This window comes from Coptis chinensis, chromosome 4 (genome assembly GCF_015680905.1).
Source record: "Coptis chinensis isolate HL-2020 chromosome 4, ASM1568090v1, whole genome shotgun sequence".
Lineage (NCBI taxonomy): Eukaryota > Viridiplantae > Streptophyta > Magnoliopsida > Ranunculales > Ranunculaceae > Coptis > Coptis chinensis.
Window position 1 is genome coordinate 20,947,787 of NC_141459.1, and position 144,179 is coordinate 21,091,965.

General features: G+C 38.4%; 7 protein-coding genes, 2 long non-coding RNA genes, 1 other non-coding gene and 2 pseudogenes across 17 annotated transcripts; 7 read left to right on the forward strand and 5 right to left on the reverse strand.

Moving 5' to 3' along the window:
* Positions 1 to 28,046: 28,046 nt before the first annotated feature.
* Positions 28,047 to 29,852, reverse strand: LOC147502535 (uncharacterized). Its single transcript, XR_015220015.1, has 4 exons — positions 29,768 to 29,852; positions 29,346 to 29,539; positions 29,098 to 29,198; positions 28,047 to 28,127 (listed from the first exon to the last, which is right to left on the reverse strand). It is a non-coding gene; the product is annotated as an uncharacterized LOC147502535 (long non-coding RNA).
* Positions 29,853 to 32,618: 2,766 nt separating this feature from the next.
* LOC147502536 (S-adenosylmethionine carrier 1, chloroplastic/mitochondrial-like) lies at positions 32,619 to 37,229 on the forward strand. Of its 2 annotated transcripts, none has more exons than XM_086607314.1 (13): positions 32,619 to 32,778; positions 32,908 to 32,986; positions 33,114 to 33,206; positions 33,307 to 33,393; positions 33,966 to 34,038; positions 34,772 to 34,862; positions 35,158 to 35,211; positions 35,294 to 35,389; positions 35,580 to 35,669; positions 35,962 to 36,013; positions 36,248 to 36,309; positions 36,399 to 36,479; positions 36,967 to 37,229. In XM_086607314.1, the coding sequence occupies exons 2-13, from the start codon at positions 32,932 to 32,934 to the stop codon at positions 37,096 to 37,098; spliced, it is 966 nt and encodes a 321-aa protein (XP_086463440.1). In that variant the 5' UTR covers positions 32,619 to 32,778; positions 32,908 to 32,931; the 3' UTR covers positions 37,099 to 37,229. The 2 variants fall into 2 exon arrangements, with proteins under 2 accessions (XP_086463440.1, XP_086463439.1); XM_086607313.1 differs by having other exon boundaries at positions 32,719 to 32,814.
* A 3,197-nt stretch (positions 37,230 to 40,426) lies between these two features.
* On the reverse strand, positions 40,427 to 48,442 carry LOC147502537 (carboxypeptidase SOL1-like). 2 transcript variants are annotated; one of them, XR_015221723.1, is made up of 15 exons: positions 48,214 to 48,442; positions 47,814 to 47,877; positions 47,624 to 47,719; positions 47,496 to 47,526; positions 47,313 to 47,369; positions 47,090 to 47,185; positions 46,477 to 46,599; positions 46,221 to 46,325; positions 45,215 to 45,261; positions 44,361 to 44,486; positions 44,161 to 44,263; positions 43,061 to 43,123; positions 42,816 to 42,895; positions 41,840 to 41,903; positions 40,427 to 40,824 (listed from the first exon to the last, which is right to left on the reverse strand). XR_015221723.1 is itself a non-coding variant. In XM_086607315.1 (15 exons), the coding sequence occupies exons 1-15, from the start codon at positions 48,335 to 48,337 to the stop codon at positions 40,508 to 40,510; spliced, it is 1,500 nt and encodes a 499-aa protein (XP_086463441.1). In that variant the 5' UTR covers positions 48,338 to 48,442; the 3' UTR covers positions 40,427 to 40,507. The 2 variants fall into 2 exon arrangements, 1 of the variants encoding a protein (XP_086463441.1); XM_086607315.1 differs by having other exon boundaries at positions 42,816 to 42,899.
* Positions 48,443 to 49,470: 1,028 nt separating this feature from the next.
* Positions 49,471 to 53,005, forward strand: LOC147502538 (F-box protein CPR1-like). The gene is made up of 3 exons (XM_086607316.1): positions 49,471 to 50,988; positions 52,600 to 52,644; positions 52,750 to 53,005. The coding sequence occupies exons 1-2, from the start codon at positions 49,612 to 49,614 to the stop codon at positions 52,639 to 52,641; spliced, it is 1,419 nt and encodes a 472-aa protein (XP_086463442.1). The 5' UTR covers positions 49,471 to 49,611; the 3' UTR covers positions 52,642 to 52,644; positions 52,750 to 53,005.
* Positions 53,006 to 76,263: 23,258 nt separating this feature from the next.
* Positions 76,264 to 85,991, forward strand: LOC147502539 (type IV inositol polyphosphate 5-phosphatase 3-like). Of its 4 annotated transcripts, XM_086607319.1 has the most exons (12): positions 76,264 to 76,564; positions 76,687 to 76,766; positions 76,850 to 76,961; positions 77,047 to 77,133; positions 81,900 to 81,984; positions 82,139 to 82,243; positions 82,428 to 83,268; positions 83,401 to 83,585; positions 84,280 to 84,388; positions 84,957 to 85,099; positions 85,254 to 85,464; positions 85,714 to 85,991. In XM_086607319.1, exons 2-12 carry the CDS (start codon positions 76,737 to 76,739, stop codon positions 85,735 to 85,737), a joined length of 1,932 nt encoding a protein of 643 aa, XP_086463445.1. In that variant the 5' UTR covers positions 76,264 to 76,564; positions 76,687 to 76,736; the 3' UTR covers positions 85,738 to 85,991. The 4 variants fall into 4 exon arrangements, with proteins under 4 accessions (XP_086463445.1, XP_086463446.1, XP_086463444.1 ...); XM_086607320.1 differs by having other exon boundaries at positions 76,475 to 76,766; positions 85,543 to 85,991; XM_086607318.1 differs by having other exon boundaries at positions 76,475 to 76,766.
* Positions 79,228 to 80,101, forward strand: LOC147502540 (uncharacterized). The gene is made up of 2 exons (XR_015221724.1): positions 79,228 to 79,516; positions 79,822 to 80,101. It is a non-coding gene; the product is annotated as an uncharacterized LOC147502540 (long non-coding RNA).
* A 489-nt stretch (positions 85,992 to 86,480) lies between the features above and the next one.
* Positions 86,481 to 86,551, reverse strand: TRNAG-GCC (transfer RNA glycine (anticodon GCC)). The gene has a single exon. It is a non-coding gene; the product is annotated as a tRNA-Gly (tRNA).
* Positions 86,552 to 86,921: 370 nt separating this feature from the next.
* On the reverse strand, positions 86,922 to 90,422 carry LOC147502542 (putative choline kinase 2; annotated as a pseudogene). The gene is made up of 8 exons (XR_015221725.1): positions 90,305 to 90,422; positions 89,795 to 90,205; positions 89,558 to 89,679; positions 89,279 to 89,474; positions 88,649 to 88,766; positions 88,463 to 88,510; positions 87,455 to 87,555; positions 86,922 to 87,269 (listed from the first exon to the last, which is right to left on the reverse strand). The product of XR_015221725.1 is annotated as a putative choline kinase 2 (transcript).
* Positions 90,423 to 97,597: 7,175 nt separating this feature from the next.
* On the forward strand, positions 97,598 to 102,123 carry LOC147502543 (S-adenosylmethionine carrier 1, chloroplastic/mitochondrial-like). The gene is given in 15 exon segments (XM_086603881.1): positions 97,598 to 97,674; positions 97,768 to 97,846; positions 97,974 to 98,066; positions 98,167 to 98,253; positions 98,827 to 98,899; positions 99,636 to 99,726; positions 100,023 to 100,076; positions 100,159 to 100,254; positions 100,445 to 100,534; positions 100,827 to 100,878; positions 101,114 to 101,175; positions 101,265 to 101,289; positions 101,292 to 101,344; positions 101,837 to 101,877; positions 101,879 to 102,123. Coding segments are annotated over 14 exon segments (960 nt in total). The 5' UTR covers positions 97,598 to 97,674; positions 97,768 to 97,791; the 3' UTR covers positions 101,967 to 102,123.
* Positions 102,124 to 105,308: 3,185 nt separating this feature from the next.
* LOC147502544 (carboxypeptidase SOL1-like) lies at positions 105,309 to 113,539 on the reverse strand (annotated as a pseudogene). Its single transcript, XR_015221726.1, has 15 exons — positions 113,221 to 113,539; positions 112,798 to 112,861; positions 112,608 to 112,703; positions 112,480 to 112,510; positions 112,296 to 112,352; positions 112,073 to 112,168; positions 111,453 to 111,581; positions 111,202 to 111,304; positions 110,196 to 110,242; positions 109,342 to 109,467; positions 109,142 to 109,244; positions 108,039 to 108,101; positions 107,789 to 107,874; positions 106,722 to 106,784; positions 105,309 to 105,706 (listed from the first exon to the last, which is right to left on the reverse strand). The product of XR_015221726.1 is annotated as a carboxypeptidase SOL1-like (transcript).
* Positions 113,540 to 117,500: 3,961 nt separating this feature from the next.
* On the forward strand, positions 117,501 to 118,562 carry LOC147502545 (uncharacterized). Its single transcript, XM_086604555.1, has one exon. The coding sequence runs from the start codon at positions 117,501 to 117,503 to the stop codon at positions 118,560 to 118,562; it is 1,062 nt and encodes a 353-aa protein (XP_086460681.1).
* A 3,450-nt stretch (positions 118,563 to 122,012) lies between these two features.
* On the forward strand, positions 122,013 to 125,910 carry LOC147502546 (F-box protein CPR1-like). Its single transcript, XM_086607322.1, has 3 exons — positions 122,013 to 123,661; positions 125,546 to 125,591; positions 125,697 to 125,910. The coding sequence occupies exons 1-2, from the start codon at positions 122,997 to 122,999 to the stop codon at positions 125,550 to 125,552; spliced, it is 672 nt and encodes a 223-aa protein (XP_086463448.1). The 5' UTR covers positions 122,013 to 122,996; the 3' UTR covers positions 125,553 to 125,591; positions 125,697 to 125,910.
* The last annotated feature ends 18,269 nt before the right edge of the window (positions 125,911 to 144,179 follow it).

Here is a 144,179-nt window from a genome sequence, read left to right on the forward strand (position 1 = left end):
ATGTGAATGAGATTTTTGGTGGGAGGTTAACTGTTCCAGATCTTGTTCATGCTGGGTTGGATTGGAAGCGAAGGTTTCGGGTTATCATGCGTATAATGTTTGCATTTTTAATTCCATTATCTGTAAAACTGTCATACTACCAATACATACATAAAACTGGCAATTATGTATCTATGATTGCAAAGACCGACTTAGGGGGTCATACATATGGGGGTAAGCTAACACGTGAGGAGCAAAAGGTTTTGTTTCAGATGACCTTAGGTGGATTCAAGCCAAAACAGGTTCTTAATGTCATCAAAAGAAAATTCTAAACGACTCTGTATATGTCCTAAAATAAATATTTCATTAAGTTATGACGAACTATAGATAATTCAAATTGAAAAAACAAAAACATAAATTTGATGGATCTAACACTGTGCTAATCTTCATCCAATATAGAATTCAGCTTGAAAAACACTACGTTAATCCTCATCCAAATCTGATGAATTATTTGGGATGCTTAGGTAGTTCATATCCCAATTTGGTCCTCCTATAAGCAATGCTTCATTTATTGACTTCAAATAGGCATTTTCTTTTCTCAAGTTTTCAATATCTTGATGAAGTTGTTTTTCTCTAGTATTTGCTTCATGTAGCTCTTCACGTTTAGTAATGACTTCTTTGTAGCCGACGCCTAAAACCTCAAATTTGTATATCTGGCCAGAAAGCGGATAAGCGTTTCCTCGCAAAATGCATTTTTTCGAGTCCACTTTCTTAGTTTGATACGTCCCCGGAAATGATTGGCTTATAGGATAATTCGGATTTTTGAAGATTTCTCTCATTATCGACAAATCTATTATGACATCTACAGTGTATCGGTTGTTTTCAGTCTTTGATATGTAAAGTGGTTCTCCCTGAATTTTTTCCTTGATTAGAATTTCTCTCAACGCTGTCTTGAGTGAAATTTTTTGTTTGGTTTCATACTCCATGAGCTGCATTTTAAAAATTACATTAGTTTATATTATCCAAAAATATACAGTTTGACCATTGTCAGGGCATATAGTAATTTGGTATTTTTAGAACATGTAAATTTTAGGTTTTGTTTTATTGATGGATCTTTTACTGTTTTGTAGGCTTTGTGGGAGGATACCAAATGTGTGTCAAAGTGGGATATAGTGAATAAGTGCAGGTATATATAAACTACTAAACTTGGTTCCAGCATTATATAATTTTGATATAAAAACATGCATTTTCTTGTACTCTAGTTACATATATATACTATACCGTACCTTATACACACACACCTTTCCCCCTTGAAATAAATTTTAAAGCATATGGATGATTTGAAAGTTGATATGTTCTCCTTTGGTCTTCTCTTATATTTCATATAATTTCATCAATAATTGTCGTGTTGGATTGATTGACTCAATAGCTTCAATTCGAGACTTGTCTCTCCCACAGTCCCACTGATTTCACAATATTGAGAAGAATTATAAAGAGGAGGGGTAAGAGGGGTTCTATGAACAGTTAATAGTGAGTGGTTGTTACACTAATACAGGTCTTAAGTTCAATATAGTTCAATATAATTTTGAATTAAAAGAATCATAACAAACAAACCGTTCAGGCTTACGCTAATATCTCATGTGTTTAAACTTTAATATTATCATCAGTTGAATCATAAAAGAGAAATCAACAAAATTATTAAATAAGATACTGGAAAAGAAATAGTTTACCTTATCTATTTTTGTTAACTCTTTCTGAAGCCTTGATTGAATATCTTCTATTGCATGCAATGAAAAAAAGAAAAACAACTCAGTTATATATGTAAAACTAATGTAAATCAGACTAAAAGAAAAAACTGAAAGTTTACCTTTGTTTTTTGTTTTGTGTTAGGAGGATCGTGGGTTCTTTTTTTATATATATAGGTTTGTTTAGGTTTTATTATGTCATTAGAAGTTTAGTATTAATAGGATTCTTATTAGATATGTTTGTTTAGGAAGTTAAGTATAAATAGGATTCTTTTGGTAGAAGAAGTCGTTATGTAGGCCTGGGAATTAGACCGTATACTTCCTTGCTAGTCCAGGAGATCTTCCTCAGGCAGTGAAGTTCGGGTACAATCATGAATCCAAACTCAAGATGCTTCTTGAAGTAGGATCATCCTATATCAAAAGAAGCACCCTCACACCTTCCTGCGACTTGGACTTGAGAATATCCTCTATAGTGACATCTGATCCGTATAACATCTCGAACTAATCGGACTTTGTGGTACAATCGGTCCAACCCGATAATATAAATCAAAGCCCGGTAGATAAGATGTCATTGCAGTTCCAACCTCAGTAGTTGCTCTACGACATTGCCCTTGATGACCCAACTCAATCTCTACACGCTTTGGTCCCACAATTAAGCGGTCAACAACATCATCTATCTCTCGATCAAGGATAGAAGTTGAACCACGCCCTCTCGAACGCCACCAATGCAGCCTCTTGGAGTAGGCTGCGCCCGGTTTTGCTCTGTCCACCCCGATTAACCAAAATGTTAGTTTATGTTTCAAATAGGCACTTCACCACTGAAATGGATATTATCGATTAATCGTAACCTTCTATGAAGGACAGAGTGCTGAACCAAAGCGTGAGATATATAGCTATCAAACTTAAATTTAACAATGCACCAAATTGAAGGACATAAATACTGTGTGCTAAACTACACTGATCAAAGGAGATGTAAATACAACGTATAAATATAAACCTATGGAGAATCTATTCACCTTCACAGTTGCTTAAGTACATAAATAGGCCGAAGGATGCCTGTTGCTCAATACTTCCATGATAAGTATGATGTCAAGCTGTGGTATGGTCATTGGCCAGCCCTTCAAGAGGGAAGTGATTCAAAGCTAGCATACTTTCCTATGGAGGTTCCTTTTTTTTTTTTTACTCAAGTCCTTTATGTTTGTTTTGCTTGCTCATTTATTAAGGTTCTTGAATTATTTTATTTCAATTCTAGGTTTGCAAGATTGTCGAGGGGCAGAGATATTCTAAAAAGTTGAATGTACATACATATATGATATATGTATATCTGTAGTTTCGTTCTTAACTTCAGATATTTTAAACCTCCTCTTTTATTAGTAATAATTTAAAGTCTCGTTACCCATTCTTAGATTCCACAACGTTTTTTGCCGAAAGAGCTTTATTGGCAATTGCCGAGTTTACTGATGTTTTAATTTAAATTATTAGTAATATTTACTTTGAGCTTAGAACGACACCCACTATATCCTCGTAGGTTACGTTAGGCAGTTCAACAACCGTCTCGCGCAGAGCAGAGGGATTACTGGTTCCAAGGGTAGTTGTAAAGTGCTGATTTGTAACAGCCATATAATTAAGTATCTTGACATCTATAGATTCATCTTCCAAATCAATCAAGTCCATTTTTTCTCTGATGCACTGTAATGCAGCTTCAGTGGACAATGGTGCCAGATCAGCACCAACATATCTATGAGTATCCTTCACAACCCACTCTAAGTTAACATCATCATATCTGAGAGCCTCATGTTCTTTGTTTGGATGTGAAGAACCTTAAGACGTCCAACTTCATCTGGAACTCCAATCTCAATTTCCCTATCAAACCTTCCAAATCTTCTCAAAGCTGCATCAATGTTGTTAGGCCTATTGGTAGCCCCAAGAACGATGACATGAGCGCGAGATTTCATACCATCCATAAGTGTCTGGCTGATCTATGTTCATGTTTCCTAACTGTTTCCAACGCAGGATAGGCTCCTTTTTGAAAACGGATATGCACATTAGTTTTTCTGAAACATGCCTGCCTGGCCCATATGCAACAAAACCCTAGGCTGAGTACAAAAGTTCATTAGTCATTACCTGGGCTGAGGATGAGAATACAGTTAAATTTGAAAGATATCATTTGCATAGGGAGGCCTTGTGGTAGATGAAGGGAATTATAATCGGTAGTAAAAAACTTGAAGTGCAAACTGACTCCTTACAAAAGTCGGATAGAGCGAGAGACAGCGCAGAAGCTTCCATGTGGTCCTTTAGAGAAACTGCCACCCACTACCCAAAGGAGGTGCTGAACTGCAGATACCAGTGTCTGTTCGGATTATTTATTGGGAATGTACTTATACCAGACTTATACCATGCAACTTAATTATGTCCTTGCAAAACATGGTGTGAAGTAATCGTAAGTCGTAACAACAATAACAATAGGTAGCTCTTCTTTTCTATCCTCATTGTTGTGGTTGGCTTCTCCGAGTTCTCATAGTTTACTTTGGATTTCAGAAGAGAAAGAAATCCATTGAAAGAGCGATGGGGATATGAAAGAATGAAACAAAATAAATGATTCTAAAAAGTTGAATGCACATACATATATGATTTATGTATATCTATAGTTTCGTTCTTAACTTCAGATATTTTAAACCTCCTCTTTTATTAGTAATAATTTAAAGTCTCGTTACCCATTCTTAGATGCCACAACGTTTTTTGCCGAAAGAGCTTTATTGGAAATTGTCGAGTTTACTGATGTTTTAATTTAAATTATTAGTAATATGTACTTTGAGCTTAGAACGGCACCAACTATATCCTCGTAGGTTACGTTAGGCAGTTCAACAACCGTCTCGCGCAGAGCAGAGGGATTGCTAGTTCCAAGGGCAGTTGTAAAGTGCTGATTTGTAACAGCCATAGAATTAAGTATCTCGACATCTATAGATTCATCTTCCAAATCAATCAAGTCCATTTTTTCTCTGATGCACTGTAACGCAGCTTCAGTAGACAATGGTGCCAGATCAGCACCAACGTATCTATGAGTATCCTTCACAACCCACTCTAAGTTAACATCACCTGAGAGCCTCATGTTCTTTGTTTGGATGCGAAGAACCTTAAGACGTCTAACTTCATCTGGAACTCCAATCTCAATTTCCCTATGAAACCTTCCAAATCTTCTCAAAGCTGCATCAATGTTGTTAGGCCTATTGGTAGCCCCAAGAACGATGACATGAGCGCGAGATTTCATACCATCTATAATTGTCTGGCTGATCTACGTTCATGTTTCCTAACTGTTTCCAATGCAGGATAGGCTCCTTTTTGAAAATGGATATGCACATTAGTTTTTTTGAAACATGCTTGCCTGGCCCATATCCAACAAAACCCTAGGCTGAGTACAAAAGTTCATCAGTCATTACCTAGGCTGAGGATGAGAATACGGTTAAATTTGAAAGATATCATTTGCATAGGGAGGCCTTGTGGTAGATGAAGGGAATTATAATCGGTAGTAAAAAACTTGAAGTGCAAACTGACTCCTTACAAAAGTCAGATAGAGCGAGAGACAACGCAGAAGCTTCCATGTGATCCTTCAGAGAAACTACCACCCACTGCCCAAAGGAGGTGCTGAACTGCAGATACCAGTTTCTGTTCGGATTATTTATTGGGAATGTACTTATACCAGTACTTATACCATGCAACTTAATTATGTCCTTGCAAAACATGGTGTGAAGTAATCGTAAGTCGTAACAACAATAACAATAGGTAGCTCTTCTTTTCTATCCTCATTGTTGTGGTTGGCTTCTCCGGGTTCTCATAGTTTACTTTGGATTTCAGAAGAGAAAGAAATCCATTGAAAGAGCGACGGGGATATGAAAGAATGAAACAAAATAAATGAGGAACTTAGACTGATTTAATGTCCCTTAGTGACCACGGCTTAATTAAGTATCTATTTTTTCCTCAGCGATGACTTGCTATTTATTAGATTTCTGAATTCAACTATCTGGATGAGTGCAGAAGCGCAAGCTCATGGAACTTGAACTTGAGAAGTTTGAAGAGGAGCTTTTAAAGTATAAAAATAGGCAGAGGCAACCCTTGATGCCAAGGCCAAGGCACTGGATGAGTTAGACAGCATAAATAGAGTCAAAGAAGAGCTGAAGCTGAACCTCGAGAGAGCACAAAGGAAAGAATATCAAGCAAAACAGGACTTAGAACTTGCTAATCTAAGGGTAAAGGAGATGCACCAAGGGATAGGTGATGAAGTAAGTGCTACGACCAATGCACAGTTCGAAGTGGCCCAAGAAAGACATGCTGCTGCAGTGGCAGAACTTAAATCTATGAAAGATGAGTTGGAAAAATTGATGGTCGAGTATTCTTCTTTGGATTTGGAGAAAGAGATGGCTTTGAAGAGAGCAGAGGAAGCTGTTTCCGCATCCATAGAAGTAGAGAAGACAGTCCCTAGCATCAGAAAGGTTAGCTTTGGCAGCAGTCATGACCTTAGAAAAAAGTGAACTGGCTAGAAGTGGTAGTAATGAAAATGCACCCAACGGGGTGACACTCTCTCTAGAGGAGTACTACACACTGAGCAAAAAGGCTCACAACGTTGAGGAGCAAACAAACCTAAAAGTGGCAGCTTCCATCTCTCAGATAGAAGAGGCCAAGGAATCTGAGTTAAGAACTCTACAGAGATTAAAAGAAGTGGAACTGGAGAAGGCTGCAAAGTTGAAAGAGAGGAGAATTGCAATGGAGAAGGATGAGAGGGCCAAGGAAGGCAAGCTAGCAATTGAGCAGGATTTGAGGAAGTGGAGGACTGACAACAAACAACGATGGAGAGCAAGTGATGTTGGTCATGGGGCCAAAGCTTAGCCAAATTCGCATTCTCAGGGAATTGAAAAGTCGGATAGAGCGAGAGACGTAAGTAAGACTATCACCCATCGCTAAAGGAGGCCAATTGCGATACTAGTTTATGTTAGAATTATTTATTGGCAATGTACTTAAGTGTAACATAGCTGTGTAGATTGGACTCGAGAGATACACTGACCTGTGAGTGACTGTCTTGTTCCTTCGCTCAGAACCGATTGACTGATGAGAGACGATAGTTTTTATCATTGTATGCAAACTTTGTATTTTCAAGCTGGAACTGGAATTACGAAGTCATATTTTGAAGCTTCCCTGTGTTTCTCAGTAAACTTTATTGGAACATTTTCGAGAAAATCATGTTAAGAATTTGCCATGAGACAACTTGTGGCATGCAGCAATTGCAAGATGTAGGACTTGCGTACACAAACTTGGACAAATAATTTATCCTAAAGATTTCAATTGAACTCACAAATTTCAGATTGAATTAATGAATTAAAGTAAATTAATCCAATGACACTACTAAATACCTCAAATAGTTTAAAACCTAAACATCATTAATGTATCTCAAAGTACAGATGTTGTTAATGAAATATGAATAAATCCTATTAGAATTCCTAGTAATCTTCCATCCTAAGGCGATATTTTTCATCCTTTGATCTCTTTGTTGTCCTCATTTTCCTCTGTTTATGAATCTTTACGGGGTTTTTTTTATGGACGATTTTCTTCAACAGAGTCTTCATCGCCTTCTAATATATCAGAATATTTGAATGAAGGGAACTTTTCTTTTATACTATACTCATTCAAATTAACTTTGAAAATATACTCCTTCCCCGCATTCTTTTCAAGCTTTTCCTTAATTTCTTCAAGATTTTTTCCCCTTTTGACAAAATAAATGTAGGTACGGTTCAATTACTTAACTTTATATCATTCTATAAAATAATTTTTCATATTAAGTCATGTACTTGCCTCAGAAGTCAGCTCCGTTATTTTTTTGATAGGAAAGTCGACTATTTTCTGTGCCTTTTTACCAAAGACGACAAAAGATGTTTGATCTCCACTCTCATCTTGTACGCATAGTTTAAGTAGGTACATGTTGATGTTTTAAAGTTGGAATTAGTAATGAATTATAAAACCGAAGATGTAGTATTTATTAGTGATTTCTTTACCTGTCTTGTGGAGTCTTGTATGTTGTCATCCTTTGTCAACATGCTTATAAGTGCAATTCTCGCATGATTTGCAGCTCCACTGGTTTCCAAATATCTTCACAAACTTTGCCCTGCAAGTGAATTGCTTTCCCTGCAAAAAATATGTTTATTAATTTAGTTTTTATTAATTTCAGCACAGTATTATTTAGGCATTTACTTGGTATACCTGATTGTGTGTTTCTTTTCCTAGTGAAATTAGCTCCGAAATTGAGACTCTGTCTTGATTCATTAGTTCCTTCATTGAAGTAGGCTCGTCTGTCACTGCTTGTTCAATTTGAACTTTGTATTTCTAATTTGATATCTACTTAAAAACAAATTAGGGATAAGTCATATTTATTAATGCTTTTGTGAGGAATAGTAATGCTTTTGTTAACTTAATATCACCCTGTTTCTCATCCGGTCGACGTGGCCAAAATGTTCCAAATTCAAGTACAACTTTGTCGCAGATGTTAAACAAAGTTTGTATTCCTCTTTAAAATATGAAAATTCAAAACATTAGATTTGTACTTACTTCTATTATATATGTTTAACAGTCTATATAACCCGATGATTAAGAATTGTACTTACTTCCAATCATTTTCGTATAATGATGTGATGATGAGCATCATATCTTCTTTTGATTGTTGATATTTGTCGGGTCTATCGGAGTTGTCACCCCATAAAGTTATAGTAAGCTCACTTCCCGATTACACGATTTACATAGTTAGTCGCGTGTAAGAAATTAAGTTAAAAAATAATTTATATAGATTTTGTTTACCTTCGCTTTGTATTGTGATTTCCCTAAATCCTTGAGGTTTCTTTGGCCCGACTCTGATAAGTTTTCCTATGAAATCTGATTTGTAGACATTGTTAGAAATTAATTATAATAAATAATATGGTATCTATAAAGAACTCATCTTTGGTATGAAAAACTGAGATATCCTATAACACCCCGTGTTTTTATTTGTTTATTTTCCTAATAATAATAATAATAGATAATAGATAAAATAAAATAGGATAAGTGTTAGTGGAAATAGGAGACGTGGGTTTATGGGATAAACCTTCTTCCCTATTTCGAGGGTTTTTGTTTTTAACAGAAAGAAAACAGAATAGGGTTGGTCAAAAATACAGCGAGGGTTTTAGAAAAAAAAATGGAGTTTTACTGAAAGAAGAAAAGGAAGAGTTCTTCTGTTAGCTAGCTAATAATCGGAGAGCGCTACAGAAGAGTAGATATTTCATATTTTTATAAAGTTCTCATTTATTGTAGATTTCAGGAGGCTGAAAAACATATGATTTTTACTGTTCCGTTGTTGTTTTAAGATTTAGTTTTAGACTGTATACTTTTTAGTGTTAACTAATTATACAATTATGAATAAACGTCTGTCTCGGGAAAACTTAAAACAAGTGGTGTTTGAATCGATGATGGCTGCTGTAAAAACAGTGGTCGACTTATTGGCTATGTGCTTTCGCCAAAAGCCAAAAGAAACAACTCGCACTATTTTTGTTTTGTGTGAATGTGATTGTTTATGTTTACTGTAAATGTTATGGTGGAACTAGATAAGTGTCTATGCGTCTAATTGATTGTATTGACGGCGGTTGATGGTTGTTGGTGTCATGAGATGGAGCTTTTGCAGAGCAGTAATGGCGTCCAGAGTTTTGGTGTTGTTTGAATTATTGTTTTGTTTGAATTTGGTTGTGAGATGGTTGTTGGGTTGAGGTGGATTGTTGGTGTTTGTTGGGTTAAAATTGTGTGGAGGTTTGAATGGGTACTGTGGAGGCGTGGAATGGTTATTACTGGAGTCGGATCGGCTTGTATGATATGAGTGGGAAATCTTGTTTTGTTGGTATAGTTGGGTTGGGGTTTTGCTAGGGAGCGAAACCGAACTGTTGGGAGGTGAGTGGTGGTCCGGCGAGCTCTACAGTGGTGGAGGAAGTGTGGAAGAGATGACCTAGCATTTGATGGGAAATCTTGTATTGTTGGTATCATTGGGTAGGGGTTTTTAGTAGGAACCAAACCGCTGGAGTCAAAGTGGCGGATTAGTGGAGGCTGGTGGTCTTTGATTGGTGGTGGAGGCGCTGGATAGTGGGAGAGAAGAAGATGAACAGTGCCGGTTTTTGTTGGGCTTGGGCCGAAAAAAATAAAATGTGGGCTTGGGTGTTTAATTTTTGAAATTTCATTTTTGGGTTTAAGTGTTAGACTATGAGCCTTAGTCATTGGGTTTTTGGAGTTAGATAAGTTTAGACTGTTTGACTGCTGTTGACCCTTGACCGGTTGACTGCTGACCAGTCAAACCTTTGACCAGGGTTGACTTTGACCAGTTGACCCAAAATTTGACTTTTTAACTCGGATTATGATTTGGGTTATTAAGATAGGTCTAGGGCTATTAGCATGCTTGGCTTTAGGCTAAGACCTTTATATATACGCCATGTATGTGATATTAACTACTATGTGATGTTTCAGTTTTATGATATCGCAACGTTATGACACTTAGACATCAATCTAATTAATAACGCCAGAAAACCAAAAATACATTTAAACAAGATACTCCCACGCTCTCAAATAATATATCTGATAAGGTTCAATAATCGTAAACAAAACTTACCGCACCCCTTTAACTCTCCACGCCAAGTTTTGGAATTGAGTTTATACCGATGATGTCATATGTTAGGTGGGCATTTATTGAATGTGCATAAATGGCCCGCTAAGCGTTATATAAAATTATTCATTGAATGTGCCATGAATGAATGACGTATTCATTAAATGTGCCATGAATGAATGACCCGTTGAATTGGATCACCAAAAAGGAACTAAGGTATTAAGCCTTGCGGGTTAGTTGTATTCCCTGAGAGTGTACGGAATGGAATGTAGGGTTGGGTATTCCTCTTGAATGTGGCGGGAATGACCTAAGGTACATATGTACTAAATGGTGAGTGTATAAGAAAAGAAATTGATTAATTGATAAGAGAAATTGATTTGATTATGTGAGTGTTTGGGTTACTTTTGAATACATATATAATATCTACATAAGTTATATAGAAGTTCTAACTTTCTTTTGCAGGAGAGTAGGACTTAATAACATTTTGTGCATGGACGCGGTCCTACCCTTATACAGAAGTGGATATCGGTAAGTTTTAATTCAATGATTTAGATATTATAATGAGTTAATATAATGGAAGTTTTGCTTGGGAAGAAACTATGCCGGTTGAAATGACGGAACTACCTGTCTTCCAAGCTGAGAATAATTAAGTTATGGGAAAATATAATGTGATTGTTTGGATAATTAAAGTATGATAATGTTATATGTGGTTAGTCTACTCATACCAACAAATTCCATTTTGCTGACCCATGTTTGCTTTATTTTTGCAACGTGGGTGTGTTCTTGGGAACATAGGTGGAAGGCAGTGGAACCGCGGCGTTTGATTTGGATTTGACCTGGAGCAGTCCGTTAGCTTTTATTAGGTCTGATCTTTTTTGGAAGTATGTAATAACGTAGTTTCCTATTTCATATGACATGAAATACGATGTTGAAGACCTGTTATTCTTAGAGTGGTTTGATGTTTTATTGGGACGGAAGATAGACTTTTTTATAAAGTAATAAAGAGAATTTTGGAGATTATTTTTGTTGTTAAGATTCTTTATGATGTGGGTTTTAGGTTTTGACATGTGTTGTATCCACCCCGTCATAGCCTAGGTTTTTAGACAATTGAACTAAATGATGTTTGAGATATTTATATTTCAAATATTTATTTTTTTTAATTGTTTAGAAATCCAGGTTGTGACATATCCTTTGTTTTCATAAGATCTTCAAATTCTACGAACGAAAAATTATATCTGTTGAATGTCGTCCCAATTTCTTTTGAAGGAGATACTATAGTATCTTTTGTGAAAGAAATAGTGTACTTAGATCTTACTGGACGATATCTTGCGGTTGTTTCTTTGACTTCAAATTTATCAATTACAAATATGTCTCCTTCTATCAGTTTCTTTTCAAACATGTGTTGGATTCCTGGTGAAATCTTTGCATGAATTTGATTCGACTGCACAATGTAATGTAAGTGGATTAAAATTCAAAAATTCTTTTGATATAAAAGAAGTAATTTTTTGAGTCCGTTCTACCTTTTTAGCCAAGTAGCGATGTGTAGACCATATGATTGTGTCTTGTCCGTAGATTAACAACTTCCCACATTCGCTTTATGTGCTCGAACCTTCCAACTAAGCTGTCCGATTTGTCGTTCACCTCATCGAAAAATTGAATTTTCCAAATCATAATGCTCGCTACAAGATATCCAAATTATTAAATTACAATTGTTATCACAATTATGATGAATATACTACCGTTTTGCTATGTATGCATGGACAGATGTATTATTTATGCTGAGTTCATGGATTAAAATAATAACAGTTTACTAATCCTATTAAAAAATCTAATAAGATTGAAAAAGAAATTATTGTCATGTGTACCTTTTCTCTGTAGTAGCTCTATAGTTTTCTGTAAATTATATTAATCGGTTGTGTTGTATTTATAAGTTCCGAAGGTGTTGTTCTAGTTTTAGAAGTATACCTGCTTTGGACTTGTACCGTATGTATAAGTTTAATTAAGCAATACTTATCTAAATTTGAAACTAAACGTAGGTAGAAGTTGAATTAAGGAATACTTATCTGAATTAGAAATGGATAAGTATATAAAATAGAATTGATTTTAGTATGGTAAAGGGCGGACCAATCCAAGTTTGGCCTTAGTGCAAATCTAACTGAGTTAACAACAATTTAAACTTGTACAGAGATTTGCTAGAACAGCTCAAACTCTAGGTGCTATTCAGTGTTCTTAAACTCAGGACACTTGGCCTCCTCTTGCTGGTAGGCCATTACCATTATGGCTAGATGCATTGTCATCCTGCATTCTCAAGACACCAAAGTATTCTAGATCAAATTAATAACTCATCATTCTAGTGCCCCATTGTAAATCCAACCATAAGGACCCACATTCTGGTAAAGCCACAATAGTTTGCCCCGACGGTTTTTCTCGATGCTAATAAATTATGTTTTTGGTCAAAAAAATAAAAAGAAAGAAAATGAACCTTGTACATCAGAAAAAAAAACTCAGCTAGAGATAGGATCCTATGCCATCGAAACAGTAGCCGTTGGAAGAGAAATATCCTTCTCCACCTCAGGGACTGTTGGTTGGCCGCATTGTCCGGGCTTCTTTGAAGTGTTTCAAAGAACCACTACTTGCCACATCTCCCCTCATTGTGATTTTATTACGTGCTCCATTCGAAGTTGCTTCACTTTCAACCCCACCGGTGCCCTTTTTTCCTTCAGCATCATTGTCACTACCTTTTTCCTCATATTCCAGGTCCACGAAGTCCACCAAGGGGACAAAGTCACCATTTGGCTAAAGCTTGCACCTAGTTTGATACTCCTCAAAAGACAGCTGAGCCAGTTTCTTCTCATACTAAGCGCTTCTCCCGAGCCGGTTTCTTCTCATCTCGCTCCTCGAGGCACGCTTACTCCTTCAAAGATGAGCATCTTCACCCGGTCCTTCTTCTTGCGTAGCAGTTGATGGAACTTGTTACATAGTGCCTTGTTCTTCCCGACATTCCTCATTATATTTCGGTCAATCAATTTAAATTGCTCATTCTTCTCTTCCAAATTCTTTTTTATCCGTCTCTCGACGCCATCGTAGTAAATGCGTTAAAGTCGGTTTGATTAGCAATCTTCTCCGCTTTGTTGTAAGTGCTCATCTTGGTTGCCCTGAGCTCCAAATGAGTCGCGAAGTTAGATCGTTTTCAAGCTTACTCACGGAAGAGTGTAGTTTTTCCATCTCGAGCATGCAGGGACCAGACCTTACAACACAGTTGTTAAGCTCTGCAGTCGCTCCAATAACCTGTGATGAGTCACGAAAAAAAATCAGAAGGACAAAGAAAGATAGAACTAAATACATGCATAACAATAGTAAATAGGAAAACAAAAAGCCTCACCCCTGATAAGCATCTGGCTATGTGGGTGTAAAGCTGTGATGCATCCCTATATTGGGTGAAGTACGCAATGTCAAAGCAACCCATCGTCATCGTCATGTTGCCTCATGCATGTACTGAAGTATGCTATAGTAACACCACCCCATGTGCCCATGAAGCCTCATGTGGTGAAGCCACAATATATGTGCCAAAACATCCTTTAGGATATAAAGAGTTGTACATCAAGTAAGGGTAATCTTATTTTGTTTCAAGTTCAATCGTATGCATTTGAGGTTTCAGAACTTTTAAGCATTTTTTTATTGCTCTAATTAAAAGTTACTGCTGATTTCAGTAGCAGGGACATTGTTTCGTGTCATAGAAAGCACTAAATATGTTAGCAATGTTATAGAAAATCAAGTTTGGAGATTTTATATCAGCTCCCATCTAATCTGATGATATGAGCCTTAAGGAAGTTGGAATATTAGTCTTAGGAACAATATCTTATGCATTTTATTAGTTCAACATTTTGGATCAGTTCTTTGGATTGTTTTCCAAGGAATTTATATCTCACTTGATGTTGGCTTGGTGTGTATCTTAGACACAGGCACAGTCTCGCGCGCACACACACACACACACACTCTGCAGTGCATGTACAAACTCAAAATTGGGAGCATGGTTAACTTTCTCACTGGCGTCATGTTCTAGGCATGTGGCATCATAAGTGTTATTTATATTATTGTTGCATATGTTGTTTTTATATTATATTCTGTGACTGTACTTAAACAGGATAGTAGTTTCAGTCGTATGCATCCAAGTGAACCTGCAGCTTCAGCCATGGGGCATCGCTTTGTTGGGTATATGGATTATCAGGGAATCGGCTTGAGACCTCACTTCCCGGTTGAGCGGAAATGGGCTCTTGGACTTCAGGTTAATTTTTATGTTATATTTTTTATCCTTGCATGAAAAACATATATTGTTTCTTGGATCTGTTTCGTCGATATAACGGAGTAGGTGCGAATTCTGAATTCTTTGCTCGCTGAAATCTACCCACCGCTGTCATTGAAATATTGTAACGCTAATAACACAAAGCACCGGATGATACTTGCGGATGTATTTCACTGGAGAAAATCTGGACTTATTACTGATCCAAGTAATCATGTTGGTCACCTCAATTTATTTGCATGTCACTATATGTCTTATTATACATACTCTAATAAACTTAAGAGCACATACAAAAATCAGGACATAGAAACCAAAAAATTGGGTGTTTGGAAGCATCGAGTGTTTAGAATCATCACCTTCAGTTCCAAAATGGTCTTCTCACTGCATTGTTGAATGAATACACAATCCAAACATTAATGTACTTAATAAAGTTTGCATGTTAAGAAGAATTCCAAACATTAAGAAGAATAATTAAGAATAGATAATATTCCATACAATATGATTTAATAGAACCATGAAGAAGACAGAGTAGAAGGAAACGTTAAGGTAGCTAACATTATCTCCTACTGTCCCTAGTACTACATGGCTTATAAAAAGGGATTAGTAGCAAAGCACTTAGGAGATAATCAATTACACTGAAGTAAGGAGAATTTGATCTCTGTGTTGTTTATGGCCATACTGTCTCTATTTGTTTTCTCTATATTCCGTTGAAAGGAGATTTTCCTATTAAACAATGTAAAAAAAATAAAATCAGTGTCTAAATTATAAAAAATATAATAATCATTTGTTTTAAGAAAATACCTTTGAGTGTAATAATCTTCAGATTGAATTGAAAACTTCTTTATAGACAATGTTACTCGCGTATATGTCCTTCATGCTCGTCCCCATTCCCATTCCTACGATTAAAAACTTGATCCCTCTCGTGAGCTTGTTCTTGAAACTACAACATATAGCTGGCCATGAGTGAAAACTGGCGTTGGCAAATATATTCCAACTTTTTCGAATGTTTGTCCCTGGCTTTTGTTTATGGTCATAGCGAAACAAACTTTAATAGGGAATTGCTTCCTATTGAATTCAAATGGCCATTTCGTATCGCTTGGGGACAAAACTGTTCTTGGAATAAAAACTGGATCTCCTACTCTGTTCCCTGTAATAATATCCGCATATATCACTTTGGAAGCTAATTTTGTGACGATCATCCTAGTCCCATTGTACAGTCCTCGACTCTGATTAATGTTTCTCATTAACATGATCGGAACACCAACTTTTAAATCCAGTTTGTGGTTCGGTATGCCAGAAAATTCTAGAGTGTTTAAGAATTCTGTCGGGTATAAAACATCTTGTTCAAAGACTTTTACCTTGAATTGGACTTAGTGAGTCCGCACTTAAGTATCTCTTTAGTTACGTTGGGAGTTCAAATTATTGTGGAGTTAATTTTATCAACTGTTTAGTTCCTTGGGGCTAGAATGCTTCTTTCTTTAAGATATTGAATATCGTATATTTGTTGACCAAATCCGATATATGCATGACACAATATCTTCTCTTTGGATTATCACTATCCGAATAAGCAGGTCTTCGAATTTTGATCCAAGTTGATTCCACCTCGCCACTCATTCTAGAAGTAGGAAGATTTCCGTCTCCAAGGTCTAAAACCCATTTGCTAAACTCTTCAATAGACTTTGTTGTAGCTGATTCTATATTTCCATTCTTGATGCATGTTCTCGTTAAGTGAAAGACTTTGCAGTTTTTCCATAATTTTGACTTGTTGATAGAAGCATCAACAACATTAGTTCTTGTGCCTCTTGGAATGACCGGTAATATCTGGCTGCAAATCTCCTCCCATTAGGAATGTTTTACCACCAAATTCTTTGCCTTGTGATTTAAAAAAGGTCCTCCGATTAATGCGGTTTATGCCTCAAATCCATGTCGTGAGTCATTGGTGCTTCGTCCCACACTATTAGATCAGCCCGTCTGATAAGGTTGTGTAACAATGTCCCTTGAGAGATGTCACAATTGGTGTTTTTTCATCGGTCGAATAACAATTTTAAACCTAGAGTGAGCAGTCCTTCCACACGGAAGTAGGAGCGCAGACTATCCTGCATTATTAATCGCAAGAACAATCTTTCCTTCGCATCAAGTTTAGATATAATTGTTTTGTAAAGATATGTTTTGCCGTTCCTCCGCGATCCGTACATGAAAAAACACCTCCCGATTGAGATTGAACTCGTATCATTAACGAGTTAAATACCTCACGTTGATTAAGCGTTCATTCCGTTGTTAAGAATCTCATATTCTTTTCCCAACTCATTGCGATCGTAGTCTAATTCTTCAAAGAATCAATCTGTTATCTGTGGAGATCCTTGAAGACATATTAAATTTCAGAAATCGGGAATGTTTGTGAGAGATAATCCTTTTTCAGCCATAATCTGCTTTCAATCTCTCACGAGAGTCTCATTTCTAATCTGTTCTTCAGTGAGTTGGAGATTCTCATTATTGTTCTTCTTTCTATATCAAAACAAAATATCTTCTCCGAGGTGCTTTTGATGTTTCTCCCAAAGTTTTTCAGGATATGTCACCCCACAAAACAAAATCAATGTGACGAACAATTGTCTTAAAGATTTTGGAACTTGCCAATGACTTGCTTCCTCCATAGCGTCATCCCATTCGCTGTCGTCCTCAAGTAATCCATGTGCCTTGATATAAAAATGAAAAATTAGAATAATAATGTAACAATATGAATTGCATTTTAATAGTAAACCATCATAAATGAGCTGAGGTTTTATGATTAATACGTACTATTTTTTTTTTGTTTCAATATCTTTTTCTGATGAAATGTTTTTTACATCTAACTGAATTCTCGATAATGAGGATACATATATATTAGTTCACAACCAACCCTGTACTTTGACTATGCAGGTGTACATTACCAAGTAACGTGTAAACTCTCCCCTTATCTTAATTTCAGTAATACATTCAGCAGAGTCCTTGATTTTCAGCATATATTAGAATGTTAGATTCAGCATATCTTAAGTTGACTGGAGAGGTTTTGGCATGTAAGTCTATAGCTAAGGAGAGATTGGTCACTGCAGAAGATCTTCGTAGTAGCAAGCTTGAGATAGAAATAATGGCAAGGTTGTCTGGTATCCTAATCTATAACTAATTAGCAAAATTTGCGTGAAGAAATATTATTAAAATTCTGCACGTTTTGTTTTTTTGAGTCAGTGGGCACTTTATCTAGTGCCTCATGCGACATGCCCTCATCAATATCTAAGTTCAAAACATCCAGCCCCCCAGGGCTCTCCTTTGGCCAAAAGCAGCTTCTCTTCTCCCCCAAGTTTTTGAATTTGAATTTTGAATCCTTCTCTTTTAATCCTTCTCTCTCTAGTGTGCTAACTTTCTTGGACTCTCACTGATTTTAAGAAATCTTTCTCTCCTCGTAGCTCTTTAAGGTTAGCTTTTAGTTTTCTTTATTACACTGGTTCTCGCCACACGCGCTTTTTTAACTCATCTTGTTTGTCTAGAATAGCGATAGTTTGGTCCGGTCTCTACAAAAAGATAAGATCCTTAACCCCGAAGTCATGCTTCTATTATACAAACACCACTATGGTCCGCGTAAGCAAATGTCTACAATAAACCAATAAACATTAGAGCAAGTGCTTCTTGTAAAGCAATAAAAATACTCATCACCCCGGTTTTCTGTTATGACTTCACTTATATTTGAAATTCCAAAATTGCGCAGCCAAACAGTTCTCTCGAAAAGCCAAGAAACAAAATGTTGTGTGCGAGTTGTGTGCTGGTTTTTAAAACATGAACATAGATTGGAGAGGTTTTGAATCAATACATATGAATCAGTTTGAACTTCTAAAACTATATGCGACATATTTTAGGCAAGAAAACAATATAAAAAAAAAGTTAATATGGAATATGTAATAAAATATACCTGACATGCTGCTCTGAAAGTTGGATAAACTTTTCCATTAACAATTTTAATATCTTCATAAGACAAAGGACCTTTGACGATATTCAGCAACAGCCGCAGATAAAATCTCTCTCCTGAAGTAGGATGTGCGTAGCAGACATGTCCAATTTTCTTCCCATTTTTTCTTGGCTTCCACTTCCTTTCCTTCTTATCCCATACGAATTTAATAGGAAAATCGACATACGTAAGACCCCTAGCTAATTCTGGATACTCAACATTTGTTTTAAACCACTCTGTGAACTTGGTTTTTGATGAAGATTTCCTATTTACTACATCTCTTGCATCATCTCTCTCACTATAATAAACCAAATGCTCACCTTCAAGATGGAATGGTAATCTTTCAACGCCTGGTCTTCTGTACTGAATATCAAATTTCAATAGTCTCCAAACCGCTTCAGAAGCAGATAAGAATCGACAGTCTAAGAAATTTGCAACTTCATCAACGTCCTTTACTATTTGATGAGTACTATCTTTGTCTCAGTAACCATGTTTCCAACAATAATTGCGAGTAGCCCCCCCTTCCCTTGTTAATGTATTTGAAAAGGTATTTGATTGATCTTCCCTTGTTGCAGTGTTCCACATTAATATGAGCTTGGTACTTAACTATCAAATCAACATTGTGTGGAACAACCCATCTCATTATCAATTTCTATATTCTTTTTCATTCCCTTTCGATTGTTATTTAAGCCTCAGAAACTGTGAAGTCATTGTCGCCAATAGTTGTTTCTTCACTAAACGGTCTTGGATAGAACTTAGTACACTTTTTCTCATTCATGCAAGGGGAATCTAAGTTTTATATTCCACATGGCCCATGTATCATGAATTCTAGCAATCAATCATAGGCAATTTTGTCACCAATTGGGTCGTAACTCTCTGGCTGATATGAGCTTGTTGATTAGTGAAGGAGTAGTAGGCTTCAAGCGTTGTCTAGAAAAAGTAAAATGTGAGTGTGGTAAACCTCTCTTTTGGAATTCAATAGTGTATAATGCTGCAAAACATTAACAAAACCCATATTTATTAATATTTTCATAAAATATTATGAATTTTAAATTATTTAAAACAAGATAGTATATAGGTTACCTCGCCCAAGCTTCCCAAACTTCTTGCTTTTTGTAAATCAGTCATCGGTTCGTGCAATTTCATCTTAAAAACTCTTTGCAACAATATCGGGGAAAGTCTTCCTCGGTTTATAACCGGGAGCTATCATGTCAATACATCTCTCGGATTTCGGCCATTTAGGGTTGCATGTAAAAGTAATGAAGAGATCCGGGGAACCCACTGTGCTGCGATATTGCAATGGCATCTTGATAGTTCTCCGTATATATACCGCTGGACCACCGCGGAAAGATGAAGGATGAACTAACCATTTGCCTACAGTACCAGGCCTCGTGTCACCAACAACAACTGCATTTACTAATCCTTGATACAATTCTGCCCAAATCGTTTGTTGATTATTTCGAACCCAATCCATTCTATTTTGTTCAACAGCTGTATAAACATATACACAAAGCTGCTGTCTCAAAATTTTCCCACGAACTATAGTCTGGCCTTCATTGCGTCTGAGTTGTAATCTAAAAGCATAGTATTCTCTCATGCTAATATTTTTTCTTTTTCCAACTACTGCATTGTTTCTATATGGAATGTCAAGTCTATATCCATCTTCAGCATGGGGGAACAAAAGTTGATACTGCATTGCCATGAAACTTGGAAGCAAATCGTTGATTCTCTTCAAGCCAAATCCTTTCTTGTCCACAATAACATCTCTGTGCTCGTTAAATTCATCACCATTGCCAACGATTAGACCAGCTATCTCTTTTGATGATGACAAATTATAAAGTCTTCCATCTTTTTGTCTTCTATTAATCAATTGTATGCTGACGTCGGCCACATGACATTCTTTAAATCTATCCCTTGCCATTCTATATGTCTTGGTGAGTTCGTTGGTAGCATTCAACATATTTATCAATCCTTGAACAATGCTAGAATATAAAGCATATTTTGGATTCCTCTTAACAATTTTTTTTTTTAAGAGAGTTCAACCCGTGGGTGACTTCATTTTCGATTATCATGTATGTACAACCATTTGCAAACCTTGGACGCACTTCACCGGAAGCAATGTTCCAATTTTGTGGTGATTTTGCCCTTTTATTTTATAAACAAAGGGTGCCTTTCCATCATTAATCGAGCTCCGAACTTGTCCACCAAGAGATGTGAATGCTAACATTGAGTTGTAAATGCTGATGTTTTCCATGTAATTTAATGATTTTGACCCTCCATTGCAATCCAAAAGATTCTTCAAAAATTCTAGAGTATCTTTTAGAAAAGGCAATTAAACCTTTCCATTCTGACAACATATGGAGAATTTATGATTAATAGGCTTTTTGCTCCTATCATTCCTTTCTTTCATTGCATAATAGCTCCACAGTGAGAACATATGGATATTGGACATCCAAAATCCAAAGGCTCAAAACAACTTCCTGCAAGGCAAAAAGTTAATAAAAATTAAAGAATTTAATTATAATAAGAATATAAAACATTGCTGTAAGAAAATTACTTTTATGTGAGACATCTATTCCACATGAAATGGAAACTTCAATTTCATTGTCCAATTCAATGTCGGAATCTGATCCACTCATTTGTGATAAGTAATCATCATCACTTTCATCGTCAATGTAATTATCGTTTCCAATGCTCTTCAAATTTAGCATCTCTTTTCGTTTAACTCTATTTATTTTAGCTTCTTCTTCACTTGTTCCGGGCATAATTACTGTTTAAAAAATAATAATATGTCATTTAATAAAGTATTTGATGCTATAAGAACAATAAATTGAATACATAAGAAGAAAATATTTACCAAAACGTTTCATTCTACTGAGACGATTAGATTTATAACTTCTATTCTTGTGTTTTTCCTCCTCCTGTTTTCTTTTTGACCAAGGGTAGACTTTGTAGTTGTTGTTTTTCTAACTAATACTTGATGCTGACCTGCAATTTAAGAGTAATATTAGTATGATGAATATATAAAGTACTTGTCAGAATCGTTGTAAGTTAAGACATACTTTCTTGTGAAGGAACAATGTCACCAGAAGTTTCTTCCATATTATTAGGCTTGGTCTTTTTTTTGGAAATTTGAATCTCTACTTGAATTTCATCCGAATCTTTCTCTGCGTTAATGAGTGTTTTTCTTTTCAACTTAGCACGCATGTTGCGAAACCAAGTAACTATGTTTTTTTCTGAAACATTACCGTGTTGATTTAGTTCAGCTTTCAAATTGTTAATTATCTCTTTATTTGGACTTCCATTGAATTGATCAAATACTTGATGCAGTTTTTCAAGTTGGATTGTTGTTGGTGTCCATCGCTTTCTACTGGATAAATTCTCGTCAACCAAATCATGTAGAAACATAATATCACTGAAGCCCTCAAAAAGAAAAGGAGTCAGTTAAAGTAGAGAATCAAACAAATATGTGAATTTAGTGATATTTCTTGTGCACGTGGTAGTGTTACTTACTAATTTATCTATTATTAGGTGCTGGACTTCTAATCTCTCAAACTCTTCTATATCCAAGACTTGAAAGAATTCTTGGTCCTATCATAGTTTCTCGCATTGCAGTAGTATGTTATCAAGATCTTTTTCTTTCTTGTTTTGGAGTTTGTCTTTATTTTTAACATGGATTACTGATTTTAGTTGCTTGTTTCATGTTCTTATTGCATGAAGGTTTTGACTATACCGGTGCTAGCAAGTTACCCTTTCATAGCTAAGCTTTCTGGGTTCAATCTGGACACTTCAGGTGGATTAGAAATGTTGTAGTTTTACAGCTATAGAGCATCAATAAGGGTTTGATGCATGCTATTCACCAGATGGTTGGAAAAATATGTCAGACTGGATGGCCTCCACAGAGTCGGACCATGTCACTTTTGGATCAATAGGCATCTGAGCTATTGGTTACATAAGTGCATCATCGCATACATTTACTTTTTATCACTAAAGCTAATAACCCCGTTCAATGCTTATACATGGTTCTTGAACCAATTCTTTGTGAAGGTTAAAGCTGAAGATGTAACACCCAAGATTGAAAGCCTTTTGGAGGAGCCGCGGATGGCAAGAAATGAAGTTTCGCTCTTCACGTGCTCAAGTAGTCGTGTAAAGTAATTGATAGTGAAATTATTAATCTTGATCCGAAGAGAAGAATTGGAGTCTAACACCTATTTTCTTCTCGTGAAATTGTCTCAAGTGTTTGTTGAGAGGGAAGTCAAACACGGTTGTATCGCCAAACTCCACCGGAGTATAAAGTTATTGCAGTTGGTGTCTAATTTGTTTAGAAGAAGAGATTTTAGTGTTTCCTCCTTGTATTAGAGTATGAGTGTTTAGAGTGGAGAAATTGTTCTAACAAAAGAGTCGTGTTGTTCTCTTGCCTTTGCAATAGTGACTTGGTTTTGAGTGAGTGAGAAAAAGAGTCGGTCGTCGTCGTCAAAGAGTGAGAGAGTGAGAGGTGAGCTCAAGGCGAAGTCCGGTGAGAGGCGGAGGCGCCCCGCAAGTCGGAAAGGAAGACGGGTGAAAGCTAGGAGAAGAAGGTTTTCAATGTGTCCATTCCGAATACACGACCAAGTAATAAATAGACACGTTTACGAACCCGAGGTATTTGATTGATCCGTGCGCTTAAGCGAAAAGACTTCGAGCAAGAGCATTGGCTGCTATGATTGGAGCTGATATTAGCTATGGCGTTAGGTGAATCAGTCACAATAGAGGGAATTGTGCAAAAATTGATGTTGTTACTTAGGCTACTGCTATTCATAGTTTATTGTCAACTTCTACGAAAGAGGAAAGATAAGGAAGGAGGATTGAACCAAGATGCATCTTTAATAGGATACAGAGACTTTCTCAATATTAAGGTTCTTTTTTACTATAAAAAAGGAAGCAAAGGAACACACCCCACGGGGGTGAATCAAAGCTGTAGGAAGGCAATTAAGAAGAGAAAGTTCTATCGGTGAATGGTCTTGGGGAAGAGGTTAGATCTGCTGTTCAAGTGCGTCTCAGCTAGTACTGTGATGCCCAAAGGTCTCCGATGTCGTCTTGGAATTGAGGCTTCTCAGCCTTTGAATTTTGTAGAGGTTGAAGAGGTTGAAGAAGCCGAAACCCCAGATGCCGAGGGTGTTCTTTCAATTTGAATTGCTACATGAATATTCTACTTTACCCTTGCAAAAGTAACTTTGATTAAGTGTGTTTGTATTTCTTATGTACCAAAAAAATATGTACTAACAAGAAAAAATACTAACCTTCATTGGAAAGAATTTGGAGTCCTTTCAAAGATGGTGTACCGTGGAAAACCTTCACCCAGGGAAAAAAAAACCCCAGTAAAGAGGAAGATGATGGTGTGTGCTTCGTGAATATTGATGTGTTTTCTTAGGATTTCTTTATGTATATTGGCGTATGGTTTCAATAGGTTTTTGTTGAATGCTTCATGAATATTGATGTCTTTATATAGATTTTAATATGACAGCAGTTTTCTAGCATAAGAATTATGTTGTTGATCTATTAACTAATTTGTATCCATATCTATTAACTAATCCATATCCATATCCAATAACTAATACATATATATCAATTAACTAATCCATCCATATCCAATAACTAATACATATCAATTAACTAATCCATTATAGCACGGAATAAGTTGTGCATTTTTATGGATCACAACAAAGCAAAATTATGCATTTTTTATCGGGATACTCTAATGGCAACTATAGACGATTGTATTACACGTATATTTTCTGAATTGTCGCTTGCATTTTCTCGATGTTCCTTCGGTGTTTCATTGTGCTAGGACATTATACATTCGTTGTGTTATTGTTATACTTAACTTTTCACTCATTAAGACACTACATAATAGCGAAAAAGTAGGACATTAATACACTCAAGTTTAAGGCATTTATATACCGAACCGCATCAACCGCTTATTTGGAATAGTTATATTAACAAAAGTTTGTAATATTGTGATCAAGCTCGTTAAGTACTGCGGACATGAAAAAATGACACTTGCCTTCATTTCCATGTGATTATACTCATACAATTCAACCAAAAGATACAATTTCTAGTCGAAAGGGTGAAATCCACCCTTGCACTAAATCCTTCTACAAAAACAATTTGGAGCAATTGTGATAAGTTATTCTGCGAAGGCTTCTTGGAAGCTTCATTTTGTTCGTTTTGATCCCTCGAACTGTCGCAGCTTGTCGCAGATCCATAGCAGACATTTTGTACCCACCTTAATGCTACCAGCAGCTTTCATTGCACCATCCACTTTGGCAAATCTACAGCTAATCCACCGCAAATATAGCCCTTTAGAGCAACTGTTGGTTTTACCTCCATTTTTCTTCTAATACCTGCAACCACAAATCTTCAACAGGGTTAGGATGGCATATGACATGGACCCAGTTCACTGAGAACATAATAGACTTGAAAGCATGAATGTAAATCAATATCAATATCAGTTTAAACTTTTTTACCTATTATTTTATGAAAAAGAAGATCACATGTTCATTATTTTTGAATGCATGACTGCAGCAGTCAATGGATGCATTCATGCCAGAGTTCGCCCAGATCAAGATCAGGGTATGTTGGTGCATCCGATTGCGCAGCAGCTGTTGATAAGCGTGTCCTGCATATGTACTCCAAAATGTACATCAGAAAGTCAAAAAAACAAACTCAACAGTATTTTATAACCATAATTTGACTGGAATCAGACTTCAATCATTGCATTAAAAATGTTAGAAAATTAACAATATTTTCCATTGTCAAAGACAAATGCTTACTTCTTACATCCGGGTCTACCACTTCCACTGCCGTTCCCAGGCTTTGCATTGCCATCAACTCCTACGGCCAATGCACCAATCGGCTCTATCCCAGCATCTGTACCTTCAAGTGTGCCTCCATCCACCTTAGGACCTTTACTAATCTATAACTAATCTATAACATAACAAAATGGACAAAACAATCCTATGTAAAGCAATCACTAAAATAACATATTTACAGAATCATTACTTGCACTAACAAAACCCTATATACGGTTACCTTTCAAGGCATTTTAACAACTATTGAAAGAGAAGACTGGCAGTGCCTACACTGGAAGTTGGTTTTTCAGGATGAGGATGAACTGCTAGTTAAGGTGTCTGGTAGTGCCTACACTAGAAGTGAACTGAAATGTCTTTTCACCGAAACCACAACTACCAATGATCAGAATAATTTTTTTAGCGAAAGCTAAACTATTGAAATTGAACATAATAGTTCCTCCACTGGAACCACATCCACTGAAAGTGAACTTATAAGTTCCTTAAGCTGAAGACCAACTACTAAATGCAACTCTGTGAGCATGAAAGTTCTTCCTGCAAAAGATCGAACTGGTCATTATAGCTAATACTCATGCTCCGAGAAGTTCGAACTGTATTTATTACATAATTTCTTCATGAAAGGCTCAGTTATTGCATTAAGTGCTAGAGGACCTTCCAGTATTCCAGCTTCTACACGAATACGCTTTGTTTGAATTGCATGACCGAGGCATCTTATGTGCAACCATATGTTTTCTGAGAATTACCTTGTTATAAGAAATGGTTGGGAAACTGAAAGCTGATGGTCCATCTTGCTTGGTTGATAGCTCCTCTGGTTAGGATTTGTATTTGTGTATCTCTCTTTATGCATGGAAATTATGAGGTGAAATGAACAGAAGCATTAGATGAGTGTACACATGTATTCTGCACAGAAAGTTATATATACAGGATTTGTTGTATCAAGATTCTTTGAACAAATGGTAATATGCACAAATCCTATTATGCTGCATCAAGACTCAAGAGTTTGTTTGTAGACTCAAGAGTTTGTTTGCAGTTCACCGAAAAAAAAGATAAAAAGAGTTTGTTTGCAGCTTCATTGTTGACTGCGTACACTATCACGACACATGAAAAGGCACTCGTCAATGAACATACAGTTTTGTTTTAATTTTATTGTGCCTTCTCTAGAGTATTAGCCCCGTACAGGAGCTTGTACTTGCATGGTTCATCCTTGTTAGGATTTCAATTTTATTCTTGTAGAGTGAATCACTCCCAAATCATACTGTCATGCGTGGTTGCTTCATCATAAATTTCGTCATTTTCCACTTATGTATATATGCATATGATATATGAATGTCACCACCGTGCACCGGACTACACAATCGATGCAAGATAATGACATGTTTTGAAATATACGTAGCTACCGGACTCATACCAATTACAATGTGTCAAGAGTCGAAGCCTCAACTCATTCTCAAAACATTTTGTTTATATTTTTCCTTAGTAGAGTCTTGGGTAAAAATCGAAATATGTGTAGAAATTAGTACTTGCAACTCAGAATCATCCCAAATAAAAATATTGTATTGAGCATCTTTAGTCACCCACTCAACCAAATACTTGTATGTGAGAGCTTGAGATCAAAGGATGTATCAAACATAATAACATATCTTGGATCCAAGTAATAGTTATTGTCAATGAGATTTCGTAGATTGATAGTTGCAGTACGGCACGCTAGTACCATTCGTAATTCTTTGACGTGTTTCTAAAGTAATATTCAAGCAACCAACATTTAATTTTTGTACGTTCGTATAATCTTTAACCGAATCTAATAAGTGCAAGGTTACAAAGCTTGCACATGTGAATGATGTGTTGATATAAGGTGTGTGTGAACCCTTAGGCCCTAGAACGTTTTAGCCAATTCAACATTCATTAAATACATATTATTTTCATTTATATGAATAGGCATCTGACCAAAAGCAATTTTATTTATTTACTTTCTTCTTAGTTTAATTGCAATTCAAGCAATTTAATTTTCTAAATAGTTTTCTAGGCCAGGTAATGGCAATGATATAGATTTAGTTCCAGAAATTAAGCCCGACTTTCTATAGAACATGAAAGAAACTAAGCTTAAAACCATTGTAAGGGAAAAATCTGTTTTACCATCCAAAAGCACTTATCCAACCACATTAATTGTCTGACCAATTGGAGACGTGATCAAAAATTAAGTTTAAGAGATGTATTTAAAAATTCAATAACGGCATTGCAAGAAATAAGCATGGTAAAGCAATCAAAGGTAACGTGAATAAATTAGAAGAACTTATCGTTATCCATTTGTTCTTCCACTTAAGCAAGCAATCGATCAAACCTCCATCTTGGACATCCGTTGGTTTCATTGGAGAAGAAAGATGAAAACACAGCATCTATTGGGCATAAAAACCAATTCAAATAATTTCATTAAGAAAAACAATTTTAGTAAAGAAAAACAAATAAGAAAATTACCAAATTTCTAATGAATCAAAAAGAAAATGGGACAAAAGTATACCTTGAGGACCGCAAAAATCGCTTTTGAGCCCCATTGATGACATGTTAGTGATTTGAGGTGCCGCTCTTCATCTTTTAGCGTTGTATGATGATGCTTAATCACTTGTCACTAAAATGAATCATAAAGAATTCAATAAGTACAAACCAAGTAGCATATGAGAAGCCAATAATATGAAACATTTATAGTGACTCGTTATCATATAGGTCGCCAAAAATTCAATGGTCGGAAATTCAAGTACTAAACACGATAGAAAAAACTGAACAAAGCCATGTATGAATATTTTCATACTACCAAAGTCAATAACCATACAAAACACGCTAAACAAACTAATTACATGAACTTGAGAACTTAAATAATAAACAACTAACTCCGAGCACAACCACATAAGAAGACAAAACAAACTACACATGCCAGAGGCCCTTTAGCAACTCCAAATAAATAAACCTAACTGGCAATACAATCTAAATTTCCTAGAAACTTTTTTGACTTACATCATATTTCCTTCTTTTGTCGGTGATTTTGTAACATTATCACCATCGTATATGGAACCGTGAAGCTTTGTACATTGTGGAAATTCATGATAGAGTTAAAAGTAACCTATATTACATTAAAAAAATCAAACTACCAAAGATTATTCAAGAACTTTTCAAAACCAATTAATTTCTCAAGTATTGATAAATAAACTACAGTACCAACTACACTATGTTTGATTAGTGAAATTCAGACATTGTGAATGTTTGAAGAATAAACCTTTATGGAGAGCTAGACCCCTTTGGAGCTAAATAGAAGGGAAAGACTCTATGTTACAACTCACAACTATGTGCAAATGAGTATGAACATGCTTAAATAATAAGACCAATTATAGTGGCATCTCCATGCCAAATTACTTGTATCGAAAACAACCCCTAATCTCATTTACCCAGACAAACTGGTATTGAAAGCAACCCCACCAGAGATGTCGTGGCATCCCCAAAACCACCACACTATTAAAACTAATTATTGATAGTTCTACCAATACCAATTCCAATACGAACATCCTCATTATAAAAAAAATTAAAAATCAAAATCAAAATCTCACCAACAGCGAGTCCACTAAGATGCTTATGTCAAAGGGACATATATAGCTCTATCAATAGTACAATGTCCTCTCTTTCGTAGAATTGTGTAAGGTGTTAGTAGCTGACGAAACATGAAAACAATCGAAGATATGTTGAAACACTCTTAGTGGATTAACGATATAAAGACCTATAGGAAACTATAGAAGAAATCAAGAAACCCAAAGGAAAGAACAAAATTAAATAAATATAAATATATAAAAAAGCACACCTTTTAAGTATTTCACCATCAATATCTTAGTTCATTCATGTTGGCAGCATACATAGGAAGGCATATGACCATCAAGCTGCTGGAGTTTATAGGATTAATCGCTCAAATAAAAGCATGTTGCACACCTTCGTCGTTGAAGCTGGAGTTCAGTTTCTCCAGCACCACTGATAAAATCACGACCTCTGCTTCCTCTCCTATAATGATAATCATTTAAATAAGAAATTGTTCAGAGAATCATAACAATATGAAATAAGTTCAGAAAATGCAAAGCGGATTCAGATCAATGAATTGTACAAAAGGGTATTAGCTTGACATGTAAAAGGTATTAAATTATTTCTTTCTATGATCACACTAATGCAATTTATTTTTTCAATAATAAATCACACTAATGCACTCAAACTTTATAATGGTTTTGAACCCACCCTAGGGCACTAACAACTTCAGCTTCTCCAGATAAGTCTACTCAACTTCAGATTCTCCAGATAAGTCTACTCCTCCTGTACATTAAATACCGCTAACTCGACTAAAAAATAGAAAATAAATTATAAGAAACAAAGAACAATAGAGACTAAAATTAAAACTGACATATTTTCCTCAGAAAACTACTAAAATTACTTGTAACTTTGCTTATTTAGTTTGAGCATGAGCATGGAATATCTCAATTATAAGTCCTACCTAGTCTAAAATAGGTTTCTCCCACTCACGCTGCAATTACAATTCTGAAAGTATCAATACCATATATTCTATACATACATAATACCCCATATAATAATATATACATATTAGAAAAGAAGTGTGCATTAAGAGCAACTTGCCTCTAAATTACGTTGTCGAACCCCTGAAAGAATGGTGTTTACAAAGACAACATCAAACTCGTCTTGCTAAAACACAATGGTCCTTGTTAAACTAATTACCCAAGTGCATCGCGAAAAGTCAATACCTATGACTTATGACCTATGCAAGACCAGTGGACTTGGAAACCATGTGTGTGTGTGTGTGTGTGAGAGTGAGAGAGAGAGAGACAGAGAGAGACAGAGACCAATATTACTTATAATCATGAGTAGTAACAGTGACGTAAACTTAGATAATTAATTAATGATTAATTATACAAAATACGTAAAAGCATAGAAAGTGTTCGTCAAAGAAAGATTGGAACTTCAACCCCCAAGTTGGGTTGAGATGCGCGAGCGTGATGTTACACTACTCGCCTCGCACATCCAACCGGTCCAAGTAGGTTGACTCCCCAACTCTTGGTCATCAAAGATTGGAACTTCAACCTCCAAGTTGGGTTGAGATGCGCGAGCGTGATGTTACACTACTCGCCTCGCACATCCAACCGGTCCAAATAGGTTGAATCCCCAACTCTTGGTCGTCAAAGATTGTAACTTCAACCTCCAAGTTGGGTTGAGATCTTGCCGAGCATGATGTTACACTACTACCTCGCACATCCAACCGGGTCCAAGTAGGTTGAATCCCTAACTCTTGTCGTCAAAGATTGGAACTTCAACCTCCAAGTTGGGTTGAGATCTTGAGCGTGATGTTACACTACTCGCCTCGCACATCCAACCGGGTCCAAGTAGGTTGAATCCCCAACTCTTGGTAAGTAAACCAAAAGACTAAACTTCCAAAACTTAAACTTTGTCTGAGCTTTATACATTCTAAGAATCGAACTTCTTATTTAGTTTTCCTCATTCTGAACTTCTACAATTAGATTGGTGTCTTATGTTGTTTATGAGAACAGAGGATATGAGGGGAGGGGTGGGTGAGCTTAAAACTATAAAAACGGTAAACATGAAAATTAACTAAGCTTAGCTAATTAACTAATGATTAATTATACAAAATATGTATAAGCTTGGAAAGTGTTCGTCAAAGAAAGATTGAAACTTCAACCCCCAAGTTGGGTTGAGATGCGCGAGCGTGATGTTATACTACTCGCCTTGCACATCCAACCGGTCCAAGTAGGTTGACTCCATAACTCTTCACTCAGCTAATTAACTAATGATTAATTATACAAAATACGTATAAGCTTGGAAAGTGTTCGTCAAAGAAAGATTGGAACTTCAGCCCCCCAAGTTGGGTTGAGATGCACGAGCATGATGTTACACTACTCACCTCGCACATCCAACCGGTCCAAGTAGGTTGACTCCCTAACTCTTGGTCGTCAAAGATTGGAACTTCAACCCCCAAGTTGGGTTGAGATGCGCGAGCGTGATGTTACACTACTCGCCTCGCACATCCAACCAGTCCAAGTAGGTTGACTCCCCAACTTTTGGTCGTCAAAGATTAGAACTTCAACCTCCAAGTTGGGTTGAGATGTGCAAGCGTGATGTTACACTACTCGCCTCGCACATCCAACCGGTCTAAGTAGGTTGAATCCCCTACTCTTGGTAAGTAAACCAAAAGACTAAACTTCAAACTATCTTAAACTTTGTCTGAGCTTTATACATTCTAAAAATCGAACTTCTTATTTAGTTTTCCTCATTCTGAACTTCTACAATTAAATTGGTGTCCTACGTTGTTTATGAGAACAGAGGATATGAGGGGAGGGGTGGGTGAGCTTAAAACTATAAAAACGGTAAACATGAAAATTAACTAAGCTTAGCTAATTAACTAATGATTAATTATACAAAATACGTATAAGCTTGGAAAGTATTCGTCAAAGAAAGATTGGAACTTCAACCCCCAAGTTGGGTTGAGATGCACGAGCGTGATGTTATATTACTCGCCTTGCACATCCAACCGGTCCAAGTAGGTTGAATCCCCTACTCTTGGTAAGTAAACCAAAAGACTAAACTTCAAACTATGAAAGCAGTAAACATTAAAACACCTGGATACTTAAAATTTCCATACGTGGACGCCCTCAGTCATCTTTCGTTGCACTGCTATTAATTCTAAGTGTTCAGATAAACTCCAGAGCCTTGATTTTAGTCAAGATGCTGGAGAATTGGATAATCAACAAACAACCAAAGTTCAAGGTTATAGAGTTTGGGGTTTTCGGAGTGGATGACATGAAATTGAATCGTGGGTTTTTCCATATATCTATCGCCCAGTTTTTTTAGAGTTTGGGGTTAGATTCGGACACAAAAAAAGTAGATGAATTTTTTTAGCTCTCCCCATTTTATTGTAATTAGTTTTGCCCATGTGGACACTCTCAAAACTCTCCCTCAATTGACGAGGGGAGAGCTATAATATATATATATAGAGACACGTAAAACATAATTGGGTGTTTATTAATATTTTGAATGCCCCTTAAACCTCCCTATCACCCTACGAGTAAAAGTCTAACCGATATCGATATTTACGAAGTCTGAGTTGACCTGAAATATCAGTCTCATATTTTCCGACAATTGGCTCTTTATATCGGAATTTAGAGTTCGATATATCGGCCCGTTTCAGTAATTCTCAGTAGTAGGGTTTAAGACTGGAAAACTAGGTATCCACCCCAGCATCATCAGGCCAATCTCTTCTCGTAATTCTTCCTCTTTTTATAATAACTTATGTATAATAACTTATATATATATATATATTTTTAAGTTGAATTTTGGTGGTTTCTTTTTGCAAGGTACATAAAATTCTTGGGCCTCAAATGGGACCTCCTACATTGGCTATGGATAGCAAAAGACGCCCTGAGGTTTCATCAGGTAACCCGAACTGGATTTGAACAAGTATATATTGAGAAAATGTTAACTCTTTATAGTTGTATGTATGTGGCAATGAATGGAAATGAGATTCTATTACTTGTTTTGAGCAGGTGCTATGATTTTGCAGATGCATTTAAATCTAAAGTGGAGACCAAGCCACATTTTGCATCAGTGAACACCTTGGAACAAAATCCAGTTGACTTTCTTCGTGTTTTATTTGGTACACTCCAAAAACTATCATGATTTTTCTTTACATTAATTGCTTTATTGTTCATTGTGCCGTGGTAAAGTTAAAATGGGATGCTTATTTATTTTTGCAGAGGGATCTATTGCAGGAGGTGCTGCTGGTGTTATTGTTGAAACGGCTTTATACCCAATTGACACGATAAAGACGCGTTTGCAGGCAGGTTAACTTTGCCATGTTGCAATACTATTGACCTTCTTATCGTTAATAACAAAATGCATCTACTGCTCCTTAGATATGGATAGTTTTGAACTTCTTACTTATAGTTAAAGAGGCTTGAAATATGGCATGCACATCTTGCTTAATCTGATTCAGTAATTCCAGATGAAAATGGTCTTATGGTTCTGATTATCCTTTCTATAGGATTTTCTCATTGGTTAGGTCTTTTCTTTATGGTTTCTGTTTCTTGTCTCTTATCAGAATTCTTTGCACATTATGTCTCCTGTGACCTTGATACCCATTTGTTTTACAACACATGAATGCAAGATACATGTCTTGAACTGCAGATCAAACATAAGAAAAAAAGGAAAAGAAAACTGGTGTTTCCTTTGCTATTGCTATCCTTAGTTCTCTAAAATCTGTAGTATATCTATGCGCATGGCACATTCATATAATTAGGCAGACATGAGAAATTCTAAATGTTCATGTCATTCGTAGTTTCATCCACGAACCACTGATAGATCTTTGTTATGAAAGGTGGATAAGTGTTCATTGGTTTTTGTCAATTCCAGGCAGTTCGTGGAGGAGGAAAAATTCTTTTGAAAGGCCTTTATTCGGGACTAGGTGGAAATCTTGCTGGTGTCTTACCGTGAGTAGTTTTTACATTATTAAGTATTTGTTATTAGTTACAACACAAATTTGGTTTCTGGTCTACATTTGTTGTATGTGTTTTCTGCTTGTCAGTCTGTGTCATTTGTGTTTGAGTTGTTTTTCCATGTGTGACATTTCTCATACTTACCTTGTTTTTCAGATTTCAAGGAAAAATAATATCAATTTTCAATTTTCAACTTACATTTGCTTTTACAATCCCATTAGGTCCTCAGCAGATGCAATGGCCCTTTTTTTGTATTAGTTTATAATGGATTCGTGTTGAATAACATTTCTCCTAGTTTTGGTGCAGTTTTGCACTCTTACCCTCTTACATTTAGAATCCGGCATGGTTCACTATCCAATTCGTCGCCATTTTGTCCCCAATTGTGATAAGTCACTGATGATTGAATTCTGTCATCGTATCCGTGCGTTTGTAGTTCTCTTTCCTCTATAAAGTTTTAATTAACTAGACATGTAAAATTCATCTTATTCGTGCATCTGTAGTTCTCTTTCCTCAATGAAGTTCTAATTAAGTGTACAAGTAGGATAAAATGAAAATGTTGATTGACTGTTTGGGGTTTGGTCCATAGTTTTTATTAGTGCTTCAAGTATTTTAAGCAAATCCTCAGCGTCTGATTTCATGCAGCGTGGTTGGTGATTTGGTTCTTTAACATTTTACATGCCCATTCAAGGAATTAAACCTTTTGTTCATGGATATTTTATGTCTATAGGGCTTCCGCAATATTTGTTGGTGTTTATGAACCTGCAAAGCAGAAGTTATTGAAGATTTTCCCAGAAAATCTCAGTGCGTTGGCTCACTTGGTAAGCCTATGATTGATGACCCTTTGGCTTTCTCTTACTTTCTAAAGAAGTTTATCCATTATTTGTGATTATTATTATTTTTTGCTTGGTAAACCAATATTTCATAAAGAGAGGCTGAGAAAGCCTACAGATACAGGAGAACTACAACCAATAGAACCCAAAAGTTACAAACACGCAACGTATTACCCTGTAATTCAAACCATTAGGCGATTCCACCTAGCTAGGTCTAAAAATAGAAGAGTTTAGACCAATGATAAAGAATAGACTTTATAGATAAAATGTTGAGTTTATGCAGACTGCAGGTGCTATTGGAGGGGCTGCTTCTTCTCTTGTTCGTGTCCCAACTGAGGTAGATTGATTAAATACTTTAGTTCTCATATGTAAAACAAGCACTAGCTGAGCTGTGTACTCATCTTGAACTCCTTACTTAGGTTGTCAAGCAACGGATGCAAACTGGGCAATTTGCTTCTGCTTCAAATGCTGTCCGCCTTATTGTTTCTAAAGAGGGTTTCAGAGGGCTATATGCGGTATGAAATGTTCATTTTCATGCCACTTTGAAGAGTTAGAAGCATGTTATCACATTGAGATTTTAATTTTCATTTCTGATATTACTTTTTGTGAACGTATGGGCAGAGTTTGTTGCATGTTTGTTTTTACCAGTGGATGGACCTTGAACAAGTCTTTGCCAATTTGATTTCCTTTTCTTTGGAAATGCAGGGGTATGGGTCATTCTTATTGCGTGATCTGCCTTTTGATGCGATCCAGTTTTGCCTCTATGAGCAGCTGCTAATCGGGTATAAGCTAGCGGTAATATTCTTTTTTGATGTCATGTCATTAGTGGTAGACAAATACAACCACCCTTTCATGGAAACAAAGAGTTGTGTTTCCCGTTCTTCTAGCATTGCTGGTTTCCTTTATATTGCAATATGTTATTATGCTTCTGCACATGACTGCAAACATCTGTATTCCAAACCCAAGTAGATGTTCCTTAGACTTGATCATTGCATAAGTATACTCATGTCCACAAAGGAGTAGGGAAAGCGAACCCGTAATTCTTAAACTTGTGAATAATAATTGGTTTCCCCCCTTTCCTATGCAGGCAAAGAGGGAACTAAATGACCCTGAGAATGCTATTATTGGTGCTTTTGCTGGTAATCCAACACTCCAGGCCGGCAATCTTATTTCTTTTTTGTGCCTAACTAACATGTTTACAACCTCATATACTTCTAGAGTCTTAATTAGAAATGTGTTTTAGCATAGGTTAGTTCGTTTCATAGACGATGTATTTTCCCGCTGCGAAACTGAAAATGGCATCATTACAAATGTAAAATCATTCTGCTAATGGCACTTGATTCATCAGATCACTTGAATATCTTATATTGCAGGTTCATTAACTGGAGCCATAACCACTCCTCTTGATGTGATCAAGACAAGATTAATGGTTCAGGTGGTGCATCCTTTATCATTAAAGACTGATACATTTTTCCATGTGAATGTTAGTATTGACAACATTTTGTTTGAGGACTTTCTATGCAGGGACCAGGAAACCAGTACAAAGGTATTTTTGACTGTGTTCAGACAATTGTTAGAGAAGAAGGGGCTCCTGCTCTCCTAAAGGTATTACTTTAACAAAATACTAAAACTTTCATAATGGATCTGCTCAACATTCTAAAGCGACTTGATATGACAAAGATTGGTTTTGTAAAACATCCGTATTTGGTGATGTTTAGCTGTTAGATGAGGTTTGTCATCTGTTAATTGACCTCCTTTCATCTGTGATATCTACGAAGTACAAACCACTGAACACTAGCAGGTTTTATGCCGCAGTATATGAGTATTACCATTTTTCTTTCTTTATTTTTTTATTTAAATGCAAAACAGAACCACCCCCAACAAGGGTTGGACAAACACATACAAATATCAACCATGGTCGAGCCAAAGTATGATCCAGACCATGCTTTGGGCAGGTGTATTCTGCATCACATCCAACTGTCATGACATTCACCACCTCATAACTGTAAAACCAGTGTGCCTCCTGTAGGATAAAATGCCTCCTGTAGGATGAAAGTTGTATTCTGCATCAATATATTGTTGCATGTTACAGGGCATTGGACCAAGAGTATTGTGGATAGGAATTGGTGGTTCAATTTTTTTTGGTGTTCTAGAAAGAATGAAGCGGTTACTTGCTCAAAGGCGTTCAGATATTCAGAAGTTCGAACCTGTCAAGAAGGATTAATGTAATTCCGTCATCTGCAATTCTTGCATTTATTATGTGTTTGTCTCCCCTGCTACCCAAATTTTTGCATAAAGAGTATTTACAAGCCACAGATTCTTTTTATTGAATGAAAAGTCAATCGTTTCTGGTTAGAACATATTGACCATAACTAATTTTCTAATCTTGAATTGTGTTTGCAAATTTGAGTTATGTGTATATGGATACGGTTGCAAGGGATTGTTGCACTTGGGACCGGTGAACCAAAACTTGCGCTCAATTAGATATAAGATATTGGCCATGAACACGTATAAGACTTGACACACTGGTCCTTCAACAACTATAATGTCTTAGGATCAGCACATTGGTTTCCCTTAGCCATTAACGAACATCTCAGTTGTAGATTAGGTCATGTACTGCATGGATTTAGGCCATATCTGAAGCTCATTTGTTTAGCATCAGGGTTGGGAGAGAGAATCGGGTCAAACTCCTGAAGGAGTTTGGATGCTTATACTCACTTCACGTCTCATTGGTTGGATTGTTTTCAGCAATAAAAGCAGAAACCGTAAAACCTGGAACATACAACCCAACAGATGAGACTGGGATGTGAGCACACCATGCAGGTGTATGAACAGGTTCTCCATTTTAAAGATGGGTGTTGGCTGTGGCAAAACGTTTAACTTCAGCATCATCTTTGGTAGATCTCATCTTCTAATGGGACTGCATCAGTTGGGGGTTACAGAGCTTGGGCCCCATGGATAGTTTGACCCACGTCCTGTAGAGCCAATTAGCTGTCTGCAAGCATAATCTAGTTGAGATCATGGAACGACTGCTTTTGAATACCTAGTCTGTTAGCTTCCCCCCCTAGATGGGAAATTAGTTAACGTGATGTTTTTTTTTGGTGTGTATTTGAGGCACGGGGCGGGGCAAAGAACTCAACGGATCTCGCCCCTCGCTAGTAGGGGGTAATACTAGTTAACCCTGCAGGCTTAATTCTGTTAAAAGGGGTAGAATGGTATGTTTCACATCATGTTAAACTAGTTTCTTTTCCACTAATTTTTGAGAGCTGGGACTACATGATCCGTTCTGTGCATTTTTCCCGCGGGATATGGCCTTGTTATTCTACGCCGTGGAGGGAGAGATGGTTCTGGTCTTATCTTTGTTCCACCTATTTTTTGACAATAATTCCACAGCCACTCGCCCCTTTTAGGAAGTACAGCTGAAAACTTTTTGTACTTCTTAATTCTAGAGAGAGTAAACACAAACCCATCGTGGCATTCTTTACCGATTTCCATAAAATCCTTATGTACCGGGGCCTTTGAGCTGAGTCCTGGTACAACTAATATTGCACCAAAAACTGCAATATAGATCATCATGATTTTGAATCTTGCCATGTTTTGGTGGCTGAACTAGATTTCCTTTGAGGAGGAATGGTTTATTTAGGTTTAGAGAATCCAGGTGTTGCATACTGCCTAATGAAACGGACACATAATGAGCAGTTCTTGTACTTGAGGAAATGAACTGACAGTATGAAATGACCCTTAAATCGCTACTTGTGAAGAGCTAGAATCAGCTGGTCATGATTTTTACTTGTAATCTTTACATAGCGCCAAGCCGCCAAGATTATCAAGGGTGACGTGTTTCGCCGTAAATTAGAATTAGACTACATGTGTAACTGTTCTACACTTAAAACTCCTTTTTCACTAGTTTGAAGGCTATAAGGCATATTCATACTGTTTTTTGTGCTAGAAAGAAAATTTATATCCAATTACATTCAGTACGAACATTGCAACATTGTTAATATAGTCTGTCTTTAAAGCTTGGCTTGTAAAACGTTAGGATGGGTTAAGTAATTGGCTTTTCATTCTCTGAAATCTGGGATTATTAAAGACATTGCTTAACATAGATAGGATTGTTTATGGCTACAGATTGTTTAGTTGCATTCACATTGACGATCCTTTTAATCATTCATCCTCTTGCTCGTTAATGAATTTTCAGTGTGATCCCATAATTTATTCAGTTAAAATTGTTTAATTATGATGTCCTGTTGGTGTTCATTTCAAGCATTATAAATAGGATATATCAGTTCTTGGTGCCAAATAAAAAAGGTACCATATAGCGGCAAACTTTATTTCATTTATTTGATTTTAAACATGTAGATGCATTGTTGTCTGCGACCTCAAAACACCTAGCAAACACAAATTCTACTTGCAATTTTGTTTTACGTTTTCATGGTATAATTACTTTTTATTTCTAGCGTTTCCCCTTCCTGGGCCACGTGGTTTTCCTTTCTAACAATTGAATTAAGTAGTGCATGACCACAGTTTATACCTAATGCTGGTCCACATTTTCTTAACTGCTGATAGAGGCCATTTCTAAAGTCTCGGGGCATCCTAGTTCTAGAATCTTTTTCGTCGTGAATGTCTTCATTTAAATGTCTTCGTTTAGGATTAGATTCTAGTGGGCGTTCGTAGTCAGTCCAATGAGAGATCAGTTTCCAAGGCCAATGACTCGTTGGATGCAGAGGTCAGAATAGCTGACTCTGCCTCGGAGGCCCCAACAAGACGAGATGTTGGCAGGGGGCGGATTCGGGTTTCCGTTGGAAAAAAAAAATACTAGTTAGGATAGTATATAATTCACCCCAAAAAAAATATTTGTAGTGTATGTTAATTGTAACAGTCCCTTTGAGTGGCAATCTTGGATCCGCCCCTGGATGTTGGAACTCAGGGTATAACCAAAATTGTTAGGATACAAAAGAGAACGACATACACCATCATTGTTTTCATACTTACGAAATTGCTGGTTCCTCCAGCCAATCCCTATTCCTGGTCTGACCTACTAGTTTACAAAGCTCTTTAATTATTAGCAACATCATCCCGTTTTTACCAAATGTTTGAACATGGGCAACCAATAAGAGTTGACGCGCAAAAATTGAAAAATGCTGCAACTTGCAGGGTTGCACAATGCGCCCCAGCACTCTGTGATCGACTAATTATCTCAACTTAAAGCTGTAACTTCCAATTGACAGAATCTACCTGATAGAATACATACGCAAGGGAGTTCTGCTAGGCAATCCAAGATTACGTGTCACACCAGCAAAAATGTAACTAACCTTAGTTCACAAATGAAATTGAAAGCTAAACCAAAATCCTCAAGTTGAAGTTCATGTTTACTGATCAGAGTAAAAGAACAAATTGGAAAAGCTGCATATAAAACCGGTCTTGTCAAAACCTTAAAGTGGTAGCAGAACCAGTATACCAAGAGGGAAAAAAAATGTGAGAGATACTGTAATCACCGTACATTGATCAGAATGAAAGAACAATTTGGTAAAGTAGCACATGATCGCAGGTAGTACAACAAAGGGGAAAATTGCCTTTTAACTCAACAACATAATATACATGATCACTTTCCTCATGAAGTAACGTTTACAACATTAGACTACAACAGGCCTTTTTGGCCGCTTTAGGAGCTTGAGTAACATTTTTCTTCTCAACAAAATGCAAAGAGATGCCAATATAACAAGAGCAAGGAAAAGAAGAAGAGAAATTTGTACATTAGCTTGTCCTGCAAATTCTAACAGGTCAAGCTTGCTCATGTTATCACAATCACAGTTACAACCACCTTGGATTAGCTTTTGCTTGTGCTCCTGCTGACCTTCTTTCAAATCCAGGATGAAGTCCACACTCATGGATTCATCTTCCAGCAAGATATGTGTGGCCTTTGACTTGTATCCAGGAAGCATTGCCATAACTACAAGACAGGCGATAAGATCCATATTTTAACAGAGACATATTTTTGGATGGGAAGGAATTTTTTTGTTCTTACATTTACTTATTTTCTTAAAGTGATTTCAGTGAGCATCTTTCGTGTGGTTTGCTAGAATTCAACCCCATATTGTGAATAGTTGATTAATATGTATGGGAAAGTGGCTTGAGTGTTTACACCTTTTGCGTTCAGACAGGAGTCCGTAGTGCAAAATTTACTCGCTCGTAAACTTCACATTTCTGGTAAGTTACATGTTTTGTATTTAGATTTTGGGATTCAAGAACTCCATAAACAGGGGGTTACAGTTTGAATATTGGTGGCTCTGGACTATGTATACCCAAGAACTGCGGAATGTCTCCTAGGAGGGGTTCAGGCATTGGAGAAGGCTCTTGAAGTTGGAATAGCTTCTCCTGGTTCACTGGCTTATCATAGGTACACCTCACTAGATTGTTGTATATGCCTTCTAGAAATCCTCTTTGTTTAAAGAGGTATCTATAGTTGTAGGTCCCTAGTCAAGAGCTTGACTCTTCTGTTGGAATATCTTAGCTTCTCCAGGATCACTGGCTTATCATAGATACACCTAACTACCTAAGATTGTTGTATACGAGGTGTCAAGTAACATGCTGGGTCAAGCCTTGGGAAGTTGGGCCCAAGGTACTGGGTTCAATTCCCACCTCACAGGGAAAAAAGGGGATTTAAGGGGTTATGGGATACAGGTTCTAACTTTTTTATGAAAAAAATGAATAAAAAAAAATCCTCATTTTAAAGAGGTATCTATGTTATAGGTCCCTATGGTCAATCACAAAGATGAGAAGTATACCATCGCCACTAGACTAGGAAAACTAGCAGACTAAATAATCTTGTGCAATATGCGTTGTTTTCTTGTACCATCATCTCACTTAGATTCCAAGCACCTTTGGTGGTCTTTAATACAACAGATTGATACCCAGGCATACAGACCAAATGTAAAAAGTTTAGGAGTAGACATGACACTGTATACCTTCGTAGCTCTCACCAGGGGAAACCATGCGATGGTAATATCCGAAAGCATCACCAGCTTTCACCTGTAAATTCACAAATTTGATTCCAATCAGTATATATGAAATGAATGCAATAATGCCCAGAGGACGATCAGCCATTGTGTTTATCAAGCTATACAACTTCAAAAGAGTTTGTTCATGAATAATTGGACCATATCTTAATGAGTACCTCAGGGTGCTACAATATTATTAATGGATTAGCAGTATACGGCGTAAATACAAAGCAGAGCTTATCGTTTATGGTGCATGCATAGAGCAGATCCCACCAGTGAAGGGTTCCAAATGTGAGATATTCTATACTAAAATAACCATGTAACAATAAGACCCATTTCAGCTAGACAGCCAAATACAAGTTGTGCAGATAACTGTATAGTGGCCCTTATTAAAGTGAACTGTTCAGAAAAGAGCTCTAATAGGCTCAACCCTTACATAGAGATGTTGAAATATTACCATAAAACTGAACTCCCCCAGGATAAAATTAGAGGTTAGATTAATCCACTACTGAATGAGACCCATGCTCACAAGTTCATTATTCTGATAGGAGAGTGACCTTTCATAGTTTCAGCATAAGATGGTTTTGTGATCTGTGCGACATGATTCGGCAGTTTACTAGCAAAAATTCAGTAACAATAAATGGCGGGATCACACAGGCTTCAAGTGTTTACCTAACTTCTGATACAATTTTTCAATTCTCAATATACTATTTGGCTCAAGTTATCCAGCTGAATGGACAAGTACTAATGCCAATGCATGGGCGAATTTTACTAATGCTGGGCATACTCCTTCAGATGTGTGGCAAAAACAATTAATATTGTTCATTTTAATAAAATGAGGTATGTAAAGCACGGGTGGGTGCTAATTTGATAGTACATTTCAGAGGACAAATTAGAGTGAACATTTGTGGAATTGGATTTGAACTGGTTTAAAAAAACATACCGTGTAATTGATTCCCCTGATTTCTATGGAAGCAGGCAAGGGTTGTCCATTCATTGACGATAAAATCCTTCCATGTATTCCTGTCTAAAGAATTTAGTGTTACATAGACGACAATAGAAGGGCCAAAACTAAAAGTAACTGAATAACTGGTATGTATTTTTGAGTGGTTTTATTGTTATTGTTATTAAAAGGAACACAAAACTAAACCATTTTATCGTTCTATGGCATGACGTGGTACATCTTACCTTTACAACGCTTGCAACTAGATTCAACATACTCAATCTGTTGTGCTCCCATAAAGTTGGAAGCTGCACATATTCCAGCAAACAAATAAAGAATGTCATAAATTAATGAAAGAATATTCAACTTGGAACAGCTGAGGGCAGATTGACAAACGATTGCGCTGAATTGCTTATGCAAACAGATAAAAGACTATAAGTATCACGTCTTCTGCACGCAATTTGCATTTAATTTAGGTTAGTTAAACTTCAAACTGATAAAGTTATTGATTAAATATCAAGACATCAGTAAGACTAGATTATCACCATAGTTAGCAATTCGTAATGCAGCAAAAATTCGATACAGAAAGTATTCGAATAAAATTTGAGCTTTGATAAGAATTCGTTTTTTCAATTCGGATTAAAAAAAAAACGGAAATGACAAAAGTTCAGTTCGTAAGTAATTCAAGTATAATACGAAGCTAAAAAAAAACATACGAGAAAATTTGACAGCAGACTTATAGTGAGAATACGATAAATTCGCGAATTATTCGCCGAATTGCTAACTATGGAATCAATGCGGGAGTTAATTATTCGAGAATTAATAAATTGCTTGCCGAATTAACGAATAATTCCGTATCATTGAAAAATACGACCTTTTCAAACGTTTTCCGAATAAAATGATAAATTCGCGAATTATTCACCGAATTACTAACTATGATTATCACGTCAAAGTTCTTAAGTATGACAATTTGGTAAATTTGATTATGTCCAATAATGTAACCAGGACTTCCTTCCAGGATCGACAAGTGCAGGCTCTAGTCAACTCATGACATAATCAGTTGCTTTGTATGAATTTTGTATCAGATCTTATGAACGGTCCTGCCTTAACTGGGTGTAAGGGATACCTTTTTGGACTAATAACAGTTGGTCCACCTCATTAAATACACACCTAGAAACATCAGGTAGAGGGAAGTATAGGATTTTCGTATTGGATTTTCAAAGTTTTCTGAGAAATAACTACCATTGAAAAGTTTTCTCAATCAAAAGATGTTAACTATAAGTAATCAAAATTAATTAAATGGAGTGTCTTAAGCAAGTGCTAGAGAATCTATAATATATCAAACCTCTTTTGCATTAGGCCATTTGACATCACTGATCTCCAAAGTTAATTCAAAGCATCCTCCATGTATATAGTTCCAATCTTGCATACCACCGTATATGGGATACCTAGAGTATCATATACAAACGAATTAACCTTCTGAACACCTCAAAGGAGAGGAAGAGAAAATCAAATAAAGATAGAAATAGAGAGAAATGCTCTTACCAAGCTGCACCATTTGTAATCCCTTCTAGAAATTCATCACCCAGAGACATGTTAAAGTGGGAACGACTATACAGACTTGCCATGTATCGGAATGTTTTGTCATCAGGACAAGCGGTGTAAATTTTCCTGAAATGGATCTAAAATGCAATGAGCTTAACAAGATTAACTGAAAAGAATAGTAAGTGTATTGTCCGATAACTTCTATCCAAAACATGGCATTTCTCACAGATTATCTCATTACATAACTGCTGTAGTCCAGAATAATGTTGGATTTTTACTTTTTAAGTTTTAACATCTTCACTTTAGCTTCTCCGTTCATTTTAAATGGGGAAACAAGATGTGTTTTTGTAACTGAACATTAACAACTGGACATAAGGATTGTAGAAAAACTTGGTTCACGGAAGAGACACTAACAAGAAGTCATGGGCTTGTATGTCACTTTTGTTCATTAGTAAAATGCAGACACGGTTCTTGAACTATGCAAATGCACCCAATTTCCATGAGATGTGGTCAAGAGGGGCACAAAAATTGGATATGCGTATATGAGTTCTAGATTGGGAAGCTGTCATATCACAAAGACCTAAAGGCAATTATGTTGTTTCCTCCATGTAGTCGACCTTTTAGAATCATAACACGCTAACTTACTAGCCAAGACCTTCAATCAATTAAAAAAATCTCCAGACAGGAAACTAACAATTTTTTCCATTAGTTTGTTTTGATAAGGCCAGGCTTAAAGAAGCAATGATTTGTTAGAGAAGAGTAAGTCTTTATAGAAGGTGCATTAAACAGGAAAACTTTTAACTTTAAGGGTCTAAATCTGGGGAATGAGTTAGAAGAAGGATGCGGAAGCACACCTTTTATCTTGAGATCCATCCCATGGATAGTTTGCAACAAGGGCGCCCTGCAAGAAATATACTTAGTGAGGATATACTTCACATCATTCACTACGTATTTTTAAACAAATAGAGTTTAGGTAACCTGATAACTACAAAACTTTAATCCCTCTTCAAATTTAATGAGGCTAATAAATATGCTAATCTTGGATGCTTATTAACATGAAAGCCAATTGGCTCAAAGTCGATTTTCATGTAACTGCTCAGTTCCAATTTGTGACTGAGCTAACTCAATCCGACTTCAGGGAAGCCAGTGTGGTCCACGCCAGTGTTAAAAGACTCTCCTTCACACCAAACATGGTGGGCACGTATATGCTAATCTATCAGACTTTCAGTAAGTTAATTACATTCAACACTAACGTCTAAAATATCCATGGCACAAACTAGATACTTTTTCTTTTCTCATAAAAGGAGATACATTTAATGCATAGATAGTTATCTACATTCAACTAAAAAGTGATATAAACCTTTCATCTGAAGGACTCTCATTCTGTTAGATATCATGGTTTTCAGAACCGGTTTTTTGAACTGAATCGGACCAGACCGGTTCCGGTTCAAACCACCAGTTCAAATAAAATCCGGCCGGTTCTTTGTTAAGAAAAGTCCTAAAAATTTACAATATATCTAAGGTTAATAAAGGAAAATATCCAATGTTTGGGTTGACTTAAACCACCGAATCCTTTGTTGAACCAGTTCAACATGAAAAAATCGACCCGGGGAGCTCCGACTCTAGTTCAAACCGGCGGCCGAGTTGTAAAACCATGTTATATATGCTTCTTTGACATACAATGTTAGTAGACTAGTGCTGGATGGAATCATGAATAAACTTTGGGAGGTTGTACATAAGAACTTTGCTAGCTGAAATGTTAACGGAAAGAACATGTTTTAGACTTTCAACATTAATGCACAAACTTTATACTGTATGGACTTAAACTACTTCAATCTTGAAAATGTAAAAGAGTATTACCCCATGCAAGCTAGCGGAAGCTGTGAAATGCCTCTCTGTCAACCAACTCATAATGGCTTTTGTTTCAGGTTGCTGTGATCTGATGTCTTCATTCAAAGGAAAAAACTGTGTATTTCATGTCAGCTGATATTTCCCACAATTTTTACTCTAGAAAAGAGTGACAGGAAGTATATCAAATGTAACTACATACAAAAAATAAAGTTGACTGCATAATAACCTACTTACAACCCTAGATGCTAATAAGAAAAATACTCACTTGATCAGGAAAATCTCGGTTTAAGTCAATATCATTTGCATTTCCACGTTTCCTAAGTGAAAATCCATCAGGATTCATTGTTGGAAGTATATGAAGGTGGGTATTTTTTATGATCAATGTTGCCTATAGAGACAAAAATTACAGTTCAGAATATATTAGAAAGTGACATAAAGGAATGAACATAGAACTTACAGAAGAAAAAATCATCATAACTCAACTACAAATGCAAAGTCAATATCACCAATGAAACCTTTAGCTGCACCATTGTAATCTTTATCTTAGAATTTTCAGTGGTTTGGAACCTCTATCTTGAAAATGGTACCCCCTCGATAAAATGGAGCACAATAATATGGTCTATACTCTATACTTGGTCAAAAAGCTTTGTATATCCTTATATAGTAAACTCCCTCACACTTAAGTATAGCAGTCAACACACACAAACACAAAACAACACAGCAGCAGCAGCAACACCAACAAACAAGAGAAAAAAAAATAGAGAATCTAATAGTACGTTCGCGACATATGAAACTTCCATCCAAATAAGGTAGAACATGATCAAATTTGATGAGGTAATACAGAGTTATTAGTTATAGTGAAAGAGAACGAATAGTACCAAAGGATCCTTGTTGTAGTTGTCGCAAAGCCAATTTGCTAGAAGCAACAGTAGCTCACGGCCAACAGGTTCATCTCCATGAACATTTCCAACAAACTGCAATAATAAGCAACTCAAACTTCTGTTGATCCGATACACTCACAACTAATTTGTTTAAAGTATTAACCTAACCAAGTTACAAATAAGATCCACTAAATATAAAACCAATAAGCAGACCAGTCACCTTGAAAGCAGGTTCAGCTTCTTCTTCCCCCGGCTTGTCTGAAATTTCCATCACCCACTACAAACAAAACAAAACAAAACATAAACATATCAACATACACATTACAAGCAACTACGATCCATAAGCAAACTGTAGTAGTAATTGAAGCAAGGAAACTAGTCAGGATTGATAGAAACCAATTACCAATGGAATCCCATTCACACTCTTCCCAATACTGTTCATTAAGAAACAAAAAGAAAATATATCAGCATGACAATATATATACAATTAATCAAAGTTAAAAAAATACAAATGTCTTGTCGTAAAATCACCTGTACATCCTAGAAATACTGCTACATCTCCTAACAAACTGCTTCATCGCTTTCTCAAGTTCCGAGTTCGACATATACCCACTAGCTACATCAAAACTATTAATTCCAAAAACCATAGCTGTCACTAAACCATACTTGTACCAAAATATATGGTTAAGTACATAAACCCGAAAATATGTAAAGCAATTACATGGAAGAAGTCTGTTCCTCGGCAAACAAGTTCCGCGAAGAAATCCAATTATGTTCCTTATAATCTATCAAAGGATCAATAAAACCAAGAATTTTAGCTCAGGGTCCAAATGCATTGTAGGTAAATTACAATGCCATAAATCACACGTAGCTGATAATAAGTTGTTAATTATAGACCAAAATCACAGTACTTAGCTGTAAATTTTTTGATAAACTCGGGGCGAAAATAAAACAACAAGCAGCTAAGTTTAAGATCAAATGCCAAGGAATGTTATTTATGCATTCTAATAAAGATGGTATTTTTATTGCACTAATAGAGAATTGAGTGATTTATTTGCAATGGGCATTTGAAAGAGCAACTAAATACAGAATTTGAAGAGAGAGAAGAGAAAAAAACTAACCTGTGTGATTTGAGCTATGTCCTTTTTCTCCACCTCTAGCAACAGTGGGATTAGAGAAAGAAGACAAACAAAAAAGAATAAAGAGAAAAAAACAGATGGAAGAAGAAGGAGAAAAGAATTCCATGAATGAATGTTTCTAAAAAAGTTAGTTGACTTTTCACTAGATTTTGATTAACAGATCAGTTCATTAATTCATATTATTCATAGAATCATAAATGAGATTAGTTAGTCAACTAATCATCACGATTAGTTAGTTAAGCAACTTGCATTACATATATGATATTTGCACCCACAAATGTTATAAATAAAAAATTTTATTTTCAGCCAAAAGGAAAACTTATGGCCACCCAATCTGTACTTGAACAGTTGATATTTAACACCCAATCAGAGACTAGGGACCGTGGATAACTAGATATGAAAAATTACGGATAGTTAAATTAGAAACGATTAAAGCATTAAAACACTGGTAGTATTTTACCGGTGTCTATGAAACAACCAACAATTAGGGCTGGTCATCGAGTCGAGCTATTCGTGAGTAACTCGAGCTCGGCTCGTCGAAGGCTCGACTCAAACTCGTTCGCACAAAAGTATGAGTCGAGCTTGAGCTTAATTTAAAGCTCATTCTAGATAGCCAGTAGTTGAGTTCGAGTTCGAGTTCGAGTAGCTTCGAAAGTTCTTCGTGGAGCTTCTCGAGTCGAAATTGAGCTTGAAGTAACTTCATGAAGCTACTCGTTTTATAAGCCCATACATCGTAGTATATAATTTATAATTTATACGACATTTTATACTTTATACCCAACTATAATTTACAATTTATACTAGTTTTAATGTTTTATATACATTTTTTTCGAGTTTGAGCTCGAGTTCGAGTTCAAACGAGCATAACTCAACTTCGAGTTTGAACTCCGGAGCTCGAGCTTTCGAAGTGTAAAACGAGTCGAGCCGAGTCGAAGCTCGAGCTATTAGTATAACTAGGCGAAGTCGAGCTTGAGCTTCAATATTAAGCTCGAATGCGAGTTCGAGTCGAGCTTCTACATGTGCGAGTCGAGCTCGAGTATAGCAAAACTCGACTCGGGTAGCTCGATGACCAGCCCTACCAACAAGAGTCGACAGTAGCACACTAGCACCACATCAAAAGTAGAGAAAAACCTCCAAACAAACAAACAAATTCACTTTAAAACTTCCGACGGGATGTTTTATACTTTTATCTGAATGTAAATTAATAAAAAATAAAATAAAAACACACACACATCGGAAAAACAGTCCGCACTGAATGAAACACCAATAAAAAAGTAGAGAAAAAATTATCCTCATTGTCGCCCCTAGAGCCACTAATGCGTTGATCGCTAAAACCCTCTCGAAAGTAAAAAACCCCCCATACTGAAACCTCAAGCAAAAATGGGTGATCGAGAGCGAGACAGAGATAGAAGGAGAGGCCGAACTAGAAGATCCCGTACACCCGAGCGCAACCGTTCACGCCACACCCGTTCTCCTGACCGTAAATTCAAGAAATCATCAAAATATCGCTTACGTTCCCGTTCCATCGATCACCATTCCCGTCGTCGTCGTTCCCCACTACCTAGAAAACATCGAGATGAGAAGGAGCAGCAGAATAAGAAAGAAGTATTTTCCAAGCTCCCCGTTGACATTGTCTTCGACATCTTCGCCAGGCTGCCTCTCGATACCATCTCTGAATGCAAATGGGTTTCCAAAGCTTGGTATGATTTAGTCCTCCACCCTCGTTTTGCTGATATTTACTTTGCCAGGAGTAGAACTAGTCTTCCCTGTGTAGTCTTTTTCAGCCGGTACCTACCCTCCTACTTGATTGATCCTATAAGTTTGGGTAATTATGAGACATCGGCTACGGCTCACAATCTCAAACTTAAGGGGTTCAAGGAAAACTTTAGGATTAAATGTGGTTGGGTCTGTTTTGAAGTAGTGGGTACTGTCAATGGTTTGATTTGTTACTGCCCTGAAAGCTGCGATTACGAACCTGTACCCTATTATATTTGTAATCCCATCACAAGAGATTACTTAATGCCACCAACATCTCTTAAGAAAGATATTGTACCTATTGGATCTGGGTTTGGTTTCGATTCGCTAAATAATGAGTACAAGCTACTTCGAATATTGAGGAACTCTTCGGAAGATGGGAACGAGGTTGAAGTTTTTACTCTGGGTTCGGATAGCTGGAGAGAGATAACGATCAATGTTCCATACATTTATTACTTGAGCCGAAAATTCTGTGTGCTTGTGAATGGATGCCTTCATTGGGTAGGGGTAGCTAATTTAAAGACTACAAAAAATGTAGAATGCACAACTATCCTTTCTTTTAATGTGGCTACAGAGGATTTCGATCTGATCAAGCTGCCTCCTCTTAGAACCAAAGGAGACTGGGGAACGATGGAGACTGAGCTGATGGTGTTAGGGGAACGTCTTTGTGTTATGGAGAATTCCCCTTGGGGTGAGAAGGAGATATGGATGATGAAAGATTATGGAGTTCATAGCTCTTGGGCTAAAGAATATGTTTTTGAACGGAAGTTTTTCTATCGTGGTTTTCATTCGGGTCATCCACTGGTGATAGAACTAAAGAACAGTGAGCTCTTGTTGCTTAATGAAGATGGACATCTTGGTTATTTTGACCCAAAAAGAAGATTTTTACCGCCATCAACGTTAAGTGATCGCGAAAAAATGAACCAGCAAAGCCGAAAAGATGTTTCCAATATTTCTGAATGGGAGCCTCTTTTCTCCCAAGACTGTTGGTTATACACAGAGGTAACAAGATCTATTTATGTGATTGTTTGATCATGGTTTTCAGATTGTCACGTTGTTATTGTCATATATGTTCGCTGATTATATAACCTTTTTTTATTTAAGGATGCTTTTCCCCTAGTTACCTTGTGCTCTTGTTCTGCGGTCTTTCTTTTGTCATGTTTCATGGTTATCGTATGGTTATCGTGGAAACAATATGTTCATGATGCTAAATTTGGAAATTAATCTAAGCTGTGACTGATTCAGGCATGTTCTTTGTTGTATACTTATTTTTCCTAGCAGGTCTCCTTAACTTACATTTGACTGTACTCTTTTAAGTTTTTATACATATGCTTCTTCAAATCTGAAACAGAGAGTGATTATATGACTTAGGAATACAAAATTGATATAAATGAAGAATGAAACATAAGCAAAATATGTATCTTGGGGATTGAAGAGGAGGTGTAGAGCAAACAAGCAGGTGGAAAGAGTTTTAGAAGTCTGTTGCAGAGTATATGGTTATGCAAAATCGTCTACCCCCTTGTTAAACTAAAGTTCACCTTCACACCTTGCCTGCCTGCTTTAAGCCTTTACTCATAGTTTTAGAACTAAATGTGGCTGGGTATGTTTTGATGTAGTGGGTACTGCTAATGATTTGATTTGTTTCTCCCCTGAAAATCATGATTATGAACCGGCACCTTATTATAGCTGCAATCCCATCACAAGAGATTACTTAATCCCCCCTACATCTTTCGCTTATAAATCTTAGTCAAAATTATTTTAGAGGTTCGATAGTGAATTATTAGATTCCCTTGTTCTTAATTATTAGATTACTTAATGTGCCTGTTGCTTGATGACAGGCTTGTTACTTGGAAAGACTTGGTTATCAACTAGGACATGGTTGTACTTTCTATCATGCGTCGCAACCAAGATGAAAATTGTTTGGTCTTGCTTTATTTTTAGAGTAGGATGGGATAGTGGGGAGTCTTCCTTGTTTAACAGCACACCAAAAAGAGAGGATGACGACCTTTCTTGAAATGAGTTTAAAAGTGAAAACTATTTTTTTACCCAACTTGATTAGATTCTCTATTCTATCGGGAGTGATGTAGCTAATCTTCATCTTTGTCTCTAGTGCTCGGGATCGAACCCCTGCCTATGGTGCCTTCCCCTCCACTCTAGATGGCAATCGAAAACTTTAGAACTTCAAAAATTATTTACTTCTCCAAGCATTTCCTACTGAAGTGTTTTTCTCAGGGTATGAGGGCTTAACCTCCTTGAAGGAACATAATATTTTCTTTGCTAGTTGACGTGACGTCCTTTAGGGCGCAGAAAGCTGGCATGGAATTTCCAAAAGAGGCCTTACTTCATATATGTACTGAAATTTGATTAATATGAAAGTTAAAAAACATTTTATTTTATTTTTTTTAATAAAGAATTGAAATTCCTTGTTGGTCAGTGATACACATTTACCCTGAACATATTCCATCTTTTCATCTCCATTTGTCACTTTTGTGATAGTATTTGAGTATTTCCATCCATTGAGCTTACATACTATCAACCCAAGTGTATTTCTCTCATCCGTTTGACCTCAATTAACTTGAGTTATAACTGACACATATTTTTGTTCATCTTCAGGAAGTGACCACGAGGGGTCTAGCATTTTGCCTCCTTTGCTAACCAGTTAAGCTGTTCATCTTCATCTTACTTGACAATTGGAGTAATTTTGTTTGTGAATTCTGAATGTTTCCTTCTGTTTTCTTGCTGTTGTGGTTTTTCTCTAAGCAGTAATGTCATATGCATATAGAAGATTTACGAGAGGATGCTGAAAACGTAGGGATTGCAACATGGAAATCTGGTCTGGTAGTATGTGTCTGTCAATTACTACCCCTGTTAAAGACAGATTGCTTTTATCATTTGGACTTGTCTCTTTCGTTTGTGTTGTGTTGTGTTGAACAGTTTGACTGTATGTTGATTAATGAAGGTGCTAACTGAACCATTATCCACTGCTTGATAGTGAATTATTAGATTCCATTGTTCTTAATGTTCTATGAGCTTCATAGAGATCACAAATGTACAACTCGAACTCCTATATTCTGAAACCGTAGTGACTTCGATATTTCTCAAACCACACTGGAACAGTGGAAGAACCAACGAAGCATATAGCAAGCTTACAACTTTACAAGGTTGAAGAAGTTCTAGTCACTAACCTTTAGGTTTGCAAATCATATCCCATCGAAATATTTGTTTATATATCCCAAAAGCAGTGTTCAATATGTGGTAGGTAAAGCCTTAGTAGTTGATTGTGAGTCCTACAAAACTAACCAAATAGATCGAAGGAAGGTATTTGTCTGTTGCTTGTCGTCCTGGTTTTGGATTGTTGCCAACTAGGACATGGTTGTACTAGCTGGCGTCACATCCAAGATGTCAAGGTCTGGTCTTGCATTATCCTAGAGTAGGATAGGAATATAGGATAGTGGGGAGTCTTCCATGTTTAACAGCACACCGGTAAGAGAGGAGACGACCTTTCTTGAAATGAGTTCAAAACTTTGAAACAATTTACCGTTTCAAAAAATAATGAAAACTTTTTGTTTACCCAATCAAAATCTTTAGAAAATTTAAAACTATATACTTCTCCGAGCATTTCCTACTCAAGTGTGTTTTTAGGGTACTCTTTGAAGGGGTAGAATATTTTTTTTGCTAGGTGACGTGACAGCCTTTAGGGCGCAGAACGCTGGCATGGAAATTTTCAAAATTGGCCATACTTCATACATGTACTGAACTTCGATCAATATGAAAGTAAAGATACATTTAATTTAAAGGTAAAGGATCTTTTTCTTCCAGATAGAATAGTTGAGGCCATCTCAAGCTTGCGTCTCAGACCAGGTGAAAGGGAAGATACAGTATGTCGGTTGGGAACAAAGGCTGGCAAATTGTCAATGAAGTTAGCGTATCACTTGCTTACAAAAGACGACTGGAACTAGGGGTGACTTCGGATCGGATCGGATCGGATTAACCTCCTTCGGAATTTTTCCAAAAAAATTTCGGAACCTAATATGCTAGCCAAATCCGATCCAATTTTTTTCGGATTCAAAATATATTTCCAATTTGAACTTTCGGAAATTTGAATAACTTCGGAAATTCGAATACTTGGTAAATTTTCAAAGATCTCTTTACTTTCAATTATTTTTGGAATATCATCACAGCCAATGTTCATTGTAGAGAGAAAACCATGTCCACAACACCAATGTACCAACAACAATACACACTTGTTTATTGAAAACCCATTTTCATTCAAACAAGTGATTTAAGAAAAACGAGAAAAAAGAACGACCACTAATAGCAAGCATTGCATTCGTTGAGGTCCGGTATTTGTAATGTTTCAATCTTTTTAGTGTATGGAAATTGGCGTGAAGTGTCTGCGATAAATAATGGATTATGGTCTTGGACTCAAAGTAGCTTTACATAATATTCTATCTATTGGAATTTGGCTTTTGGATTGATGCGAAGTCATTGTATGACTCAATGACATTTTTTTCATATCATTGTTGTTATGGCGGGCGGTGTAATATGATAAAGTGGTCCAATTCAAGTGGGGAAGTAGCGGCTAGGTTATGTTTTGTTTTGTTTTGGAAGTAAAAACTAGAAAATGAATAAACGGTCGAGATCTAATCAAGTGGATAGTGAGAGAAGTATATATTTTCGGAATAAATTGGCAATAATATCGGAAATTTCGGAATTTTCGGATCGGATCGGATTTTAGAATTATATCCAAATCCGATCCAATTTTTTTTCGGAATTTTCGGAAATCGGAAAATCGGCTCATGAAAACTACACCCAAAGCCAGACCAATTTCGGGTCGGATTTCGGAAAAATCGGAAATTCGGCAAAAAGAGACACCCCTAACTGGAACACTCAGACATCAAATGTCAGTACAAAGATAGTATCTGTAAAGGTGTGATGTGATATTCCCTTACAAACAGTCTCTGGGGGACTGATATGGATGGATGGGTGAGACCGAGTTCGGCTTTTGGAAGCGAATCGCCTCACGATCTTACTCACGGGCCGGGCTCGAGTAGAATCGAGTCCGGGCGTAGTTCATAGGAGTGGTATTTATAGAGATTCGGTGTATCCTCACCCTCCACGTGTAGAGGATGTCACCAACGTGGGGTGTGGATCATGGGAGCACGTGAGAAAATATCTACATAGGTCTTTGTGATGATGAGGAGGAGCGATCGAAAGCAAGTAGCTTCTTGTCGCGTGATCGATGGTGTCGGTCGATTAGTGCAAGTACTCCTTGATCATGATTGCTTATGGATAGGAGTCCGCGTGTAATCGCTTTGGTGTAGTTCGCGTGATGTTGCGATCTGTCTTGTGGCGATGTTGGCTCGTGGATCGCGACGATATCATAGGTCGGTGCATTAGTTCCACCATGCTAAAGCGTCTTTGGATAGAGAATATCACTCCCCTACCACGACCCCTCTCGATAGGTTGTAGTAACGACCTACCGAGAGAAACGATACTGCCGATACTATGTGATATTTGGGAAGCGCCACGCGTCGGTGTAGAAACGGTGGTGTTAACGCGCGGCGCTTAGTTAGTATGATCGTGTGACGCGCGGCAAAGACGGCGAGGATCTGGCGATTCTGAGAAGAAAACGTGGCCCGTTTTTTCGGGATGTGAAAAGACAAAGACGCTTACTTGAAGTCGTGGATGGCTAGGGCTAGGGTGTAATCATAATGCCTTGGAAACCGGAGGGCGGTTGTTCAAAAATCCTACTTAGCGTGACCGGAGACTTCATTTTGTTTGCCGGTTGGTAGAGAACTTCATTAAGCATCAATCTTCGAGGTTAGTGCTCGCCATTTTGAACCCGTTTCCCTTGTTTGGTGCTAAAGCTTCGTGCTAGAGTTGTTAGGGTACTCTGTTAGATACTAGTAGCTAGATTTGATAAGTTTAGAGGAGAAAGATGTCGGATTCGATGACACTCGTTCGAGCGAGATCCGTGAAGTTTCCCTTGGTTGGGAGGATGAGGAGGAGACGGATGAATCGGTTGGTATCGCGGGGTGAGGGTGATGAGGCCGCGTGAGTGAGGAAGCGATGCTCGACCTACCTACGTAGTTCTTGACGCCTTGACCGGGGCCACGCGGTGAGAAGTCGTCTTCGGCGAAGCCGCCAACTAAAATGTGGATAAACACGCTTTGAGGCGTTTCCATATCGAGGAAAAGATATGGTATAACTGTAGACGGTCCGAGATCCACGAGCCCGATCGAGGCGTCTCGGTCTTTAGCGATAGGGTACGCCCCACCGCGCCAAAGGGGTGATCGTCTGCGGCGGTTGAGGCACATATGACGATACCATTTTCGAAGTTGGTTTGTCAATTTTTGAACCAACGTGGCAAAGCGCTGCGCGATTCGTTGGTAACGCGGCGGTTGTTGAAGGTGTTCGACTGTTGAGCGCCCGGTGAATCTGGGATCGAAGTCGCCGACATTATTGAGCACTTCACCTTGAAGCGATCTAGGGCATATAACTTTAGCTTGCAAACCCGAGCTACTCTGTCACCCGTTGGATGGAGTGAGTAACGAGTCTTGGGATAAAAGACCGTTCTGTTAGTGGGTAACTCATGCGAGAGCTGGTTCGGTGTTGACAAAAAACGTGTGATTTCAATCGGTGGGTACCGATGCGTTTTCTTAGGTTTTATCGCGATAACGATTGATCCCGTATTGATCTAATATTTGTTATGTTGTCTTACAAGACGATAATAACCGCACCGCACGGAGACGAACCGAAAGATCGATCGAGAGCTTCGCTAGGTTGACTTCGGGGCGAAAATTGCGAAGTTGCCCGGTCGCCCGAATTCTTTAAGGAGGCGTGGAGGGCCTGTCGTTCGGGAGAGAAGGGAAGCTCGAAAAAATAGGGCTCGTGGTAAGGGAGGGCGTCCAAAGTACGTGTTATGGAGAAGCGTGGGAGTGATCTGGTGACCAGAGAGGATAGAAACCGGGGCATCTTGGGGTGAAGCGACCCCTCCTCGGGTCTTTGGGGCCTCCGGTCCGGTCGGGGATGGGTCGGGAGGATGCTCCGCTCGACGTGGAGGGGCGCTCCCCTCGACGTTCCGAATACCGACCGCTAAGATCTGCGGGGTGGCCCGCCCGCACGTGGTGGTGAGGTTCGAATGGGTGGGAGAGGCGCTCATGAACCCGGTGGTCGAGGCCGATGCCCGACCGGCGTTTCCGGTTGAGGACGCCGGGAGGTTGTCCCGAGGTCGCTCGACCCGTGTTGTTGGAGATGCCTCGAGGCAAGATGAAGGGGAAAGTTGGCTCAAGAGAGATCTTTGGTAAGGCCCAAGATCGATCTTGGAAAGAACCGGAGGGCAATGACGATGTACATTGACGAGACAAGCGGGAAGAAGCTATGTGAAGAGGTCGGATTCGGTTGCGGCTTCAAGTCCGCACCCATAGTCGCTTGCTTGCTTTGGGGGATGACGCTTGATGGTGATAGGAAGGATCTTGATGCCAAGGAGAAATTTGGAGTCGAATCGAGAGGGTGGATAAAGGCGATTTGTCCGGTAAGTGGTCGCGTTATTCTTTTTTTTGCTATTACTTATTGTACAAATTGTTGCTTATCGTTTGTTTGTGGTACTATGTGCGAAGCTGCTGCACCTGATTGCGGTATTACCGAACCAGAAATTGAAAACCGCCTTTGTTTTTGAGATGGAGAAGTCGGAGGTTGAGTCCTTGAGGCTCGAAGTCTCCGATCTCCGGCGATAGCTCAATCGGGAGAAGGTGGAGCCGGATCTGTTGAAGGCAATAACCGGTTCTGTTGTCTGGATAGGGCGTCGGTATGAACGAGGCGGCCGGGCCGAGGCATGGTCGGCGATCTGAAGAAAAAGGGCTTCTTTGCTAATCGCTCGGCCGCTGCGTTGTTGTAAGGCTACTGCGGTGGAAGCGAGGGAGGCCTATCTTGCGATTCGTGCTGAAATAGAAGAACTGGAGGCGAGGTCTGGCGACCGCCGAGGTGCCGCCGCATGGACGGTAATAGGCCGACGGTCGATTCACTCGAGGTCGGTAGTCTTTGGGTCCCGCGGTCGTTCTTCTTCTTGGTGAGGTGGTTGGGGATCGACCTCACAATGGTTGGCGGTCCGGGTGGTACGTTAATCGGAAGGAATGGTGGCGTCCCCTGGTGATCCGAAGCCGTTCCCCAAGTGTTGGGCGTCCCTCTTGTGGAAGGGCTTCATGGTGGTATTTGAGAGGTCGTTGTGCGGTTTTGTGTGTTTATGCGGCCTCGCCTAAAACAATAAAGCTGATTTCCTGGGGTTACCCGCGGTTCGTCCTTTTCTTTTCCGCCTTTTATGATCTTCGATGTTTAGTTGGGCTGGATTTTCTGGGTAGACCCAGCAGCTCGGCTTATTCGGCGACCTGAGGCTGGACTGCGGTCGTCAGTTTGCTAACTGTTTTATATTAAGGCTATATTGTTATTCTTTGCTTTTTCTTCCTTGCGTACTGTATGTCTGTTTGATTTGTATGCCTTTGGGTTGGTAGACCTGTGTCACCCTTGAAATGTTTTGCGTGTAGCCGGTGTTAGCGTCCTCTAGCTAATCAGTATAAGTACGGCGGAGCCGGCCCCACAATGGCGATGGTCACTTCCATTCACAAGATCGTCTTTGGCACGTCAGCGAGATGAAGAAGTGCGTGAAATATGAAATGATGGTTGCCAGTTGGACTGGCGTTTGGCGTCTCGATGCCTTAATGAGTTGCCTCGGGAAGAGACGTTTCCTTTGCATAAATAGAAACTGTTCGGGGGGAGCAACGGCATTTGGACTTCCTGTTACTGCTGTCTTCGCTCCTCTGAACTTGCTTGCTTTCGTCGGTCATCTTCTTAGGTATGTTTGTTCTTTCATTCTTTTGATAGTGACGTTGGATGCTGTCTCTCGCTTATTGGCTTTGTTTTGTTCCTTGTGCTTTAGATTTTTCTATGGCTCGGTGTTACGCTTTTAGTAGGGGAGAAGGCAGTGTGCGAGAGAGCTCTCCTCTACTGATGGAGGAAATGGAGTTTCATCCTCACGTGCCACGGACCGTGGCAAGAGGAAGCGGTAGCGTCGGGTCCAAAAGCTAAAACTAGCGGCCCGGAGGTCGTGGCGCCCTACTGGAGGTGTTGTGATCGTCGCCTAAGCCGAGGACGGCGTCCCCGGTCGCCCGAACGGATGAACGACACGGAGCAAAGGGGCCACGTCGCTAGTGGGGGCTTCAGCCCCTACGGGGGCGTGGGGAGTGAGTTCTTCTACGTCGGGATGTCGGGGAAGAGGCGTGCTGTAAAGCGCTCCGACTGCAGCTTCCACTCCGCGCCTATAGCGACGAGTCTTCTGAGGGGTATTGTGCTGGACGGGGACAAAGCTGAGGTCGAGGACGACGACATGGATACGCTCTTGGGGACCATGGACATGGCGAGCTGTTTGGTGAGTACGTTGTTTGTTATTATTTTTCAGTTGTCCTCTTTGATTGATTTTCATCGTGCTTCCGTACTTGTAGTTTCTTCGGCTATGATAAAAAGCGAAGAGGGTTGTCTGCAACGCCTCGATCATCGATCTTGATGCCCGAAGTCGAAATGGGATGTCTGCGAGAGCTTTCGGGTAGGCGATAAAAAGTGGAGACTATGTTGGCTAGATGTCGTCTTTGTTCTTGATGAGAATCACGAAACTTGCTTTTCTTTCGTCGATGGCTGATCTGCAAGTGGAGATCGCGGAAGTCACCGAGTACGCGAAGCAATGCCAGGAGGGTTGCCCGTAAGGCTCAGGACGCGTATACCACTGACTGTAGTGAGTACGCCAAGCTGGACGAGAAATACTGTCAGCTTAAGAAGGCGGATGGTGCTCGAAGGCGGTATCGCGTTGTTGTCGCTGCTACCCCGGCATGTTCCCTCGACCCGCCGCTCCCGAGGATAAACATGTGGTCGCCCGCGGTGATCTTTGATTCGACTATTGGTGAGGATATCGTTTTTAGTTTTGTTTGATTTGACCGGCGTGTTTTCTTTGCCCCTAAGAGGGTTAAACATTAGAGCTGCGTTTTCGGCTTGCCCGAGCAGCTCGCTTCTTTTGATTTTTGGAGAACTGGTTTCCACGAAAGTGGCAGTTCGTTCCCTTTGGTATTTGTAAGTTGGTAACCGACACGGATTTTTCGGGTAGACCGGTGAAGTCGGTGCTCAGAACTGATTTCACCGGATCCGCTATGTGTGCTTCTTTTGGTGAACACTTGATTAATGATGTATATGTTGTGGTCTGATTTGTTCATGGCTTTGATTACGTGTATGAATTTTTGCGTCCGAAATGTATTCTTGTTACATGTTATCTTTGCTATGACAATGCACGGAACACACGCCATGTTTGATCTTTTAGATCGAAGGGCGGGCCTTGCCCTGCAAGCTCGTGGGTTATGGTGCTCACTTTGCGTTCTTCGTTAGTGAACCCTAGGAATATCGGTTCTTGTCTAGTGAGGATGAAAGAGGCTACGAGCCCTAAGCTCTCTAGGGCGTCCCTTTCGGATGAGAGTTTGTTTTAGTCGCCGAGGGCTAATGCTCTCTGAGCGTTTCGCTTAGTTGAATCGAAAAGTGTATGCCCCAACTTAGCGAGACTTCGGGCGTTGAGCCCCAGAAGCTCCCGAGCGGCGTCTTCGCGGCGTATGGCGGCGTGTTTAGCCCCCGAGGCGTTACGCTCTGAGAGTCTTCTTTAGCGTATGAGCGGCGTGTTTAGCCCCCTCGGGGCGTTACGCTCTGAGCATTCTCGCTTAGTTGAATCGAAAAGTGTATGCCCCCAACTTAGCGAGACTTCGGAGAGCGTTGAGCCCTGTAAGCTCCCCGAGAGCGTCTTTAGCGGCGTATGGCGTGTTTAGCCCCCGAGGGCGTTACGCTCTGAGGCGTTCTCGCGGAGTTGATCCTAGAAGTATAGGTCCTCAACTTAAGCGAGACTTCGGAGAAAAGCCCGAGCACGTAAGCTCCCCGAGTGTCTTTAGCGGCGTATGGCCGGCGTGTTTAGCCCCCCGAGGGCGTTACGCTCTGAAGGCGTTCTCGCTTAGTTGATCCTAGAAGTATAGGTCCTCAACTTAGCGAGACTTCGAGAAGCGCCGAGCACTGTAAGCTCCCTCGGAGGCGTCTTGCGCGTATGGCGGCGTGTTTAGGTCTGACGAGCTTGCTCGCGTGAGAGGTGTGGTTTGGAGATGTGAGTAGGTCCGCCTTTTATGATACCATCTTGAGTTTCTTTCATTTGAACTTTGTTGTGCACGGGAACGAGAATTACAATCGTAATACAATTATTGGTAAAATTGTTTTAGCAAGTATGTGTTCCATGGTCGGTGGCGGCATCCTTCCTTCTTGGGTTTTAATCCAATACCGCCGTTACCAGCGGCCAGCGTTCCGCGGGCCTTCCCATGTTGGTGCTAAACTTAGCATCGTCTTGAGTTTTCTTCAATCGAGATCCCGGTTGAAAAGATCGTGGATGTACTTTCGTTTGTTGTAAGATCTCTTGAGGACTGTTGGTAAAAGTGCCCTTTCGGACGGTACGCTAGGTCGCCGCCGTTCCTCGAGGAGGTCGATCTCGAGCTAATCGAGTCATTAAGGCCTGTTTCGACAAGTTCGGATCGGGTTGTCGTGATTGTCGACTCGGTGGGTATGGCGACCACGTGCCATAGCATAGGGAGAATGGTGACTTCGCCCGGTGCTTGAAATGCGGTATGTAGTCGCGATCGCCAGTATGTTCTCCGGTGATTGGGCCACCGCTTTTGTTCTTTTCAATTTTCTTTTCAAATTCTCGGAATGGCCTTATTCTTTGGCCTCTGCTTGTCCATTGCTTTGAAGCGTCTTGTGGTGTAGAGAATGCATGAACGATCTTCCATTTGGCGAAACTCTTTGATGTTTTGCCCTTGAACTGGGAGCCATTATCCATCACCGGGTGTATGTGGTAGGCCAAACCGGGTGATGATATGAGTCCAAATGAAATTCGACATGTGATTCTTTGGCGTGTGCTAACGGAATTGCTTCAACCCACTTAGTGAAGTAGTGCAGGCGACAAGGACGGCGGAAGCCGGTGCTCTTTCGAGGGATGAATGGTCCCATAATGTCCATGCCCCACATGGAACGGCCAAGGACTCGCGATGTTAATCGGTTCGCGAGGTGGTTGTATGATGTTGTGACCAAATGTTTGGCATTTGACACATTTGAGGACATCACGCTTTAGCATCGATCGCATCACGGGGCGGAAGTACCGCCAGGAGATCGCTTTGTGGGCTAGTGACCGACCTCGGCGTGGTTGCCGCACTCTCCTTCGTTGAATTTCAAAGAAAAATTAGGCGGCCTTGCTCGGATTGATACATCTCGATGGGGTCCCCGGCGGTTCGCGGAATAATCTGCCGTTCACCAAACAATAGCTCGTGCTTGGTGTGGAACCTTCTTGGCTTTTGTCGCTCCTCCTTCCGGGAGCAGTGCGTCTTGGATATCTTGTATAATAGGCTGCATCCGGGAGCGACTTCGTCGATCTTGAGAGAGGGGGAACAATTCGCTAATTGTCAAGACTTGGTCCGCTTAGGTAGCGAGTCGGTCGACTACTTCCGATAATCGGTTGTCGAGGGACCACGGTTCGGTTAATGTCGAGTGGCTAAGTATGCCAAGCTATCTGCGTGGCGGTTCGTCCACAAAAAAAAAATGGTGTATCGTCGCTCGCTAAATGGCGGAAGCAAATTGTTAACAACTTGAAGGTATTTGGAGAGGTTACCTTCGGGTGGTAGTGTACTCTTTTGCAACCTTTGCGAGCGACCGATTCCGGTCACTAAAGATTTGGATCTCCTTTACTCCGAAATGGATGCCGCTACGCATTCCCATTATTAGTGCTTCAGACTCGCCCGTTGTTTGGCGTTCGCGAAGTCTATCCGAACTGCCTTCTCTACCATAGCTCCCTCGGGAGACTAAGACGATTCCCATACCATTGCCTCGGGGTTCTTTGGAACCATCGGCGATAGGGACCAGACCGTTTGCATGCTCGCTTTCTTGGGTCGGCCTCTGTTTCTCCCGATTAGGGTCGTCGACCGGGAAATCTGCTAGGAAGTCCAGCGACGACCATACGTGATATCTGCTGGACGGACGAAGTCCACGCGGTGGTGCTTCGCCTCTCTTGCCCCATATTGCCATCCCGGTAGTCTTGTTTTCTTTGTGAAGAATCCTCTTCAAAGGGAGATCGCTAAGCACTTTGATTGGATGAGCACGGAAATACGGTCTGAATTTTTTTTGTCGATTATAACAAAGCAAGGGACCGCTCTTTCTATGTAAGAGTAGTTCTTCTCGGCCGAGTGAGTGTCTTGCTTGTGAAGTAGATCGGCTTTTCTGAATTGTGTTAGATCCTTGAATAGGACCGGCCCGATGGCGAAAATCGGATACCGCCAGATAGAGCCCCAAAGTTTCTCCGTCGGTTGGTTTGGCTAGGACGGGAGGTGTTGTGAGGTACTCCTTGAGGGTGGGGAATGCTTGGTGGCATTGATCGTTCCATGAGAATTGCTCGCCTTTCTTGAGTATCTGTAGAACGGTCGGCATTTGTCTGACGCTCTGGATATGAATCGGTTGAGTGCGGCGACCATACCTGACAACTTTTGTATCTGTTTCTTTGTTTGCGGGTCGGGCATGTCGATGAATGCCCGAATTTGGTCTGGATTTGCTTGGATGCCTCGTTGTGAGACCGATATCCGGAAATTTTCCGGAGGACGCACCAAAAGACACTTCTCCGGTTCGACTTCATTCCTGTTAAATGGTAGTCCGGAGAACGCTTGCTCGAGGCGAAAGTGAGGTGGTCGGTCGCTTTTTGCTTTTAACAACCATATCGTCAATGTAGACCTCCATGGTATCGCTAACATGTCCCCGAACATGTTAGTTACTAGCCACGATAGGTCGCTCTGCGTTCTTTAGTCCGAAGCGGAGAACGTTGTAACAATAAATTCCTTGCTTTCGATTGATAAATGATGTCTTCTCCCCGATCTTCTTCACTGAGTGGTATCTGATTGTACCCGCTTATACGCGTCCATGAATGATAGCGGCTTCGTGCCCACAAGTCCGGGTCGACTAGTTGGTCGATTCTTGGTAGGGGAAGTCGCTTTTGGAGTTTCTTGATTGGCGTTGGTGAAGTCGGCGCTTTAAACGGACTGTGCCATTCTTTTTCGGGACTGCCACTATGTTGGCGATCCACTCTGGGTAGTCGACCTTCCGGATGAAACCGACTTGTTTGAGCTTATCTACCTCGTCGTTGATTGCTTTTTGAAAGCGTAGTGACAATCGTCTAGGACGCTGTCGAACTGGTTTGGCGCCAGGGTTGACATTTAACCGGTGGCATGCAACACTAGGGTCTATACCAGGTACATCGATATACGACCAAGCGAATACATCTTTATTCATGGACAGAAAATTTACAAGTTGAGCCTTAAGTGTGGGGTCAAGGTTGGCTCCCACATAGACGAGTTTAGGGTCGTCTTCGGTTCCCAGGTTCACTTGCTGCTTGTCTTGAGTCGGTGCTTGGCTCTGTGCGTTCTGCGCGCTCTCTGGAGGATTGTTCTTTGTAGAGTCTGTGCTAGTGCGCTGGTTGGCTGTAGTAGTCAGAGGAACTGGGACGTCCTCTGTGGTTACGACAACAGGGTCGGCGATTCTTTGTTGGCGTGACAACAGAACCGAAGGCGATTCCACCGCCTTTCTTCTGGTTGGAGAGGAGGTGGTGGTGTTGCCACGAGACTTTGCTTGTTCGTGATGCTTTCCAATGGGGCGACCTCCGGGATTTGTCTTTGTTGATGCGCTTCTTTGATAGTGGTCGAGATCGGGGCAGCGTTCTGTTTTGCTTCGCGCTAGTTCTCACTTCCCCCACTAAATCTTTGGCCATTGATAGTTGGTAGGTTCGTTCTTGAGGAGATGGGAGGTTCCGTGGTCTTGGTTGCGGCAATGATCTGGTTGCAATGATGGGCCTCGATTGCTTCAAGCTCCATCATTCCCGCTGGCGGAAAAGCGGATGACGATGCGGCGTGGATGAATGCGGCGCGATCGATGTATCAAACGTCGTCCCTAGAATGCGTTGTAGGGCGACTTGGTATCTAGAACGGCCAAAAACACGTGTTGAAGCTGACTTTGTCTTCCCCGGATCCCATGGACCGGGAGGATGATATCTCCTATTGGGTTGACTCTGGCGAGCCGCTGAATCGAAGAGGGTGCAATGGGGTCTATGAAGACCGACTTTGGTAAGTTCATCTCTTGGATCGTGTGGTAGAACAGAATATCGCAAGAGCTGCCAGGGTCGATCAAAACTCGCTTGACGGTCCAGTCACTGATTTTGACATGGACCACGAGTGCATCGTTATGCGGGAGGCAGACCTTGTTGAGGTCGGCCTCTGAGAAGGTGATATCTCCTGTTCGACGCCCTGAACTGCGTGGCACGGCTGCAGCTTGTGAAGAGAAATTGTATACTTCATGGAGGGCACCTACGCGCCTTCGTTTTTCCCGTGAACTTGAGACGGAATCATCTTGAAGAGTGATCATGTGGATGGTTCTCAGCTGCGTGCTCGCTGACCTCTTGGCGGTGGGCGATCTTGATGGATCGCGTTAAGGCGGCGTCCTTCCCTGCTGTGAGGCGACTTTGAAAGCGGGTCGCTCCGATGCTGGTGGGGACTCGCCAGATCCTGCGAGCCATGAGTTTGTGGCGCAGGTCGCCGTCAGGTATATTAGTGTACTGCTTGATGTGCCCAACCGATCAGTCTTGCAAGTAATGCTTAAGCCCCCCAGACGTCGGTCTGTTGGCAATTAATTAGCGAAAGCGCAGAGATGGGGTTTGTCAAAGGCGATCTGTTGGTACGCCTTATCTCTAGTCGGTAGAATCAAAGACAGCTTGATTTTTTCTAGTATGTGACTAGGAGATCTGGTGAGCATGGCGAATTCGATCATTTCTTGGTTTGGAGTGCGGATGGTTGCCCTTGTTGTCGGGTCGCTTCCTGAGGGATGATGCTACGCCGTAAACTGTCCCTCTTCTCTTCCTTCTTCTTCTTCTTCGTTTCGCTTTAGCAAAGCTTCTTGCAGCCTTGATGTATTTATCCACTCGAACGTGCGGCCTCGCCAACACGCTTCGGTTGGTTTTTCAAGAGCGACCGGTTAGGTCGGTGTTACGGCGTCTGCAGCGGTTGTGAAAACCACTGCGGCAAATGATTCCTTGAGGCGGCTTTCCATGTCCAAGAGTTCGCTTTTGAACCCGGCAAGAAAGGAGGCGTAGGTTTCCTCCCCCAGAGTGAGTTGGAAGAGTGAATTGAGATCACCCTTCTTGCGCTCGTTGTGTAATGCGTCTTGGCTCGCTGACAATCGGGTAAGGCGCTGAAGCTTCTTATGGAGTCCGCTCAAGGGAGAAAAACCAATCGAGTGGGCCGTCCTTTGGAAACTCTGCCGGAAAGAGCCTGCGATCGAGATGGTCGAACTTCTACGCTACCTGTAAAGTCAGCGGGCTTTGAAGGTATCTTGCTATATGTTGGCCCGGGCATGTCGACCGTCATATAGTGGGAACCGTGGTTGGACAAAGTCCGGAGGGGGAGACCTTGTGAAGTACCCGACAAATGGAGATCGTGATAGGTTTTCAACATTTTCTGCACTATCATGGTGGAATCCTTCTTGACCGCATTCTTGTCGAGCCTTTAGTTTAGCTCGGTGATCACGTTGACCGACGTTGATGACGCGTCGTCGTCTGCTGCGGGTGCCAGCGAGTGGGCTTTATTAGTATCTACTTGTTGCGTGAAGTGTGACGTTTTTCTTGCCTAAGTTGGGCAATTTGTTCGTTCATTGTTCCTAGCTGGCCGGCCAAAGTGTTGAATTGAGCTTCGAGGCTTACCATGCTTCGTGGGCTTGAGAATCTTTTTAGTTTGGTTTTTTGTTACTGATTAGTGTGAAAGTGGTTTGGTTTCTCAAGTAATCGAGACCACAGACGGCGCCAATGTAAAAGTGTGATGTGATATTCCCTTACAAACAGTCTTTGGGGGACTGATATGGATGGATGGGTGAGACCGAGTTCGGCTTTTGGAGCGAACTGCCTACGTATCTTACTCTGGGGGCTGGGCTCAGAGTAGAATCAGGTCTGGCGTAGTTCATAGGAGTGGTATTTATAGAGATTCGGAGTGTATCCTCACCCTCCACGTGTAGAGGATGTCACCAACGGGGTGGGATCATGGGAGCACGGAGAAATATCTACATAGGTCTCGCTTGTGATGATGAGAATTGTGATCAAGCAAGTAGCTTGGGCGGATCGATGATCGTCGGTCGATTAGTGCAAGTACTCCTTGATCATGATTGCTTATGGATAGGGAGTATGTGTCCTTTGCTGTAGTTCAAGCGTGATGTTGCGATCCGCCTTGTGGCCGATGTTGGCTGCGTGGATGCGACCTGATATCATAGGTCGGTGCATTAGTTCCACCATGCTAAGCGCCACGTCTTTGGATAGAGAATATCACTCCCTACAAGATCACTTGCTTACAAAAGACGATGGAACACTTCGGACATCAAATGTCGATTACAAGTAAAGAAGATTTGGAAGCTTGGAGGTTACAGCTCAATGCCTCAATGTCAACAATTTATCCGAAAGCTTTTTATGTGGGAGGGTTACCCACGCTCGAAGTGAACTACCCGTGCATTTCTTTTTACATTGTGCACTTGTGCCGGTGTCCCATTGTCCTTGTCGATGCTTCAATAATTAGAGACCCCAGGCGACACCTATAGTGGTCTTCTACCGCAGCTATGGACATCCAATCAAGAGTGGACTTCAATACAATTAGGAGTTCAATTTGCGTTGGTTTCGCCATTCGGTTGGGTAAATATTTTTGCTGAAGGTGGATGTTATGTCTCGAATAATCTTGACATTGTTGTATGTCTACAAAAAGAATAGTGCTACGGACCTACTTTTAGGCCTACTATTTTGATAACGTTGGTTTGCATTGCAATAAACATACACGATATCTCTATGTAAATCAATGATTAAGACTTTTGACACATTAGTAGGTCTAAAGAGTAGGTCAAATAAAGTGGGTCGGTCTAGCATTAGTGCCACAAAAGTGTTGTGCATCGCTAAAATTTCGAGCCTCTACTTAGGAAATCCATTAAACGAAGTTGGGATGAGATCTACCAAAAACTGATATAGCAATGCAAGCTGAGGAATCTACTCTATACCTAAGACCGTATATAAAATAAAGGATTCAAATTTAGTGAGATCTTAAAAAAGACACCTCACCCAAAAAAAGGCACCTCCGCGTAACCTTTGTAATCCATGCTGCAAAAATGACATGTGTGGTGGTCATATTAGTGACCTGAGAGGTTAGTGGTGGCAAGTTAAAATTTGGATGCGGTATAGTAAAGAGGATACATGCTCTGAGGGGGATCAAATCCGAAATCTAACTTTTTAGGGAACCTCACGCGACGTGGAGAGGCGGAAAAATCCTAACCGCTAGGAAACCCGACATGATACGCGGAGAGCAAAGGGAACACCGGATGAAAGGGAGATCAACGAACCACAAGGGAGGGAGGTTAGAAAGAGAAAGGAAGTTATAAAGGGAGGGGGGAAAAGAGAGAAGAGGAGAAAAAACGAGAGATGGAAAAGAGACACAACTTCTTTTGCATTCTCGACCCGATTGACCTGATTAGCTTGCCCCAGAGAATTCTTCTGTTTCTCTCCAATTTATGTCAAATCCAGATAGTACAGTTTTCCCCTTCTAACACCATAACCAAGGACTTGTCGAGTCAGAATGTCCTGAAAAATACAGAAGGATGGATAGAACGTCACAGTATATGCAAGTGCTAGAATGATTTGACAAACAGACAATAGGTTATAAACAAGGGATGGAACAACTAAGACAGATTCAAGAGTGAGGGTTTTAGATAACACAATAGAACTTTCTCCGCTAACCGGAGTTAGAGTACCATCTGCAGTAGAAACAACGGTTTGAGGTGAAGTTCTAAGACTTTCCACAAGGCTAGGGACATTTGTCATATGGTCAGATGCACTTGAATCAATTATCCATGTACTATTCGAAATAACCTTACCATTCATACCTGATTGAGTTACAGTAGTCGAAGCATGATCTAGATGTCCATGCACAACATTAGCAATGGTAGCCTTGCTTATATTCTTTCGTGGCCTCTTTGCGGTCCTCCCAATCGGGGATAGCCAATCACTTCATAATATCTCTCCTTGCTATGACCCAATTCTCCACAAACACTGCACTTTTTATCTGCATAAGGATTGGATTTACCTTTAGGGTGGCGTGAAGGAGCAGAGAAACCGGGTGGAGTAAATGTCTTGCTATGAACAGCCAAGACAGAGGATTCAGTTGATACAGAGCGCCCCATAGCCTGTTTCTCCAATTGCACCTTCTTAATGTAAGCATAGCTTTGCTCCAAGGAAAATTTAGGTTCCTTCGAAGAATCTCTCCACACACCCGATCATACTCGAATCTAGTCCACGCGAAAACATAAGAACCATAATCCCTGACATTGTTGACGTGTCATGGATTACATCCGCAACATTGTTATTCGGGAGGTCACCCTTTGATCAATCTCCTAGAACATGGCCGCCAATTCGTTGTAATAGGAAAGAATGGGTCTCCCGATTACGCCCGGCGCTCAAAGCACTTTGTATTCAATTCAAAAAATTCGAATTTCATCGAGTCATCATAGAAGGTCTTTTCCACGTTCTCCCAAATGTCTTTTCGCAAAGAAGAATCTGTAATATATCGATTCATAAGAGAAATATCCATAGAATCAATAAACTGACTTTTAACATTTTCATTATCTCATTGCCCAAACTTCATAGTCGGGCTTAATTCATATCCGGTTCAACCATTGCATACCAAAAAAATATTTCCCTTCCCAATTCTCGATCCGGCATCCGTATGAGAGAGCCCATATGGTATAGTTGGACTCATCCAATGAAATAGTTTTTGGGAATGCTGAGTTGTCTTGTGGGGTGTAGTGGTGATGAATGACGTTTGAAAAATTGTTGTCAGATTCAGCCAATGCAGAAAAAAAAATACGCGAAAAATTTGGGTTTGAGGTTTAGGTTTTGGGGAAAAAAAATTGGGTTTGAGATTCAAGGATTCAAGGATGGTTTGATTAATGGTTGTAATACGCAGCGGATTTCAATGGTTTGGCTCCGATACTATGTAAAACCAGAGGATTCAATTCAATTCAGTTCTATATTTACTTAATTGAATTCTAAAGAGATTACAATTGTTTATATAGAGTTACAAAAAAATAGAAACAAAAGCAGTTGGTGTGACTTGAGAAACACGAGGTGCGAGGTCGCCTGTTTGTATTGAGAAGAGCTGGTCGGCGCGTTTAAATCGGACATCGGTTATACCCGAGATTTGTGTCGCTCCATCATGCTTTATATGAGCGCAAGTCGAGCTCTATACATAAAAATATATATAAAGCTTTCTACATGTTAAATGGAAAGTTGGAAACCAAAACAAATACTATATGTTAAATTTTTTTACAAAGGCGTAAAAGACCATACATTCTAATCTAAAAAGGAAAATTGGGGACGGAAACAATCCTAAAGTAATTGTTCCCACCATAAACTGCATGTAATAGAACACCTGGCACATCTATATATGAAACCCAGTGCTTATCCTTGCTGGCCTTGTGGATTGAGACGGTGTTCTTGCACGCGTGTTGAGATTGTGATTATCTGAAAATTGCACAATCAATTAATGTAATGTAACAATCCATTAAAAACCAATCCTAAATGCTTGTTGTAACCTAAATTTATATGATTGCCAGACACATCTAAAACTCGATTGCTTGTGTTTTTAGCTTGATGTCGATATTTTGTAAAACACAGATGCGTTTGATTTGTGAGTGCGGGGATAATTTCCCAAAGGATGCTGATAATGTAAAACAGTTTTCCACCATTGGCTCCAAAATCCTGGCCCCGTTTTCCACATGACACATCCATGGATGCCCCTACGTACTTAAAACGAAAAAGGCTGACAAAAAGCTAACAAAAAGCTAAGCATGCATGTGTACTATTAACCCTGTCTATAGGAAACAGTCAATTCACATTATGTTGCAAACAAATAATGATCACTAAGTTTCTTAAAATTAAGTGTAAACAAATATATATATATATATATATATATATATATATATATATATATATATATATATATATATATATATATCGCGGTTTATATGACCCGTCTGAAAAAAGAGTCTATGATTTCCAATTACCAGTGCCACATAATTACTACTGTCGTGGTTCTAGTGAAGGATGGTTGGTTACTGTGTATGAGAAACAAGTGGTTCGTTTGTTAAACCCGTTCTTGTCCGTTGATAATGAAATTGAGCTACCACCTTTGACTGCATTTGAGCTTCATGAAGATGATATGATTGTCAATGAAGCGTATCTATACAAGGCTGTTTTATCTGCAAGTCCAACATCAGATCCTGATAATTATGTGGTTATGGCAATTTATGGTGGATGTTGCGAATTAGCGTTCTACACAGGGGCGGATGCAGGATTCAACAATAGGGGGGGCTACTAACACTAATTCTCACTATTTTTTTTTTTTTTTTTTTTTTGGAGTGAATAGTTACCACTGTAGTTTTGGGTTTTGAGCAAAGTTAGGGGGGGCTACAGCCCGGGTCAGCCAACTCATAGATCCGCCCCTGGTTCTACAAGCCTGGTGATGATTGTTGGACTTCTCTTGATTCTGAATGCACATTGATTGATGATATTGTTTATTGTAGAGATCAGTTTTATGCTGTGGATCATTATGGAGCTGTTTTGGGCTTGTGATGTGAGAGGTTCTCATCCAAGCGGTGTCGAGTTGCATCACCCATTGATGATATGTCTTTTGACGAAGAATTATATAGTAGAATCATCCGGGGATGATACGGAGTTGCCACTTTGTCGCGTGACTCTATATTTCTTTACTAATGATTCAAAAATTTATTACGTAAATGTTTTCCCCCATCACTAATAATAGCTTTTGGAACGCAAATCGAGAGAAAATATTTTCTTTTACTTAAAAAACGGCGGTTTATGATCATTAGCACGACATGCCAATGCCTCAATCCATTTTGACACGTGGTCGATTCTTCCACCCGATGTAAAAGGAAACCATGAGAATTTGGAAAGGGACCCATAAAATTCGATGCCCCATACATCAAAGATTTCCACAATTAAAATGGGATTTAAGGGCATCATATTACATTGAGTAATCGTCCTAGCTGGCGGCGGTTGCATGCTTTTTGCAATGCTCATGTGCATCTCTAAACAAAGCGCTATGTTGGCCAATAAAATTCACATTGTAGAACCTTGGCGCTGTTTTCTTACCACTAAAATGACCACCACAAGATTGTTCATGGCGTAAGGATAACACGTCGTTGTGTTTCCAATCGGGGAATGTAACAACGGATTAGTTAGTCGAACAATACTTGAAGAGGTAGGGATCATCCCAAAATAAAATTTCCGCAGTGGATAAGAACTTTTTTCGGTCATTCTGAGACCAAGATGAAGGGACTTCCTCCGATAACTAAGTAATTTACTATGTCATTACCAAGGGGACGAAAAAATAGAATATAAGTGTTCATATGGAAAGGAATCACATATAGGTTTTGTATTAGTATCAACATCACTGACAAGTCTTGATAAATGGTCTGCAACCACATTTTCGCAACCTTTTTATCTCTAATTTCTAGAGTAAACTCTTGCAAAAGGAGAATCCATCGATCAACCTCGCTTTTACATTTTTTTTAAGCTAATAGGTAAATCTTTCGCATGGTCGTAATGTAGACAATTGTGGAAGAACCGACTAGGTAAGGACGAAACTTATCCAATGCATATACAACGGCGAGAAATTCTTTTTCAGTGGTGGTATAGTTACGTTGAGCTTCATTAAGGGTTTTACTCGTGTAGTAAATGACAATTGGTTTATCTTCTCGGCATTGCCCTAGTACAACTCCAATAGCATAGTCACTCGCGTCACACATTAATTCAAAAGGTTTAGACTAATCAGGTGGTTGAATTATGGGAGCGGTAGTTAAGGCGGATTTTAAAGTCTCAAAAGTTTGTTTGCAATTGAAATTGAAGTAAAAAACGACATCTTTAAGCAAGAGATTGGTTAAAGGTCGAGCAACCTTTGAGAAATATTGAATAAATCTCATATAGAAACCCATGTGTCCTAAAAATGCGAATATAGTATAATGACGCATATAAATAAGACAATGTTAAAACTAAACATACAACGTATTATACATATACTAAAACTTCGGCGCTTGTATTGCATAATAAAAGCGATTTCGCAATACTCATTGAGATTAAGGAGTGTCATATAGAGATTAGCTTCACCGGTAAGTTAGAAACAACTTACCCAACTCAGATTTTAACCTTCGTTGGAATGTTCTCCTCTTTCTTGATAAAATCAAGTATTATACAAGGCGTGTACTTTATCGTGAAAATACTAAACATGCAACAATAGACACTTATAACGTTAGAAAGACAGATAACCATGCAAAATAGTACCATTTATATGTATATATACATTAAGATGCAATTCATGCCCGTTAATCGTATATAAATATTTACGACGTATATGAACATGATTCATGCATATTTCTAGGCTAACACGTAAATAATAATCCATAAATTAGCACATAATAACTACGCATACGACATTCATGCAAAAACAATAAAAATTTGGAACACATTTGCTTCCCGCGCAAGTCCATGAAAAGAAATGAAACAGAGGCGTTTCAATCCGTCGGCGTAATTAATCCCGAAGATATTCAATTTTTATGTCACAGTTCGCAGAGTTAGGCTGGATATGGATCGGTATTTATCGACCGGATCTTTGGAGGTAGAACGGGAACAACAAAAGAGAAAATATACACCAAGGACGCTGGTTACACCTCTGACGATGAGTCCAAGACCGCCTAAAAGCGTGTCGATTATGCCCGCAATGAGTTCAAATTTTTACGAAACCTTAGAAATTTGTGTAGTTTACTTTCCTGTCCTAACTTTTGTCCTTAGAAGTGCAACAAAAATTGAGAGAGAGGTCGAGGTTGTTTTCGAGACAAAAATAACAAAAATAAAACAAAAAACGAAAAAAGAAACGAAAAGGAAAAAGAAGGATGAGAGGGGGGTTCCCTTTGGAGCAATTTCGGTCAGAAGACAAGCTCTTGGTCTTTAGAATGGCGGGCAAATGTTTACTACTCTTGACTTATTTTCCTTTACCATGTATTATTTTAGTTCCTTAGTTTTTAGATAGTTTTGTTTTTGTTTTTGAAAACAAAAGCTTGTAATAGTTTTAATGGAGGAAACCCCACTTCTTCATGCAAGTGAGTGTATAAATATATGTTTTCTTCTTCTTTTAGTTCTCTTTCTTTTTACATTCCACACTTGTTTTAGTTTTAGCCTAAGGATCATGAGCTAAACCTTCTCCTTGTGGGGAGTTAATAACACTCATGTGAGGGAAAAGTCTTGTTATTTGGTTTAGTAAGTGTTTAGGAAGAACAACTAGGCCTACATCCTATCCCAAAATGATAGTTGGTGTAGAGTCTAGTTAGAAATTAAGTGATGAGCTTAGAGATAAGTCATTGTTTGGTTCCACATGCTAGCATGTATGAGCTTAGAGATGAGTCATATTTGTTAGGGATCAAGTTTTCTTTTAGTAGAACTTGTCTATGAGTTCTAGGAAGATTTTAACGCACTTATAAAAATCAAATAACAAAAGTAATCTTCACATGAGGAGAATTAACTCTCTACTTTTGTTTTAGTAAAATTTTATTGTGTCTTAGTTGCATGATTTCGTAACTTAATGTTTTTAATTTTTGTGTAGTAAGAAATCAAATATTTAGTATTAATATAATCATATTTAAACTTACTCACTAGTTTCCTAAAAGAGTAAAAACCAAGTTGTAAGTGGTCCTAGAATTTAGGTTGGTTCGAATTCTTATTCCAAACTATATGAACACGAAGATCGTAAGTAAGAAAAATCTTTGAATTCGTACTTTCGCATAAGAAGAGATTCAAATCTCTAACGTAACAAAAAGTGAATATCAGTGGTGGTGGTAGTGGAAGTGGTGGATGTCTTAATAGCACGGTGGTGGTGGTGTACGGTGATAGTCTTAATAGTATTGTGATAGTGGTGGTGGTGGTGGTGGCGGCGGCGGCAGTGAAGGTGATGATATTGGTCTTAATAACACGGTGGTAGTGATAGTGGTGGTAACACGGTGGTAGTGATGGTGGTGGTGGTGATAGTGAAAGTGGTAGTGGTCTTAATAGCATGGTGGTGGTGGTGATAGTCTCAATAGTACGATGGTAGTGGTGGTGGAGGTGATGATGGTGGTGGTGGTGGTAGTAGCGGCAGTGGTGGTGGTGGTGGTGGCTAGGGCAATGGAGTTATTTGAAGAACAATATAATGAAAAAAGAAGAAGAGATAAATGAGGCTAGGGGTATATGGACGGGAGTGTTTGAGTCATTTTTCAAGTTATAAGACTTATAGAATGAAAATATATCCAATTTTGATATTTATAGAATTGGAGCCTATTATAAGACATTTCTAGTAGAATACCTCTTATAAGAAGCCAAAAACAAACAAAAAAAATGTCCAAAATCACTAGGCCACATCTTATAAGAGGTTAAAGTCTTATAAGAGGCAAAAACAAATGGCCCCTTATTATTCATTTTACTACAATTATAATTGTGAGGGACTTCTTTCAAGTATATTATATTTTCCGAAAAACGACTAGAAAAGGTATCAAACTTTACGCCTTTTGACAATATGGGGACCAAATTTTTTTTTCTGACAGTTTGGGGACCAAACTGTTTGATTTTTGCAATGTAGAAACTTCCATTAAATTTCTCTAACACCGTTTCTAATTTGTATTAATTTGTATTTTTTTTTTCAACATTGCAAATTATAAAATTTATATTAATTTTTTTTCAACATTACAAATTAATTTTCATTTGTATTAATTTATAAAATGAAAATTAATACAAATTATAAATGGTGTTAGAGAAATTTAATAGAAATTCCTACATTGCAAAAATCAAACAGTTTGATTCCCATATTGTCAGAACTTGTAAAATTTGATACCCATTTTAGTCATTTTTTTTTGTACATTTTCTGTCCAACAATGCCACTACCTGACATACATCAACAAACACATGTTGCCATGGATAATTAACCAGGACTTAATGTTTAATCAGACCTCGGAAGGCAAACTCATACTCAGCCATTATAAAATAACAAATGATATCTAGTGAGCAGCACAGTAGAGAGACAAATGACCACCCACGCATTATTTGAAAAAAACAAAAACTCCTACAAATGCTACAAATTATACAAACTAACAATAATGTTCTGCTCCCATTTACAGAGGCTGGAATTGGTTCCTGTTAGTGTCTACTGACTAAATACAAAATCTAGCAAAGAGCCAAGTACGAAGTATCATATTATAAAATTTTAATTGATGGACCGACAAGTAGGGGCTATAAAAAACAGAACCTTCCCAGATCCTGCTCCAAAGTCCAAATGGCAAACCAAAACATATATACAGTAGTATTATGAAGGTTAGTGACACGCCAATCACATTCTCTCAAATTTGAGCTACAGTTTTCTTCTACTCAAGAGGTCAACCACACCTGTTCCGTTTCTTCAAACTATTAACTAAAAAATCTCTGTCAACTTTTAGTAAAAGCCAGTAGCTAGTTGTGTTCTACTTCAGTGTACTTTTTTGCATTAATGAAGTCAAACTCAAGGAAACAAGCTGAGGTATGTACTTTGCTTACTGTGTGTGTGTTTCTTGTTAATGGGTATTCTCCCTTGGTTGATGTGTTCTGTTTTTCAACTATCAGATCCTCTGGCCAAAAATTGTTTTGAAGAAGTTGCTTAATATTAGCACTAAGGATTCTGATTTCTTGGCTGACTCTGATGAAGGTGAAAGTGACTCCAATTCTGATGATGAAGGTGAGAATGGACTACTTTAACTGAGGGACAGTTTCTTAACTTGAGTTGAAATTTCAGTCCCAGTTATGTGTTTTTCTTTTGGCAGAAATTGGTGGGTGTAGTGAGAAGTTCATTGGTGTGAAGTCAGGCTTGAATTACAACAAGGAAGGTGAAGTTGGCTTTGAATCTAATGGTAATTTGTTTTATAACTCAAAGTTGATTAATTTTTAGTCTCATTTGTTGGAAATGTAAGAAAATGAATATTCTTTCTTGAAAAATAAACTATTTCATAAAAAACGAGGCTTTATGTTCCTGGAGGTCCACCTTTACAGCTATACTCTTAAAATGTGTGGATTCCCTTTTCCATTAAAGTTTTCACCTCATTAAAGTGATTGAGAATGATAAAAGAATATCAGCTTTGGAAGTCACATGGATTTTTCTCCTTTTTACTAAATTATATGTCTCACGGGAATTTCTTTTTTTTCTTCTTTAATTTTCCTTTTGAAGTGTCATTGTATATGTGCAAGGACACGATTTTTATTCCTTGTAGTTTTTGATCGAAGAAGTTATTATATTCAAGAGTCTTGTGGTACAGTTTTAGTAAAATGGAACTACTTATGAGTTATGAATGAAGTTATCAAAGCCTTATATGGAGAATTTTGAAATATTCAGTTTACTAGATAACTGCTAAGCAGTGGGGGCGTGAGCGGAGAGTGGAGAAGAGAGAGGAAGAAATGGGTTTGTGGGTGGGGAGAGAGTTAAGATTTGGTTGAGAGGGAGAGGGAACGAAGGAAGGAGAGGGAGAGAGAGAGAGGGATAGGTGAGGACAGACAGATAGAAACCTACCAAACAATTTTTTGTTCCACGTACCTCCATTCCTCCCAAAAGCGTTTGCTCCGCTCACTTGATTATAAGTAAGGCCTTGGCGCCTCGACATCGTATTAAACTTCGAGCGCGCCGCTAAAGTTCCGATAAGCGAGACTTGCCGTCAACATTTTCTAAAACTGTACAGATTTTTGTTATTTGTTTCTATTTTCTTGTTCACATGTATAGTAAAGATTGATATCAATCTTAGGACTTGTAATCTTTATATAAATCATTGTATGTAGAGCAGGGATCGGGTTGGGTTCCGGTCGGATATGGCTATATCCGAATCCGAATAGTTTCATAATATCCGAACCCGATTATATCCGAAATTTAATATCCGAACCCGATTAACCCGATCGGATAACACTAAAAATTCAAAAAAATTCAAAAAATATATCCGGGCCCGAACCCGAAACCGACCCGAATAAATAAACGGATATAAAAATCGACCCGAATCCGAACTATTCGGGTTTGGGTCGGGTCGGATTCGGGTCAAACCTGACCAGATTCCCTGCCCTAATTGTATGAGACCTAAAAATAAATCAAGTAAATATTCTCTCAAATCAATCTCTCTCTCTAATTTATCATGGTATCAGCCTAATTTCGATCCAAACCCCAACCCTAACCGTTCTAAACTTCTGCCTCCTCTCAATTCTCAATGGCCGATGCCTCAAACACCAATAATGACTCTCCTCCAGGTTACGATGATTCTTTCTTTGTACACCACTCAGATAGTCCCACGACTATTCTCGTCTCTCCTCTATTATCCGGTGATAATTATCCGACTTGGTTACGGTCTATCTCTAGAGCCCTTCGAGCAAAGAATAAGTTTGGTTTTGTCGATGGCTCTGTCATACCTCCCACTACTCCCAAAGAAAAATACAAGTGGTCGTGATGTGATGACCTCGTTGTTTTATGGATTCTCAATTTTGTTACTCTAGATATCCGTAGAAACATCCTTTATGCCGACTCTGCATCCGAAATCTGAAAAGATCTAGGTGACCGTTTTTCATAAATTAATGCACCCAAGGTCTTTCAACTAAAGGATTGCGTCACTCTTCTCAAACAAGACAATTGTCTGGTATCTGTTTACTTCACTTTGTTTAAATTTTTATGGGATGAATTAAGTTATTTGTCTACCATGTCTGCTTGTACTTGTGGTAATACATCTATCTTTGCCAAAGAGATTGAAGATGGTCGATTACATGAAATTGAAAGGCCTAGATACTCGTTTTCAATCCATTCGTGAGTCAAATTTTCTTAATGGATCTTTTTTCTCGTATGTCCAAGATTTATTTTTTAATCCGACAGGAAGAGAAGCAACAAGAGATTCATGCACTCTCTCTTCCTTCTGCTCCAGACATTGTTGCCCTGAGTACCCACTTTTAAAAGACTAATTGGGCTTCTTCTTCGAAATCAGGCCCGTCTAAACCTCCGGCACAAAAACACCGTTCGCAATGGCTTGAAACGCGTCGCCCGCGGATCTGAGGGCAACCCGAAGGCGCGACGCGCTCGTCCTATTCTCGCAATCATCGTGAACGAAGTGGACATCATATTGGTACATGTTACAAACTGCATAGTTGTCCCCCAAGCCTGCTCAAGCCAATTCGGTTGCTACGGACTCCAATTCTTCTGTTTTCTCCACAAAATAATACAACTACTTGGTTTGCTCGATTCAGATAGCACCACTTCACAAGCAAACCTGACAGGTATTTCTCTCTCGTGTTTTTCTAAATCCATATGGATCATCGACTATGGTACTACCTATCATGTCTGTTCATCGTTACATCTGTTTTCTCATTATCATACTTGTTTAACACATTCTACTCTTAAACTTCCGGATGAAACCGACCATTTAATCACTCATGTTGGTAGTGTTATCCTCTCTCCTTTATTACGTCTTGACAACGTTCTGTTTGTTCCCACCTTTTATTTTAACTTACTTTCCATTAGTGAACTAGTCAAGTCTCACCCTATCTCTGTCACGTTCACTAGTGATTATTGCTTTTTTCAGGACCAGTTATCGAAGAAGAAGATTGGATTGAGACGGCTTAATAGGGGACTCTACCATCTTCAACTAGCTTTCGTTTGCTCTTCTCACAACTTCACCACTAATAATTTATGGCATTATCGTTTAGGACATCTCTCTTCCACTCCTTTGCAGATTTTAGCTAAACAATTTCCTTTTATTTCTAGTTTCAATAATGCTACTTGCCATGTATGTCCGCAAGCTAAGCAAACACGTTTATCTTTTTCTCATAGTTCAATAAAAACTATTAAACCTTTTCAAATGATGCATTGTGATATTTTGGGTCCTTTTCATTTACCATCCTATTTCAATGCTCGTTTTTTCCTAACTATTGCTGATGACTTTAGTCGTGCTACATGGATTTATCTTATGATTGTCAAATTTGAAACTGTCATGCATTTACAATATTTTTTTGTCATGATTCATACTCCATTTCATTCTACAATAGATTCGCTCATATCTGGCCATGACAACATTGATGACCATTTTCATAAAATCCAAGTCTTTCTATCCGACAATGGATCTGAATTTATATCCCATAACATGCAACAATTTTTTTTCCAAACATAGGGTTATCCACCAACGTAGTTGCGTTGTTACTCCCCAACAAAACGCTGTTGTTGAAAGAAAACATCATCACTTACTCAATATTGCACGAGCATTACGTTTTCAAGCTCATCTTCCGTTATCTTTCTGGAGTGAATGCATTCTCACCGCAGGCTATTTCATTAACAAAATTCCTAGCCCCTTGTTAAATGGCAAATCACCTCATGAGCTTTTGTTTACAACACCTCCCTCTATTGCCCATCTTTGTGTTTTTTGTTGTTTATGTTTTGCTCATAACACTTTCATTAAAAATAAGTTTGATCACCGAGGTAAACCTGTCATCTTTATTGGTTATCCTTATGCTCAGAAAGGATATGACATTTATGATCTATCTTCCAAAAAAATTTATACATCCCGTGACGTGATTTTCCATAAGCATGCATTCCCCTATCAACATTTATCTTCCCCACCATCACATCTGCCTGTTTATCCTTTACCCATCCCAGACAATAAAACTTTCGACATTCAATCCTCTCCTGTAGCTCCAGTAATAAGAGCACACACGCCCTCGATCTAAGCGCCGTCGAGCGCGTGCCAGCCGCTCCCTCTGTAACTCGGTGAGTCGAGCGCATCTCCCGCCCTCCCTCCTGGCAATCTTCCATCTGTTACTCCATCACCTGCAATTTTCGGAACTCCCTCAGCCACCACAACTCAACTTTCCTTTTTCACCTCGATCTACTAGAGTGCGAAACCCCCCACCACTTCTCATCAAATATTATCACTGCCCTACTATCACCAAGGCACCTACAGTCCCTCGTTTGGCCAACCTTATCTAATCGGACTCTAAGGTAACACGGTCTTCCACTCCATATCTTATGACTTTCTATGTTTCTAACACTAATTTTTCTACTTGTCATAAAGTTTTTTTGTCTAAAGTGTCATCTTCAGTTGTTCCTACATCTTTTTCTCAAAATTTGTCAAAATTCGAATGGAGAGTCGCTATGGTCGTTGAAATTGCGGTTTTGGAAACGAATAACACATGGACTCTTGTTCCATTATCCTCTCATCATAAGCCTATTAGTTGTAAATAGGTTTTTAAGATTAAATATCATTCATATAGTTCTATTGAACATTACAAAGCTCGTCTTGTTGCCAAGGGTTACAATCAGATTGAAGGCCAAGACTATCATGACACTTTTGCACCTGTTGCTAAATAATCAATCACTCTCTCTAATTTATCACAGTTAGTCACATATGGCTTACGTAAAATGATTAGTTATCATTATTTCACCGTTGTTAACTATTACCAGTTTGAGCAGCTATCTTGGTGTTGCTCCTTTATTATGTTTCTTTTTTGCTTCATTTGGTAGTTTTTAATTGAGAACACCAATTTAGTTGTGTAGTTTGAAGTGATCAATATCTTCTTTTATTCAGCTTTCATATTATTTATTGTTGTTGCTAAAAGTTCCAGTGAGACGTGTTATTCTATTGATTAACTTCCAGGCATTACTCTGCAGGGATATTCTCTGAGACTATTCCAAAGTTAAGACGGCGAAATTCAGAGACCCTACGAGCACAATATATCAATAGCAAAGAACTCAGGCATTACTCTTCATCCTTTTTACACTATATTGGAATCTTTGCTGTTAATGTGTTTTCCCCTGAATCAACATTATCGAAATTATATAAGAAGATCACGGAGTTAGGACCTGGGGTGGTCCTATTTTTCTGATCATTGGTGTATTTTTTATTCAAGAATTTGTGTAGGGACATGGAATGTTGGAGGAAAATTACCAGCAGATGACCTGGATATAAGTGATTGGTTAGATATGAACCAGCCTGCGGATATCTATGTGCTTGGGTAACTCTCACACATAGATTATTACAGTTGTTTAGATCAAATCAACATAATCTTAATCTTATTTGTGTGTGCGCGTTTGTGTGTGTGTGTGTTTTTTTTTGAAGTTCAATTTTGTTGGTTCCATGTGTTTATTGAGTGTACTAGTTTTTTTTTCTTTCCAACTTATGCTTCACAACTGTTGCAGCCTTCAGGAGATTGTTCCATTAAATGCTGGGAATATCTTTGGCGCGGAGGACAGCAGGCCAGTTCCAAAATGGGAAAATATCATTCGTGAGACATTAAACAAACATCAATCTGTCAAGAAGTTCAAATCCTTTAGTGATCCTCCTTCTCCATCCAGATTCAAGCCATTAGATGATTTTCCAGATATTGACGATGAGACTGACAGTGACAGTGGCGAAGCCGAGGTTCACCCATTGAATGATGAGGGTGACAGTAATGATGATCTATCTCTTATTTGTGAAAATGAGTTCACATGCGCTGAAGGCACAGTCTACTCTGAAAATGCCAACTTCGATGCATCAAAGGAGCGGATATTACAGAAACAATTTTCTTCACGAAAGAGATTAAGTAGGTTGAATTGCCTTCGGATGGAAGATTGTGCAGAAACTTCAAATGACCAACAGAAAAGCATATTGGCGAGAACACTTAGTGTTTCAGAAAAGATAGGTTTGAGCTGGCCTGAGCCACCAATGGACTTAATTACGCAACACGTTCTAGAGAAGCCAAATTCCTTTAGATCAGTTAAATCCTTTCGATCAGTCAAATCATTTAGATCAGTCAAGTCATTCAAGACTTCTTCGAATGAGAATAATATAGGACTAGAAGAAACATCATTCTTCGATCAAATTGATCTTGAAACCATGATGGCTCGGAAGAGAAAACCACCTTTTGTTAGGATAGTAAGCAAGCAAATGGTTGGGATATATCTTTCTGTATGGGTTCGTAGAAGTTTACGTAAGCATGTTCACAATTTGAAGGTATCTACTGTTGGTGTTGGTGTTATGGGATATATTGGCAACAAGGTCAGTTTCATTTCTTGCTGTTTATATCATAAGTATATTGTTTACTCCTTTGGTAGTCTCTGGTTCAATTATTTGCAAGCATGGCAGTCTTCGTAGTTGTAGATATATCTTACTTATTAATTGTTGTTACAGGGATCAATATCTGTCAGCATGGCTATATATCAGACACCGTTTTGCTTTATCTGTACTCACCTATCATCAGGTGAAAAAGATGGCGATGAACTTCGGAGAAATGCAAATGTGCAAGAAATACATAGGAGGACCCAATTTCGTTCATTTTCTGGCATTGGCTTTCCCAAAAATATTCATGACCGTGAGTAAGTAAAAAAACTTCAATAGGTAAAGGACTCACAAATCACAGTGTTGTAGAAAGGAATCACGATGTTTGGTAATGGTGCAAAGGGATTGGATTTCACCAATGATGCATATATTTTCAAATGAAAATAGTTTTCCAAGATCCTACAGTTGTGGTTCGGTTTGCAAATGAAGACGTACACAAGGCAAGCTCCTTTTGTGTACCCTGTTTCTAAACTTGATTAATATGCACTTTCCTCTCCACAACATCGTGATTCCTTTCAACTGACAATTTTAACTTACTCTTGAATATCTTGAGCAAATTATCTGGATGTAGCTGGCAGGAATAACATCATGACACAAATGGCTCAATGAATTTCTGTTTTTCTTTAATTTACTCCCACTTAATATTCTGACCATAAACAAAACATTCTTAAGAGTCAAGACCACGACAAAGCCCCAGTCCTCAGTAATTAAAGCTTTAAAACTAAAAAAAAAAAATATGTATACTGTAGATGGACTCTAAGAGAAGAAAACTTTGTGCAATATTTATGTATGACTGTCTTCTTTTCTTCACATTGACGGAGATGCAAATGTGCATGCCTCAACTATATGCGTATAAGAACATTTACATCCAGATGGTTATCTACTGGTGAAATTGGTTATCTGTGGTCTTCCCCCTTTCTATATAAATAAGTACCATTGTTCTATTTGCAGGAGAGTTATATGGCTTGGAGATTTGAACTATCATCTCAATTTATCTTATGAGAAAGCACGAGAACTCATCTCCAAGAAAGAATGGTCCAAGTTGGCTGAGAAGGACCAGGTATGAATCATTGTTTATCATGGACATGCACCACAAATGTTTATTGCAGTATGTGAAGTTCTCATTTCCTTGAAATTTACTTAATTACTTGTAAATATGCTAAGTTACATTGACACGGATATGTGTGTCCATATCCAACATGGATACAAAGTGTCTAACACGGTGAAACATAAAAAATTGAGGTGCATCACATACAAAATGAGGTTGGTAAGTCATGCATTCTTCACAGAGTAATTCCATAGTTGGTATCAAAAAATTAAAAATAAATTCCTCAAGGAAAAATTCTGAAAAGATAAGGATAGGACTAGATCATCATGAACTTTCATACACAAATACATGGACTTTCTGGCCTTAACAGAACAGCTCCGAAATAGTCCATTTGTCATCTACCAAGTGACCAACAAGGAAAGTATATGTTCTACCTAGTCTAGTCTAGACATAATGTTCTAGAGTTTTGGCCCCATCATGTATTTCATTCTTTTAATGTGGTCTGTCTTTTAAGCTAAATCATTGATTGTCAAGTTAAATTGTTAATCGTTATAGACTCTCTTTCACCTTATTGTGGCAGCTGGTCAGAGAGTTAAAAAAAGACCGTGCATTTGATGGTTGGACAGAAGGAAGTTTAAACTTCCCCCCGACATACAAATATGAGATTAATTCTGCTAGATATTATGGAGAGGATCCAAAGGCTGGGAGACGAGTACCTGCATGGTACGTATTATTAATTTCTTCATGTTATTTAGTTGATATTTCATGTAGCTGGCCTGTTGTAATAGCAATTTGGTACAATTCAATGCTCATGGAAAAGAAAGAAAGAACCTAGATGGTGTATAACTGGTCTTCTAAACTTTCTTCAAACATTCAGGTGTGACCGCATTCTTTCATTTGGAAAAGGATTGAAGCTTGTGAGTTATAAGAGTACTGAGAAAATGCTTTCTGATCATCGGCCTGTGACTGCTGTTTATGTGGCTGAGGTTGAGGTGTTCTGTCATAGGAAACTACAAAAAGCCCTCACATACACCGATGCAGAGATGGAAGACGATGATGTCATAGAAGATATGGAATTATATGGAGAGGTATTCATTCTGCCTTATGCATAGATCTAGCGAACTAATCAAAGTTGCTTCAGTCTCAAATTGCATGTGTTATTGCAGTAAGGGTATACTACTTGACAAGCAAGCGGACAAAGAATGCTGTACTTGTTAACATTACGAACTCAAATATCATTGCGTACATCCTTTTGGACATACTTTTGAAGACAATAATACGCCAGCCTGTCCTTTGCATTTTATCTCATCCAATGTGTTGATTTTTTGCTGATGCAGGATTTTTCCAGGTGTGAGCATTGATATGGTAATTTTCATAGATAAAACCTTGTATGCTTGGCAAATAGGGTGACTGCAAGAGGTTCCAGTACCAGAATGTTTGTGTCTTCATCCGTATTCCATCGATGGAGATTCATTTTTCATCGCGAAAAGTTGTAAAGCTTGTCTTGTGTGTACTGTATATGATATATGTTCGTTGTAAATGTAAAAAAAATCTATCTGATTCCATATGTACTACAGTTGCACTAGAATGATACATTAATAAGGTGAGTTCTCAATTTTTGTGTGCAGTGAGTGTTCTTGAAGTTTAGGGCAGATAAACAGAGTACAGACCAAAGCCCAAAATATCGATATCGATGAATGTATTGGTGTACTAAAAAATTGATATATATCGGATATATTTTTTTTGGTGATTAGTCCAAATTATTTAAAATATCAGATATATCAGAAATATCAGAAATATATCGAAAATATATTAGAAATATTGGATTTATATTAAAAAATGGTCAAAAAGTCAACTGATATATATTATAAATATTAGATATATCGATTATATCAGCAATATAAAATTTTATATTGGAAATTCTGATATATATCGGAAAAAAAAAAGTTTTATATTCGGTAGATATATATCAAAAATATCGATATCTGTGTACCAAAATATCAATATATATCAACAATATATCGGATATATCAGCGATATTTTGGTCCATGGTACAGACCACAAACATACCAAATAAAAATCTTTTAAAACACACAAGAATTATTGCACCAGCCGGGAATTGAACCCGGGTCTGTACCGTGGCAGGGTACTATTCTACCACTAGACCACTGGTGCTTCCGTTGTTAACAAACGAATACAGAATAATTTCATAGAATATAACGAGTAACCAATGCAACAGAAACAACAAAAGATAAAATTAAGGCTAATAAACTGAACTGGCCTTTTCATCATCAAATTACATATTCGAGAGAGACGGTTTTGAAGCATACGGCAAGCTTCAAGTCTTCTACGTTGGCTCTATGTTGTGGGGCAGTCTACGTTGACATTGTGTACAGGGGCAAGCTGACATGTCCACAGACGAGCTGATGATTAAGATTCTGTCCAGATTTTACATCTTCTACTCATAGATTTTGGGGATGTCTCTAGTTGGATCAGTGCAGATAGTAGTCATCGACAGAAGAAATGCACTCAACTGCAGATCCAATTATATTTATAAGTTTGCAACCAACGTTTTATTCATTTAACAATTATTACAATCTTAGCAATCATGAGTTTTATTCTACAACAATCCATTCCACAGATTACAAGCTTCATGAAAAATTATCACCACGTACTTTAACTATATTTTACAAGATTTTATAGAATGGAATGAAAATATTTACACGAACTCTTGGTCCCAGGAAACATGGTTCAGGTACTAAGAAACTACTATACAACCATCCTCTGCAACATCTTTAGAATCTTCCAAGAGTACGGATTTACTTGACCAGTACTGCTGAAGCCTCTGCCTTGCATACTCCATGTAATCAAAGTCGATTTCATTTACTTTTTCCTGTTGAGTAATACCATGTAAAAGGAAGTACCATTAGTTCCAATAAAGATGAAGATAATTGACGTTTTTTATCATCAGCAGTTGAGTTGCCTTTCGAACTAGACGATCTGCTAGGATGCTCCATCTCATGATGGGATATTATATCTTGAAAGTGAGTGTGTGATAAGAATTAGCGTCAATCTTACCGATATTATTCCCCATAAACCCCAAAGTAGATGGCTGGCGAGTGTATACTTCTCTGCATCTTGGACCAGCTGCTGCACTTCAAAGTCGCTAGGTTCATTGCCTGAGTGGTAATGCAATTTTCACATTGACAAAGTTAGTATGTCACTATAACAGATTAATAGAAGCCATAATAAGAGTATAAGACCACAATATCTCAAACTTTGGCCCATCCCATGAAGGTTAAGGTTTATATGTATAAGTTCAGGATTTTTTTTTTGTTCCCAAAATGAAAAAGAAAACTCCTTCAATGTGCAAGTCCATAATATCCATAACCCACGAAAGAAAAAGAATAATGGTTACTAAATGATATGATTCTTCAATAACAAATAAAGGGATCCAGGGCTCTTAGATTTTATGACAATCTTTTCAAAAAAATATGTTTTAGAACTTAGAACAATAATTTACATGACGAACAATCCTTTCTCTAAAGTTCAATTTAATACTGTTTAAAGTTTTTGCTGTTGAGAATGTGAAATTACTCGTACAAGAAAGCCGTATATGAACCAAGATGAAGTCTAATAGCTTGGACCATATGATAGCCCATAATATCGGTCAGCCTGACATCTGATCAAGGTAACTTAGGGTATTTGTCAAAGCAATATAAGCAAATATGTATCATCCTGGAGAACTGACATTGAATCAATCATATCAAACCCATGTGGAATCCAAAGCATTTGAATTTGGATCAATGAGTTACCACACACATAATCAAATTGGATTTGTTGCAAACAATTTAACAAGCTGCTTCGCGCTAAATTTTTTTAGCTGTTCAAATACTATTGACATTGTAGCCAAAAAAGGCTATCTTGTTCAAACACGTAACCATGTTTTAAATAAAATTGTAATGTGCCCTTCCTATTGTTCGTGTTTAGTTCATTAACGCCTAGTTTTGAATCAAGTCCGACACGGTTCAGGGCCTACTTGTATATCTGGTAGCGACATGCAATAGCAGAACATAGTCGACTAACCTGAAGAATTCAGATATGCACGCACAAATATTTCACGCTCCTCTAAACCTGTTGCATAAGCAGCCCATAACGACTGGAAGTAATTAGTTATGGTTGGAGTGAAACGTTTTATGGTGCATGCATGCATAATATAGCTTTAGCATTTTAGAAAGGAAGCATCTAAATAACAGATTTTTCTCAACTGACCTGGGTATTTATCATAATCAAGAACATGAGGTGTTTCAGAATGATAATCTGCCACCATTTCACAGAAGTGATTTGCAAGATCAAACGCTATGGGATTGTAACACGAATACTCGTAGTCCTGTAAAGAATAAAGAATCAGTAACATATTGAACTTTAAATTGATTTATCTTCCCTTTGTAGCTGCAAACAAAAACCAGAGTGGGGGATATGTTACAGCCCAATGGTTTAACCATAAATTCCCTAGATATAGGCCCATAATTTGACCCAAGAACTAGATTGTTCCTTAGATGTTTTCTACCGAGAGTTTCTTTATAGATATGTTGTGGAAGCTTTCTACAATATATCTAGGTTTATGGCATGTGGAATATCTAGCAGTTTATATATTTATAGAGTTCTAGAGATAAGAGACTCTACAGAGTCCAATAGGAACATTTGAACTTTCTCATGTCCAAATGGTAAAGCGACCTTGATTGTTCTCTTACAGCTCCTTTTTAATACAAAACTATATAACAAATATAAAAATTTCTTATTCTCACAAAACCATCATAAGAAAAACCATGGATTGAACAATGTTGACTGTGAGATAACGTGTCTGTGTGCACAATTAACAATTTGAGTATAGGTACTTACAATGATAGTTACTACTCTGGTCTCTTCGTCCATCATGATATTCCCATATTGCAAGTCATTATGACAAAATCCTATGCATTGGTTTTCCCCTGATAACTCCTTTTCCAATCTAGAAATTTCCATCTCTATGGCATCCAACTTAAATGCTTTCACTTCGTCGAGGGAACATAACCGCTTTGATGCGCTCAACCAATTTCTGGAGGAAACAAGAAACGGATCATTCAACTTCAAAATTTTAATACTGACAGGAGCTTAAGCTTCGGGGGAACAAATGTGTACCTCAATCTGTTCCAAAGCATTACATTTTTTGGACCGGGCATGTGAAGATCATGGAACTCCCTAAGTTTGGTTGCTATCAAAGCAGATATTTCTGCGTCACGCAAGTCAGTGGCTGATAATGTCTGAAATTCCAATAGAACACATAACCGTAATGATGTCGATTTAAGAATGGCTATAAACATTGTACAATTTCACCCCGAAAACGACTCAAAATTAGAAATCAAAATAGCATATTACCCGAGCATGTATGAATTCCTCAACACGGCCAGTTGGGAATCGTCCCAAAAGACGAGGCCCCTGCCCATGCTTTGACATGCTTTCAAATGTCATAATCTCGTCATTCCGGTCAAAGAAAACCTCCACACCTTCACCGTAAATCCTAACCAATACTTTTCGAGGAAGCTTTCCTTTCTCCGTGGACCAATTTACTTGAAAAACTGCATTTGTCATTGCCCCCTTCAAAGGTGTCACCTCCAAAGCACTGGAATCAACGACATCATCCCAAGCAGAAGCCAGTGAATGCAAAATCTTCTTTTGCTTCTCCCGGAAGATGGCCCTCCACACTGTTGTTCACAACATCACCATTCTCTACAGCCATCAGAAAAAACACCTACAATAATTTCCACTATACTATGAGTGACCCTTTGTCTGTAAAAATAAAAATCAAATCAAAGGATGTAACCAAAATATAAAGTTTTGCAATGATATGAATCTTGAAATTTAAAACAGAGGTGGGGTAACGTTTACCAGTGAGTCAAAGAACGTGGGAGATAAGTGGGGCGTGTGTTCGGGTAATGGGACGACGTCGGTGTGTTAGCGTAAAAGAGCTGCTGCAGCATCTCCTTATTTAATATTATTGCTCCTTTTTTCAACGTTGACGAAAGCTATAACAACACAAAGTAGATTCCGCAAGTCAACATCTCAAATCTAGGCAATAGCGTTTCTAGACCGCTTTGTTTTTGCCAGGCCTAGATTTAGATAATTTTGTCAAATTTCAATCACTTATTATAATAAAAAAAATATATCCATTAGAAAAAAAAAAAAAAATTTACTGACAAATCTGTTTTAAATGTGACCAGTAACTTTTTGTTGGGGTTCGAGCCCCGATCATCATCCCCAAATTTTTTGAGGTGAGTCCGATTAAAGCTCTATCAATATTTTAAAAGTAGTGTTAAAAGTCGATAAAAGTAAAATTTAAAAGTCGATAAAGTAGTTAAAATATTTTCATCTCTATTTTAATTTAAAATGTCGATAAAAAATGTAGATGTAGAAATTTAAATACGCCGACTTTTTGATTTTACTTTATCGACTTTTAAAGTAAAATAAATTTATTTTAACTACTTTATCGAACTTTTAAATTTCAACTTTATCGACTTTTAACACTACTTTTTAAAATAAATAGAGAGCCATTGGACTCAGCCTTAGCTCTATACCTCTAACATCATCACGCAAAGATTTACCGACTTTGCTAGTCGGCATATGCAATCCACTATAAAAGTCGTACAAGATAAGCACAACTATGTCATTGTCACCTTCTTTATTTGGCAATTCCTTACAAGAAAAATCTAATAAAATGGGCCATTATAAAAAGAAAAGGTCATTAACTCATTTGGTTCCACATATTAGGTACAAGTTAGACTCCTAGCTGAAGAACAAGTGTTGGTTACGTATTTAATAAAAATATCAAAGACTACGACTACTATCTGTCATTCTCATTTAACATTAGGACAATGTCAAAGTACACCAGATCATAGTACAAAATATTAGGAAATAGGGACATATCGACCTTTGAAATCTCAAAATATATAGTCGATATATCGGGGATAATTTACAATTTTACATTGTGCCAATTGAAAATATCAATGATTTGTGATGATTTATCGACACTATAAGAGATATTAGTGGTATTTTATACAATATATATCGACATATAAGAGGATTATTAGTGAAAATTTAAAATGTTAAATAAAAGGAAATGAACTAAATTAGTAAATCAAGTCTTTTGTGATAAGTTTTTAATTTAATTGTTGCAAAGTTATAATGATTTATTTGGCAATTTCACGTTAAAATTGATGATGATTGACACATAAAAGGAATTTAAAAACTAACAAGAAAAAAAATAAATTATTAAGAATGAGAAAATTTGGATCAATTGATTGATCCGAGATTTAAAAGAAAAATATAATTGATTCATCTTCCATTTTCATCAAAACCCTACCTTTGAGCTTCATTCAACCACACACAACTCCAATTTGTCATCTTTAATTAGTTTTATCTTTGAGATCTTTTTGAGGAAGAAAAAATTAACAATTTTGAAGGTGGGTTATGAATTGATGAAAAAATAAAATGTTCAAGTGTTGTAAAATTTTGGAGGAATTGGCTTGGAAAAGCAACTCTCAATTTCTCAAGGATAAAAGATGATGAGATATTACGATATTTATAAATATCAGTTTATTATTGTGATACTTAGCGATATATCACGGATATTTACAGTTTTATATTTAGAAAATATCTTTTACATATAGTTGATATTATTGCATCTATTGTTGAAATTTCAATAGATATCGCGATATTTTATAAAATGGTCGACCTTGAAATAGAAAACACCGAGTATATGGGTATTCTGGTATATCTACATTACATAACTACATTTCTTCTTCTTTTATTTTTCCCAAGTCATAATAATTACAATGTTCAATTTTACAAAACAAAAGTGTGTTTCCATATCTAATTCAGGGAGCGAATCTAGACGACAAATCGGTCGGAAAAAAAACTTTAGAGGACATATTTTTTTTTTAATCACTCACAAGAACCGGGGTAAAAGAAAATTCAAGTTTACCCTTGACACGAAATAATAATGGCTCAAGTAGATGAAAAGTCAAGTATATCTCTGAAGAAAAAAAATAAACGGCCTGACCCAACCGAAACAACCCGGTTATGAACATTGATTGTTCATACCCACATGTTCATACATATCCATGTATGAATATTAGCTATGAACATTAATTGGTCATACCTCCAATTATGAACATTAGTTATGAATAATGAGTGTTCATATCTATTTGAGCTATGAACAAATATTGTTCATACCTATCCATATATGAATGTTGATCTAGTTATAAATATTGATTGTTCATACCCAGAATAAATATGAACATTAATTGTAGGAAATTCGATAGTTTCCCACTCTCAATAATGGTAAAACTTTTAGATTTGGTTTATTTTCCGTGGAGATGTTTTATGCAGACATAATACCATCCACACGTAAACATGATTTGTATTGCGTGTTTATTAATATTTTGAATGCCCCTTACGAGTAAAAGTCTAACCGATATCGATATTTACGAAGTCTGAGTTGACCTGAAATATCAGTCTCATATTTTCCGACAATTGGCTCTTTATATCGGAATTTAGAGTTCGATATATCGGCCCGTTCCAGTAATTCTTAGTAGTAGGGTTTAAGACTGGAAACCAGGTGATATGCATCCTCAGAATACTTTTTCATTTCATCCATGTTTTGTTCAAACTCTTGAGGAGTCCCACATTTGCTAGCCTTCCAAAACAGAAACTTATACCAAAACCGTGGAATGTCTTCTTGAAATTGGCATATACATGTCTGGCACAATTTATGTGCTCGACAAAAACAAATAGTCTTTTATCACTTGTACAAGACCCTTTTGTGGGTCACTAATAATAGTCAACCCAAGACCCCTCGACCCTCACTATAACCCAAGTCTTGCATCAGCAAATCCAAAAACCACATCCAACTATCTGAGTTTTCCACTTCTACAACTGCCCATGCTATTGGGAACATTTGATTGTTTGCATCTCTACCAATGGCTGCGGTAGCTCCCCTTGCAAGCACCCTTCAAGAAACATCCATCAACTCCAATAATTGGTGCGCAAACCACTCTTCCATGCATTTATAAGTGCAAAGAACCCTATATACATGCTTGAATCTTTGCCGGGTTCATTAGGTGTAGGATGAAATAATTCTATCTCAATAGTACTCCCAGGATTACTCATTCTTAGTTCAAATTGGTAGTCCCACAACTTTGCATATACACCAGCCAACCTATTTTCCACTGCATCTAGAACTTTGCGCTTAGCTCTGCTACACTGACACAATGTCACATCAAGCTTAAACTTGTGCATAATATGCTCTTTCAAATCCTTCAATTTCATTTTAGGATACTTCAGTATCTTCTCTCCATATATCCTAGCAATCCATTTACAGTTAGCAATCTGGACATCAAATATCCTTGAACACTTATGTTCTTCTATATAGGACTTTATCCGAAGCTTCTCTTGCTTGTCATCCAACTAGCATATAGTCTAAATGGGCAATCCTCAAAGACATAATGCAAGGATTCTTTTCCTCGGTTGTTTAACTTCAACCAAAGTTGGTACCCATGAGCAATTGCAAAATCCTTCAAACAATCTTTTGAGCTGATTAGGGGATGCAAACACCATCCCTAGTCTTGGTTGCACATGAAATACATCGGTCTTGGGATCAAAACTAGGGTACCTAAACTTCTTGGTTTTTCTAATACCATCATCCTCATCAATTATCCGGACTTTCATAATCACTTGAATCTATATAGTCACTATCAACATCCCCATGGTCAACTTCATCATCACTAATAAACACATTGTTGCCTTCATCAACATAAAACCCATCCATTTGCTATGGACTAAAGACTAGCGTTCATTGCTTCAACATCATCATCACCTTCAAGATTCATTGCTTGCTTTCGGCTCCAAGCACCATTCACTTCCCGGTTCATGATCACCATCATCCCAAATTGATTTCATTCTTTCAAGTCTTTTTTCGTTTTTCCTTTCTTCTATCATTTTCCTAACTTCAATAAGCTCCTCATCATTTATCGGACAATTCAACAAATCCTCATACCTAAAATCTTCCTCGTCCCGACTCATTATCATCCCTAAATACAAACCTTATCACTCAGAATCGAGTTTGTATCTCAATGTCTTCCATTCTCTAACTCAACTACTTCAATATCATGCACAACATTTTGTTCACTTGAATCCACCTCAACATCATGTTCAATGTATACCTCAATTCTATTCTCAGCCCTAGCTTCTTGCAGCATTTTCATAATACTAGTATCATCAAAAATTAACATATAACCCTTACTGCTGGCATGACCATAGTGCATTTTACTCACATTATAATACCTCAACTCCTCCACCATTGATTTTAAATAAAAATATCCAAACCTATCTGGATCAATATTGTCCAAGCACTCTATCCTACCACCAAGGTAATGAAGGTCTGGACTAGTAACAAATGAATCCCCATGATGGAGATTAATTACAATTGTTTCCACTGCAGTAATTTAGCAACAATATATCAATAATATAACAACAATCATAGTATAATATTCGTGTATAATAGCCGACAACAATATGACAAAAAACAATATAAAAAAAATTAACTTAAGAATAAAAAACATTAACTTACTTTAATCTGGACTAGATTCATATGGATTAGTGTTTTATATAGGTTAGGGTTTGTGTGAATTAGGCAATTTAATCTTAAAGACAACAAATTTTGGTCAATTAGGGTTTCTGATGAAATCTCTAATTTTTGGGCGCTAATCAAAAGAGAGGGAAAAGTTGGAGAGGAAAAATGCGGAAATGACATTCAACTTGTTGGCTATTCAATTTTGTGTGGCAAATGTCAACACACGTTTTTTATAATAAATAAAATGACATGTCTCCACGTAGGATTATAAAACCTCCAAATTTGGCCACGTCAGCAGATTTTGGCCATAATATTTGCCCAGGTCGCAACCTGAATTTTTTTTGATAGTACAATGTAGTTTAGTGCTTAGAAAATTGTATAGTATCCAAAGTGCAAAAACATGTATAGTGCATTGTATACTATGTCAATTAAGTGAAATCTCAAAATATATAGTTGATATATCGGGGATAATTTACATCGTGCCAATTAAAAATATCAATGATTTGTGATGATTTATCGACACTATAAGAGATATTAGTGGTATTTTATACAATATATATCGACATATAAGAGGATTATTAGTGAAAATTTAAAATGTTAAATAAAAGGAAATGAACTAAATTAGTAAATCAAGTCTTTTGTGAGAAGTTTTTAATTTAATTGTTGCAAAGTTATAATGATTTACTTGGCAATTTCACGTTAAAATTGATGATGATTGACACATAAAAGGAATTTAAAAACTAACAAGAAAAAAAATAAATTATTAAGAATGAGAAAATTTGGATCAATTGATTGATCCGAGATTTAAAAGAAAAATATAATTGATTCATCTTCCATTTTCATCAAAAACCCTACCTTTGAGCTTCATTCAATCACACACAACTCCAATTTGTCATCTTTAATTAGTTTTATCTTTGAGATCTTTTTGAGGAAGAAAAAATTAACAATTTTGAAGGTGGGTTATGAATTGATGGAAAAATAAAATGTTCAAGTGTTGTAAAATTTTGGAGGAATTGGCTTGGAAAAGCAACTCTCAATTTCTCAAGGATAAAAGATGATGAGATATTACTTATATTTATAAATATCAGTTTATTATTGTGATACTTAGCGATATATCACGGATATTTACAGTTTTATATTTAGAAAATATCTTTTACATATAGTTGATATTATTGCATCTATTGTTGAAATTTCAATAGATATCGCGATATTTTATAAAAATGGTCGACCTTGAAATAGAAAACACCGAGTATATGGGTATTCCGGTATATCTACATTACATAACTACATTTCTTCTTCTTTTATTTTTCCCAAGTCATAATAATTACAATGTTCAATTTTACAAAACAAAAGTGTGTTTCCATATCTAATTCAGGGAGCGAATCTAGGCGACAAATCGGGTTCTAAAAAAAAAAAACTTTAGAGGACATATTTTTTTTTTAATCACTCACAAGAACCGGGGTAAAAGAAAATTCAAGTTTACCCTTGACACGAAATAATAATGGCTCAAGTAGATGAAAAGTCAAGTATATCTCTGAAGAAAAAAAATAAACGACCTGACCCAACCGAAACAACCCGATTATGAACATTGATTGTTCATACCCACATGTTCATACATATTCATGTATGAATATTAGCTATGAACATTAATTGGTCATACCTCCAATTATGAACATTAGTTATGAATAATGAGTGTTCATACCTATTTGAGCTATGAACAAATATTGTTCATACCTATCCATATATGAATGTTGATCTAGTTATAAATATTGATTGTTCATACCCAGAATAAATATGAACATTAATTATAGGAAATTCTATAGTTTCCCACTCTCAGTAATGGTAAAACTTTTAGATTTGGTTTATTTTCCGTGGAGATGTTTTATGCAGACATAATACCATCCACACGTAAACATGATTTGTATTGCGTGTTTATTAATATTTTGAATGCCCCTTGGGGCATCTCCAATGGGGGGTGTAAACCGTATAGAGTGTAAATTTTACACCTCAAATATAAAAAAACTCTCTCCAATGGGGGTGCTAAACCGTAGGTAATAGTCTATTAGCTAATAGAGAGGGTGGGGAATTCCCCCTCTCGCCATTAGTTAATAAAAGTCCGGACGCCACTTAAAATAACGCCCCTGCTTAACTTAAAACTTCGGACGCCACTTCAACACACGCTTGAAGCTTTATTTTTTAACCCGGACGCCACCCAAGTGACGCCCCAGAGTTTAAATTAAAGAGGACGCCACTTGGAGTGACGTCAGGTTTAAAATCTATTTTTTTTTACACTCTTCCATTGGAGAGTATAGAGTGTGGATATTTATGAGTTATACAATACTATACAATTAAAGGTGTAAAATCCTAATGGCACCTACGTGGAGCCTAGGTGGAGGTGTAATTTTACACCCCCCATTGGAGATGCCCTTACGAGTAAAAGTCTAACCGATATCGATATTTACGAAGTCTGAGTTGACCTGAAATATCAGTCTCATATTTTCCGACAATTGGCTCTTTATATCGGAATTTAGAGTTCGATATATCGGCCCGTTCCAGTAATTCTCAGTAGTAGGGTTTAAGACTGGAAAACTAGGTATCCACCCCAGCATCGTCAGGCCAATCTCTTCTCGTAATTCTTCCTCTTTTTATAATAACTTATGTATAATAGCTTATATATATATATATATTTTTAAGTTGAATTTTGGTGGTTTCTTTTTGCAAGGTACATAAAATTCTTGGGCCTCAAATGGGACCTCCTACATTGGCTATGGATAGCAAAAGACGCCCTGAGGTTTCATCAGGTAACCCAAACTGGATTTGAACAAGTATATATTGAGAAAATGTTAACTCTTTATAGTTGTATGTATGTGGCAATGAATGGAAATGAGATTCTATTACTTGTTTTGAGCAGGTGCTATGATTTTGCAGATGCATTTAAATCTAAAGTGGAGACCAAGCAACATTTTGCATCAGTGAACACCTTGGAACAAAATCCAGTTGACTTTCTTCGTGTTTTATTTGGTACACTCCAAAAACTATCAAGATTTTTCTTTACATTAATTGCTTTATTGTTCATTGTGCCGTGGTAAAGTTAAAATGGGATACTTATTTATTTTTGCAGAGGGATCTATTGCAGGAGGTGCTGCTGGTGTTATTGTTGAAACGGCTTTATACCCAATTGACACGATAAAGACGCGTTTGCAGGCAGGTTAACTTTGCCATGTTGCAATACTATTGACCTTCTTATCGTTAATAACAAAATGCATCTACTGCTCCTTAGATATGGATAGTTTTGAACTTCTTACTTATAGTTAAAGAGGCTTGAAATATGGCATGCACGTCTTGCTTAATCTGATTCAGTAATTCCAGATGAAAATGGTCTTATGGTTCTGATTATCCTTTCTATAGGATTTTCTCATTGGTTAGGTCTTTTCTTTATGGCTTCTGTTTCTTGTCTCTTATCAGAATTCTTTGCACATTATGTCTCCTGTGACCTTGATACCCATTTGTTTTACAACACATGAATGCAAGATACATGTCTTGAACTGCAGATCAAACATAAGAAAAAAAGGAAAAGAAAACTGGTGTTTTCTTTGCTATTGCTATCCTTAGTTCTCTAAAATCTGTAGTATATCTATGCGCATGGCACATTCATATAATTAGGCAGACATGAGAAATTCTAAATGTTCATGTCATTCGTAGTTTCATCCACCTAACCACTGATAGATCTTTGTTATGAAAGGTGGATAAGTGTTCATTGGTTTTTGTCAATTCCAGGCAGTTCGTGGAGGAGGAAAAATTCTTTTGAAAGGCCTTTATTCGGGACTAGGTGGAAATCTTGCTGGTGTCTTACCGTGAGTAGTTTTTACATTATTAAGTATTTGTTATTAGTTACAACACAAATTTGGTTTCTGGTCTACATTTGTTGTATGTGTTTTCTGCTTGTCAGTCTGTGTCATTTGTGTTTGAGTTGTTTTTCCATGTGTGACATTTCTCATACTTACCTTGTTTTTCAGATTTCAAGGAAAAATAATATCAATTTTCAATTTTCAACTTACATTTGCTTTTACAATCCCATTAGGTCCTCAGCAGATGCAATGGCCCTTTTTGTATTAGTTTATAATGGATTCGTGTTGAATAACATTTCTCCTAGTTTTGGTGCAGTTTTGCACTCTTACCCTCTTACATTTAGAATCCGCATGGTTCACTATCCAATTCAAATAAGCCATTTTGTCCCCAATTGTGATAAGTCACTGATGATTGAATTCTGTCATCGTGATCCGTATGCGTTTGTAGTTCTCTTTCCTCTATAAAGTTTTAATTAACTAGACATGTAAAATTCATCTTATTCGTGCATCTGTAGTTCTCTTTCCTCAATGAAGTTCTAATTAAGTGTACAAGTAGGATAAAATGAAAATGTTGATTGACTGTTTGGGGTTTGGTCCATAGTTTTTATTAGTGCTTCAAGTATTTTAAGCAAATCCTCAGCGTCTGATTTCATGCAGCGTGGTTGGTGATTTGGTTCTTTAACATTTTACATGCCCATTCAAGGAATTAAACCTTTTGTTCATGGATATTTTATGTCTATAGGGCTTCCGCAATATTTGTTGGTGTTTATGAACCTGCAAAGCAGAAGTTATTGAAGATTTTCCCAGAAAATCTCAGTGCGTTGGCTCACTTGGTAAGCCTATGATTGATGACCCTTTGGCTTTCTCTTACTTTCTAAAGAAGTTTATCCATTATTTGTGATTATTATTATTTTTTGCTTGGTAAACCAATATTTCATAAAGAGAGGCTGAGAAAGCCTACAGATACAGGAGAACTACAACCAATAGAACCCAAAAAGTTACAAACACGCAACGTATTACCCTGTAATTCAAACCATTAGGCGATTCCACCTAGCTAGGTCTAAAAATAGAAGAGTTTAGACCAATGATAAAGAATAGACTTTATAGATAAAATGTTGAGTTTATGCAGACTGCAGGTGCTATTGGAGGGGCTGCTTCTTCTCTTGTTCGTGTCCCAACTGAGGTAGATTGATTAAATACTTTAGTTCTCATATGTAAAACAAGCACTAGCTGAGCTGTGTACTCATCTTGAACTCCTTACTTAGGTTGTCAAGCAACGGATGCAAACTGGGCAATTTGCTTCTGCTTCAAATGCTGTCCGCCTTATTGTTTCTAAAGAGGGTTTCAGAGGGCTATATGCGGTATGAAATGTTCATTTTCATGCCACTTTGAAGAGTTAGAAGCATGTTATCACATTGAGATTTTAATTTTCATTTCTGATATTACTTTTTGTGAACGTATGGGCAGAGTTTGTTGCATGTTTGTTTTTACCAGTGGATGGACCTTGAACAAGTCTTTGCCAATTTGATTTCCTTTTCTTTGGAAATGCAGGGGTATGGGTCATTCTTATTGCGTGATCTGCCTTTTGATGCGATCCAGTTTTGCCTCTATGAGCAGCTGCGAATCGGGTATAAGCTAGCGGTAATATTCTTTTTTGATGTCATGTCATTAGTGGTAGACAAATACAACCACCCTTTCATGGAAACAAAGAGTTGTGTTTCCCGTTCTTCTAGCATTGCTGGTTTCCTTTATATTGCAATATGTTATTATGCTTCTGCACATGACTGCAAACATCTGTATTCCAAACCCAAGTAGATGTTCCTTAGACTTGATCATTGCATAAGTATACTCATGTCCACAAAGGAGTAGGGAAAGCGAACCCGTAATTCTTAAACTTGTGAATAATAATTGGTTTCCCCCCTTTCCTATGCAGGCAAAGAGGGAACTAAATGACCCTGAGAATGCTATTATTGGTGCTTTTGCTGGTAATCCAACACTCCAGGCCGGCAATCTTATTTCTTTTTTGTGCCTAACTAACATGTTTACAACCTCATATACTTCTAGAGTCTTAATTAGAAATGTGTTTTAGCATAGGTTAGTTCGTTTCATAGACGATGTATTTTTTCCGCTTCTAAACTGAAAATGGCATCATTACAAATGTAAAATCATTCTGCTAATGGCACTTGATTCATCAGATCACTTGAATATCTTATATTGCAGGTTCATTAACTGGAGCCATAACCACTCCTCTTGATGTGATCAAGACAAGATTAATGGTTCAGGTGGTGCATCCTTTATCATTAAAGACTGATACATTTTTCCATGTGAATGTTAGTATTGACAACATTTTGTTTGAGGACTTTCTATGCAGGGACCAGGAAACCAGTACAAAGGTATTTTGACTGTGTTCAGACAATTGTTAGAGAAGAAGGGGCTCCTGCTCTCCTAAAGGTATTACTTTAACAAAATACTAAAACTTTCATAATGGATCTGCTCAACATTCTAAAGCGACTTTGATATGACAAAGATTGGTTTTGTAAAACATCCGTGATTTGGTGATGTTTAGCTGTTAGATGAGGTTTGTCATCTGTTAATTGACCTCCTTTCATCTGTGATATCTACTAAGTACAAAACCACTGAACACTAGCAGGTTTTATGCCGCAGTATATGAGTATTACCATTTTTTCTTTCTTTATTTTTTTTTATTTAAATGCAAAACAGAACCACCCCAACAAGGGTTGGACAAACACATACAAATATCAACCATGGTCGAGCCAAAGTATGATCCAGACCATGCTTTGGGCAGGTGTATTCTGCATCACATCCAACTGTCATGACATTCACCACCTCATAACTGTAAAACCAGTGTGCCTCCTGTAGGATAAAATGCCTCCTGTAGGATGAAAGTTGTATTCTGCATCAATATATTGTTGCATGTTACAGGGCATTGGACCAAGAGTATTGTGGATAGGAATTGGTGGTTCAATTTTTTGGTGTTCTAGAAAGAATGAAGCGGTTACTTGCTCAAAGGCGCTCAGATATTCAGAAGTTCGAACCTGTCAAGAAGGATTAATGTAATTCCGTCATCTGCAATTCTTGCATTTATTATGTGTTTGTCTCCCCTGCTACCCAAATTTTTGCATAAAGAGTATTTACAAGCCACAGATTCTTTTTATTGAATGAAAAGTCAATCGTTTCTGGTTAGAACATATTGACAATAACTAATTTTCTAATCTTGAATTGTGTTTGCAAATTTGAGTTATGTGTATATGGATACGGTTGCAAGGGATTGTTGCACTTGGGACCGGTGAACCAAAACTTGCGCTCAATTAGATATAAGATATTGGCCATGAACACGTATAAGACTTGACACACTGGTCCTTCAACAACTATAATGTCTTAGGATCAGCACATTAGTTTCCCTTGGCCATTAACGAACATCTCAGTTGTAGATTAGGTCATGTACTGCATGGATTTAGGCCATATCTGAAGCTCATTTGTTTAGCGTCAGGGTTGGGGAGAGAGAATCGGGTCAAACTCCTGAAGGAGTTTGGATGCTTATACTCACTTCACGTCTCATTGGTTGGATTGTTTTCAGCAATAAAAGCAGAAACCGTAAAACCTGGAACATACAACCCAACAGATGAGACTGGGATGTGAGCACACCATGCAGGTGTATGAACAGGTTCTCCATTTTAAAGATGGGTGTTGGCTGTGGCAAAACGTTTAACTTCAGCATCATCTTTGGTAGATCTCATCTTCTAATGGGACTGCATCAGTTGGGGGTTACAGAGCTTGGCCCCATGGATAGTTTGACCCACGTCCTGTAGAGCCAATTAGCTGTCTGCAAGCATAATCTAGTTGAGATCATGGAACGACTGCTTTTGAATACCTAGTCTGTTAGCTTCCCCCCTAGATGGGAAATTAGTTAACATGATGTTTTTTTTGGGTGTGTATTTGTGGCGCGGGGTGGGGCTAAGAACTCAACGGATCTCGCCCCGCGCTAGTAGGGGGTAATATTAGTTAATCCTTTGATAGAAATGCAGGCTTAATTCTGTTAAAAGGGGTAGAATGGTATGTTTCACATCATGTTAAACTAGTTTCTTTTCCACTAATTTTTGAGAGCTGGGACTACATGATCCGTTCTGTGCATTTTCCCCGGGATATGGCCTTGTTATTCTACGCCGTGGAGGGAGAGATGGTTCTGGTCTTATCTTTGTTCCACCTATTTTTTGACAATAATTCCACAGCCACTCGCCCCTTTTAGGAAGTACAGCTGAAAACTTTTTGTACTTCTTAATTCTAGAGAGAGTAAACACAAACCCATCGTGGCATTCTTTACCGATTTCCATAAAATCCTTATGTACCGGGGCCTTTGAGCTGAGTCCTGGTACAACTAATATTGCACCAAAAACTGCAATATAGATCATCATGATTTTGAATCTTGCCATGTTTTGGTGGCTGAACTAGATTTCCTTTGAGGAGGAATGGTTTATTTAGGTTTAGAGAATCCAGGTGTTGCATACTGCCTAATGAAACGGACACATAATGAGCAGTTCTTGTACTTGAGGAAATGAACTGACAGTATGAAATGACCCTTAAATCGCTACTTGTGAAGAGCTAGAATCAGCTGGTCATGATTTTTACTTGTAATCTTTACATAGCGCCAAGCCGCCAAGATTATCAAGGGTGACGTGTTTCGCCGTAAATTAGAATTAGACTACATGTGTAACTGTTCTACACTTAAAACTCCTTTTTCACTAGTTTGAAGGCTATAAGGCATATTCATACTGTTTTTTGTGCTAGAAAGAAAATTTATATCCAATTACATTCAGTACGAACATTGCAACATTGTTAATATAGTCTGTCTTTAAAGCTTGGCTTGTAAAACGTTAGGATGGGTTAAGTAATTGGCTTTTCATTCTTTGAAATCTGGGATTATTAAAGACATTGCTTAACATAGATAGGATTGTTTATGGCTACAGATTGTTTAGTTGCATTCACATTGACGATCCTTTTAATCATTCATCCTCTTGCTCGTTAATGAATTTTCAGTGTGATCCCATAATTTATTCAGTTAAAATTGTTTAATTATGATGTCCTGTTGGTGTTCATTTCAAGCATTATAAATAGGATATATCAGTTCTTGGTGCCAAATAAAAAAGGTACCATATAGCGGCAAACTTATTTCATTTATTTGATTTTAAACATGTAGATGCATTGTTGTCTGAGACCTCAAAACACCTAGCAAACACAAATTCTACTTGCAATTTTGTTTTACGTTTTCATGGTATAATTACTTTTTATTTCTAGCTTCCTGGGCCACGTGGTTTTCCTCCGCCAATTGGTTTTCCTTTCTAACAATTGAATTAAGTAGTGCATGACCACAGTTTATACCTAATGCTGGTCCACATTTTCTTAACTGCTTATAGAGGCCATTTCTAAAGTCTCGGGGCATCCTAGTTCTAGAATCTTTTTCGTCGTGAATGTCTTCATTTAAATGTCTTCGTTTAGGATTAGATTCTAGTGGGCGTTCGTAGTCAGTCCAATGAGAGATCAGTTTCCAAGGCCAATGACTCGTTGGATGCAGAGGTCAGAATAGCTGACTCTGCCTCGGAGGCCCCAACAAGATGAGATGTTGGCAGGGGGCGGATTCGGGTTTCCGTCGAAAAAAAAAATACTAGTTACGATAGTATATAATTCACCCCAAAAAAAATATTTGTAGTGTATGTTAATTGTAACAGTCCCCTTGAGTGGCAATCTTGGATCCGCCCCTGGATGTTGGAACTCAGGGTATAACCAAAATTGTTAGGATACAAAAGAGAACGACATACACCATCATTGTTTTCATACTTACGAAATTGCTGATTCCTCCAGCCAATCCCTATTCCTGGTCTGACCTACTAGTTTACAAAGCTCTTTAATTATTAGCAACATCATCCCGTTTTTACCAAATGTTTGAACATGGGCAACCAATAAGAGTTGACGCGCAAAAATTGAAAAATGCTGCAACTTGCAGGGTTGCACAATGCGCCCCAGCACTCTGTGATCGACTAATTATCTCAACTTAAAGCTGTAACTTCCAATTGACAGAATCTACCTGATAGAATACATACGCAAGGGAGTTCTGCTAGGCAATCCAAGATTACGTGTCACACCAGCTAAAATGTAACTAACCTTACTTCACAAATGAAATTGAAAGCTAAACCAAAATCCTCAAGTTGAAGTTCATGTTTACTGATCAGAGTAAAAGAACAAATTGGAAAAGCTGCATATAAAACCGGTCTTGTCAAAACCTTAAAGTGGTAGCAGAACCAGTATACCAAGAGGGAAAAAAAATGTGAGATACTGTAATCACCGTACATTGATCAGAATGAAAGAACAATTTGGTAAAGTAGCACATGATCGCAGGTAGTACAACAAAGGGGAAAATTGCCTTTTAACTCAACAACATAATATACATGATCACTTTCCTCATGAAGTAACGTTTACAACATTAGACTACAACAGGCCTTTTTGGCCGCTTTAGGAGCTTGAGTAACATTTTTCTTCTCAACAAAATGCAAAGAGATGCCAATATAACAAGAGCAAGGAAAAGAAGAAGAGAAATTTGTACATTAGCTTGTCCTGCAAATTCTAACAGGTCAAGCTTGCTCATGTTATCACAATCACAGTTACAACCACCTTGGATTAGCTTTTGTTTGTGCTCCTGCTGACCTTCTTTCAAATCCAGGATGAAGTCCACACTCATGGATTCATCTTCCAGCAAGATATGTGTGGCCTTTGACTTGTATCCAGGAAGCATTGCCATAACTACAAGACAGGCGATAAGATCCATATTTTAACAGAGACATATTTTTGGATGGGAAGGAATTTTTTTGTTCTTACATTTACTTATTTTCTTAAAGTGATTTCAGTGAGCATCTTTTGTGTGGTTTGCTAGAATTCAACCCCATATTGTGAATAGTTGATTAATATGTATGGGAAAGTGGCTCGAGTGTTTACACCTTTTGCGTTCAGACAGGAGTCCGTAGTGCAAAATTTACTCGCTCGTAAACTTCACATTTCTGGTAAGTTACATGTTTTGTATTTAGATTTTGGGATTCAAGAACTCCATAAACAGGGGGTTACAGTTTGAATATTGGTGGCTCTGGACTATGTATACCCAAGAACTGCGGAATGTCTCCTAGGAGGGGTTCAGGCATTGGAGAAGGCTCTTGAAGTTGGAATAGCTTCTCCTGGTTCACTGGCTTATCATAGGTACACCTCACTAGATTGTTGTATATGCCTTCTAGAAATCCTCTTTGTTTAAAGAGGTATCTATAGTTGTAGGTCCCTAGTCAAGAGCTTGACTCTTCTGTTGGAATATCTTAGCTTCTCCAGGATCACTGGCTTATCATAGATACACCTAACTACCTAAGATTGTTGTATACGAGGTGTCAAGTAACATGCTGGGTCAAGTCTTGGGAAGTTGGGCCCAAGGTACTGGGTTCAATTCCCACCTCACAGGGAAAAAAGGGGATTTAAGGGGTTATGGGATACAGGTTCTAACTTTTTTATGAAAAAAATGAATAAAAAAAAATCCTCATTTTAAAGAGGTATCTATGTTATAGGTCCCTATGGTCAATCACAAAGATGAGAAGTATACCATCGCCACTAGACTAGGAAAACTAGCAGACTAAATAATCTTGTGCAATATGCGTTGTTTTCTTGTACCATCATCTCACTTAGATTCCAAGCACCTTTGGCGGTCTTTAATACAACAGATTGATACCCAGGCATACAGACCAAATGTAAAAAGTTTAGGAGTAGACATGACACTGTATACCTTCGTAGCTCTCACCAGGGAAACCATGCGATGGTAATATCCTAAAGCATCACCAGCTTTCACCTGTAAATTCACAAATTTGATTCCAATCAGTATATATGAAATGAATGCAATAATGCCCAGAGGACGATCAGCCATTGTGTTTATCAAGCTATACAACTTCAAAAGAGTTTGTTCATGAATAATTGGACCATATCTTAATGAGTACCTCAGGGTGCTACAATATTATTAATGGATTAGCAGTATACGGCGTAAATACAAAGCAGAGCTTATCGTTTATGGTGCATGCATAGAGCAGATCCCCACCAAATGTGAAGGGTTCCAAATGTGGAGATAGATGGAGAAGGAGAGGGAGAGGAAAAGGGAGAGTCTAAAAGAAAAAACAGAAAGAAGAGATACAGACAGACAAAACCAACCAAGTTGGTTTTTGTCTGCCATGTAACACTAAAATAAGACCCATTTCAGCTAGACAGCCAAATACAAGTTGTGCAGATAACTGTATAGTGGCCCTTATTAAAGTGAACTGTTCAGAAAAGAGCTCTAATAGGCTCAACCCTTACATAGAGATGTTGAAATATTACCATAAAACTGAACTCCCCCAGGATAAAATTAGAGGTTAGATTAATCCACTACTGAATGAGACCCATGCTCACAAGTTCATTATTCTGATAGGAGAGTGACCTTTCATAGTTTCAGCATAAGATGGTTTTGTGATCTGTGCGACATGATTCGGCAGTTTACTAGCAAAAAGTCAGTAACAATAAATGGTGGGATCACACAGGCTTCAAGTGTTTACCTAACTTCTGATACAATTTTTCAATTCTCAATATACTATTTGGCTCAAGTTATCCAGCTGAATGGACAAGTACTAATGCCAATGCATGGGCGAATTTTACTAATGCTGGGCATACTCCTTCAGATGTGTGGCAAAAACAATTAATATTGTTCATTTTAATAAAATGAGGTATGTAAAGCACGGGTGGGTGCTAATTTGATAGTACATTTCAGAGGACAAATTAGAGTGAACATTTGTGACATTGGATTTGAACTGGTTTAAAAAAACATACCGTGTAATTGATTCCCCTGATTTCTATGGAAGCAGGCAAGGGTTGTCCATTCATTGATTTATAAAAATCCTTCCATGTATTCCTGTCTAAAGAATTTAGTGTTACATAGACGACAATAGAAGGGCCAAAACTAAAAGTAACTGAATAACTGGTATGTATTTTTGAGTGGTTTTATTGTTATTGTTATTAAAAAAGGAACACAAAACTAAACCATTTTATCGCTTCTATGGCATGACGTGGTACATCTTACCTTTACAACGCTTGCAACTAGATTCAACATACTCAATCTGTTGTGCTCCCATAAAGTTGGAAGCTGCACATATTCCAGCAAACAAATAAAGAATGTCATAAATTAATGAAAGAATATTCAACTTGGAACAGCTGAGGGCAGATTGACAAACGATTGCGCTGAATTGCTTATGCAAACAGATAAAAGACTATAAGTATCACGTCTTCTGCACGCAATTTGCATTTAATTTAGGTTAGTTAAACTTCAAACTGATAAAGTTATTGATTAAATATCAAGACATCAGTAAGACTAGATTATCACCATAGTTAGCAATTCGTAATGCAGCAAAAATTCGATACAGAAAGTATTCGAATAAAATTTGAGCTTTGATAAGAATTCGTTTTTTCAATTCGGATTAAAAAAAAAACGGAAATGACAAAAGTTCAGTTCGTAAGTAATTCAAGTATAATACGAAGCTAAAAAAAAACATACGAGAAAATTTGACAGTAGACTTATAGTGAAAATACGATAAATTCGCGAATTATTCGCCGAATTGCTAACTATGGAATCAATGCGGGAGTTAATTATTCGAGAATTAATAAATTGCTTGCCGAATTAACGAATAATTCCGTATCATTGAAAAAAATTTAACCTTTTCAAACGTTTTCCTCAATAAAATGATAAATTCGCGAATTATTCACCGAATTACTAACTATGATTATCACGTCAAAGTTCTTAAGTATGACAATTTGGTAAATTTGATTATGTCCAATAATGTAACCAGGACTTCCTTCCAGGATCGACAAGTGCAGGCTCTAGTCAACTCATGACATAATCAGTTGCTTTGTATGAATTTTGTATCAGATCTTATGAACGGTCCTGCCTTAACTGGGTGTAAGGGATACCTTTTTGGACTAATAACAGTTGGTCCACCTCATTAAATACACACCTAGAAACATCAGGTAGAGGGAAGTATAGGATTTTCGTATTGGATTTTCAAAGTTTTCTGAGAAATAACTACCATTGAAAAGTTTTCTCAATCAAAAGATGTTTACTATAAGTAATCAAAATTAATTAAATGGAGTGTCTTAAGCAAGTGTTAGAGAATCTATAATATATCAAACCTCTTTTGCATTAGGCCACTTGACATCACTGATCTCCAAAGTCAATTCAAAGCATCCTCCATGTATATAGTTCCAATCTTGCATACCACCGTATATGGGATACCTAGAGTATCATATACAAACGAATTAACCTTCTGAACACCTCAAAGGAGAGGAAGAGAAAATCAAATAAAGATAGAAATAGAGAGAAATGCTCTTACCAAGCTGCACCATTTGTAATCCCTTCTAGAAATTCATCACCCAGAGACATGTTAAAGTGGGAACGACTATACAGACTTGCCATGTATCGGAATGTTTTGTCATCAGGACAAGCGGTGTAAATTTTCCTGAAATGGATCTAAAATGCAATGAGCTTAACAAGATTAACTGAAAAGAATAGTAAGTGTATTGTCCGATAACTTCTATCCAAAACATGGCATTTCTCACAGATTATCTCATTACATAACTGCTGTAGTCCAGAATAATGTTGGATTTTTACTTTTTAAGTTTTAACATCTTCACTTTAGCTTCTCCGTTCATTTTAAATGGGGAAACAAGATGTGCTTTTGTAACTGAACATTAACAACTGGACATAAGGATTGTAGAAAAACTTGGTTCACGGAAGAGACACTAACAAGAAGTCATGGGCTTGTATGTCACTTTTGTTCATTAGTAAAATGCAGACACGGTTCTTGAACTATGCAAATGCACCCAATTTCCATGAGATGTGGCCAAGAGGGGCACAAAAATTGGATATGCGTATATGACTTCTAGATTGGGAAGCTGTCATATCACAAAGACCTAAAGGCAATTATGTTGTTTCCTCCATGTAGTCAACCTTTTAGAATCATAACACACTAACTTACTAGCCAAGACCTTCAATCAATTAAAAAAATCTCCAGACAGGAAACTAACAATATTTTCCATTAGTTTGTTTTGATAAGGCCAGGCTTAAAGAAGCAATGATTTGTTAGAGAAGAGTAAGTCTTTATAGAAGGTGCATTAAACAGGAAAACTTTTAACTTTAAGGGTCTAAATCTGGGGAATGAGTTAGAAGAAGGATGCGGAAGCACACCTTTTATCTTGAGATCCATCCCATGGATAGTTTGCAACAAGGGCGCCCTGCAAGAAATATACTTAGTGAGGATATACTTCACATCATTCACTACGTATTTTTAAACAAATAGAGTTTAGGTAACCTGATAACTACAAAACTTTAATCCCTCTTCAAATTTAATGAGGCTAATAAATATGCTAATCTTGGATGCTTATTAACATGAAAGCCAATTGGCTCAAAGTCGATTTTCATGTAACTGCTCAGTTCCAATTTGTGACTGAGCTAACTCAATCCGACTTCAGGGAAGCCAGTGTGGTCCACGCCAGTGTTAAAAGACTCTCCTTCACACCAAACATGGTGGGCACGTATATGCTAATCTATCAGACTTTCAGTAAGTTAATTACATTCAACACTAACGTCTAAAATATCCATGGCACAAACTAGATACTTTTTCTTTTCTCATAAAAGGAGATACATTTAATGCATAGATAGTTATCTACATTCAACTAAAAAGTGATATAAACCTTTCATCTGAAGGACTCTCATTTTGTTAGATATCATGGTTTTCAGAACCGGTTTTTTGAACTGAATCGGACCAGACTGGTTCCGGTTCAAACCACCAGTTCAAATAAAATCCGGCCGGTTCTTTGTTAAGAAAAGTCCTAAAAATTTACAATATATCTAAGGTTAATAAAGGAAAATATCCAATGTTTGGGTTGACTTAAACCACCGAATCCTTTGTTGAACCAGTTCAACATGAAAAAATCGACCCGGGGAGCTCCGACTCCGGTTCAAACCGGCGGCCAAGTTGTAAAACCATGCTATATATGCTTCTTTGACATACAATGTTAGTAGACTAGTGCTGGATGGAATCATGAATAAACTTTGGGAGGTTGTACATAAGAACTTTGCTAGCTGAAATGTTAACGGAAAGAACATGTTTTAGACTTTCAACATTAATGCACAAACTTTATACTGTATGGACTTAAACTACTTCAATCTTGAAAATGTAAAAGAGTATTACCCCATGCAAGCTAGCGAAGCTGTGAAATGCCTCTCTGTCAACCAACTCATAATGGATTTTGTTTCAGGTTGCTGTGATCTGATGTCTTCATTCAAAGGAAAAACTGTGTATTTCATGTCAGCTGATATTTCCCACAATTTTTACTCTAGAAAAGAGTGACAGGAAGTATATCAAATGTAACTACATACAAAAAAATAAAGTTGACTGCATAATAACCTACTTACAACCCTAGATGCTAATAAGAAAAATACTCACTTGATCAGGAAAATCTCGGTTTTAAGTCAATATCATTTTGCATTTCCACGTTTCCTAAGTGAAAATCCATCAGGATTCATTGTTGGAAGTATATGAAGGTGGGTATTTTTTATGATCAATGTTGCCTATAGAGACAAAAATTACAGTTCAGAATATATTAGAAAGTGACATAAAGGAATGAACATAGAACTTACAGAAGAAAAAATCATCATAACTCAACTACAAATGCAAAGTCAATATCACCAATGAAACCTTTAGCTGCACCATTGTAATCTTTATCTTAGAATTTTCAGTGGTTTGGAACCTCTATCTTGAAAATGGTACCACCTCGATAAAATGGAGCACAATAATATGGTCTATACTCTATACTTGGTCAAAAAGCTTTGTATATCCTTATATAGTAAACTCCCTCACACTTAAGTATAGCAGTCAACACACACAAACACAAAACAACACAGCAGCAGCAGCAACACCAACAAACAAGAGAAAAAAAAAATAGAGAATCTAATAGTACGTTCGCGACATATGAAACTTCCATCCAAATAAGGTAGAACATGATCAAATTTGATGAGGTAATACAGAGTTATTAGTTATAGTGAAAGAGAACGAATAGTACCAAAGGATCCTTGTTGTAGTTGTCGCAAAGCCAATTTGCTAGAAGCAACAGTAGCTCACGGCCAACAGGTTCATCTCCATGAACATTTCCAACAAACTGCAATAATAAGCAACTCAAACTTCTGTTGATCCGATACACTCACAACTAATTTGTTTAAAGTATTAACCTAACCAAGTTACAAATAAGATCCACTAAATATAAAACCAATAAGCAGACCAGTCACCTTGAAAGCAGGTTCAGCTTCTTCTTCCCCCGGCTTGTCTGAAATTTCCATCACCCACTACAAACAAAACAAAACAAAACATCGCTTATATCAACATACACATTACAAGCAACTACGATCCATAAGCAAACTGTAGTAGTAATTGAAGCAAGGAAACTAGTCAGGATTGATAGAAACCAATTACCAATGGAATCCCATTCACACTCTTCCCAATACTGTTCATTAAGAAACAAAAAGAAAATATATCAGCATGACAATATATATACAATTAATCAAAGTTAAAAGAATACAAACGTCTTGTCGTAAAATCACCTGTACATCCTAGAAATACTGCTACATCTCCTAACAAACTGCTTCATCGCTTTCTCAAGTTCCGAGTTCGACATATACCCACTAGCTACATCAAAACTATTAATTCCAAAAACCTTAGCTGTCACTAAACCATACTTGTACCAAAATATATGGTTAAGTACATAAACCCGAAAATATGTAAAGCAATTACATGGAAGAAGTCTGTTCCTCGGCAAACAAGTTCCGCGAAGAAATCCAATTATGTTCCTTATAATCTATCAAAGGATCAATAAAACCAAGAATTTTAGCTCAGGGTCCAAATGCATTGTAGGTAAATTACAATGCCATAAATCACACATAGCTGATAATAAGTTGTTAATTATAGACCAAAATCACAGTACTTAGCTGTAAATTTTTTGATAAACTCGGGGTGAAAAGCCCATCATGAAAAGTTCAATAAAACAACAAGCAGCTAAGTTTAAGATCAAATGCCAAGGAATGTTATTTATGCATTCTAATAAAGATGGTATTTTTATTGCACTAATAGAGAATTGAGTGATTTATTTGCAATGGGCATTTGAAAGAGCAACTAAATACAGAATTTGAAGAGAGAGAGAAGAGAAAAAAAACTAACCTGTGTGATTTGAGCTATGTCCTTTTTCTCCACCTCTAGCAACAGTGGGATTAGAGAAAGAAGACAAACAAAAAAGAATAAAGAGAAAAAAACAGATGGAAGAAGAAGGAGAAAAGAATTCCATGAAAGAATGTTTCTTAAAAAGTTAGTTGACTTTTCACTAGATTTTGATTAACAGATCAGTTCATTAATTCATATTATTCATAGAATCATAAATGAGATTAGTTAGTCAACTAATCATCACGATTAGTTAGTTAAGCAACTTGCATTACATATATGATATTTGCACCCACAAATGTTATAAATAAAAAATTTAATTTTCAGCCAAAAGGAAAACTTATGGCCACCCAATCTGTACTTGAATAGTTGATATTTAACACCTAATCAGAAAAGTATGAGTCGAGCTTGAGCTTAATTTAAAACTCATTCTAGATAGCGAGTAGTTCGAGTTTGAGTTCGAGTAGCTCGCGAGTTACTCGAGTCGAGTTCGAGCTTGAGTAGCTCGCGAGCTACCGCTTTATAAAGCCCATACACGTAGTATATAATTTATAATTTATACGACATTTTATACTTTATACCCAACTATAATTTACAATTTATACTAGTTTTAATGTTTTATATACATTTTTTTTTAGTTTGAGCTCGAAGTTTAGAAGTTCAAACGAGCATAATCAACTTCGAAGTTGAACTGAGCTCGAGCTCGGGAAGTGTAAAAGCAGTCGAAGAGCTCGAAAGCTATTAGTATAACTAGGCGAAGTCGAGCTTGAGCTTCAATATTAAGCTCGAATCACGAAGTTCGAAGTCGAGCTTCTACATGTAATGAAGTCGAGCTCGAAAGATAGCAAAACTTCGACTCGGTAGCTCGATGACCAGCCCTACCAACAAGAGTCGACAGTAGCACACTAGCACCACATCAAAAGTAGAGAAAAACCTCCAAACAAACAAACAAATTCACTTTAAAACATTGTTTGAACTTAATTTGATTTTTTTTGTTCAGAGGATATTCATAAGCTTCTCTTGAGTTTCACATAAGTTGGTTAGAAATCCCCTAAACCAATATTTCGTATAATATTTCACCCCGCTTTTGTTCTCGGAACTCCCCTTATTAAACCATCATTTCAATTATTATACCATTTAACTTTCTCGCATAATTTCCTTCCTAGGCAATCATGGTGAAAGAGCTTAATTCAAAATTTGTGCAAAGAGCCGAATTGCAACAAGATGAAATACTATTATATGTGATTTCACTTTGTCTATCACACACATATATTTGTTCACACATATATATTTGTCCAGTTACATATCTATCATTATATTGATTGTTTGTTATTTACGAGTACAACTATATCAACATATTAACGGGTGTATCTTAGGTCGCGACTTCATTACCACAAACTGGAGAAATGAAAGAGAGGGAAAGGAGTCGTTAATTCACACGATCAATTCCACAAAGACGACATCCCTGCATTCGCCTCCCAATCCGATATATGTGCCTCCCCATCGAAGATATGCTACGCCCCCCAATTTAGTATATGTGCCTCCTAATCGAAGATCTACTCCTTCTCCATCTGATGTGCCTCATAATCGAAGATATACTCCTTCTCCATCGGTTGTGCCTCATAATCGAAGATCTACTCCTTCTCCATATGTTGTGCCTCATAATCGAAGATCTACTCCTTCTCCATCGGTTGTGCCTCATAATCAAAGATCTAATCAGCTCTAATAGACTATCCGTTGTGCCTCCTAATCGAAAATTCTATCTGCAGCTCCCAATAGGCTATCTCCGTTGTGCCTCCTAATCGAAGATCCACTGCAGCTTCTCACTAGGCTATATGTTATGCCTCCTAATCGAAGTTTTATTACGGTTCCCAATATGTTATCTCATTGTGCCTCCCAACCAAAGATCTATTGCACCTCATAATCGGAGATCACTTTGCCTAACGCCTTCAAGAGAAAGGGAAATGCAAGTGCCTCTAAATCACGATCAAATTACTATAGCACAACAAAATCGGGAGGAGAGAAAAAAAGATGTTATGTCCGATTACATTGCAGATTCCTTTAAGAAGACGAGGTCAACGTCTCGGTTGGGTCATCTTCATCAATGTATGATATCTCTTCGAGAGAAAGCCACCTCCAAACAAAAGATGTAACAATGCAAAGTTGTGAGAATAACACTATGTAAGTTAAAGCTTAAATTCTCACTCTTATGTTAGGTTTCAACATATCGTAAAACGTGATATATCATAGGTCTATTTTTGCGATTGATCATGATATGACTAGATTTGACGAAAGTGAAGAAGAAATTCTTAATTCTCATAGAGGTCATGCGCGCTTCGGTTCAAATCGCCGTCACTTTTTGGGAAAGATGGATGTTCTTTGTCCATTTTGTTCGCCCCTTCATTGGAAAGATGAACAATTATCTCGAAATCAAGAAACCGACCTTTATTTGGAACTTGCTGTTTAAAAGAAAAGTTAAGCTTACCGCTTCTTTTCTCACTTTGCCTCCGGCACTTAAATCTTTATTCAAGGATCTAATAAACGTGCAAGATTATTCCGTGAGCAGATTCGGCAATACAATGTGTGTAATGCCTTTACCATCTTGGTTGCAAATTTAACGATCGTGTGTTACATGGGCGGGTCCAACCTCATTCATCGTCCATGGGGAGTCAAGCGGCACCAAATCGGTTCATTGTTGCCTCGATCCGGGGATGGAACCTAAGTTTTCGCAACTTTATATTTATGATCCTCTAGCGCTTTAGATCACCGCCACAATCGCAAACCGAATTTGTCAAAGGGAAGTGTTGAAAACTATACAAGAAACTCTTCTGCAGACCACCAAGTTTTGTGATATCTATAAGCAAGCATTTGAGGTTTTAACGAAAATGCTTCCGAGAATAACAATGTTCCGTCCATCTACACTATGATCCGCGTTCGGATGAGCGAAGGTACAATCTTCCGACAACCGATGAGATCGCAGTGATATTGCTGGAGATGGGAGTAAGGTTGATGCCATCGCGTGATATTGTACTTCGGCTTGAGAGAGGGCATGAGTTGGAACGGATAAGCCGAATGTCATCCCGCCTATTTGCCTTTGCATTATGTTTTTCTGTTTCCTTATGGGGATTTGGGTTGGTCACCGATTTAAAGTTGTGGGGCGCCAAGAGAAATGCTCCAAGCAATGCAAGACTCACCCAATTATTGTATTATGCCTACCGCTTGTTTGAACGACCCGCGAGTACTCATCCATCTTGTCAGGTGTAAATTGTTGCATGAATTTTTGGTTGATGCTTGGGCTGCATATGAACGTAACCGTCTGCGATATATTAGACTAAATCAAGACACCATCCGCTTCGGATGTGTACAAGTGCTTGACGATGTTGCACTTGAGGGATTAAGTCCCCGATCAAATTGGCCAACGGTTCATTTTGCCTTCCTCGCATGTTGGAAGTCCAAGGCACATGTACGAGATTTTTCAAGATTCAATGGCTATCACCCGGCACTATAAGCACCCAGATATTTTTCTTTTCTTACGGTGACTGCAAACCCTAATTGGCAGGAAATTAAAGATGCGCTCAAGGAACACCAAACTTCAACACTTCGGCCTGAAATAGTTGCACGGGTATTCGAAATGAAACGAAAAGCAATTATGAAAGAAATCTTGAAGAATGATATCTTCGGTCGGGTGGTTGCATATGTTTATACCATTGAATTTCTTCCACACATGCATTGCCTTTTATTTCTCGCGCATGATGATAAGATTTGAAACAGTGAGCAAGTGGATAAATTTGTATGTGTTTGAATTCCTGCAGACATTTTCCCACCCCCGCATTGTTTGAAACAGGTGAAGAAGTGCATGGTTCATGGCCCTTGTGGTGATCGAGATCCGAGTGCTTCATGTATGGAAAATGGTCGATGCACCAAAGGCTATCCAAAAGAGTTTGTGGAGGAAACAATTATGGATAAAAAAGGGTACTCCATTTACCGGGCGTGATTAATCGGCAAAAATATTTTTTGTGAAGAGGAAGAATAAAATGGTTAAAGTTGATAATGGAGATGTTGTTCCCTATAATGCATATCTGTCTGAAATGTTTGACTGCCATATCAATGTTGAAGTTTGTGCATCGTGTCAAGCTGTTAAATATATTAACAAGTACATCTACAAAGGCTATGACAAAGCAACAACATGGTGGCAAAGAAGAACAAATGATGAGATTCAGCAATATATCGATGCAAGGTACATTGGACCAACAGAAGCTGCATGACATCTATTTCAGAATCCAATGCATAAAGAGTTTCCAAGTGTCCAACGATTGGCGCTTCATTTGGAAGGTATGCATAGGGTTGTTTTCAATAGCAAAGATCCTATGGATGCAATTCTTGCCCGAGCCAGAGACCAAACTTCAACACTGACAGCTTTCTTTAAACGTTGTGATGAAGATCCAGATGCACGAGCATATACCTATCAAGAATTTCCACGACACTATGTTTTTCACAAAGACTCTCAAGAGTGGACTCCTAGGACTCAGGGACCTTCCATTGGTAGGATGTATTTTGCAAGCCCTAATGCCGGGGAGAGGTTTTATCTACGCTTTGCTACTTCTTTTGTAAAAGGGCCTACCTCCTTTGCATATCTTTATAAAGTTGGTGATACCGTGTACAACACATACAAAGAAGCATGTATTGCCCGTGGGCTGTTGGAAGCTGATGATGAGTGGATACAATGCCTAGAAGAGGCGGCGATAATGAAAACTGGATATCAACTGCGGAGGTTGTTTTGTGTAATTCTTTTAGAGTGTCATCCGTTACGACCAGATCTACTTTGGAGCAAATTTGCATCGAGTATATGTGATGATCTTGGACACTGGCTTCGAACAAAACATGGCATCCCAGATCCAACTGATGAGCAAATAACAGATTACGGCTTATATTTGGTGGAACAAATCCTTTTAGAATCTGGGAAGACATTGGAAGATTTCCCGCCCATGCCAAAGCAAAAGGAGGATTGGAGCAAAATTGTTGGCAATAGGCTCATTTGGGAGCAACGCCAACTTCAGCATGAAGGCATAGGAGAAGAGGCTGCAATTGATGTGAGTCATCTTAATGACGAACAACTTCATGCTTACAATCTTTGTGGATCGATTCAAGATATGGTGACAAGGGCAAACTTTTTCTTTTTGAATGGAGCAAATTGGTACAGAAAAACTTTTTGTATAATACAATTGCAAAGGCCTGCCGCAGCATGGGCCTTATTGTTATCATGGTGGCATCATCAGGAATTGCATCTTTGTTATTGTCTGGTGGACGCAATGCTCATTCTACATTTAAAATTCCAATTGATGTGATGGATACCACTTTTTGTGGTTTTGCTAAACATTCCGACCTTGCTGACCTATTTAAAGAAACAAAACTAATTGTTTGGGACGAGGTGCCCATGCAACATAGATATCTTGTGTTGAGGTCCGTAGATAGAACACTTCAAGATATTTCGGAAACAAGAAAATATTTGGTGGTATCACTACGCTCTTGGTGGTGATTTTCGACAAACACTACCGTTATACCGTTAGGCCGAGAGAGCAATTTGTTGGTGCATCACTACGGGCTCTTTCCTTTGGAGTTATTTAGAAGTTTTGCACTTGGTACGTAAACATGCGGCTTGAAATGGCGGAGTCCGAGAATGTCGAATTCGCCGATTTTTGTTGGAGGTGTGTTATTAATGCCTTCTAATTATAATGGTTTTTCTCTATTAGTTCCATATATAAACGAACTATTTTAGAAACTAATGAATTCATTTTTGCTTTGATTCATTTAGATTGGTTCAATCCCAAAGAATGCGCATAAATTGCGAATGGAATCCGCAAGTGTACCAATATCCAAGAACTCATATTCTCCTCAGATATATCCCCATTGGATGTTATGGACACACCGCCTCCAACTTTCTTAACCGATCGCATCTATTCTTGCTGCCCGTAATGATGATGTGAGTGCAATTAATGAGGTTGCACCGAATTTGTTCCCCAGTGTGAAGCCGAGTATTTGGCTGCGATAAAATTATCGAAGATGATATTGATAATCCAAGTGGGGCTCACTATCCCACCGAAGTTTCTCAACTCCCTCGACCCTTCTAGCTTACCACCTTTCAATCTCAAGTTAAAACCGATGCCCTATAATGTTGCTTTCGGGGAACATAGCACCTAAAGATGGCCTTTGCAATGGGACACGACTTATGGTGCTTCAATGTGCAAGTAAAGTCCTTCAAGCCAAAATTTTGACCGGAGAGAAAGCCGGAAATCCGTACTCATCCCAAGAATATCTCCGCTCCCTCAAATTCAGAGTTGCCTTTCAAACTATCAAGGCACAATTCCCCTGCTCGACTAGCTTATGCCATGACAATTAATAAGTCGCAAGGTCACCCGTGAAATATGTTGGCATTGATTTGAGGACACCGGTTTCAGTCATGGGCAACTCTATGTGGCCATGTCCGGATGTACTTCTTCAAAAGAATATCCGTTTTTCTTCCACCTAATGCAAGAAATTGTACCACAAATGTCGATTATACCCGGAAGTTCTTCTCTAAGAACATCGATACCAATGAGAAAAGGTGAGTGAGAAATTAAAGAATGTTACTTTTATTGGTTTAGAAATTAAAAATATGTTGTATCCATATATATGCTATGTAAGTTTTATGATAGGTTTTTTTATGATAGTGAGGATTCTTAAAAATAAGAATAGAGATTATTTTATTTTGAGAACCATCTCTTTTGTAAACAATATGCTAAATGTATCAAGTCTAAAAATCATGTGTATGTGGTTTGTTTGCGGTACAAAGTTAAATTGTCATAATTTTTCAAATGACATGATTGTAGTCTTTGCTCCATGGCGATTTATCCATATGGTAGCAGAATTGTGTGAACAAGATGCATAGAGGGGAGAATGAGAGAAATGAGGAACTTCGATCATTGGCGGGAGTATTTATTTTATTTTATTTTTCCCTTTCGTTACTATAATTAGTCATAGGTGAAAAATTATGCAAAGTCTTCTTTAATATTTAATGAGTTGTCTTTTAGTTTTAGAAGTAATTTGTGTTATGTATAAATATGAAGTTATATATTTTGGTATGGTTGATCTATGAGAATTGTATTGTTTGATTTTCGTGTTATGATGGCGATTTAGGTTTTGAAATGTTGAAAATACAAAGGAAACTCTGCTTTGGATTTTTTTATTTTTTTTTTAAAAAAAAAATGACGATGCTCTTAATTGAAGACTCTCTCCCTTTATTTTCATCATTCTCATTTTGATATGTATTGAATTAATGAATGTATAAGGGTATGTGTAATGAGTTGGTTTGTGAGAAATGAAATGCATAGAATTGCAATAATTAAACTCACTTGAATATGTGTATGAAATGATTATGAAGTATAAAACTGTTGGAAATGGTTATATCATCGATCTAATGCTACCATAGAGATGGTCTCTCTTAGGGTGTTGTTCAAAAGTAATGTGTCTAGAGTGCCGACTGGCACGGGCATTCACTAGTTCTAGATAGCGAGTAGTTCGAGTTTGAGTTCGAGTAGCTCGCGAGTTACTCGAGTCGAGTTCGAGCTTGAGTAGCTCGCGAGCTACTCGTTTTATAAGCCCATACGTAGTATATAATTTATAATTTATACGACATTTTATACTTTATACCCAACTATAATTTACAATTTATACTAGTTTTAATGTTTTATATACATTTTTTCGAGTTTGAGCTCGAAGTTCGAAGTTCAAACGAGCATAATCTGAACTTCGAAGTTCGAACCCGAAACTCGAGCTCGAGAAGTGTAAAACGAAGTCGAGCCGAAGTCGAGCTCGAGCTATTAGTATAACTAGGCGAAGTCGAGCTTGAGCTTCAATATTAAGCTCGAATCTGGCGAAGTTCGAAGTCGAAGCTTACATGTCGCGAAGTCGAGCTCGAGTATAGCAAAACTCGACTCAGGTAGCTCGATGACCAGCCCTACCAACAAGAGTCGACAGTAGCACACTAGCACCACATCAAAAGTAGAGAAAAACCTCCAAACAAACAAACAAATTCACTTTAAAACTTCCGACGGGATGTTTTATCCATAGTTCGGGATTTCGGAATTCTTGGAATTCCGATAAATCCAAAAACCGAAATCCAGTAAATTTCGATCCTATTATATTCAGAATTTCAAATTCTTTCGGAATTTCAATTATTTCGACACTATATTTGGAATTCCGTTTTTTTGGAAAATCAAAATTCCGAGCGGAATTCCGAAATTTCATTCGGAATCACGAACTATGGTTTTATCTGAATGTAAATTAATAAAAAATAAAATAAAAACACACACACAAATCGGAAAAACAGTCCGCACTGAATGAAACACCAATAAAAAAGTTAGGTCCGACAACTATCTTAGTGGTAAGTGTTATTCTCATCGAGTGAGTGGAGCGAACGATCTTGGCAGAAGGAGGGGGGGTTGCGGACAAAAACCAAATTGGTTGGTTTCTGTCTGTCTGTCTTCAATTTCTCTCTCATTTTTTCTTCGCCCCCAATACCCTTTCTCCTTCACCCATCTCTCTCTCCACAGCATCACCCAACTCTCTCTCCCCCTGCAGCTCCGCTCAGTCCCCCACTGCCACGCAGTATACTAGTTGTAATCAAGTGAACAGAGGCGAACGATCTGGGCTGAAAGAAGAGTTATGTGGACAAAAACTAAGGGGGTGTTTGTTTTTCCCACTTACAAGTGCTTGCTACTCTTTATAAGTGCTTGCTAATTATAAGTTGGCTGGTTTCTATCTGTCTATTATCACTTATCTCTCTCTCCCTCTCCCGCCTTCCTTTTATCTTTCTCTCCCTCTCAACCAGACTCTAACTCTCTCTCTCTCTCCACCCTACAAATCCATCTCTCTCTCTTCTCCACCCTCCGCTCCCGCTCACGCCCCACTGCTTACCAGTTATCTAGTTTAGTGAAAAATTATCCTCATTGTCGCCCCTAGAGCCACTAATGCGTTGATCGCTAAAACCCTCTCGAAAGTAAAAAACCCCCCATACTGAAACCTCAAGCAAAAATGGGTGATCGAGAGCGAGACAGAGATAGAAGGAGAGGCCGAACTAGAAGATCCCGTACACCCGAGCGCAACCGTTCACGCCACACCCGTTCTCCTGACCGTAAATTCAAGAAATCATCAAAATATCGCTCACGTTCCCGTTCCATCGATCACCATTCCCGTCGTCGTCGTTCCCCACTACCTAGAAAACATCGAGATGAGAAGGAGCAGCAGAATAAGAAAGAAGTATTTTCCAAGCTCCCCGTCGACATTGTCTTCGACATCTTCGCCAGGCTGCCTCTCAATACCATCTCTGAATGCAAATGGGTTTCCAAAGCTTGGTATGATTTAGTCCTCCACCCTCGTTTTGCTGATATTTACTTTGCCAGGAGTAGAACTAGTCTTCCCTGTGTAGTCTTTTTCAGCCGGTACCTACCCTCCTACTTGATTGATCCTATAAGTTTGGGTAATTATGAGACATCGGCTACGGCTCACAATCTCAAACTTAAGGGGTTCAAGGAAAACTTTAGGATTAAATGTGGTTGGGTCTGTTTTGAAGTAGTGGGTACTGTCAATGGTTTGATTTGTTACTGCCCTGAAAGCTGCGATTACGAACCTGTACCCTATTATATTTGTAATCCCATCACAAGAGATTACTTAATGCCACCAACATCTCTTAAGAAAGATATTGTACCTATTGGATCTGGGTTTGGTTTCGATTAAGCTAAATAATGAGTACAAGCTACTTGAATATTGAGGAACTCTTCGAAGATGGGAACGAGGTTGAAGTTTTTACGCTGGGTTCGGATAGCTGGAGAGAGATAACGATCAATGTTCCATACATTTATTACTTGAGCCGAAAATTCTGTGTGCTTGTGAATGGATGCCTTCATTGGGTAGGGGTAGCTAATTTAAAGACTACAAAAAATGTAGAATGCACAACTATCCTTTCTTTTAATGTGGCTACAGAGGATTTCGATCTGATCAAGCTGCCTCCTCTTAGAACCAAAGGAGACTGGGGAACGATGGAGACTGAGCTGATGGTGTTAGGGGAACGTCTTTGTGTTATGGAGAATTCCCCTTGGGGTGAGAAGGAGATATGGATGATGAAAGATTATGGAGTTCATAGCTCTTGGGCTAAAGAATATGTTTTTGAACGGAAGTTTTTCTATCGTGGTTTTCATTCGGGTCATCCACTGGTGATAGAACTAAAGAACAGTGAGCTCTTGTTGCTTAATGAAGATGGACATCTTGGTTATTTTGACCCAAAAAAGAAGATTTTTACCGCCATCAACGTTTGTGATCGCAAAAATGAACCAGCAAAGCCGGAAAAGATGTTTCCAATATTTCTGAATGGGAGCCTCTTTTCTCCCAAGACTGTTGGTTATACACAGAGGTAACAAGATCTATTTATGTGATTGTTTGATCATGGTTTTCAGATTGTCACGTTGTTATTGTCATATATGTTCGCTGATTATATAACCTTTTTTTATTTAAGGATGCTTTTCCCCTAGTTACCTTGTGCTCTTGTTCTGCGGTCTTTCTTTTGTCATGTTTCATGGTTATCGTGGAAACAATATGTTCATGATGCTAAATTTGGAAATTAATCTAAGCTGTGACTGATTCAGGCATGTTCTTTGTTGTATACTTATTTTTCCTAGCAGGTCTCCTTAACTTACATTTGACTGTACTCTTTTAAGTTTTTATACATATGCTTCTTCAAATCTGAAACAGAGAGTGATTATATGACTTAGGAATACAAAATTGATATAAATGAAGAATGAAACATAAGCAAAATATGTATCTTGGGGATTGAAGAGGAGGTGTAGAGCAAACAAGCAGGTGGAAAGAGTTTTAGAAGTCTGTTGCAGAGTATATGGTTATGCAAAATCGCTCTACCCCTTGTTAAACTAAAGTTCACCTTCACACCTTGCCTGCCTGCTTTAAGCCTTTACTCATAGTTTTAGAACTAAATGTGGCTGGGTATGTTTTGATGTAGTGGGTACTGCTAATGATTTGATTTGTTTCTCCCCTGAAAATCATGATTATGAACCGCACCTTATTATAGCTGCAATCCCATCACAAGAGATTACTTAATCCCCCTACATCTTTAAACTATAAATCTTAGTCAAAATTATTTTAGAGGTTCGATAGTGAATTATTAGATTCCCTTGTTCTTAATTTTCTATGAGCTTCTTAGAGGTCTCAAATGTGCAAAGTCGAACTCCTATATTTTGAAGCTGTAGTGACATCGATATTTCTCAAACCGCACTGGAACTGTGGAAGAACCATCGAAGCATATAACAAGCTTACAACTTTACAAGGTTGAAGAAGTTCTAGTCACTAACCCTTAGGTTTGCTAATCATATACCATCGAATTATTGTTTATGTATCCCAAAAGCAGTGTTCAATATGTGGTAGGTAAAACCTTAGTAGTTGATTGTGAGTCCTACAAAACTGACCAAATAGATCAAAGGAACGTATGTGCCTGTTGCTTGATGACAGGCTTGTTACTTGGAAAGACTTGGTTATCAACTAGGACATGGTTGTACTTTCTATCATGCGTCGCAACCAAGATGAAAATTGTTTGGTCTTGCTTTATTTTTAGAGTAGGATGGGATAGTGGGGAGTCTTCCTTGTTTAACAGCACACCAAAAAGAGAGGATGACGACCTTTCTTGAAATGAGTTTAAAAGTGAAAACTATTTTTTTACCCAACTTGATTAGATTCTCTATTCTATCGGGAGTGATGTAGCTAATCTTCATCTTTGTCTCTAGTGCTCGGGATCGAACCCCTGCCTATGGTGCCTTCCCCTCCACTCTAGATGGCAATCGAAAACTTTAGAACTTCAAAAATTATTTACTTCTCCAAGCATTTCCTACTGAAGTGTTTTTCTCAGGGTATGAGGGCTTAACCTCCTTGAAGGAACTTAATATTTTCTTTGCTAGTTGACGTGACGTCCTTTAGGGCGCAGAAAGCTGGCATGGAATTTCCAAAAGAGGCCTTACTTCATATATGTACTGAAATTTGATTAATATGAAAGTTAAAAAACATTTTATTTTATTTTTTTTAATAAAGAATTGAAATTCCTTGTTGGTCAGTGATACACATTTACCCTGAACATATTCCATCTTTTCATCTCCATTTGTCACTTTTGTGATAGTATTTGAGTATTTCCATCCATTGAGCTTACATACTATCAACCCAAGTGTATTTCTCTCATCCGTTTGACCTCAATTAACTTGAGTTATAACTGACACATATTTTTGTTCATCTTCAGGAAGTGACCACGAGGGGGTCTAGCATTTTGCCTCCTTTGCTAACCAGTTAAGCTGTTCATCTTCATCTTACTTGACAATTGGAGTAATTTTGTTTGTGAATTCTGAATGTTTCCTTCTGTTTTCTTGCTGTTGTGGTTTTTCTCTAAGCAGTAATGTCATATGCATATAGAAGATTTACGAGAGGATGCTGAAAACGTAGGGATTGCAACATGGAAATCTGGTCTGGTAGTATGTGTCTGTCAATTACTACCCCTGTTAAAGACAGATTGCTTTTATCATTTGGACTTGTCTCTTTCGTTTGTGTTGTGTTGTGTTGAACAGTTTGACTGTATGTTGATTAATGAAGGTGCTAACTGAACCATTATCCACTGCTTGATAGTGAATTATTAGATTCCATTGTTCTTAATGTTCTATGAGCTTCATAGAGATCACAAATGTACAACTCGAACTCCTATATTCTGAAACCGTAGTGACTTCGATATTTCTCAAACCACACTGGAACAGTGGAAGAACCAACGAAGCATATAGCAAGCTTACAACTTTACAAGGTTGAAGAAGTTCTAGTCACTAACCTTTAGGTTTGCAAATCATATCCCATCGAAATATTTGTTTATATATCCCAAAAGCAGTGTTCAATATGTGGTAGGTAAAGCCTTAGTAGTTGATTGTGAGTCCTACAAAACTAACCAAATAGATCGAAGGAAGGTATTTGCCTGTTGCTTGTCGTCCTGGTTTTGGATTGTTGCCAACTAGGACATGGTTGTACTAGCTGGCGTCACATCCAAGATGTCAAGGTCTGGTCTTGCATTATCCTAGAGTAGGATAGGAATATAGGATGGTGGGGAGTCTTCCATGTTTAACAGCACACCGGTAAGAGAGGAAGACGACCTTTCTTGAAATGAGTTCAAAACTTTGAAACAATTTACCGTTTCAAAAAATAATGAAAACTTTTTGTTTACCCAATCAAAATCTTTAGAAAATTTAAAACTATATACTTCTCCGAGCATTTCCTACTCAAGTGTGTTTTTAGGGTACTCTTTGAAGGGGTAGAATATTTTTTTTGCTAGGTGACGTGACAGCCTTTAGGGCGCAGAACGCTGGCATGGAAATTTTCAAAATTGGCCATACTTCATACATGTACTGAACTTCGATCAATATGAAAGTAAAGATACATTTAATTTAAAGGTAAAGGATCTTTTTCTTCCAGATAGAATAGTTGAGGCCATCTCAAGCTTGCGTCTCAGACCAGGTGAAAGGGAAGATACAGTATGTCGGTTGGGAACAAAGGCTGGCAAATTGTCAATGAAGTTAGCGTATCACTTGCTTACAAAAGACGACTGGAACACTCAGACATCAAATGTCAGTACAAAGATAGTATCACTTGCTTACAAAAGACGACTGGAACACTCAGACATCAAATGTCAGTACAAGTAAAGAAGATTTGGAAGCTTGAGGTTACAGCTCAATGCCTCAATGTCAACAATTTATCTGAAAGCTTTTATGTCGGAGGGTTACCCACAGCTCCAGGTGAACTACTTCGTGCATTTCTTTTTACATTGTGCACTTGTGCCAGTGTCCCAGTGTCCTTGTCGATGCTTCAATAATTAGAGACCCTAGCTGACACCTATAGTGGTCTTCTACCTGCAGCTATGGACATCCAATCAAGAGTGGACTTCAATACAATTAGGAGTTCAATTTGCAGTGGCTTCGCCATTCAGTTGGGTAAATATTTTTGCTGAAGGTGGATGTTATGTCTCGAATAATCTTGACATTGTTGTATGTCTACAAAAAGAATAGTGCTACACGGACCTACTTTTTAGGCCTACTATTTTGATAACGTTGGTTTGCATTGCAATAAACATACACGTATCTCTATGTAAATCAATGATTAAGACTTTTGACACATTAGTAGGTCTAAAGAGTAGGTCAAATAAGTGGGTCGGTCTAGCATTAGTGCCACAAAGTGTTGTGCATCGCTAAAATTTCAGGCCTCTACTTAGGAAATCCATTAAACGAAGTTGGGATGAGATCTACCAAAAACTGATATAGCAAGCTGAGGAATCTACTCTATACCTAAGACCGTATATAAAATAAAGGATTCAAATTTAGTGAGATCTTAAAAAAGACACCTCACCCAAAAAAAAGGCACCTCACAGAACCTTTATAATCCATGCGCTTAAAAAATGACATGTGTGGTGGTCATATTCGTGACCTGAGAGGTTAGTGGTGGCAAGTGGGCTGGATGCGGTATAGTAAAGAGGATACATGCTACAGGGGATCAAATCCGCGAAATCCTAACTGCTAGGGAACCTACGCGATACGTGGAGAGCGAGAGCGGAATCCTAACTGCTAGGAAACTGACACGATACGTGGAGAGCAAGGGAACACTGGATGAAAGGGAGATCAACGAACCACAAGGGAGGGGAGGTTAGAAAGAGAAAGGAAGTTATAAAGGAGGGAGGGGGGAAAAAGAGAGAAGAGGAGAAGAAAAAACCGAGAGATGGAAAAGAGAGAAGAGAAAAGAGAGAAAGAAAATCAAGATAGGTGATCTTAGAGGTTGTAATATTTGATAATACATTTGGCGCCGTCTGTGGGGATTGAGAGAAAATGGCCACCGTGACGAAAAGAGGAGTAGGAAGACCTAAAAAAGTAGCAGTTCGAGAGGCGGTAGAGGAACTAGAGAGCGCTGAGATGGAAGGGATAGGGGAAGAAGAGATATCAGATGTGGCGGCAGACGCCACCAGACTTCTCCAAGACGAGATAGTTAAGCTAAGAAATGAGAATGACGAGCTGAGAAAAGAGAGGGAGGTCACATATGGGGAAACAGAACTGGGGGATCCTCGAGGTAGTGAAATGGAGGGGGAGAATGAAGAATACCCGATACTGGACGCGGAACAAACAGCGGGCATCACACTGGAGGTAGTCCAGGCGATGATTGAGAAAGATAGGGAAGTGAACCGCGTAGTAGAAAAAGCGAACCAAAGCACCGCACAAAAAGTGGTTGCGAGTCTCAATAAAAACCCACTAGCAAATTCGATATGGAATTCGAAAGTGTCTAAGAGGTTCACCCAATCAAGGTTTGAGAGGTATGATGGGAAGGGAGACCCGACTGATCATTTGCACCATTTTCGGCAACAGATGCCGCTATAGCAGGAAAGTAAGTATGATGGACTCCGCTGCATGATGTTTTCCGCTAGTTTTAAGGGGGGAGCTTCAGACTGGTATTACATGTTGGCTTCGTAGAGCATCAATAGATTTGAAGAGCTGGAGCGTGCCTTTGTAGATCACTTCATACACTAGAAAAGGAGGGTGGTTGATATCGCTGCCCTATTCAACATCAAGCAGAGGTCAGCAGAATCATTAAGGGAGTTTCTATGCAGATTCAAAGAACAGACACTAAAGGTGGAAAATCTGGATGAACACACAACGGTCATTGCCTTCCAGCACGGCTTGAGGTCGGGAACTAGAATCCACGAGTCGGTTTCCAAAATCGAAATCACTACTTTGCACGCTCTGTATCCAAAGGTAGAAAAATACATACGATATGAGGACATAATGCAGAGGAACGCGAAGGAACAGAAGAGAAATCAGGGAAGACAGTGCAAGCTGTAGACAGATATGACCGAAAGGGTAAGGGTAACACAGAGGAAAGATAAAGGGGATCATACAGAGGGAAGACCAGAGGACCAGAGAGGACTGGGGATCGAGGCAGGAGGGATATCAGAGAGAGGAAGCCATACCGCGAAATAGAGCAAACTCCTCTTAACATGCCGTTAGAGGAGATCTTACTGCTAATTAAGGGGTAGCAGTATTATGAGGGTTCGTGCAATACACTAGGGGAGATAGAGGGGAAACCATTTTGCGTGTATCATCAGATCAGGAACCATGCCACTAATGAATGTTATGCCTTGAAGTGGCTGGTGGAAAGAATGATTGAGAAGGGGATGCTTAGGGAATTTTTCGCGGAGGTTTGTCAAACCGAGAGAGTGCCGACTCCGGTTAGAATCTTGGGAACTATCAATGTCATTTTTAGTGGAGAAACAATAGGGAGAAATGCACACAAAGACAAGATAAGAAAGACAACGAGTTTACAGTAGGTTAATGAGGTAATGAGCATACCGTGGTTAGTAGGTGGAACCGCGATGGGCGAGGAAACCATAATGTTCACCCCAAAAGACCTAGAGTCGGTAGTCTCACCGCATGAGGATGTCTTGGTGATCACTATAACGATGGGTAATTATCTGGTAAAGAGGGTGTTGATAGACTGCGGAAGTTCGGTGGATTTGTTGTTCAAAGGGGCCATGGAGGAAATGAACATCGGTAGAAATCAGCTGAAACCCCCTCAAACAAATTTGTCTGGGTTCAACGACAGCATGACAAAGCCCATGAGGGAGTTAGTGTTACCCGTAATAGCTGGTCCGACGACTATATTCACAAGATTCATGATGGTGGACACTAATTCCCAGTATAATGCAATCCTAGGGAGAAGATGGATCCATGAAATGAAGGCAATTCCGTCGACATATTATCAAGTGATCTGCTTCCCCACGAATAGGGGATGTATGAAATAAGAGGGGATCAAGTCGCTATGCAGAACATCCATCAAGTGACCGTGAAAAATATGGTCTGAGGTACGAAGGGAGAGGGTTCGGTTCTCGAAAACGAACCAACGCATAGCAATTACAGGAGGCAGCCACGAAGGAAGTCTATGAAACTTCGGTGGAGTCGAAAACGTTGGATGAAATTGAGATAGTGAACCTTGGAGTTGCAGACGAAGATAAATTTACATCGGTGGGGTCTAACTTGCCTAAGGAATGGAAGGGAAAGTTGGTGCAATTTTTGGCAAAGAATACAGATATATTTACATAGGTAATTGAGGATATCACAGGGTTAGACCCAGAGTTTGCCTGTCATCGCCTGCATATGATTGAAGATGCGAAGCCTGTAAGGCAAAAAATGAGAAGTGTGAGACCAAAGTATGCTGAGGGGATTTGCGAAGAAGTTACACAATTGAAGGGGGCTGGGATAATAAGGGATGTAGAGTTCACAGAATGGTTGTCCAATGTGGTCGCGGTTCCAAAAAGAACGACAAAGTTAGAATGTGTGTCGATTTTACGGACGTGAACAAAGAGTGTCCTAAAGATTGTTATCCTATACCTCGGGTGGATGAGTTAGTAGACATAACGACATGTTTCAAAGTATTTTATTTCATGGACGTGTCCATGGGTTACAATCAGGTCGCGATGTTCGGTCCAGATCAGGAGAAGACCGCATTTGTAGTAGAAGGTGGTATCTACTGCTACATGAGGATGCCTTTCAGTTTAAAAAATGCGGGGGCCACATTTCAGCGGTTAGGAGAAAAGATGTTTGAAAGCAAGATTCAGAAGGGGATGGAGATATATATCGACGACATGGTGGAAAAAAGCATGTCGGAAGAGGAACACTTAAAAGGTCTCCAGGAGACTTTTGGCATATTGCGAACGCATAAGTTGAAACTCAATCCCGAGAAGTGCACGTTTGGGGTAACTTCAAGAAAGTTTTGGGTTATATAGTCACTCACCGAGGCATAGAGGCGAATCCCAATCAGATTTGATCATGAGTAGAAATGTCGTCTCCTCAGAATGTGAAAGAAGTACAACGGTTGGCTGGAAGGGTCGCGACACTTAATAGATTCATTTCCAAATCGTCGGACAAATGCTGACCACTGTATCGTTTGCTGAGGAAAATGCCAGATTTCTAGTGGACTGCGGAGTGCAAATGTGTCTTTTAGGAATTAAAGAGGTACTTAGGAAAGGCATCCTTGTTGTCACGACCTGAATAGGGGGAGAAATTGTACTTATACCTGGGAGTCACAGAAAACGCTGTAAGCTCAATCCTCGTGCGAGTTGTCGATAAAGTCGAAAAACCAGTTTACTTTCAAAGTAAAACCCTGTTGGACGCGGAGACCCGGTACAGTAGGATTGAGAAATATGCTTTGGCTTTGATATTTTCAGCGTTAAAGTTGAAGCCTTACTTCGAGGCACATTCAGTGGTGGTAGTAACAAATCTGCCCCTTAAGCAAGCATTGAAGGCAGAGAAGTAAGGCAGAATGCTAAAGTGGGCGGTGATGCTCAGTTCTTATGAGATTCAGTACCATATCAGAATGGCAGAAAAGGCACAAGCTATGGCAGAGTTTCTGGCAGAATTCCCGGCCAAGGACCCAACTTGGGGAGAGGAAATGGTCATGGAACAGGAAGGGGAGGTTAGTCGCGACCCTTTGGATCCTTGGGATGTGTGGAACGGATGGAGAGTTTTCACCGATGGTTTCGCTACAGATACATGGAATGGAATTGATGTCGTACGTCTTGGTGAATCATGAGAACACTCGTCTAGAGTTATCGATTAAACTGGGATTTGCCATTTCTAATAACGAGTCTAAATACGAATCGGTGATAGCTAGCAGGTTTGGATTTGGCTAAAAATTTGGGGGTGAGCGAATTGTCAGTGTACTCCGATTCAAACTTGGTAATTTGTCAGGTGAATGGAGGGTTTGTAGCCCGTTGCCCACAAATGGCGAAATATTTGGAGGTCTTACAAAGAAAGGCAAGCAGGTTCACCAAAAAGATCAAGTTTGCCCACTTAGACCGCGATGAGAATAGACACGCCGACGCGTTGGCTTATGTGGCGGTAATGCTTCTTGGGACAGAGGGTCGGTCTATTGAAGTAAGGGTCTTGAGTAAGCCAAGTACTTCAAAGGAGGAAGGGGTTTGGTTAACCACTGAGAGGGATATGGGTTGGATCGAACCCATACAAACTTTTCTGATGGGAGTAGAGATAGAGAACAAGCAAGAGAGGCGTAAGATGGAACAGGTAGTTCGAAGGTACACATTAGTATAGGGGGACTTGTATAGGAGAAATTTTAGCGAGCTACTGTTAAAATGGATATGCATAGGGCCGCAGCAGTGTCAAGAGCTGTTGGTTGAAGTGCACGGGGGACTGCGGGAGCCATTCGGCTGGGCGAACAACAGCACACCGGATGATATATCACAGGGGTATTTTTGGCCCCATATGAAGAGAGATGCCACAGAGTATGCAAAGAGATGTGAAAGTGCCAACGATTTGCTCTGCTAATACATTCACCAGCAGAGCCGTTGCATAATGTGTTCAGTCCTTGACTATTCGCCATGTGGGGACTGGAAATTGTGGGACCTCTACACATGGCGAGCGGAAAAAGGAGATTTATGTTGGCCGTTACCGATTATTTTACCAAGTGGGTAGAGGGCGTGGCATTACAACAGGTTAAGGAAGAAAATGTAAAGAAGTTATTATGGGAGAATATCATATGTAGGTTCGAGCTGCCTTTGTCATCGTGGATAATGGCACTCAATTTACAAGGGGGAAAGGTGCGAGAGTTCCTTCAGGCATTCAGGGTGAAGCAGGGGTTCTTTGCCCCCTACAATCTTGAAGGAAATGGGCAGGCAGAGTTATCAAACAAAACTATAATGGATAATCTAAAGAAAAAATTGGAGTCGCGGAAAGGAGCGTGGGCGGATGAGTTAAATCACGTGCTATGGGCGTATCACACAACACCGCGAACCTCTACTAATGAATCTCCATTCGCAATGGCGTATGGGGTAGAGGCGGTCATACCTGTAGAGATGATCGCATCAACGACCCGAACTAGAGCTGTGGAAGGGGGAGTGAATGAGGTGATATTAGCCATGGATTTGAATCTCATTGATGAAAGGAGAGAAATAGTGCGCATTCGGTTGGAAGAGTACCATCAGAGGCTACAGAGACAGTATGATAAACGAGTGAAATTACGTACTTTCAAAGTTGGTGATTTCGTGCTGCGCCAAGTTACACCTGCCACCAAGAAAGAGAATGAAGGTAAACTGGGGCCCAACTGGGAGGGACCATATGTCATGATAGAAAAGGGTACATCTGGAACTTATCGGTTGCAGACTTTAGTTGGGGAACAGATCGATAAACCGTGGAACATTAAACTATTGAAAAAGTTCCATGGATAAACCGTTGTTTAGTTTTTCATGTAAAAGAGAGGAGACTTGCTTTTAGTTATGGACATTCGCGCCTAGGAATGATATTTGGTGTTCAATATTATATCAATAAATAAAGAATGCACTTATTCCAATTGTATCATGAATATTGAGAATAACTTGGGGGCAACCCCATTAGGCTTCATTGCTAATCAAAGACAGTGGGGGGGATGAGCCCTACACAAACTCGATGTCCGAATCAATTTGGGGGTAACCTCATCAGGCTTCACAGCTAATCAAAGACAGTGGGGGGGGGGGATGAGCCCTACGCGAACTTGATGTCCAAATCAACTTGGGGGCAACCCCATCAGGCTTCACAGCTAATCAAAGATAGCGGGGGGAATGAGCCCTTTGTGGACTCGATGTCCGAATCAACTTGGGGGCAAATAAAGATGCCCCCATCAGGCTTCACAGCTGATCAAAGACAGTGTGGGGGATAAGCCCTTCGCGGACTCGATGTCCAATCAACTTGGGGGCAAATAAAGATGCCCCCACCAAGCTTTACAGCTGATTAAAGACAGCGGGGGGGAGATGAGCCCCTTTCCGGACTTCGATGTACGAATCGATTTGGGGGCAAATAGAAATGCCCCCATCAGGTTCATAGCTAATCAAATACAGCGAGGGGGGGGGGGGGATGAGCCCTTCACGGACTCGATGTCCGAACTTGGAGGCAAATAGAGGTTCCCCCACCAAGCTTCACAACTGATCAAAGACAAAGGTGTGATCCCTTCGCGGACTCGATGTCTAAATCGACTTGGGGGCAAATAGAGATGCCACCATCAGGCTTCACAGTAGGAATCGAACATTAAATTTATGGAAGTTAAATGGCTAAAAGACAAATTAAATTGGAAGGATTGTGGGATCTCAAGTTCTGGCATGCGGGTAATTGGAATACAAATTGAAGGGCAAAACGAGCTTAATTAAGACCTGCTGGGCACACCCAGAAATCCAAGCTAAAAGATATTCATCCAAACACAAAATATACAAACATTCAAGAGTATAAACTTCAAAGAAAGAAAGCTACAAGGTTTACTGTTGTCCAACATTCGCTTCTTCCTGAGGGAGAACTTCCCTGTGGTATTGTCATCGTCCACCTCAATAGGGGAGGTGTCAGCACTGGGAGTGGATAGAGGCATATCAGATGTAGTAGCCTCAGGAATCACAGACGAGGGTGCTAAGGCTGGAGTGTCAGGGACTGGAGGCAGAGATGGAAGTAGACGACCAGCCGCAGTAAGATCATCAAGTTGCTGCTTCAGTTCACGGGCAATCTTCTTCGCAGCCAGGCTTTAGAAAGGCTCCGCGACTTCCTTCATAGCCTTGTCTAAGGCAGCCTGGGAGGTGAGTCTCTTTGTCTCCTTCAAGCTCTCTAGTTTGGAAGCGACCCCCGCTACATAATCGCGGTGCTTGTCCTCAGCCCTCTAGAGATCTTTCTGGGCCTTTAGAGCCACGATTCGAAGATCGTTCCTATCCTTTTCCAGCCTAGCATGCTTAGCTTTCCAGCCATCAGGACCGTGAATCTCCTGCATCACAACGTCCAGAGACTCCATAGTATTGGTTAGTCCACGCACCACATAACCAATATCCATACTTAGCTGCAGAAAAATAATTATTAGCAAGAGTTGTAAGAGAAGTAAATAATTATTAGCAAGAGCTGGGAAAAGTAATTAAACATAAACTTTTTCCCAGCCAGTGCAGATGGAAGCTCGGTGTGAGGCGAACGAGCCAGAGTCTCCATAGGCTTGGTCCCGGGGGAGATGTGAGCTGAAGAACAAGGATGCTGTGATTACTGGATTGTCTAAAGCTGAGTCGCGGGTAGTTACTTCGCGATCTCTAGCCTTGAATTGGGGATGCCATACTTTGACCGGACCTGAAGAAAGGGGGCCCATCGGGATGTGGTCCTTTCCAGGGCGGCGCACTGGAGCCAAAGGTCGCGATGGATCAACACTTGTTTTGGGGGGAGGGATGGGGCGCAGTCTTGGCCTTTTTGCTGGGGGGGCTCCTGTCTGCAACTTCGATGGGCACATCGCCATTTGAGTCGTTGTCCCAAAGTTTGAGTTTGTTAACATCCATAGCAGCGGCAGGGGGAGGAGAGGAAAGGTTGGCAAAATCGTCTTCCCAGTCGGCCACTGAGGAATACGAAGGAGGAGCGGGGGTCAGGGGTAGTAGTATGAGACTGGGAGGCAGCGACACGTTGGGCAACGCACTTCGAGAATGAGAAATCTTGGTGGTATATTTGAAAGACTTGTGAGCTTTGTGTTTCCTTTTTTGGAGGAGGGAAAGTTTTGGCTTTCTTTCTTTGGGGGGCGGCAGGCGGTAGAGCGGGCCTTAAGGTATTTACCAATGTTTTTTAGAGAAGGGTCAAGTAAAAGAGGATTGGCTTTGTCGGGATCAATGTTGAGAACTTCACACTGGGCACTCCCCAATTCGCTAAGGGATTGGAAGATCTCTGAAGAAACACCGGCGTTAAGTTGACGATCGCGAATCGGGTTTCCAACCTAGATCACCAAAAATAAAGACGAGTTACAAACAAGTTAGACAGAAGCACTGCGACTCAAAATGTTTTACTTACCACTTGTAAGGAAATTGAGGTGCCTCAGAGAAACTTTTGAAGGAAGGTCCACGGAAATAAAACTCCCAGACACATACAACGGATAGTAGTGCCACACCTTGTCAGAAGTTGTAATGTGGAGGATAAAAGACTTCTTTCGCGGACAAGTACAAAAGGATTGATATCCCACACTTCCGAATTTGGTGCTCTTCTTTATAAAATAAGGTATTTGTTACTGACAGACCCCATATTGTGTTGGGCAGATCTAAAAAAAAAACAATTATTACAAGTGTGTCATTGGTCCCAAAAAGTCCAAAAAAAAACAATTATTACAAGTGTACCATTGGTCCCAAAAAGTTAATTCGAAAACCCCAAGCTTAAACGATCCGGCTAGGTCATTCGTTGTGCAAACCAAACGGTCTGGTCACACCGTTTGGACTAAGTCTAAAACGATGTGGCCATGTCGTTTGGGATTTGGACTTAGAAAAAACCTTACCGGTGTGGTCACATCGTTTGGACTAAGTCCCAAATGACTTGGCCACACTGTTTGGGACTTAGTCTAAACGATGTGTCCACACCGGTCAAGAGGCCAAAAAACAGAACTTTATATTTTTTCAAAGTTCAAATCCCAAACGGTGTGGCCATATCGTTGGGGATTTTTCTAAGTCCAAATCCCAAACGACATGGCCACATTGTTTTGGACTCAGTCCAGACGGTGTGACCAGACCATTTGGTGTGCACAACAAACGACCTAGCCGGGTCGTTTAAGCTTAGGGTTTTCGAATTTTCTCATTCAGCCACTATACACATGCATATTCAGCCCTAGTCACGTGCATATTCAGCCCCAATGTTTAATGTTAGTGTTAGGATATAGTTTTCATGGTTTAAGATTTAGGATGGTGGAAGAGAAGAGAATAGAAAGAAGGGCTGAAAAGGGGAAATTCACATTGGTTTGGGAGGTGCCCAACACAAAACAACTTTTTGGGACCAATGACACACTTGTAATAATTGTTTTTTTTTTGGGTCTGCCCAACACAATATGGGGTCTGTCAGTAACATGACCCTATAATAATGAGCAATTATATCACAGAGTTGGATTTTAGGGGTGTGGGTTTCGTTGTAATGGTTGGTGGCATACATAACACACCAGAAGTTACCTATGCCTTGACATGGCAGAATGTTGAAATGATTGCATATCTCAACATCAATAAGAGTTAAGGGAAAGCGCAAACCAGCCATTATCTGTCCTACAGTAGCGACGAGATAACCGGGCCGCGGTATTACCAAGTAAGGAAAGTGGGTGACGCCAGACACGTGCTCTAGAACCACGTCTTTGGGGATGCCATAATCGGCTTTAACTACATCTAAGTTAGGTCTGCGGTAATATGACGGTGGGGAGGAAGAGAAGATTTTCTCCCTGAAGTAGATGGTGCAGTGGCTAGATTGGCTGAGCCAGAAGCCGGGGATTCATATCTGTTAGCGGTATGGTTGCTAGATCTGGGTGTAGAGGATTTAGATACATTGGATCTGGTGGCGGAGGTATCCACCGATTCCGATCCCGACATGATAAAATCATCACTAAGATGGAAATTTTACACAAAAAGGGGGAGTGCAAGCTACGAAAGGGGAAAAGATGGTGGAACAATACCCCAAAAATGATTATAGCAAATAACGATGGGAAGAAAGAGGGTGGAGAACAAACCTGAGGTGCGAAGTAGCCAAGGCAACGGAGTAACGTATGGGAACACGAATGGTGCTGGAGAGATCCATAGGAATGAAGAACAGTGGAGAAGAAGTTGAAGAGGTTGAAGAGAATAGAAGGTGAAGAGAAAAGTGAACTAAGGGTTTTGGGTTTTGAGGGAAGAGAGAAGTTTGAGCGGGATTTGAAGGGACAGGGGTAAAAAGGGAATTACTGAGAAAGAGACTAGGGGAAATGGGACACGTGGGGTCTCGAAATTCGAAGAGCCAGGTTCAAATGCGCATGCGCCGTTTCCCACGTGGCAATAAAGGTGGAACACATGCCTTGAAAAATAAAATGAGATGACAGTGTAAAAGAAGAGAGATATATTGCGAAAGGAGATATGGAATGAGTAACGTTAGTTTTCAGCCCCATCGCTGTCCACGAAATCATCAATAGGACCGAGAGAGGGCATCTGTGGTGGTTATATTTGTGACCTGAGAGGTTAGTGGTGGCAAGTGGGTCGGATGCGGTATAGTATAGAGGAGACATGCTGCAGGGGATCAGATCTACGAAATCCTAACTGCTAGGGAACCGACGCAACACGTGGAGAGCGAGAGTGGAATCCTAACTGCTAGGAAATTGACGCGATACGTGGAAAGCAAGGGAACACTAGATGAAAGGGAGGTCAACAAACCACAAGGGAGGGGAGGTTAGAAAGAGAAAGGAAGTTATAAAATAGGGAGGGGGAAAAAGAGAAGAGGAGAAGAAAAAACCGAGAGAAAAGAGAGAAGAGAAAGGAGAGAAAGAAAATCAAGACAGGTGATGATCTTAGAGGTTGTAATATTTGATAATACAACATGCTTGAGAACCTCCTAATTTCTTGATGTAACCTATCACTGTGTTCCTGTTATTATTTAAGATACATATGAAATGTCCTTGGCCCGAAAAAAAAATGTGCTTCAATTGTGTCCTCGGGATTTCTTGGCCGGATTCTTAACATCACATTGTACCCAAATTGTGTATCGTTAGCCGTTCCCAAGGAAGGGACACGTAATTGATAAAACATCCCAAGCTTCCTCTTAATATCACTGTACAGACAAACTCACATAATGTGTGGCAAAAACTTAATATATTTTAACAGTACGTATCGATATTATAGGAGTGCAATGCAACGTCTGTGCATAGGCTATGTTACATGCAATCTTCTTAGCAACATGGCCCATAATATTTGCTCCCACATATTTGGCTATCTGGAGAGTGGAGATTGGACAGCAAACGCCCCAACCAAATCACTCCAAGTTATAATACCAAGAAATTGGTCCCAAGGCCCATTTGCGAGTGAAAATCACTCACAGAACCAGTGTTTTTTTTAATCACTCTCAAGGATAAATTTTGGGTGAAAATAACCCGGAAAACCAATTTTTGAGTGAAAATAACCCTCAAGGACAAATAATCCGGATTTGAAATAAATATTTTTCGATTTTACCCTTTCTTTCGTTTTGCTATGAACAATGAGTGTTCACACCTTATGCTGATGTATGAACAATGATTGTTCATACCAAAATAGGTGAACGTACCTCATATATACAATATATTGATGTATAAACAATGATTGTTCATAGCTTATGTTGAGGTATAAACAATGATTGTTCATATTCCAATAGGTGTTCTTACTGATCATACATTATGTTGAAGTATGAACATTAATTGTTCATAGCTTATGTTGATTTATGAACAGTGATTGTTCATGCCCCAAATAGGTATGAATAATGATTGTTTAGTTATGAACAATGATTGTCCATTGTTCATACTCTAATAAGTGTTCTTATTGACCATACATTATGTTGAAGTATGAACATTGATTGTTTATACCTCAAATATGTATGAACAATTAATTGTTCATATGAACATTGATTGTACATACCCCAAATAGATATGAATAATGATCTTTTGATATACATTATGTTGAAGTATGAACATTGATTGTTTATACCTCAAATATGTATGAACAATTAATTGTTCATATGAACATTGATTGTACATACCCCAAATAGATATGAATAATGATTGTTTATAACTCATGTTGATGTATGAACGTACAATGATTGTTCATAGCCCAAATATGTATGAATAATAATTGTTCATGCTCAAATAAATGTTCTTATTGATCATATATTATATTGATGTAAGAACATTGATTGTTCATACCCCAAATAGGTATGAACAATGATTGTTCATAGCTTATGTTGATGTATGAACAGTGATTATTCATACTCGAAATATGTATGAACAATGATTGTTCATACTCCAATAAGTGTTCTTATTGATCGTATACATTATGTTGAGGTATGAACATTGCTTGTTTTACCCCAAATAGGTAATGATTGTTCATATAAACAATGAGTGTTCATATATAAACTCATGTTTTGGTCGAAGGTTTATGAACAATTTTTTCGATTGTTCAAATTAAAATGAAATAGTGATAAAACATGAACAATCATTGTTCATACCCATATACAAAAGAACCCGTCTTGAACGTCGTTTTTCGGTTGATAAATCTAGGCGGATCGTTTATTATTTCATACCCCGTGAAGGGGGTATATTTGCCCCCTTTGTCTATAAATCCCGAATCCATTTTAATTTTCCCGCCAATCCCAATCGAAAAGCCAACAAAGGTATAAAGCTCTTGACCTTTCATCTACTATCCGGTCGACCTTTGATAAAAAAAAAAAAAGGTGATTTAAATTGATGCCACCTTGCAATGAGAGAAGACACGGGGACAAATATAATGCGCATAAGCTCTTCAAATTTTGGATTCTCAAATGGGCAATTAAATCCCTCCTCCAAAAAGGGGTTCGCCTTCAAAAGGTATTAATGCTTTAGTTTTTCTTGATGCGGCCCTCAAGTTTGCTTCTTTTAATTTTCTTGGTTTTACATTTTTATTTCAATCAATTTTACCCTTTAATAACCTTTTCTTGTTTAATTTCGTCCGTGCATTTATTTACTTAATGTATACAACAAGTTTTATTATTCCTTCTATGATGATGAAGTAATAAGCGGTGTGAAAATCGGATTGACTTGTTAATATTCTAGAATCACTACTTAGGAATTAGGCATAGAATTAACATCCGGTCCCAAAATGACTGATTTCTTGATGCTCGGATATTCTTCGCTAATACACTTGTGCGGGGAAAATAATATACCGTGATGAGGTTTCGCTAGTGAAATGCGACCTAGAAATTTGAGATGTAGTGATTTGGTAAAAAATGATTCTCATGAGCATGCATGATTAACTTTTAGCTTTTGTTTACCTATATATAATCACCGTAGTAATTTATTTTATTTGCATTTTATTTTAATTAAAACCAACTAAAAAGAAACCTAAAAATCCTACTCACATGGGGTTAATTGTGAACCTATCCGAGCCCTAAGGTTTGGACGATCCCTTACTCGACCTATCCTACCAATCCCACTTTTATCACGGACGTTGGACTTTGACTTTGGACTTGGACATAGACTTTGGAATCATGGACTTCTGGACTTAAGGAAATAAGTTTAAACTAAAAATGTTTTATCAAGAAGTTCATTTTGTTTTTTGGTCACTTTCATATCCCTTCCAAACACAAATTCCACTTTCATGTAATTCCGAATGCAATTTGTAATACAGTTTGTCTCAAAACGAGAAAATACAAAATTTTTTTTTGTCTTTTTGGGTTCAGACTCGCGAGATTCCAAATCAAATTCGGTGGTTGTCAATACAATTGTCGGGCGAATACAATTTGAATTTGTGTAATACCAATAGTCGAGTGAATGCAATTTGTTTCAAAGCGAGAAGATGCAAAAAAAAATTTGCTTTTTTGGTGGGTGAGTGCGCGAGAGAGATGATACTGGTTGAGAAGGTTTTCTCGGTTTTCACAATTTAGGTGGGGTGTACTGGGCTTTCTTTTGGACTTCACTGTTTGGGCTTGGGCAGCAGGCTGCCCAATCCAATTTGTGTGGACTCATAAAAAAAAAGGTGTCCTCTACCTCCCCGATCTGTCCTGGAGAGTTTCTCCCTATTATAATCCTTAGATATATATTATAGCTATATCCTCTTGGCTCTATTTTTCAAGGCTTTACATAGTCTCCATTTTTTTGTAAACTCTATAATTATGGAAGAAAAAAAGGAATTCCAAATTTTTAGATATCCTTAGATATATATTATAGGTGTACTCTCTTGGCTATATTTTTTGAGCGTTCATAGAGTCTCCAATATTTGTAAAACTCTTTGGCTAATTACGAAAAAGTTGGAGACAAATAAGATAAAATCAGACAAATAAGGAATTTCCAACTTTGGGCTGGACGTTTATATTCTTTTTTATTTCCTTGATTTTCAAGATGGTTAAGTTGTCAAAATTAAGAGCGTATCTCCTTTTTTTTTTTTACCAAGGCAAGTAGCAAAATACTTTTCAAGACCAAAAGAGATATGTTCTAAGCTAAGGTATCCTATGTTTTAAGCCCTTCTATGCTATAGAATATGATTTGAATGAACTCATATAACTATATAATCTTCATCAATAGATTTAAGAGAAGGCATGTCCCACAACAAAAGTAGTAAGTAAGAATTTTTATGCATGCCCTTTTGCTAAAAAGACCCTTAGTCCCGTGAAATAGACTATACATGTACATGAATTAATATTGAAGATTTAGCAAAATAATAATAATAATAATACTGGAGGAGAAAAAAAAATCTTCTACTGACAGTTTGATTACCAAGATATTAAATCACGACAGCAATAAACATTCTGCAGTAGTACTCTTATGGAAAATATGTTGAACTGTACATATGCCTACATGGGATGATGAAAAGCCCTATTTGATATACAAAATACAAACTGTGGTTCAAGAGGCCGGTGACGATTCATCGTCTGCATTTTCAATCTCTATGGTTTCTACACTCTTCTCTTCCACAATAAATCCATCCCTGAATCTACCGTAGTTTGTTTGCTCATCTGACTTCCAAGGACGTTCCCCCATTACTCTAATCATGTCCCTTGATGTAAAACCCCCTTCTCCAACAACAGCTCAGCAATCTGAACCACATGCTCTTTATGCTCGCTCCTTTATTAGTCTACATCAATAAGAAACCACTGAAATAGAAAATTTCAATTCACGAAGAACTCTTATAAAGTTTTCAATCCTTTTTAGTTTTCTTTAAAGGGAGATGGTTGATTTGGTTGATTACTTCTACACGACCATTGACTTTTCCGGATTTCGCATTGGCTGATTGCTTTTATGAAATAATGTTTATCACAGAGATAGGATTTGGTTGAATTTCATGAGTAATCACCTCCCTAAATGTTCCATGTGCTTATTAAAAATAGCCATTCTGAATGTATCCTACAACCATTGAGCTCCAAGAAATCACATCTCGGTACGTAGTATCTTCGAAGACAAAAGCAACCTATTGAATTGAATAACATTTTGTGTAAACAGATAGAAGAGCATTTCTAATCCTGCATTTCTAATCCTTCTTTCAGGATCCAATTTGTTCCTATAGGAGTAGCCATGGATTTTTGTATAATTTCTTTACAATTATCAAGCTACACTAAAGATATTAATGGCAGGGAGGACACTTACTAAGGTTACGACATTCGGCTTCAAGCCCAGATCCGACATGTCAATGAAAATGCTCACGACATCACTAGACATAGTATATTGAACAAGAGAAGAAACAACCCCACTATATGTAACTACATCTGCGTATATTGTATATTGTATGCTATCCTAAAAAAAACCGTTTTGAGCATAGCTATAAATTAGAACATTCCACGCCTTATTTTCTCTTCGGGCTTGAGATTTTTAGCACTAGATGTTGGTATTCTCCTCTTATAGAATTGAAGGCATCACAAGTACACATAATTTGGTTATAAACTTCAGTTAATAGTGAAAATGATTCATGTTTGTTGTCTTTACCGCTGGCCATGCATGATTTTATATTTGATGGGATTTGCTTGCTATGGTTTGAATAGATTTAATGATAGTTTTGGATATCTAAATAGGGCTAACAATATATTGTCAAAGTTAGAATCAGAACCCGCCCTTGACTTGCTTCAGCATGAGCTAGCAGCTTAAACGAATACCACAACTTCAATTATTGGAAGTAGCGAGCTTAGTGTGCATGATAGGAAATTAGCCGACGCTATTGAATAATAAAAACACACGTTTATGTTGCATTGTTGATTAATAAAGAGGTTTTGCCACATTGTTTGTAGGCATTGGAAATATATAAAGCTCAATAAGGAGATGATGATTCAGTTGAGGTTGTCCATTTAGGCGTCTTTTTAAAGTTGTATATAAGAATTGAGGAAACGAGAAAGCTTTGGAGC

What these genes read in the sequence shown, in the direction of transcription:
- LOC147502536 (XM_086607314.1), top strand. Translation starts at nt 32,932, where the DNA reads ATGGGACCTCCTACATTGGCTATGGATAGCAAAAGACGCCCTGAGGTT. An exon ending in TCAGTGCGTTGGCTCACTTG is followed by an intron (nt 34,863 to 35,157) that starts GTAAGCCTATGA and finishes GAGTTTATGCAG; the next exon opens with ACTGCAGGTGCTATTGGAGG. An exon ending in TATTATTGGTGCTTTTGCTG is followed by an intron (nt 36,014 to 36,247) that starts GTAATCCAACAC and finishes CTTATATTGCAG; the next exon opens with GTTCATTAACTGGAGCCATA.
- LOC147502537 (XM_086607315.1), bottom strand. Translation starts at nt 48,337, where the DNA reads ATGGAATTCTTTTCTCCTTCTTCTTCCATCTGTTTTTTTCTCTTTATT. An exon ending in AAGCTGAACCTGCTTTCAAG is followed by an intron (nt 47,186 to 47,312) that starts GTGACTGGTCTG and finishes TTATTATTGCAG; the next exon opens with TTTGTTGGAAATGTTCATGG. An exon ending in GATGGATCTCAAGATAAAAG is followed by an intron (nt 44,487 to 45,214) that starts GTGTGCTTCCGC and finishes GATCCATTTCAG; the next exon opens with GAAAATTTACACCGCTTGTC.
- LOC147502538 (XM_086607316.1), top strand. Translation starts at nt 49,612, where the DNA reads ATGGGTGATCGAGAGCGAGACAGAGATAGAAGGAGAGGCCGAACTAGA. An exon ending in ACTGTTGGTTATACACAGAG is followed by an intron (nt 50,989 to 52,599) that starts GTAACAAGATCT and finishes GTTCATCTTCAG; the next exon opens with GAAGTGACCACGAGGGGTCT.
- LOC147502539 (XM_086607319.1), top strand. Translation starts at nt 76,737, where the DNA reads ATGAAGTCAAACTCAAGGAAACAAGCTGAG. An exon ending in ATCAATAGCAAAGAACTCAG is followed by an intron (nt 81,985 to 82,138) that starts GCATTACTCTTC and finishes TTTTTATTCAAG; the next exon opens with AATTTGTGTAGGGACATGGA. An exon ending in GGGAGACGAGTACCTGCATG is followed by an intron (nt 85,100 to 85,253) that starts GTACGTATTATT and finishes TCAAACATTCAG; the next exon opens with GTGTGACCGCATTCTTTCAT.
- LOC147502545 (XM_086604555.1), top strand. Translation starts at nt 117,501, where the DNA reads ATGCATAAAGAGTTTCCAAGTGTCCAACGATTGGCGCTTCATTTGGAA.
- LOC147502546 (XM_086607322.1), top strand. Translation starts at nt 122,997, where the DNA reads ATGAGTACAAGCTACTTGAATATTGAGGAACTCTTCGAAGATGGGAAC.